Raw genomic sequence first — 144,179 nt, forward strand, 5'->3', positions numbered from 1 at the left:
TTGTGTACAAGCTGGTGCACGGTGGACACGTGTATTACTGGGCACATCAACCCTAGACCATAAGTGCAGATCTAGCGACCACTATCCGCTGCCTAGCATAGACGCAGTTGCAAACTAACTGCGTGACCGAAAATATACATTTGCCTCACAAAATAAATTGGTATCTAATTAGTACACAATTAACTCAATACTTAGCAGTATGTGCTAATTTAGCTGAGTATCATATTTTAAAGCAGACCAGGTTTTCCAACGCATGCAATTGGCATGTTGACTGCAGGAATGTCTACCAGAGCTGTTGCCAGAGAATTTAATGTTTATTTCTCTACCATAAGCTGCCCGCCAACGTCGTTTTAAAGAATTTGACAGTACATCCAGCCGGCCTCACAACCGCAGACCATGTGTTACCATGCCAGCCCAGGACCTCTACATCCGGCTTCTTCATCTGCGGGATTGTTTAAGGAGGGGGAGTGGGGTGCGGTGGAGTATTTCTGTCTGTAATAAAGGCCTTTTATGGGGAAAAACTCATTCTGATTGGCTTGGCCTGGCTTCCCAGTGGGTGGACCTGACTCCCAAATGGGTGGGCCTACAATGAATTCGTAAAGTATTCAGACCCCTTGACTTTTTCCACATTTTGTTACGTTACAGCTTGATTCCAAAATGGATTTCAACATTTTCCCCTCATTAAGCTACACACAATACCCCATAATGACATAGTGAAAACAGGTTTTTAGAAATTATTGCAAATATTAAAAGTAAAAAACAGAAATACCTCATTTACGTAAGTATTAAGACCCTTTGCAATGAGACTCGAAATTGAGCTCAGGTGCATCCTGTTTCCATTGATCATCCTTGAGATGTTTCTACAACTTGATTGGAGTCCACCTGTGGTAAATTCAATTGATTGGACATGATTTGGAAAGGCACACACCTGTCTATTTAAGGTCCCACCTTAAACATGACAGTGCATGTCAGAGCAAAAACCAAGCCATGAGGTCGAAGGAATTGTCAATAGAGCTCTGAGAGAGGATTGTGTCGAGGCACAGATCTAGGGAAGGGTACCAAAAAATGTCTGCAGCATTGAAAGTCCCCAAGAACACAGTGGCCTCTATCATTCTTCAATTGAAGAAGTTTGGAATTACCAAGACTCTTCCTAGAGCTGGCCACCCAGACAAACTGAGCAATCAGGGGAGAATCGGTCACTCTGACAGTCACTCTGACAGAGCTCCAGAGTTCCTCTGTGGAGGAGTACAACCATCTCTGCAGCACTCCAGCAATCAGGCCTTTATGGTAGAGTGGCCAGATGAAAGCAACTCCTCAGTAAAAAGCACATAATAGCCCGCTTGGACTCTCAGACCATGGGAAACAAGACTATCTGGTCTCTGGTCTGATGAAACCAAGTTTGAACTCTTTGGCCTGAATGCCAAGAGTCATGTATGGAGGAAACCTGGCACCATCCCTGTATGCACTCACAGTCCCACAGTGGTGGCAGCATCATGTTTCAACGGCAAGGTACAGAGAGATCCTTGATGAAAACCTGCTCAGGACCTCACATTTTTTCAAATTTATAAAAAAAAAAGAAATGAAAATATTACATTCAGTAAGTATTCAGACCCTTTACTCATTACTTTGTTGAAGCACCTTTGGCAGCGATTATACCCTAAAGTCTTCTTGGGTATGACACTACAAGCTTGGCACACCTGTATTTGGAGAGTTTCTCCCATTCTTCTCTGCAGATCCTCTCAAGCTCTGTCAGGTTGGATTTGGAGCCTGGCAGCAGAGCTGTCTAGATGTGCAAGGAGTTGACACCGCCTAACAGGATGGTATAAATTCTAGTGCTGGTAGACACATGTCTTTGTCTTTTGCAGCTGTTTGACCCATTGGGGGAATACACTTGGTTTGAGCTTTTCCTAGTCAACCATTTGAGTTTTTACTCTGTTTGTTTAGAACCTAACAGTATGTACACTTACCCTGCCAAAGTGCTTTGTTCTTAATTTCCACAAAGGCTTGACGGGTGCATCCTGTGGCCAACACCTTTGTGTTTTCAAAGGAGTTGAAGAGGTCCACTGTGAAGATGGTCTGGTGAGTCACGGTGGCTGGCCAGTAGCCACTCTTTACAAGTTCGTCCACCCCCGCTGTCCAATGTCTCAGACACCCAGATGCAGTTCAGGGCAGGAAGTGACAGGATGTAGCGCCCTGAGTCAGGAGTAATTATTGAATGTAATGAATTACATTCTTTAAAAACATGTGACTAGAAGTCCTTAAAAACCAAATATTTTCATGAAAATATGAATGAAAATAATATCTTGGCTGTGATAACAAATGTTAAGGTTGGCATGGCATTTGCTTGGCATTTTAGCACACTGTACCTGTATATTGTGGGATAGGTACAGGAGCATTGTTACTGCAGCAGGATGGGTACTGGTAATGGAAACTATTAAATAAAAATGGTGTTATATTTATTAATCAACTTAACTTAAAGGAATTCGTTTTTTAGGAGAAGTAATGAGAATCCACTATGACAGATACAGTGCATTTGGAAAGTATTCAGACCACTTTACTTTTTCCATATTTTGTTACGTTACAGTTTTATTATAACATCTATAAAATATTATTTTTGTCCTCATCAATCTAAACACAAATACCCTATAATGACAAAGCAAAAACAGGTTTGTAGACATTTTTTCAAATTTATAAAAAAAATGAAATGAAAATATTACATTCAGTAAGTATTCAGACCCTTTACTCATTACTTTGTTGAAGCAACTTTGGCAGCGATTATACCCTAAAGTCTTCTTGGGTATGACACTACAAGCTTGGCACACCTGTATTTGGAGAGTTTCTCCCATTCTTCTCTGCAGATCCTCTCAAGCTATTTTCAAGTCTCTCCAGAGATGTTCGATCGGGTTCAAGTCCGGGTTCTGGCTGGGCCACTCAAGGACACCAGTCTGAGCTCCTTAGCACTCTGGAGCAGATTTTCATCAAGGATCTCTCTGTACTTTGCTCCGTTCATCTTTCCCTCGATCCTGACCGAGGCAGCAGTGTAATGATGGCCCAAGGGAGATCTTGCTCTTGGGGTTCCTTTAAGGGAGGGTTTCCCAAACCTCTTCTCAGGCCTCTCCAGACGTTTCACATTTTTATTTTAACCCTTAACTGGCCCACATGGTTCAATTAGTTAGCTAATCATCAAGCCTTTGACTAATTAAATCAAGCGTGGCAGTTTAGCGTTAAAACAAAACAGCAACACTTACTGTGTCTTGAGGCCTTCTTAGACCTTTTTTTTTGTCCAAAGCTGTGTTCGAATACTCATACTAACCTCACTAACCGTAGGGTAATAAAAGTGTGGAAAAGTGTGTGTGTATGTGAAAACAAGTAAAAATGTAACAAAAAGTTTTGCTGTGTGCCTTCACTGTCTTCCTCTTCCCTGGGCCTGCTGTTTCAACATAGCACCAAGAACCTGACTGTCTCCCTGCCTGTATCCTGCTTTTCTCGCACTCTTTACCATTTGCAATGTGTGAAACTACATAATGTCCTGTGGGAACCTGCATAATGTTATTACAATACGTTATTTCGATACATTGTAAAAAAATTAAAAATCAGAATTTTCCCACTCTCTATCCCAGCAAGGTGCAAGTTGGGAGAGGGACACAACAAATAAATAGCTTTGCATGTGTGGCTTCTTACCACAATCAATCAGTTTGGCAAAAATAATCTCTGCTCAGAGGGCAATAAAATATTTTTTTTTCAGAGAGAGAAGCTAGTGTGGAAGGAGCATCTTCCACTTTGGAAGATTAAGAATATTCCCGAATATGAGGATCATGTCTCTGTCAATTCGGATTCTGACAGTGAGTTGGAAGAAGAGGGTGAGATTGACTCTAGTCCATCCCCAGCATCAGCAGCCTGGAGGAGGAGCAATATGGATGTCAAAAAGTTGTGAAATTGAATGGTCTTTATTGCCCAAGGAATGAGCCACCTCTAATTGCTGCCAATGTGATGAGAATGCAACCTGGGCTGACGCAGATGGCTGTTACTCATGTGCAGGACATCAAGTGTTCTTTTGAACTGTTCATCCCAGAAACCATTGAAAATCATTCTGGACTGAACTAATTGGAGGGAAGGCATGTTTTTGGAGAGAGATGGAACGAGATGGACCAAACACATTTACATGCATACTTTGGGGTTCTTATCCTTGCTGGTATTTTCAGATCCAATGGGGAATCCACAGAATCCTTTTGGGATGCAGAAACTGGCAGAGAACTTTTACATGCAACAATGTCTCTGGAAAACTTCCACATTTTTTCCAGGATTATCCGCTTCGATAACCGAGTCACCAGACCAGCTCGGCAGCAGAGAGACAAGCTATTTGCAATCAGGTCAGTAAAACAAGTGGATGGACCGCCTTCCCGTTTTACAAACGTGGCCCAACGTTACTGTTGATTAGCAGCTTATGCCATTTAGGGGCCACTGCCACTTCAGGCAGTACATATCGTCTAAACCTGCAAATTATGGAATCAAGATCTGGGCTGCCTGTGATGCTGCTTCGTCATATACGTGGAACTTGCAAGTGTATACAAGGAAGCCAGATGGAGGAGCCCCTGAGAAGAACCAATGGATGCGGGTTGTCCTGGACGTGACATAGGGACTCCGTGGCCACAACATCACATGCAATAACTTTTTTACTTCTCACAAGCTGGGGCAGGAGCTAGCTGATGATGGTAGGAACAGAACGAAAAAACAACCCAGAGCTCCCAACTCAGCTGTTGAATACACGGAACAGGCCTATCAATTCCTCTGAGTTTGTGTTCACAGCCGACACGTCCCTAGTATCGTACGTGACAAAGAAAGGCAAAAATGTGGGACTCATGAGTACGTATAGGAATGGGAGATTCTGTGGCCAGCAACATTAAAAAAAACTGAAATCATAATGGATTACAATGCCACAAAAGGAGGGGTGGACAATTTAGAGGGTTGGACAATAGTATGGATATAGTTACCTTCACCAAATATGAAGTATACAAGCAGAGGACACCATTTCTGTGCTTTTAGGGCCCATAATACAATTCTTCAGAAAACGGGCGTGGCTTCACGTTTTCAGATTTGAAGAAAATGGCGGAAAATGTGCCAAATGTTTAAAAAATGTTGAGCAATGTAATAAAGTAATTACTTTTCAAATAAGTTACCTAACAAGTAATGTTGGCTGACAATTTGTTAGCTACACTATCCTTACGAACCGCATAGCATTACAGCAGAATGCACCGGTATGTTAGCTAGCTACAGTGTCTTGCAAAAGTATTTCTCCCTTGGCATTTTTCCTATTTTGTTGCCTTACAACCTGGAATTAAAATAGATTTTTGAGTTTGTGTCATTTGATTTACACAACATGCCTACCACTTTGAAGATGCTAAATATTTTTTTATTGTGAAACAAACAAGAAATAAGACAAAAAAAACAGAAAACTTGAGCATGCATATTATTCACCCCCCAAAGTCAATACTTTGTAGAGCCACCTTTTGCAGCAATTGTAGCTGCAAGTCTCTTGGGATATGTCTCTATGAGCTTGGCACATCTAGCCACTGGGATTTCTGCCCATTCAAGGCAAAACGCTCAACATCAGTTGAATATGGCCAGTGTCAGTAAACATTGTCAAAAAAGCATGATTAAATTGTTGCCAGCAGCACAATTACAGTCACCAACACTCAGGATAACATGAAAACAGCCTAACCATCTCTGCTAGGGAATAGCTAGCAAGTTAGCCAGTTAGCTTGTGTGCTTGTCGGCTCAACCCTACTCCTCACCCAGAGCGTCCAGTGTGCGCTCTGAACGCTTGGAGAGGGAAACACTCTCAATTTACAATGCCCAGAGTGCACTCTGGCACTCCAGATTGAATTTAATAACACACCCGGGCTGCATTCCAAACACTTAACAGACACACCGTCTCCCCTCAGCCCTCAAATTAAGTGCCCGGAAATTCGTCACTAGTTCGTCCCGCGATGATTGTGTTTTCAGCCACCAATAGCTTATGGGTGTTTTATATGCATTACAGTCAATTATGATTACATGTCTACTTATATTAACTATATATAATTATTAGTTAATATACTCCTATTGTATAATAGCTAGCAAATGAATTAGCTAACTAACGTTAGCCTGCCTAGCTACTTCTGAAGAAGGAAATAAAATATTTCTACAATTTCCAAAAGCTAACCAAACAAAAACATCATTACTTTTATGAGACGTGTTTGTGCATTAGTAGCACAATTTCTGACTTATTTACATTCTCCATATTGACGTTGAGGTTAAGTTTTCGCAGACTTTTCTTAGCGGATGTACAATCGTCGCAAATTTAATAAACATAAATGTACACACGCAAACTCCATTAAAAACGAGGGCTGAGGGGCTTGGGATGCAAACTTCCCTTGCTTGGCTAATCATTTGGACCGATGACAAATATGGCTGCGGGGATTCCCCCAGGGCATAAGGCGAGGGTAAGTGGACAAAGGTGTGTATTTTATGAGTTTGAAACGCAGCCCCAAGTCGTAAAATGTCTAACTGTTAATTTGTTATGCTAACAAGCTAGCAAGAGGTTGCATAGCAACAGCATCAACTTCCCGTAGACAGGCCAAGCGTTAGTACGCTCAACTGAAAGGATACCATTCATTTACAGTAAATGAACTAGTATATATTCATTAAAGTATGTAGTATGTTAGTATGGGTATTCGAACACAGCTCAGGTCTTTGGTGAATTATGTTGCCTCTGCTATCCCTCTCTATCCATTGGACAGGGAAAAGTCTAGTGGCAGGAGCAGGTACCTGTCGCTTTGCAGCTCACTATTTCTGATCTTACAGTATTTATTAAAATCAAACAGAATGGGAATCTCTCTGTGATTAAAAATATACTGGGGAAATGTGAAGAAATATCACTTACAGCTACATGTTGAAATTATAATGCTGTGCGATAATGAGCTTCTCAAAGCGCCTCCTCAAATGCCACCCATACCGCATCACGCTCTTTGCTTAAGCTCATTTCTCTATTTGGTAGAACATAAACATTATTGTGTGTTAACGTAGAAAAACAAGTACCAAAATGTGATCATATACTGTGAGACACAATCAAATACTTTGCATATTCACACATGACAAAAGTAAATTGGTATACATTGTGGATGGTTGATTTTAATTATCGTGGGAATTGCTGTCACGCTCTGACCTTAGATATCTCTGTTTTCTTTATATTTTGGTTAGGTCAGGATGTGACGAGGTTGGGTATGCTCGTTTTTTAATGTCTAGGGTTTTAGTATGTCTAGGGGTTTTGTAGATCTAGGTAATTGTATGTCTATGGTGGACTGATATGGTTCCCAATCAGAGGCAGCTGTTTGTCGTTGTCTCTGATTGGGGATCATATTTAGGTAGCCATTTTCCCTTTTGTTTTGGTGGGTTCTTGTCTATTTGTAGTTGCCTGTCAGCACTATTTTGCATAGCGTCACGTGTCATTTTGGTTAGTTTGTTCAGTGTTCATTCTTAATATAATAAAGAATATACGCATACCATGCTGCGCCTTGGTCCGATTCATACGACGAACGTGACAATTGCGTACAAAAAAGTAAAGATACCTTAATAGAAAATATCTCAAATAAAAGTGAAAGTCACCCAGTAAAATATTACTTGAGTAAAGTAAAAGTATTTGATTTTAAATATACTTAAGTATCAAAAGTGCATGTAATTTCTAAAATATATTAAGTATCAAAAGTAAAAGTATAAATCATTTCATTATCCTTATATTAGGCAAACCAGATGTTTGTTTTTTTATGGAGTCAGGGGAACACTTCAACACTCAGACATAATTGATAAATTAAACATTTGTGTTTAGTGAGTCCCACAGATCAGAGGCAGTAGGGATGACCAGGGATGTTCTCTTGATAAGTGAGTGAATTGGATCATTTTCCAGTCCTGTTAAGCATTCAAAATGTACTTTTGGGTGTCAGTGATTTTCTTCAGGAATGTAAAAATGTAAAAGTAAAAGTTGTCAAAAATATAAATAGTAATGTACAGCTACCCCCCAAAAATACTTGAGTAGTACTTTCACGTATTTTTACTTCAGTACTTTATACCACTGGTTATATTGTGCAAAATCAAAAGGCAAAGCCTCTACAGTTGGCTAACACTCAAAGGTTTTTGCTATTTATCTGCTGAAATTCATTAACATCTCACGTGCAAACATTTCTGGTGTTATTATTTATGAACTAGATTTGTATATTCACATTTACACAATTGGTATACAGACAGCAAAATGACAACAGTTTACAGTTTAAAATGTGCAGACACCAGTGTTATAATATTTCTATGGGACCCATACAGGCCATACATAAACGCCATCAAACATTGAATTGAAAGGCAAAATTGTTGATTATATGCAGGGCAATTGTTCATTTTAAATTGGATGCGATATTCAGTACAACCACAGCAAGCGGGTAGGGTAAACACACGTGAGGGAGGTTCAGAACGTAGGAAGGAGAGAAGCTGGCTGGTGGAGAAGATGGCAGATGGGGACAATGGGAGTGAGCGCGGTGGTGGCGGGTTTCAGCACTACTAGCGGGATCAGGAGACCCAAGAGCTATCCTCGAAGCGGCTGGACATCCAGAACAAATGATTCTACCTGGATGTAAAGCAGAATGCGAAGGGCAGGTTCATCAAAATCGCAGAGGGAAGGCTCAAAGTCGACCGACCCTTTCCATGTCAGTCGCCGCGGAGTTCCGTGACTACCTGGGGGATTTCATAGATCATTACACCCAACTTGGGCCTAGAAGCCCCGAGCAATTCGCTCAGTCATCCGGCGGTGGATGACAGTGAGCCTTTAAGAGTCAGTTCCTGGTTCGAGAGAACAGAAAATACTACCCCGATCTGAAAGAGAACCAAAGGGGGAGGGGGGGGCGGTTCTCCGGATCAGGCAGGCCATCAACCGAGGACCCGGGTTCAGAGTAGGAGGTGGCGGAGTCCCCGGTGGCATGAAATACAGACAAACCATCACCCTCCCGGCAAGGGTTAATAGACTTCTGTAACGTGCTTGCCAAGCATATAGACAATGACGAGGAACTCACCTATGGTGAAGGAGCAGGGGACTACAGCAAGCTTCCGGAGGGCACCTCTATCATGGTGGATTCCAAACGGTTCTTCTTTGACGTGGGATTCAACATAATGAGTTTTTTGGAGGGTGAGAGAAGTCAAACCCAGCTGTAGAAACTATCACTATCCCGTTCAAAGTGTGGGGCAAGTTTGGAGGAGCGTTCTCCCATTATGCCAAAGAGATTAAAGACATACAGCAGAGACAGAGGGATAAAATATTTGAAAAGAGACCAGGAGGAGCAGGAGAAAAGTCAGAGGTAGACCATGCAGATGACGATTGATTGATCAAGCCGGCTGTGCGGTCAAGCTGTTAACGTGAAGCAAAGCTTGGATAGAAGAACTACTACTTTGTGCATGACAAATTTAACTTAAATGATAAAAAACAACGAAGTAAAGTATATTTAACTGAGACATACTGTCTATGTTTAAGAGAGATGATCAATATTTGTGTTGTAAAATGTTTAGATCCATGGGTTTGTGCTAGCTAAATGAGTAAAGACTACAGCTCATATAACGTTAGCTCTTAGTCTTGACTATGAGATTTCCAATTGATAAAATGAATAAAAATTGTCCATGTAATAACTCCACTCATGTAGCCCAGCAAATCCAGTCTCACAATGTTTCACAACATGACATTTGCCTACATGTCTCATTTACCAAGTAGAATATCTATTTTTAACACTGAAGAACACACTTAGTTCCTGTCTATGTGCTATAATAGATAAGAAAGTGAAAAATGGTGTGTGTTGCACAGCAAAGAGATGTGAAGCTCATTTCCCAATACATTGCTGTGTGTTCTATGGCTCTTATTGTTGTATAAATACCCACTGTATTGTTTTGGAAGAATCTGAATCATTGTCCCAACACCAGCCTGGGACACAGAATTGGGCAGACAGAACAGTGAGCAAAACAGCATGGTTTTAGACCGGTTTGTGCTGTCAGTGTCTTGCCAACTCCTCGGTCCAGGCTAAGCAAAATAACTACTCAGACCTGGTTCAGTGACATATACAGGTGAAGTCAGAAGTTTACATATACCTTAGCCAAATACATTTAAACTCAGTCTTTCACAATTCCTGACATTTAATCCTAGTAAGAATTCCCTGTCTTAGGTCAGTTAGGATCACCACTTTATTTTAAGAATGTGAAATGTCAGAAAAATTGTTGAGAGAATGATTTATTTCAGCTTTTATATCTTTCATCACATTCCCAGTGGGTCAGAAGTTTACATACACTCAATTAGTATTTGGTAGCATTGCCTTTAAATTGTCAAATGTTTCAGGTAGCCTTCCACAAGCTTCCCACAATAAGTTGGATGACTTTTGGCCCATTCCTCCTGATAGAGCTGGTGTAACCGAGTCAGGTTTATAGGCCTCCTTGCTTGCACATGCTTTTTCAGTTCTGCCCACAAATTTTCTATAAGATTGAGGTCAGGGCTTTGTGATGGCCTCTCCAACACATTGACTTTGTTGTCCTTAAGCCATTTTGCCACAACTTTGGAAATGTGCTTGGGGTCATTGTCCGTTTTGAAGACCCATTTGCGACCAAGCTTTAACTTCCTGACTGATGTCTTGAGATGCTGCTTCAATATATCCACATAATGACAATTCCTCTCTCATGATGCCATCTATTTTATGAAGTGCACCATTCCCTCCTGCAGCAAAGCACCGCAACAACATGATGCTGCCACCTCCGTGCTTCACGGTTGGGATGGTGTTCTTCAGCTTGCAAGCCTCCCCCTTTTTCCTACAAACATAACGATAATCATTATGGCCAAACAGTTCTATTTTTGTTTCATCAGATCAGAGGGCATTTCTCCAAAAAGTACGATCTTTGTCCCCATGTGCAGTGGTGATCCTAACTGCCTAAGACAGGGAATTTTTACTAGGATTAAATGTCAGGAATTGTGAAAAACTGAGTTTAAATGTATTTGGCTAAGGTGTATGTAAACTTTTGACTTCAACTGTACATACTTTATTAATGTAGATTGAAAATAACTGGATAGGTGTAAACAACATACAGCTATAGCTGCAGCTTGCCTTCTGGTATGCTAGGTGGAATATTCAACACTGCTTATATCAACAATTTCAGATCTACAGTTCCTAGACTAGGGGGAAGCATCTAGGGGTTGTTTCTGAACAATAGTGACCATCAGGGTGTCAGAGGCAAAGGGTGTGTGTAATATGGTTGTCAGGGTATGTGTGTGGTTGTCTAAGGTGTGGAGGAAATCGAACAGCAGGCAGCTGTACTTCTCCCTTTGTCAATGTGTGCGTCCCAAATGGCACCCTATTGCCTTTTTTTTATTTCACCTTTATTTAACCAGGTAGGCTAGTTGAGAACAAGTTCTCATTTGCAACTGCGACCTGGCCAAGATAAAGCATAGCAGTGTGAACAGACAACACAGAGTTACACATGGAGTAAACAATTAACAAGTCAATAACACAGTAGAAAAAAAAGAGAGTCTATATACATTGTGTGCAAAAGGCATGAGGAGGTAGGCGAATAATTACAATTTTGCAGATTAACACTGGAGTGATAAATGATCAGATGGCCATGTACAGGTAGAGATATTGGTGTGCAAAAGAGTAGAAAAGTAAATAAATAAAAACAGTATGGGGATGAGGTAGGTAAAATTGGGTGGGCTATTTACCGATAGACTATGTACAGCTGCAGCGATCGGTTAGCTGCTCAGATAGCAGATGTTTGAAATTGGTGAGGGTGATAAAAGTCTCCAACTTCAGCGATTTTTGCAATTCGTTCCAGTCACAGGCAGCAGAGAACTGGAACGAAAGGCGGCCAAATGAGGTGTTGGCTTTAGGGATTATCAGTGAGATACACCTGCTGGAGCGCGTGCTACGGATGGGTGTTGCCATCGTGACCAGTGAACTGAGATAAGGCGGAGCTTTACCTAGCATGGACTTGTAGATGACCTGGAGCCAGTGGGTCTTGCGACGAATATGTAGCGAGGGCCAGCCGACTAGAGCATACAGGTCGCAGTGGTGGGTGGTATAAGGTGCTTTAGTGACAAAACGGATGGCACTGTGATAAACTGCATCCAGTTTGCTGAGTAGAGTGTTGGAAGCTATTTTGTAGATGACATCGCCGAAGTCAAGGATCGGTAGAATAGTCAGTTTTACTAGGGTAAGTTTGGCGGCGTGAGTGAAGGAGGCTTTGTTGCGGAATAGAAAGACTTTAGATTTGATTTTAGATTGCAGATGTTTAATATGAGTCTGGAAGGAGAGTTTACAGTCTAGCCAGACACCTAGGTATTTGTAGTTGTCAACATATTCTAGGTCGGAACCATCCAGGGTGGTGATGCTAGTCGGGCATGCGGGTGCAGGCAGCGAACAGTTGAAAAGCATGCATTTGGTTTTACTAGCGTTTAAGGGCAGTTGGAGGCCACGGAAGGAGTGTTGTATGGCATTGAAGCTCGTTTGGAGGTTAGATAGCACAGTGTCCAAGGACGGGCCGGAAGTATACAGAATGGTGTCGTCTGCGTAGAGTTGGATCAGGGAATCACTCACAGCAAGAGCAACATCATTGATATATACAGAGAAAAGAGTCGGCCCGAGAATTGAACCCTGTGGCACCCCGATAGAGACTGCCAGAGGACCGGACAGCATGCCCTCCGATTTGACACACTGAACTCTGTCTGCAAAGTAGTTGGTGAACCAGGCAAGGCAGTCATCAGAAAAACCGAGGCTACTGAGTCTGCCTGTCACGTTCTGACCTTTATTTCCTGTGTTTTGTATTAGTTAGTATGGTCAGGGCGTGAGTTGGGTGGGCAGTCTATGTTTGTTTTTCTATGATTTGAGTATTTCTATGTTTCGGCCTAGTATGGTTCTCAATCAGAGGCAGGTGTCATTAGTTGTCTCTGATTGAGAATCATACTTAGGTAGCCTGGGTTTCACTGTGTGTTTGTGGGTGATTGTTCCTGTCTCTGTGTTTGCACCAGATAGGACTGTTTTGAGTTTTCACATTTCTTGTTTTTTGTAGTCAGTTGTTCATGTGTACCTTAACGCATTAAAAAGAACCATGGACACTTACCACGACGCATATTGGTCCTCAGATCCGTTTCGCCTCTCCTCTTCGGAAGAAGAGGAGGAAATTCATTACACTGCCGATAAGAATATGGTGATTGACAGAGTCGAAAGCCTTGGCAAGGTCGATGAAGATGGCTGCACAGTACTGTCTTTTATCGATGGCGGTTATGATATCGTTTAGTACCTTGAGCGTGGCTGAGGTGCACCCGTGACCGGCTCGGAAACCAGATTGCACAGCGGAGAAGGTACGGTGGGATTCGAGATGGTCAGTGACCTGTTTGTTGACTTGGCTTTCGAAGACCTTAGATAGGCAGGGCAGGATGGATATAGGTCTGTAACAGTTTGGGTCCAGGGTGTCTCCCCCTTTGAAGAGGGGGATGACTGTGGCAGGTGTCTCCCCCTTTGAAGAGGGGGATGACTGTGGCAGCTTTCCAATCCTTGGGGATCTCAGACGATATGAAAGAGAGGTTGAACAGGCTGGTAATAGGGGTTGCGACAATGGCGGCAGATAGTTTCAGAAATAGAGGGTCCAGATTGTCAAGCCCAGCTGATTTGTACGGGTCCAGGTTTTGCAGCTCTTTCAGAACATCTGCTATCTGGATTTGGGTAAAGGAGAACCTGGAGAGGCTTGGGCAAGTAGCTGCGGGGGGGGGGGCTGTTGGCCGAGGTTGGAGTAGCCAGGAGGAAGGCATGGCCAGCCGTTGAGAAATGCTTGTTGAAGTTTTCGATAATCATGGATTTATCGGTGGTGACCGTGTTCCCTAGCCTCAGTGCAGTGGGCAGCTGGGAGGAGGTGTTCTTGTTCTCCATGGACTTCACAGTGTCCCAGAACTTTTGGGAGTTAGAGCTACAGGATGCAAATTTCTGCCTGAAGAAGATGGCCTTTGCTTTCCTGACTGACTGCGTGTATTGGTTCCTGACTTCCCTGAACAGTTGCATATCGCGGGGACTATTCGATGCTATTGCAGTCCGCCACAGGATGTTTTTGTGCTGGTCGAGGGCAGTCAGGTCTGGAGTGAACCAATGGCTATATCTGTTCTTAGTTCTGCATTTTTTGAACAGAGCATGCTTATCTAAAATGGTGAGGAAGTTACTTTTAAAGAATGACCAGGCATCCTCAACTGACGGGATGAGGTCAATATCCTTCCAGGATACCCGGGCCAGGTCGATTAGAAAGGCCTGCTCACAGAAGTGTTTTAGGGAGCGTTTGACTGTGATGAGGGGTGGTCGTTTTGACTGCGGATCCGTAGCGGATACAGGCAATGAGGCAGTGATCGCTGAGATCCTGGTTGAAGACAGCGGAGGTGTATTTGGAGGGCCAGTTGGTCAGGATGATGTCTATGAGGGTACCCTTGTTTACAGATTTAGGGTTGTACCTGGTGGGTTCCTTGATGATTTATGTGAGATTGAGGGCATCTAGCTTAGATTGTAGGACTGCCGGGGTGTTAAGCATATCCCAGTTTAGGTCACCTAACAGAACAAACTCTGAAGCTAGATGGGGCGATCAATTCACAAATGGTGTTCAGGGCACAGCTGGGAGCTGAGGGGGGTCGGTAGCAGGCGGCAACAGTGAGAGACTTATTTCTGGAGAGAGTAATTTTTAAAATTAGTAGTTCGAACTGTTTGGGTATGGACCTGGAAAATATTACATTACTTTGCAGGCTATCTCTGCAGTAGACTGCAACTCCTCCCCCTTTGGCAGTTCTATCTTGACGGAAAATGTTATAGTTGGGTATGGAAATCTCAGAATTTTTGGTGGCCTTCCTGAGCCAGGATTCAGACACGGCAAGGACATCAGGGTTAGCAGAGTGTGCTAAAGCAGTGAGTAAAACAAACTTAGGGAGGAGGCTTCTGATGTTGACATGCATGAAACCTGCATGAAGGCTTTTTTTTTTTTTTTTTTTTTTTCGATCACAGAAGTCAACAAATGAGGGTGCCTGGGGACATGCAGGGCCTGGGTTTACCTCCACATCACCCGCGGAACAGAGGAGGAGTAGTATGAGGGTGCGGCTAAAGGCTATCGAAACTGCCTACCAGGTCACATAGGGCTCTGGTCAAAGGTAGTGCAATACGTAGGGAATAGGGTGCCATTTGGGATATTCTCAGTAGGCGTCAAGCAGACGGAAGGTGAAGTGATACTGCTGGGAGAACATAAATGAAAGCCCTTAAACTGTGTCCCAAATTATATTCCCTATAGTGTACTATTTTGACTAGAGCCCTATGGTTCTGGTCAGAAGTAGTGGACTATATAGGGAATAGGATGGCATTTGGGCCATCCCCTGTCCTGACATGATGACTGTAAAGGCCGTAAAGTTGTGGAATCAAGTTGTGGTTTAATAAAGTACAGTCATATTTGACATGTTTTATGTAATGTACTTTAACTCTCATTGATATCAGAGAGATAAGTGATGGTCAAGCAATGGATGATTAGGGTTGTGTCCCAAATGGAATCCTCACTACATAGGGAGCCATTTGAGACGCACCCTAGATGCTCATGACAGAGTGAGCGGGCCAGGTTAGGAATTTAAAGTCACTGCATGGTCAATCCGAATTCTGCATTGGCTGGGAAACGTCCTCTGCAGAAGTCAGGGCATTCATACTTATTGTACTTTGTGAAGCAGTGCAAAGCTGTTGAGTAGAGCTGTTGTCAAGGAAGTGAGTTTGTATTTATACAGGACCTCCCACCCCACCTACCGCTAACCAGTCATGTCAATACGGAGCCCTCTGCATTTGTTTTACAAAATTTGGGAGGAGCATGGTGTTGTGAAACGGAGCTCAACTTGGACTCTGCATTCCTCCGGAGGCTCCTCAATTGCGTAACACCGTCCATACGGAACCTAGAGACACTGGGGTTAACACTTCTGTATTGACAACTGCCATGGGAAGTGATTTCGGTGGGAGTTGAGTGAAGTCAATTTAGCAATTTCCCCACTAATGGTTAAAATTAGGGAATGGGAAGCTGATCGTAGAACTTTACCTAGGGGAACAGCTTGGAAATATTCCATTGTGACACAATTAGCAGATTTGTGGAATTTTAGCAGCTTCTGAGAAAAGTGCTGTTTTTAGCACTGACACTCACAGTTAGTGATTTATTTATTGATGACAGCAGTATGGGAATGAATCACAATCAAGAATAAGAAAACAAGTTCTCTTTCAACTACTTGTTTCGATGTATCCCTATGGGAAATAGTTATATTTGCCTAAGTTCAAAGAACCAATCACATACAGTACCAGTCAAAAGTTTGAACACATCTACTCATTCCATGGCTTTTCTTTATTTTTACTATTTTCTACATTGTAGAATAGTTGTGAAGACATCAAAGCTATGAAATGACACATATGGAATCATGTAGTAACCAAAAATAGTGATAAACAAATCAAAATATATGTAATATTTGATATTCTTCAAAGCAGCCACCCTTTGCCTTGACAGCTTTGCACACTATTCACATTATCTCAACCAGCTTCATGAGGTAGTCACCTGGAATGCATTTCACTTGTGCCTTGTTCATTTGTGGAATTTCTTTCCTTCTTAATGTGTTTGAGCCAATCAATTGTGTTGTGACAAGGTAGGGGTGGTATAAAGAAAAAAGCTCTATTTGGAAAAAGACGATAAACTATAGTCCATAATTTCTTTAAGACATGAAGGTCAGTCAATGTGGAACATTTCAAGAACTTTTAAAGTTCAGTGCAGTCGCAAAAACCATCAAGCGCTATGATGAAACTGGCTCTCATGAGGACCGCCACAGGAAAGGAAGACCCAGAGTTACCTCTGCTGCAGTTCATTAGAGTTACCAGCCTCAGAAATTGCAGTCCAAAGGAATGCTTCACAGAGTTCAAGTAAAAGACACATCTCAACATCAACTGGTCAGAGGAGACAGTGTGAATCAGGCCTTCATGGTCAAATTGCTGTAAAGAAACCACTACTAAAGACACCAATATGAAGAAGAGACTTGCTTGGGCCAAGAAACATGAGCAATGGACATTAGACCGGTGTAAATCTGTCCTTTGGTCTGATATGTCCAAATGTGAAAATTTTGATTCCAACCGCCGTCTTTGTGAGACGCAGAATAGGTGAACGGATGATCTCGTGGATACAAGATGGCGCCGACAGATAGGGCAGATCTGCTTCAAGCTCCTGAGCAACTTTGCAGTATTTCGTTTTTTTTAAATATATATATATGCCTTATATTATTAGCCCAGGAATAATTTTGTGTTATTATGTACAGCCGGAAATAACTTTTGGATATCAAAGCGGCATAACTCACCAGCATTACGACCAGGAATATGACTTTTCCGAATTGGATCTTTGAACTGATTCCAGAGGCTGATCCAAAACACTGCCGGCTGAGAAGAGACAGTCGGAGTGGGCTTCTTGTCCGACTCAGGAGGCACGCACACCGGAGTATATTACTCGTTAATGTTCAGTCTCTGGATAATAAAGTAAACGAGCTCAGGGTGAGAATCTCCTTCCAGAGAGACATGAGGGATTGTAACATGGCTCTCTCCGGATATACCGTCTTTGTCCATACAGCCAGCTGGGTTCTCAGTATATCGCACTGACAGGAATAATTTACTCTCCAGGAAGAAGAAAGGTGGGGGTGTATGTTTCATGGCTAACCACTCATTGGGTGATTGTGATAACATACAGAAACTCAAGTCCTTTTGTTCACCTGATCTAGAATACGTCAACATCAAATGCCGACCGTATTACCTCCCAAGAGAATTATCTTCGGTTATAGTCACAGCCGTGTATATTCCCCCTCAAGCAGATACCACAACGGCCCTCAAAGAACTTCACTGGACTTTATGGAAACTGGAAACCACATATATTGAGGCCACATTTATTGTAGCTGGGGATTTTAACAAAGCAAATTTGAGGAAAATGCTACTGAAGTTCTATCAACACATTGGCTGTAGTACCCGCGCTAATAAAACCCCCGATCACTGCTACGCCAACTTCAAGGATGCCTACAAGGCCCTTCCCCGCCCTGCCTTCAGCAAATCTGATCACGACTTCATTTTGCTCCTCCCTTTCTATAGGCAGAAACTCAAACAGCAATTAGCTGTGCTAAGGACTATTCAACGCTGGTCTGACCAATTGGAATCCACGTTTCAAGATTGTTTTGATCACATCTTGCTTCCAGACAAGCTAAACAACTTCTTCGCCCACTTTGAGGATAACACAGTGCCACTGACGCGGCCTACTACCAAGGACTGTGGGTTCTCCATCTTCATGCCCGACGTGATTAAGAAATTTAAGCATGTTAACCCTCGCAAGGCTCACGGCCCAGACGGCATCCCTAGCAGCATCCTTAGAGCATGCGCAGACCAGCTGGCTGGAGTGTTAACGGACATATTCAATCTCTCCCTATCCCAGTCTGCTGTCCCAACTTGCTTCAAGATGTCCACCATTGTTCCTGAACCCGAGAAAGTAAAGGTAACAGAAACTAAATGACTATTGCCCTGTAGCACTCACTTCTGTCGTCATGAAGTGCTTTGAGAGGCTAGTTAAGGATCATATCTATCTTACCTGACACCCTAGACCCACTTCAATTTGCTTACCACCCCAATAGATCCATAGACAATCGACATCGCACTGCACACTGCCCTATCCCATCTGGACAAGAGGAATACCTACAGTACACTGATGAATATACACAAGATATACTAAGAATTATATGTACAGCAGTGGATACACTATATAGCCAAAAGTATGCCGATACCTGCTCGTCGAACATCTCATTCCAAAATCATGGGCATTAATATAGAGTTGGTCCCCACTTTGCTGCTATAACAACCTCCACTCTTCTGGGGAAGGCTTTCCACTACATGTTGGAACATTGCTTCGGGGACTGGCTTCCATTCAGCCACAAGAGCATTAGTGAGGTCGGGCACTGATGTTGGGCGATTAGGCCTGGCTCGCAGTTAGCGTTCCCATTCATCCCAAAGGTGTTCGATGGGGTTGAGGTCAGGGCTCTGTGCAGGCCAGTCAAGTTCTTCCACACCGATCTCGACAAACAATTTTTGTATGGACCTCGCTTTGTGCACAGGGGCATTGTTATGCTGAAACAGGAAAGGGCATTCCCCAAACTGTTGCCACAAAGGTGGAAACACAGAATCATCTAGACTGTCATTGTACGCTGTAGCGTTAAGATTTCCCTTCACTGGAACTAAGGGCCCTATTCCTCCTCCACCAAGCTTTACGGTTGGCACTATGTATTCGGGCAGGTAGCATTCTCCTGGCATCAGCCAAACCCAGATTTGTGTGTAGGATTGCCAGATGGTGAAGTGTGATTCATCACTCCAGAGAACGCGTTTCCACTGCTTCAGAGTCCAATGGCGGCAAGCTTTACACCACTCGAGCCAACATTTGGCATTGGCTTTTGTGCAGTTTGCTCAGCCATGGAAACCGATTTCATGAAGCTCCCGACGAACAGTTATTTTGTTACGCGCTTCAGCACTTGGCGGTCCTGTTCTGGGATCTTGTGTGGCCTATCACTTCGCAGCTGAGCCTTTGTTGCTCCTAGACGTTTCCACTTCATAATAACAGCACTTACAGTTGACCGGGGCAGCTCTAGCAGGGCAGATACTATGGCGCTGGAAAAATACCGGTACCACGAAATAAACGGCGTAATAACAAAACCCGGCAACAATATACCAGCCATCAGATACAACCTTACAAAACAAAAAAAAACACGCACACAAACATGGGGGAAACCAGAGGGTTAACTAATGAACATGTAATGGGGGAATTGAAACCAGGTGTGTAAAAAAACATAGACAAAACAAATGGAGAATGAAAAGTGGATCGGTGATGGCTAGAAGGCCGGTGACGTCAACCGCCGAATGCTGCTCGAACAAGGAGAGGGACCGACTCCGGCGGAAGTCGTGACATTAACATACTTTTGGCCATAGTTTATAAACATTGGTCTAAATGTATAGACACATTTTGCTGGAGGGCAATGAGGATATTTGGGATCTTTCCCCAACGGCCCTTTCAACCACGCGATTCTATGGCATTCCATTGTTTTGGTTGAGTTCAATTGACTTATTTACCGCATATATGTGGACAATTACCTGGTTTGCTCCCCCACTCGGGAACAAGCAGTACGAGACACAGCTTCTCTTGTAACCCACCTCTCCGAGCTAGGGTTTGAAAACTAGATAAAGAGCTGTTTGGTGCCAGCACAGAGAATAGAATATCTAGGTGTTATACTAGACCCTCTCTCATCAGGCATCTCTTTCGGACAGGCGCATCGCATCGTCCCGACAGTGCCTCTCCCTGTTCCACATGGGCACTTGATCACATTCCGAATGTGTCTCTGTGTTCTGGAGTTGATGGCTTCCACCATTTATATTTTGTCACGAGAAGATGCTCGACTATGCATATAATTGACAGCTTTGGAAAGAAAACACTCTGACGTTTCCAAAACTGCAAAGATATCATCTGTGAGTGCCACAGAACTAATGCTACAGGCGAAACCAAGATGAAATTTCATACAGGAAGTGAGCCAGATTTTTGAGGCGCTGTGTTCCAATGTCTCCTTATATGGCTGTGAATGCGCAAGGAATGAGCCTACACTTTCTGTTTTTTCCCCAAGGTGTTTGCAGCATTGTGACGTATTTGTAGGCATATCATTGGAAAATTGACCATAAGAGACTACATTTACCAGGTGTCCGCTCGGTGTCCTCCGTCGAAACTATTGCGTAATCTCCAGGTGCGTGCATTGTTCCATTTTGAATAGAGGAGAAACCAAACTGCCACGAGTGACTTATCATTGAATAGATATGTGAAAAACACCTTGAGGATTGATTCTAAACAACGTTTGCCATGTTTCTGTCGATATTATGGAGTTAATTTGGAAAAAAGTTTGCGTTGTAATGACTGAATTTTCAGGGTTTTTTCTTAGCCAAACATGATTTTATTTTATTTTATTTATTTCACCTTTGTTTAACCAGGTAGGCTAGTTGAAAACAGGTTCTCATTTGCAACTGCGACCTGGCCAAGATAAAGCATAGCAGTGTGAACAGACAACACAGCGTTACACATGGAGTAAACAATTAACAAGTCAATAACACAGTAGAGAAAAAAAGGGGGAGTCTATATACAATGTGTGCAAAAGGCATGAGGAGGTAGGCGAATAATTACAATATTGCAGATTAACACTGGAGTGATAAGTGATCAGATGATCATGTACAGGTAGAGATATTGGTATGCAAAAGAGCATAAAAGTAAATAAATAAAAACTGTGGGGATGAGGTAGGTGAAAATGGGTGGGCTATTTACCAATAGATTATGTACAGCTGCAGCGATCGGTTAGCTGCTCAGATAGCAGATGTTTAAAGTTGGTGAGGGAGATAAAATTCTCCAACTTCAGTGATTTTTTTATTTTTTTTGCAATTCGTTCCAGTCACAGGCAGCAGAGTACTGGAACGAAAGGCGGCCGAATGAGGTGTTGGCTTTAGGGATGATCAATGAGATACACCTGCTGGAGCGCGTGCTACGGATGGGTGTTGCCATCGTGACCAGTGAGCTGAGATAAGGCGGAGCTTTGCCTAGCATGGCCTTGTAGATGACCTGGAGCCAGTGGGTCTGGCGACGAATATGTAGCGAGGGCCAGCCGACTAGAGCATACAAGTCGCAGTGGTGGGTAGTATAAGGTGCTTTAGTGACAAAACGGATGGCACTGTGATAAACTGCATCCAGTTTGCTGAGAAGAGTGTTGGAAGCAATTTAGTAGATGACATCGCCGAAGTCGAGGATCGGTAGGATAGTCAGTTTTACTAGGGTAAGTGTGAGTGAAGGAGGCTTTGTTGCGGAATAGAAAGCCGACTCTTGATTTGATTTTCGATTGGAGATGTTTGATATGGGTCTGGAAGGAGAGTTTGCAGTCTAGCCAGACCCCTAGGTACTTATAGGTGTCCACATATTCAAGGTCGGAGCCATCCAGTGTGGTGATGCTAGTCGGGCATGCGGGTGCAGGCAGCGATCGGTTGAAAAGCATGCATTTGGTTTTCCTAGCGTTTAAGAGCAGTTGGAAGCCACGGAAGGAGTGTTGTATGGCATTGAAGCTTGATTGGAGGTTAGATAGCACAGTGTCCAATGACGGGCCGAAAGTGTATAGAATGGTGTCGTCTGCGTAGAGGTGGATCAGGGAATTGCCCGCAGCAAGAGCAACATCATTGATATATACAGAGAAAAGAGTCGGCCCGAGAATTGAACCCTGTGGCACCCCCATAGAGACTGCCAGAGGACCGGACAACATGCCCTCCGATTTGACACACTGAACTCTGTCTGCAAAGTAATTGGTGAACCAGGCAAGGCAGTCATCCGAAAAACCGAGGCTACTGAGTCTGCCGATAAGAATATGGTGATTGACAGAGTCGAAAGCCTTGGCAAGGTCGATGAAGACGGCTGCACAGTACTGTCTTTTATCGATGGCGGTTATGATGTCGTTTAGTACCTTGAGTGTGGCTGAGGTGCACCCGTGACCGGCTCGGAAACCAGATTGTATAGCGGAGAAGGTACGGTGGGATTCGAGATGGTCAGTGACCTGTTTGTTGACTTGGCTTTCGAAGACCTTAGATAGGCAGGGCAGAATGGATATAGGTCTGTAACAGTTTGGGTCCAGGGTGTCTCCCCCTTCGAAGAGGGGGATGACTGCGGCAGCTTTCCAATCCTTGGGGATCTCAGATGAAATGAAAGAGAGGTTGAACAGGCTGGTAATAGGGGTTGCGACAATGGCGGCAGATAGTTTCAGAAATAGAGGGTCCAGATTGTCAAGCCCAGCTGATTTATACGGGTCCAGGTTTTGCAGCTCTTTCAGAACATCTGCTATCTGGATTTGGGTAAAGGAGAACCTGGAGAGGCTTGGGCGAGGAGCTGCGGGGGGGCCGGAGCTGTTGGCCGAGGTAGGAGTAGCCAGGCGGAAGGCATGGCCAGCCGTTGAGAAATGCTTGTTGAAGTTTTCGATAATCATGGATTTGTCAGTGGTGACCGTGTTCCCTAGCCTTAGTGCAGTGGGCAGCTGGGAGGAGGTGCTCTTGTTCTCCATGGACTTCACAGTGTCCCAGAACTTTTTGGAGTTAGAGCTACAGGATGCAAACTTCTGCCTGAAGAAGCTGGCCTTAGCTTTCCTGACTGACTGCGTGTATTGGTTCCTGACTTCCCTGAACAGTTGCATATCGCGGGGACTGTTCGATGCTATTGCAGTCCGCCACAGGATGTTTTTGTGCTGGTCGAGGGCAGTCAGGTCTGGAGTGAACCAATGGCTATATCTGTTCTTAGTTCTGCATTTTTTGAACGGAGCGTGCTTATCTAAAATGGTGAGGAAGTTACTCTTAAAGAATGACCAGGCATCCTCAACTGACGGGATGAGGTCAATGTCCTTCCAGGATACCCGGGCCAGGTCGATTAGAAGGGCCTGCTCACAGAAGTGTTTTAGGGAATGAGGCAGTGGTCGCTGAGATCCTGGTTGAAGACAGCGGAGGTGTATTTGGAGGGCCAGTTGGTCAGGATGACGTCTATGAGGGTGCCCTTGCTTACAGAGTTAGGGTTGTACCTGGTGGGTTCCTTGATGATTTGTGTGAGATTGAGGGCATCTAGCTTAGATTGTAGGACTGCCGGGGTGTTAAGCATATCCCAGTTTAGGTCACCTAACAGAACAAACTCTGAAGCTAGATGGGGGGCAATCAATTCACAAATGGTGTCCAGGGCACAGCTGGGAGCTGAGGGGGGTCGGTAGCAGGCGGCAACAGTGAGAGACTTATTTCTGGAGAGAGTAATTTTCAGAATTAGTAGTTCGAACTGTTTGGGTATGGACCTGGAAAGTATGACATTACTTTGCAGGCTATCTCTGCAGTAGACTGTGACTCCTCCCCCTTTGGCAGTTCTATCTTGACGGAAGATGTTATAGTTGGGTATGGAAATCTCTGAATTTTTGGTGGCCTTCCTGAGCCAGGATTCAGACACAGCAAGGACATCAGGGTTAGCAGAGTGTGCTAAAGCAGTGAGTAAAACAAACTTAGGGAGGAGGCTTCTGATGTTGACATGCATGAAACCAAGGCTTTTTCGATCACAGAAGTCAACAAATGAGGGTGCCTGGGGACATGCAGGGCCTGGGTCTACCTTCACATCACCCGCGGAACAGAGAAGGAGTAGTATGAGGGTGCGGCTAAGGGCTATCAAAACTGGTCGCCTAGAGCGTTGGGGACAGAGAATAAGAGGAGCAGGTTTCTGGGCATGGTAGAATATATTCAGGGCATAATGCACAGACAGGGGTATGGTGGGGTGCGGGTACGGCGGAGGTAAGCCCAGGCACTGGGTGATGATGAGAGAGGTTTTATCTCTGGACATGCTGGTTGTAATGGGTGAGGTCACCGCATATGTGGGAGGTGGGACAAAGGAGGTATCAGGGGTATGAGGAGTGGGACTAGGGGCTCCATTGTGAACTAAAACAATGATAACTAACCTGAGCAACAGTATACAAGGCATATTGACATTTGAGAGAGACATACAGCGAGGCATACAGTAATCACAGGTGTTGAATTGGGAAAGCTAGCTAAAACAGTGGGTGAGACAACAGCTAATCAGCTAGCATAACAACAGCAGGTAAAATGGCATTGACTAGGCAACGGGGCCGACAGATAAAACAAACAAGCAGAATGGAGTACCGTGATTAATGGACAGTCCAGCGTGCATCAGCTATGTAGCCAAGTGATCAGAGTCCAGGGGGCAGCGGTGGATGGGGCAGGGGGGCTGGGCTGGCGAGTGTTATCCAGGTTAAAAAACTAACAATGACTAAATAGCTTGTAGCTGGCTAGCTGGTTAGCTTCTGGAGGTTCTTGAGTGTGTTCTAAAAATAAAGATAATAGCGATTCCGTATCACATTGGGTGAGGCAGGTTTCCGGAAGGTATAAACAATTTTTTTTTTTTTAATCTGGAAGAGATAAAGTACATATGGACCACTGCGTGGGTGGAAACGCTAGCCAGGAGTAATCAACCAGGGTTGCTGTTTAGCTCGATAGCTAGTTGTGAAGATCCAGCTGAAGAATGTTCCGTTTGTGGTGGGAATCCGGGGGTAAAAAATTAAATAGGTCCGTTATGCTCTGGTTAGCGTCGCGTTGTTCGAACTGGCGAGAGCTTTCCGAGCTAAAGGTTAGTTGATGACCGGTTAGCTGAAGACCGCTAGCATTGCTGGTAGTTAGCTGGCTAGCTTCAGTTGAGGGGGTCCGGTTCCGAAGTAAATATAAATACTTTAGGAAAAGTAGCTACATTGGCGGGTTGCAGAAGAGTATTTGGAAGCTTAGGTTTAGCAAAATGTTTTTAAAGATATGCTAAGAAAAAATATCTAAAACGAAAAAGAGACGATATTTACAGAGAGACGATACGACGGGACGACTTACTGCTACGCCATCTTGGATCATAAGATGAACAAAATGGAGTGATTTCTCCTACATAAATAATCTTTTTGGAAAAACTGAACATTTGCTATCTAACTGAGAGTCTCCTCATTGAAAACATCCGAAGTTCTTCAAAGGTAAATGATTTTATTTGAATGCTTTTCTTGTTTTTGTGAAAATGTTGCCTGCTGAATGCTAGGCTTAATGCTATGCTAGCTATCAATACTCTTACACAAATGATTGTTTAGCTATGGTTGAAAAGCATATTTTGAAAATCTGAGATGACAGTGTTGTTAAGTTTTTTTAGGAGTTGATTTAAGTTAATTAAACATTGTATCATACATATACATTGATTTGATTAAAACGTATCATTACGAATTATCATTAGGTTTGGTTTATAGTTTCACGTTTGAGTTTCTGAATCGATGTAGTGTAGTGTTTTTGTGTTTTCTCCGGGAAAATGGATATTTCACTGTCTCTCTCTGGAATGTTTCCAGGGACTATACTCTTGGGGAGAGTGAGTGAAATTGAGGCCATAAACTACCACATTGGAGGGGGCCTGGAAGTTTTTTGTTTTACACACGCAAATTATTTTGATAAAGGAATGTTCGAGGAACATGGAAATACAAAAATGTTGGAACTAGTTGATTGTTTGCAAATTGTTTTATATAGTGAAAAACACTGCTTTGAAGGGTTTTGTATGACCTATGACCTTTTGATGACTTTCCGTTGTGGCTTGATCACCCGCATTGGAAAGCCATTTGGATAATACATTTATGGTCATTTGTAATACTGCTTTCAAAATAATTTCTGTAATTGGTAAATATGTTTCTTAGCCATATTTGTAATTTGGACTACTGTGAAAAGGGAGAGGTCATTGCTTTTAACTAAGGATATGCTGCTTTAAGTCTATTTTCCTATGGCCATGGGGGTTAAATCATTTTTTTTTGTATTACATTTCTTTTCAGTTTTGTTTTACATTACTCTCATACGGAGAGATGTGTGTAAAACATGAGGGAGGATTTCAGTTTTTTGAGGGTTTGAATTGAAGTTATACAACTTAAGTGATATGTGAAGGAGTGTATTGTATTGTTGAGTGTATTGTATTGTGTTTGTTTTGTTCTATTCCCGAGGTATAGGTCTAACTTCTTGATCCTTGGCTCTACGATGGAGTTGACAGTGAGATGGGGAGTATAAACCAATTTGAAAGAATAGTTTCAATAGAATGTTTTGATATTCTCTGTGAAATAGGTTTAGATATGTGTATTAAGAATAATTGGTAAAAGTAATCATTTATCATGTAGTTAATGAACTGAACTAAACTGTTGTTCTGATCTGTTCTTTCGAAGTTATCATGAAAAGTGACATCAGACAGTATCTTAATGCATGGAAGAGATAATTGGACCGAATGGTGTGTGTACCTCAAAACCCCCTCTAACTGGCTGAAGAAGGGTGACAAAGGTGTTGAAGGAGGCTTTCCAAACAACTTCTACCGAGAGAAAAGAACCAAGCCAGAAATTGGTGTACAGTATCAGATCTAAGCTATCAACTGCTTTTCTTTCATGAGTCCACTTGGAGTGATCATGGAGAAAGATCTGTTCTAACATTTTCTTATGATGCTGGTATATTGGTTGACGAATGGACAAGACATGAGTGGTAAAGATGAGACATTGAAATTGGGACATTATCATGGGCCATCCACTCTGAACTGTAAAGCTATCTGAAGAAAAACGAAAGAGACGCCAGAAGATGCAGTGCCTGAGAGGGGGGGGGTTGGTCAACTGTGCCATTAAATTCTTTATACTTTTGTGGTATCAGGTTGATTGAAGAGGTCTACACCATGTAAATTGTAGTAATTTAGATTAAGAATGCATTGAGATACTGATCTGTATTATAATCATGATTAAAAAAGTTAATAGTAGAATTATGGGATAATTATACGGAATGTAAGTAAATCTGCTAATATTGATGTGTGTTAAATTGAGGTTTTTACTTTGAGTGATAAGACAAATTTGAATCACTGAGGAATGCTATTCTAAATATTGGTTGGATAAATAGTTGGGTTGTTACTTATGATTTGGAATATGAATGATTTCACTGCCCTATTCTCTATTCCTGAGTATATTTCTGAGCATGAGGACTTAGAGGGATGTCTGTCCTATAATATGTATTGTAGTATTTTTTGGGAAGATAAGTGCAATCGTCACCTTTAAAATTAAGATGCGGGGCTCAATTCAATCCAAACCGCATTGCAGTATTTACACAGTATCTCTTTTTAGAATGGTCTCATAGATTGGTTTTGGTTACTGTATAAATCCCCTTGGGCTGAGATCCCGCTAACGGGATCGATATGACAACAGCCAGTGAAAGTGCAGGGCGCCAAATTCAAAACAACAGAAATCCCATAATTAAAATTCCAAGCATACAAGTTTTTTTACACCATGTTAAAAATGCCCTTCTTGTTAACCCCACCACAGTTTCTGATTTCAAAAAGGCTTTACGACGAAAGCAAACCAAACGATTATGTTAGGTCAGAGCCAAGTCACAGAAAAACACAGCCATTTTTTCCAACCAAAGAGAGGAGTCACAAAAAGCAGAAAGAGATAAATTAATCACTAACCTTTGATGATCTTCATCAGATGACACTCATATGACTTCATGTTACACAATATATGTATGTTTTGTTCAATAAAGTTCATATTTAAATAAAAAAATCTCAGTATACATTGGCGCGTTACGTTCAGTAGTTCCAAAACATCTGGTGATTTTGCAGAGAGCCACATCAATTTACAGAAATACGCATAATAAACATTGATAAAAGATGTACAAAACATAGAAACAGATTTCATTATAGTTACTATGAAAAATTCTATGCGGGTGGGTTGGTTGCGGTGAAAAAGCTGTCCTGATGTCAGGTATTGGGTGGGGCTTGGAATTAATGTGCCCGGCATGGGGCAGCTCCAAACTAATGGCCCGTGCCAGGTTCTCATTTATAAACGTTGTGTATGCACAAATATGCCCCAAAACACACATGTGCCAGTTTAAATGCTTAAATTAGCATTTATAAAACATTTACTTGATGTGCTCCCACAAACCTTAGGCCATGTGTACGCACAGGCAAAACAGTAGCCTTGTGCAGGAATATACAGTGCCTTGCGAAAGTATTCACCCCCTTGGCATTTTTCTTATTTTGTTGCCTTACCACCTGGAATTCAAATAGATTTGGGAGGGGGTTGTATATATCATTTGATTTATACAACATGCCTACCACTTTGAAGATGCAAAATATTTTTTCTTGTGAAACAAACAAGAAATAAGACAAAAAAACAATTACAGCTGCAAGTCTGTCTCTATAAGCTTGGCACATCTAGCCACTGGGATTTTTGCCCATTCTTCAAGGCAAAACTGCTCTCGCTCCATCAAATTGGATGGGTTCCTGCTGGTGTACAGCAATCTTTAAGTCATACCACAGATTCTCAATTGGATTGAGGTCTGGGCTTTGACTAGGCCATTCCAAGACATTTAAATGTTTCCCCTTAAACCACTCGACTGTTGCTTTAGCAGCATGATTAGGGTCATTGTCCTGCTGGAAGGTGAACCTCCATCCCAGTCTCACATCTCTAGAAGATTAAAACAGGTTTCCCTCAAGAATTTCCCTGTATTTAGGGCAATCCATCATTCCTTCAATTCTGACCAGTTTCACAGTCCCCGCTGATTAAAAACATCCCCAATGCACGATGCTGCCACCACCATGCTTCACTGTGGGGATGGTGTTCTCGGGGTGATGTGAGGTGTTGGGTTTGTGCCAGACATAGCGTTTTCCTTTATGGCCAAAAAGCTACATTTTAGTCTCATCTGACCAGAGTACCTTCTTCCATGTTTGGGGAGTCTCCCACATAGCTTTTGGCGAACACCAAACATGTTTGCCTATTTTTTTCTTTAAGCAATGGCTTTTTTCTGGCCACTCTTCCGTAAAGCCCAGGGTTATCTTTGTTGCCTCTCTGATTAATGTCCTTGTCACGCCCTGACCTTGGAGAGCCATTTTTTATTTCTCTATTTGGTTATGTCAGTGTGTGATGTGGGGTGGGCATTCTATGTTCTATTTTCTATGTTTTGTATTTCTTTGTTTTGGCCGGGTATGGTTCTCAATCAGGGACAGCTGTCTATCGTTGTCTCTGATTGGGTACCATACTTAGGCAGCCCTTTTTCCCACCTGTGATTGTGGGTAGTTAACTTTGTTTGTGGCACTTAGCCCTGTTGAGCTTCACGTTGTTTTCTTGTTTTGTTGGCGACATTTATCTTAAATAAAAATAAATGTACGCTCACCACGCTGCACCTTGGTCCTTTTCTTCAGACGCCAGTGACAGCCCTCCTTGCCTGGTCCATGAGTTTTGGTGGATGTCCCTTTCTTGGCAGGTTTGTTGTGATGCCATATTCTTTCCATTTTGTAATAATGGATTTAATGGTGCTCCGTGGAATGTTCAAAGTTTCTGATATTTTTTTTATATCCCTCCCTGATCTGTACTTCTCTACAACCTTGTCCCTGACCTGTTTGAAGAGCTCCTTGGTCTTCATGGTGCCACTTGCTTGGTGGTGCCCCTTGCTGAGTGTTGTTACAAACTCTGGGGCCTTTCAGAACAGGTGTCTATATACTGCAATCATGTGACAGAACATGTGACTGAAATAAAGTCCACCTGTGTGCAATCTAACTAATTATGTGACTTCTGAAGGTAATTGGTTGCACCGGATCTTATTTAGGGGCTTCATAGCAAAGGGGGTGAATACATGTCCACACACCACTGTTCCGTTTTATTTTTTATTTTTTTAAATATATTTTGTGTATGTCCTTTACATGAAATACAATTAAAATTCTATTTCAAATTACAGATTGTAAAGCAACAAAATAGAAATAAGGCCAAGGGGGGTGAATACTTTTGCAAGGCACTGTATGATTACACTCTTATTCATAACAAAAAGCAGTTAGCTAAATATAATAACTAGATGCAATCATTTGCTGTTAGCGAGAAGAGCAAACATTTTTTTCCCTATATTTGCATTTTAAAATAATTACAAATAGGCATTTATTTCCTATTATTTATTTAATTTCCATGATCATTGCAGAATAAATTCCTCACCGTTTCTGACTGATGGTTTCATACTAGCGAAATCGCCAACCAGTTTATTTGGACCTTTTCACAGTAGTAAATAGATTAGCTATTTCAAGAATTTTGCTCTATTGCGACCCAAAGCGCAGTTAACCTCTTGAACCTATGGGGGCGCTGTGTCATTATTGGATAAAAAGACGTGCCCGTTTTAAGCGCAATATTTTGTCACAAAAAGATGCTCTGCATGGAATTGACAGCCTTGGAAAGACAAAACTCTGACATCTCCAAAACTGCAAAGATATTATCTGTGAGTGCCCCAGAACTAATGCAACAGGCGAAACCAAGATGAACTTTCATACAGGAAATGCCCCAGATTCTGAAGGCGCTGTATTCCAATGTCTCCTTATATGGCTGTGAATGCGCCAGGAATGAGCCCGCGCTTTCTGTCTATTCCCCGAGGTGTCTGCAGCATTGTGACGTGTTTGTAGGCATATCATTGGAAGATTGACCATAAGAGACTACATTTACCTGGTGTCCCGCCCGGTGTCCTGTGTGCGTAATCTGTAAGTCCATGCGCGTTCCATTTCTTCAGAAGAGAAAGTAAAAATCCATTGTGGCAGTTATCGTCGATAGATATGTGAAAAACACCTTGAGGATTGATTCTAAACATTGGTTTGTCATGTTTCTGTCGATATTATGGAGTTAATTTGGAAAAAAGTTCGCGTTTTAATTACTTATTATTATTATTTTTTCCTTACCCAAACGTGATGAACAAAACGGAGCGATTAGTCGACACAAATAATATTTTTTGTAAAAACGGAACATTTGCTATCTAACAGAGTCTCCTCATTGAAAACATCTGAAGTTCTTCAAAGGTAAATGATTTTATTTGAATGCTTTTCTGTTTTTTTGTGTAAATGTTGCCTGCTGAATGCTAACGCTAAATGCTACGTTAGCTATCAATACTGTTACACAAATGCTTGTTTTGCAATGGTTGAGAAGCATATTTTGAAAATCTGAGATGACAGTGTTGTTAACAAAAGGCTAAGCTTGAGAGCAAATAGATTAATTTCATTTCATTTGCGATTTTCATGAATAGTTAACGTTGCGTTATGGTAATGAGCTTGAGGCTGTAGTCACGATACCGGATCCGGGATGGCTCGACGCAAGAAGTTACATTTAGAACTGCCGGGTCAAATTTCTCAAGTAGACAATACTTAATTTAACCATTGCAGAATAAGTTCCTCACCTGTTCTGGCCATGATGAGTAATCCTGAAGTAGCCATCCAACAAATTACCATGAGCATCTCAATTAATTGGGCCTATTATAATTTCAAGTTTTTGCTCTATGCATCTGAAAGAGAGTGTGGTTTATAACATTCAGTCGAATTTAACAGTTTTGCACTTAAGTGTGAGAGGTACCACTGTAAGTAGGCCTACTGCAGTTTTCATTTTTTTCAGAGTAGACAATGTTTCAGATTTCCCAGGCAGTGCAGCATATTTAGGTTCAGAAAAAAGTTAATGAAAATCATTATTGAATTCAAACAATCTGTTTACAGGTCCACAACAATTAGCAATTGTTTTTGTCTTTTAGAAACAGTCAGATACAACAACGGTTGTAAATTAGGCCCTAGGACTCTATGTTCCTCCAAATGTCTTGCTCTCGCAGTGAAGGCAGAGGCTGAATCACAAATGGCACCCTATATCAGTGGTTCTCAAACCTCGGGAATCCCAAGTTGTTCCATGCATTTGATCTATTCCAGAGCTAGCACACCTTGAACTTGTCCAATAATCATCAAGCCCTTGACTACAACAAAATTGTGAAACAGCTGGGTGTCCCCGAGGAGTGGTTGGAGAACCATTGCCCTACACAGTGCACTACTTTTTAATTTTTTTACCCCCTTTTTTTTCTCCCCAATTTTGTGGTATCCAATTGTTGTAGTAGCTACTATCTTGTCTCATCGCTGCAACTCCCGTACGGGCTCGGGAGAGACGAAGGTTGAAAGTCATGCGTCCTCCGATACACAACCCAACCAGCCGTACTGCTTCTTAACACAGCGCGCATCCAACCCGGAAGCCAGCCGCACCAATGTGTCGGAGGGTACACCGTGCACCTGGCAACCTTGGTTAGCGCTCACTGCGCCCGGCCCGCCACAGGAGTCGCTGGTGCGCAATGAGACAGTCCAGTGTGTCCTGTGCCTCCTCTCCGCACTCGCCCTGAGGTACGTGTCATCAGCCCGGTGACACCTGTACCGGTCCCACGCATCAGGCCTCCAGTGCGCCTCCACAGTCCAGTACGCTCTGTGCCTCCTCTCCGCACTCGCCCTGAGGTGCGTGTCATCAGCCAGATGGATTATTCCACTGCATCATAATTCCAGTGGGTCAGATGTTTACATACACTAAGTTGACTGTGCCTTTAAACTGATTGGAAAATTCCAGAAAATTATGTCATGGCTTTAGAAGCTTCTGATAGGTTAATTGACATTATTTGAGTAAATTGGAGGTGTACCTGTGGATGTATTTCAAGGCCGACCTTCAAACTCAGTGCCTTTTTGCCTGACATCATGGGAAAATCAAAAGAAATCAGCCAAGAATTGTAGACCTCCACAAGTCTGTTTCATCCTTGGGAACAATTTCCAAACGCCTGAAAGTACCACGTTCATCTGTACAAACAATAGTACGCAAGTATAAACACCATGGGACCGCGCAGCCGTCATACCGCTCAGGAAGAATACGTGTTCTGTTTCCTAGAGATGAACGTACTTTGGTGCGAAACGTGCAAATCAATCCCAGAACAACAGCAAAGGACCTTGTGAAGATGTTGGAGGAAACAGGTGCAAAAGTATCTATATCCACAGTAAAAACGAGTCCTATATCGACATAACCTGAAAGGCCGCTCAGCAAGGAAGAAGCCACTGCTCCAAAACCACCATAAAAAAAACAGACTATGGTTTGCAACTGTACATGGGGACAAAGACCGCACTTTTTAGAGAAATGTTCTCTAGTCTGATGAAACAAAAATAGAACTGTTTGGCCATAATGACCATCGTTATGTTTGGAGGAAAAAGGGGGAGGCTTGCAAGCCGAAGATCACCATCCCAACCATGAAGATCGGGAGTGGCAGCATCATGTTGTGGGGATGCTTTGATGCAAAAGGGACTGGTGCACTTCACAAAATAGATGGCACCATGAGGTAAGACAAATTGTGGATATATTGAATCAACATCTCAAGACATCAGTCAAGAAGTTAAAGTTTGATCGCAAGTGGATCTTCCAAATGGACAATGACCCCAAGCATACCTCCAAAGTTGTGGCAAAATGGCTTAAGGACAACCAAGTAAAGGTATTGGAGTGGCCATCACAAAGCCCTGACCTCAATCCTATAGAACATTTGCAGGCAGAACTGAAAAAGCGTGTGGGAGCAAGGAGGCCTACAAATCTGACTCAGTTACACCAGCTCTGTCAGGAGGAATGGGCCAAAATTCACCCAATTTATTGTGGGAAGCTTGTGGAAGGATACCCGAAATGTTTGACCCAAGTTAAACAACTTAAAAGTTAATGCTACCAAATACTAATTGAGTGTATATAAACTTCTGACCCACTGGGAATTTGATGAAAGAAAGAAAGAAATCATTCTCTCTACTATTATTCTGACATTTCACATTCTTAAAATAAAATAAAGTGGTGATCCTAACTGACCTAAGACAGGGAATATTTACTAGGATTAAACGTCAGGAATTGTGAAAAACTGAGTTTAAATGTATGGGCCTCTGTATGCCTATGTAGTCATTTACAACATTAAACAATGTCTACACTGTATTTCTGATCAATTTTATATGGACAAAAAATGTGATTTTCTTTGAAAAACGAGAACATTTCTAAGTGACCTCAAACTTTTGAACGGTAGTGTGACTCCTCGTGTAGCCTATTACCGGCAAATTTGGAGAGTAATGACAGAATCTTCGAAAGTCAGCAGGAGCAGGAGGAGAATAGTTAACAAATTTTCCTTCTGGTTATCTAGATCTCTGGCTCAGTCTTGAGTCACTTGTGTATTATTTCATCAAACAGTAAGCTTAAAGCATCAGACAAGCTCAATGCATATAGTTGATTTTAAAACACATAGGGTGTCTATATTATAGAAAAATACACATCTAAAAATGTCAACCAATCGATTGGTCGAAAGAACAGACGACTTTCGGTCAACCAAGATTTTCTGTCATCGGGGACAGTCCTAGTAATAATCGTGCCATTTAATCAGCTTCTTGATATACCACACTTGTTAGGTGGATGGACTATCTTGGCAAAGGAGAAATGCTCACTAACAGGGAAGTAAACAAAAAAAGTAGTATATTTTTTTCAGTTTCAGTTTAGAATAGATTCTCTACTTCTTATCTAATATACAATAAAAAACAAAAACTCACATTTCCTTTCCTCCTGAGCAGCGATCATCCTCTGTCAGGGGCATGATCCTGGCCTGGTCTCTGGGTGTCTTCAGGCCAACACCAGCCGCCCACCCCACCTCCACCTGGTCTTGGCTGGATTCTCTGGCAGAGCGAGGAACCGTCTGGGGAATCCACACACCATTCACTGTGGTCCTGTTAGGCCAACTCCTGTTGGTTCCCTGTTATCCCGGTGGAGGCTTGAGAGGCAGACTTACATGTCCGAGTGGTGGCCCCTCCGGCTCCTCTAACCTGTGCTTTGGTGGAGCCCTCTTCACAGGCTACACCACTTGGATCGAATCTCTGGCTGCATTTTTCCCTTTCTCCCCTGGCTTCATAGCTGCAGTCTTGGATCCAGGTAGACCAGTAGGGCTTTGGATGGTCGGTTTAGGCCTAGTGACAGGTTGCCTCAGCCCTGCTGGTTTACTGGTTCTCCCTGGAAGTGGTTTAGAGTCAATTCTGCTGAGAGCTTGGCTCCTCCTTTGCCCATTGTCCACATCCGAGGCACCTGTCCTCTGGTTATGTTTTACTCACGGTAGTGACTCGATTCGTTCTCCTCTGAGTAGTAACTGGCCTCTGAGCCACTGGGATTGTGCTTGGGCAAACTCTGTTTAAGACAAAGGTGGTGGTCGGGGTTGCATCAGGTGCAGGGATGGTGGCTATGGGGTGTGTGTTTCTAGGCTGTACCTGAGCAGACATGAGGCCTGTCTTGGTTTTAGCCGCTGTACTAAGACTCATTCTCACACTGCTAGATGTGCTGGGGTGTGTGCTCGCTGTATTGGGCCGTGTGTTGGTGTGTTTCCCAGTAGTGTTTGGCAGTGGTCTGGTTGTGTTGGCAGAATATGTCCTAACAGTGTTGGCCAGAAGTTTGGCAAAGTTAGGGCATGTATTGCTAGCTTTAACAGCTGGGTTGGGTTCAGTTCTGGGGTGGTTGGTGGTGCCTGGGCATGTTTTTGTAGGGAAAGTGGAGTGTGGTCTGGCTGGCACTATTTTCATGTGGGCAGGGTGACAAGTGAAAAGCATGAGCTGGGGCATACACAAAAAAGTTGGTAGAGGTGCTGAATAACGGCGAGTAAACTGTAGACTATACAAATAAATAGTTGCACACTGAGTGTACAAAACATTAGGAACACCTGTTCTTTCCATGACATAGACTGACTAAGTGCATCCAGATGAAAGATATGATCCCTTATTGATGAAACCTGTTAAATCCACTTCAATCATTGTAGACGAAGGGGAGAAGACAGGTTAAAGAAGGATTTTTAAGCCTTGAGACATTGTGCATGCGTGCCATTCAGAGGGTGAATGGGAAATACAAAATATTGAAATGCCTTATGGTAGTAGGTGCCAGTCGCACCGGTTTGAGTGTCAAGATCTGCAACACTGCTGGGTTTAACACAATTAACAGTTTCCCATGTGTATCAAGAATGGTCCACCACCCAAAGGTCATCCAGCCAACTTGACACAACTGTGGGAAGCATTGTCGTCAACATGGGCCAGCATCCCTGTGGAACGCTTTCAACACCGAGTCCATGCCCCAACAAACTGAGGCTGTTCTGAGGGCAAAAGGGGGTGCAACTCAATATTAGGAAGGTTTTGTACACTCAGTGTGTAAGCTGGCAGTAATTTATTGGGTAAACCACCAAAGTTTTGAATTTACTGTGCCTTCTTCAGCGTAATATCATGAATGCTTGAACCAGGTTACTATGACAGATTCCTCACTATTGTCATTGGTTGCACTAATTGTCTACATAACCTGGCTCATGCATTCATGATATTACCTTGAAGGTAGCACAGTGATGCCGAAACATTGGTGGTTTACCCAATAAATTACTGGGAGCTTATATATAGTTTGCGACTATTTCTATATATGTGTAATAAGAAAACAACATCCGTTAATATAGCTAGCTAGCTTAGCAACTTTTCTGCTTTGAATCAACAGTGGTTGCTGGATCGAATCCCAGAGCTGACAAGATAAAAATCTGCCGTTCTGCCCCTGAACAAGGCAGTTGACCGACTGTTCCCCGGTAGGGCGTCATTGTAAATTAGAATTTGTTCTTAACTGACTTTCCTAGTTAAATAAAGGTTAAATAAATACTAAACAGTGGGCCCAACTTCTCAACATCAGTAGATTATAATTGATAGTGCGCAAACTGCCAAGCTTGCTTTGAGAGAGTGTCAAGGAGGAGAGAACAGGGAGAATTACTTAAGTCATCCTTCACTGCAGACATGCTGCTTCTCTCTGCTTTAATGTCATCTCGGAGATAAGGTCTGAAATACGTCATGTGTGATAAGACATTATTTACACAAGTCCTTGGATAAGACATGTCAAACTGAAGTATTGCCATTAATGGCAGTTAGTTACTTCATACAGGCCATAGATACAGTAGCTGTCTAGCCAGGCAGATGTATTACTTTGGGTTGGAGGGCTTCAGTTTTCCCTTGACTGCTAAGTACTCCATCAACTTCTGCTTGCGCAATTATGTAAAAGAAAAAAGCAACATCAATTGATAAAAATACATGTTTGTTTATTTTATTTTTTAAAGCATTCAATCTTCAATAGCTCTTACACAAAGTGTGCCAAGACTATGAACATGATATATTGTGAATCAGGGGAAGATGGACACAAATCCACAGCGTTTGAAGATTTAAGGCAAAATAAATATAAAATTATTTACGCTCTTATCCAGAGCGACTTACAAATTGGTGCGTTCACCTTAAGACATCCAGTGGAACAGCCACTTTACAATAGTGCATCTAAATCTTTTAAGGGGGGTGAGAAGGATTACTTTATCCTATCCTAGGTATTCCTGAAAGAGGTGGGGTTTCAGGTGTCTCCGGAAGGTGGTGATTGACTCCGCTGTCCTGGCGTCGTGAGGGAGTTTGTTCCACCATTGGGGGCCAGAGCAGCGAACAGTTTTGACTGGGCTGCGCAGGAACTGTACTTCCTCAGTGGTAGGGAGGCGAGCAGGCCAGAGGTGGATGAACGCAGTGCCCTTGTTTGGGTGTAGGGCCTGATCAGAGCCTGGAGGTACTGAGGTGCCGTTCCCCTCACAGCTCCGTGGCAAGCACCATGGTCTTGTAGCGGATGCGAGCTTCAACTGGAAGCCAGTGGAGAGAGCGGAGGAGCGGGGTGACGTGAGAGAACTTGGGAAGGTTGAACACCAGACGGGCTGCGGCGTTCTGGATGAGTTGTAGGGGTTTAATGGCACAGGCAGGGAGCCCAGCCAACAGCGATTGCAGTAATCCAGACGGGAGATGACAAGTGCCTGGATTAGGACCTGCGCTGCTTCCTGTGTGAGGCAGGGTCGTACTCTGCGGATGTTGTAGAGCATGAACCTACAAGAACGGGCCACCGCCTTGATGTTAGTTGAGAACGACAGGGTGTTGTCCAGGATCACGCCAAGGTTCTTAGCGCTCTGGGAGGAGGACACAATGGAGTTGTCAACCGTGATGGCGAGATCATGGAATGGGCAGTCCTTCCCGGGAGGAAGAGCAGCTCCGTCTTGCCGAGGTTCAGCTTGAGGTGGTGATCCGTCATCCACACTGATATGTCTGCCAGACATGCAGAGATGCGATTCGCCACCTGGTCATCAGAAGGGGGAAAGGAGAAGATTAATTGTGTGTCGTCTGCATAGCAATGATAGGAGAGACCATGTGAGGTTATGACAGAGCCAAGTGACTTGGTGTATAGCGAGAATAGGAGAGGGCCTAGAACAGAGCCCTGGGGGACGCCAGTGGTGAGAGCGCGTGGTGAGGAGACAGATTCTCGCCACGCCACCTGGTAACTATTGACCGAATATCAAGTAAAAAAATATTTTGACCTCGGTAACGCCAATGTGCCCCGCAACATTGTTGTTGCAGGATGATGGCTATTCTCAAACTTTACGAACTAGCTAACGTTAACTAACTACGTAAAACGACATTCACGTACACTACTCTCCGTTGAGCTACGTTTGCATTTAGCTAACGGTACACCTTACCTTTTCTGTGGATTTTAGTCACCATTTCTTCCGCCTCCATTGCTGTTTGTACGAAATCTAGTCACTTGAGAAAAGTTTTATTAGTGTAAATTACTTGCTATTTCAATGGAATAAAAGTTACAGTTCGCTATTAGCCGGCTTCCGAGTTGGATGACCGTTCAAAACGATTTATCACAGTAGGAGTACGTTTTTCCGTGTTCCCAGTTGTCTTGAACGCACTGTATTCAGAGATTTCCTAGTTTCCAGTTGATTTGAACGCGGCATTAGACGCTCCTGACACCTGACAGATCTACAACGTCTGAATAGCAATATCATCTTGCGCTTAACTATGCGCCATTACAGGGACATCATCTGGAAAATGGCCAAGGGGAACAAGTTTCTGGATGAGAAGAAGCTCCGCATCAAAGAAGCTCTGATACTGCAGGATCAGGCTGCCAGAGAGAAAATGTGGCCGCTTATACAGAGGACACGACAAGAGGGAAAGAAGGCTGGGTTCAAGGGCCCACACGCGTTTATCCAAGGAAGAATGATTACTGGGTAACTCGGTTAACATTAACTAAATTGGAACTGTGAGTACTACCAAGAGTAGAGTTAACGTACTACCACAAATAAATGCACTACAACTGATGAACACTTGCCAACTAAAAAAAGGAAGTAAATAGATTTGTTATTCTGCTACCTCAGCCGAGTGTAATTTTCCGTCGGAGTAATCCTCTCAAGGTTCACTGTTTTATTGTTCACATTACTACTTGTGTTATCTAATTTGTGTTCTTAATTTTTTAATGGGGGAGTTCGTTTTCAATTCACTCAATATCGTTAGTCTGAATGCTAGGGGTTAGAGAATTTTTTTTTTTTTTTTGTAGCTTTATTTTTATATTGTAAACGCAGTAACGCAGATTTTGTCCTTCAGGAAACTCATCCGGGTGAAAGTGATTTGAAATTTTGGAAAGCACAACCAGATGCAAAGGGTTATACCTGGACCAACAAAACTAAGTCACGTAATTAGAATAGATTTATTCCTAATTTCCCCTTATTTGTTACAATTTGTTATAGAAGTAGATCATCAGTTGGCTTCCTTTTCTGATCATCACTTGATTTCCCTGAATTTACAAGCTACCAAAAGATCAAAAGGTACTCGAGGATACTGGAAATTAAACAACACACTTCTTAAAGATACTAATCTCATTGAAAACATCAAATCATTAGCTAAAGATATTTTTGCAAGAAAAGACTTGGGTCATGGAAGTAGATGGGAATTCTTCAAATATAAAGTCAGAGTGGTAGCCATTAAACGCGCCAAAGAGCTGATGCAATTAAAGAACCTTGACAGTTTTCTAAAGAAAGATAATCTGTTATGCAGGTGAGTGAGGACCCAAAAGCGGTTTAACAGAAACAGAGTCTTAATTAATGTCCAAACACAGGGAAGACATAAATCCTCTTCAGATGTATCGGTTGACAAAATAGACAACCCGCAGAGAGGGCGACAAATAAATCATAAAGTCCTCTGATCTTTACAGGAGAGTCCCCTTCTAGCAGCAGAGGAGAATAGCAGGGTTAGCGGCAACAGACTGCTGGTTTCTCCGGGTAGGCGCGGGTTGTAGAGGACAGAGGTACCTGATCACACGTAGCATCTGATGAAGAGGCAGATTACGACAGGACGGGACAAGGGTGAAGCAAACGAGAATCTGACAAAGACAGAAGCAGAAACAGAGAGAGAAATAGAGACCTAATCAGAGGGAAAAAAGGGAACAGGTGGGAGAGAGTAAACAAGGTAGTTAGAGGAGATGAGGAACAGCTGGGGAAGGAAAGGGAGAGAAGGTAACCTAATACGACCAGCAGGGGGAAACGAAGTGAAGAGAAAGAACAGGAACAAGACATAACATGACAATACATGACACTATCTGAAGAAGAGGAGTCTGTATTCAAATATTTACAACTAGAATTAGAACAGACTTACACGGATCTGGCAAAGGGTGCCTTTGTAAGGTCAAGTGGAAAATGGATTGAAGAGGGTGAAAGAAACACTAGTTACTTTTTTGCACTTGAAAAGAGAAACTACAAAAGAAAAGCAATAACTGTACTCAACATCAACAATGTTTTAAGCAAAGATCCCATTACAATATCATCATTTGTCAATTCCTTTTCTGAAAAGCTTTTACAGCTCTCAATTTCAGGAAGAGGGTTGTGAAATCTACATTTGCCACATTCAGAATGATTTCCCTGTGATTGAGGATGATTTCCACTCAGTTTGTGAATTCAAAACTGATTTCCACTCAGTTTGAGGCTCTGAATTCAATGAAAAAAAGGAAAACACCTGGCCCTGATGGCCTGTCAGTTGAATTCGATAGACAGTTTTGGGAGTTACTAGAAGAACCAATTTTTTATGTTTCAAGATTGCATTAAGTGGGCAATGGTCTCCACTATGAAACAGGGCCATATTTAATTGATTCTGAAACCCGATAAAGACCCTTCTCTCATTGACAATTGGAGACCAATTACTTTATTAAATATTGATTACAAATTGATTGCTCTGGTTTATGCCAAAAGATTAAAGAAAGGAATAGATACCATTATAAATGAGATGAGACTCAAACGGGATTTATGAAGGGCCGTCGCATAAGCTCTAACATTCGTTTAGTCTTGAACCTTATAGATTATTCAGATGCAATTGACTCTGATGTGGTTGCCTTATTTTTGGACTTCTGAAAAGCCTTTGACACAACTGAACATGAATTTCTCTTTAGGTCTCTTAAACTTTTTGGATTTGGTGAAAATTTGATCAAAGTAATTCACATGTTTTACAAAGATATAAATAGTTTTGTGTTACTAAACCTTAATACTTCCAAAAGATTCAGTATCAACAGAATTGTACGAGAGGGATGCCCAATTTCGCCATTTTTATTCATTTTGGTCTCAATATTTCTGAATAATTCAAATTTGTATAGCTTAAACATTTTTAACATAGAAATCCATTTCCCAACTGGCTGATGACACTACTATTTTCTTAAGAGACAAAGACCAGGTCGCCCATGCCCTTAATGCTATAACTGTATTTTCTATTGCATCAGGATTAAAACTGAATGTTTCTAAATGTGAAATCTTATGTTTATTTGACTCTGATGATAAAGAAATAGAAAATATTCCTGTAAAGGACTCTGTTAAATATTTAGGAATACATCTGTCAAAAAACACAACATTTGAATTTCTCTCCTAAAATTAAGAAAACCAAAAATATATTCAATAATTGGCTACAAAGAGAACTTTCTATACTTGGGAGAGTACTTCTGTCCAAGGCAGAGGGACTGTCTCATTTTGTGTACCCCTCATTATCGTTATGTGTAAATCCTGCTACTTGTAAAGAGATCAATAAGACCTTTCTTGACTTCATCTGGAAAAATAAGTCTCACAAACTAAAAAAGTCAGTCCTTTCTAACAATAGAGCTGAAGGCGGTGTAGAAGTGTTGGATTTTTTTGGACATAAATAACACGTATTTAAACTGGTTGAAAAGATGTTTGATCAATACTGATTCAATATGGTATGTCATTCCAAATAATGTGTTTAATAAGTTGGGAGGTCTTCAATTTTTACTGAAATGTAATTATATTCCTGAAAGATGTTTTTGACAACAAGGGAAATATATATATATATATATTATCCAATTGTTAGTAGCTACTATCTTGTCTCATCGCTACAACTCCCGTACGGGCTCGGGAGAGACGAAGGTTGAAAGTCATGCGTCCTCCGATACACAACCCAACCAAGCCGCACTGCTTCTTAACACAGCGCGCATCCAACCCGGAAGCCAGCCGCACCAATGTGTTGGAGGAAACACCGTGCACCTGGCAACCTTGGTTAGCGTGCACTGTGCCCGGCCCGCCACAGGAGTCGCTGGTGCGAGTTTTGTGACGACCCTCCCACTCTGTCTGCCGAATTCTTAAGACACACCCTCGTCCACTTACCCTCGCCTTATGCCCCTGGGGGAATCCTCGTCTCCATCTTAGGGGTCGGTCCAAATGTTTAGCCAAGAAAGGGAATTTTGCAACATAAACCCCTCAACCCTCATTTTAGTCGGCTTTGCGAGTGTACAATTATGTTCACCCCGGGCCTAAAACACCCAATAATTACATTTGCTACGATTGTACATCTGCTAAGAAAAGTCTGCGAAAACTTAAAAACAACATCCATGGATAATGGAACACTGTCACGTTTTGACCTTAGTTCCTTTGTTTTGTCTTTGTTTGTATGGTCAGGGCGTGAGTTGGGGTGGGCAGTCTGTTTGTTTTTCTATGTTTGGTTTCTGTGTTCGGCCTAGTATGGTTCTCAATCAGAGGCAGGTGTCGTTAGTTGTCTCTGATTGAGAATCATACTTAGGTAGCCTTTTTCCACCTGTGTTTTGTGGATGTTTATTTTCTGTCTTTGTGTTACGTGTGTATGTCACCAGACAGGACTGTTTCGTTCGTTCATTTTGTATTGATTCAGTGTTTTCTTTAATTAAAAACACTTACCACTCTGCGATCCTTACTCCTCCTCAGACGAAGAGGAGGAAATCCGTTACAAACACACAAGTGTAAGTAAAAATGAATGCAAATATGTTAGAAATTGTGCAACTAATGCACATGACGGCACAAACACGTCTCATAAAAAGTAGATATGATTTTTCCTTCTTCAGCAGTTCCAGCTAGGTAGCCTCTCGTTAGTTAGCTAATTAATTTGCTAGCTGTCATACAGTAGGAGCATTGTTAATAATGATATATTTAATATAAGTAGACATTCACTCTTAATTGACTAGCACATATATTTTATTTATTTATTTATTTCACCTTTATTTAACCAGGTAAGCAAGTTGAGAACAAGTTCTCATTTACAATTGCGACCTGGCCAAGATAAAGCAAAGCAGTTCGACACATACAACGACACAGAGTTACACATGGAGTAAAACAAACATACAGTCAATAATACAGTAAAAAACAAAACAAAACAAAAAAAAAACAAGTCTATATACAATGTGAGCAAATTAGGTGAGAAGGGAGGTAAAGGCAAAAAAGGCCATGGTGGCAAAGTAAATACAATATAGCAAGTAAAACACTGGAATGGTAGTATTGCAATGGAAGAATGTGCAAAGTAGAAATAAAAATAATGGGGTGCAAAGGAGCAAAATAAATAAATAAATTAAATACAGTTAGGAAAGAGGTAGTTGTTTGGGCTAAATTATAGGTGGGCTATGTACAGGTGCAGTAATCTGTAAGATGCTCTAACAGTTGGTGTTTAAAGCTAGTGAGGGAGATAAGTGTTTCCAATTTAAGAAATTTTTGTAGTTCGTTCCAGTCATTGGCAGCAGAGAACTGGAAGGAGAGGCGGCCAAAGAAAGAATTGGTTTTGGGGGTGACTAGAGAGATATACCTGCTGGAGCGTGTGCTACAGGTGGGAGATGCTATGGTGACCAGCGAGCTGAGATAAGGGGGGACTTTACCTAGCAGGGTCTTGTAGATGACATGGAGCCAGTGGGTTTGGCGACGAGTATGAAGCGAGGGCCAGCCAACGAGAGCGTACAGGTCGCAATGGTGGGTAGTATATGGGGCTTTGGTGACAAAACGGATAGCACTGTGATAGACTGCATCCAATTTGTTGAGTAGGGTATTGGAGGCTATTTTGTAAATGACATCGCCAAAGTCGAGGATTGGTAGGATGGTCAATTTTACAAGGGTATGTTTGGCAGCATGAGTGAAGGATGCTTTGTTGCGAAATAGGAAGCCAATTCTAGATTTAACTTTGGATTGGAGATGTTTGATATGGGTCTGGAAGGAGAGTTTACAGTCTAACCAGACACCTAAGTATTTGTAGTTGTCCACGTATTCTAAGTCAGAGCCGTCCAGAGTAGTGATGTTGGACAGGCGGGTAGGTGCAGGTAGCGATCGGTTGAAGAGCATGCATTTAGTTTTACTTGTATTTAAGAGCAATTGGAGGCCACGGAAGGAGAGTTGTATGGCATTGAAGCTTGCCTGGAGGGTTGTTAACACAGTGTCCAAAGAAGGGCCGGAAGTATACAGAATGGTGTCGTCTGCGTAGAGGTGGATCAGAGACTCACCAGCAGCAAGAGCAACATCATTGATGTATACAGAGAAGAGAGTCGGTCCAAGAATTGAACCCTGTGGCACCCCCATAGAGACTGCCAGAGGTCCGGACAGCAGACCCTCCGATTTGACACACTGAACTCTATCAGAGAAGTAGTTGGTGAACCAGGCGAGGCAATCATTTGAGAAACCAAGGCTGTCGAGTCTGCCGATAAGGATGTGGTGGTTGACAGAGTCGAAAGCCTTGGCCAGATCAATGAATACGGCTGCACAGTAATGTTTCTTATCGATGGCGGTTAAGATATCGTTTAGGACCTTGAGCGTGGCTGAGGTGCACCCATGACCAGCTCTGAAACCAGATTGCATAGCAGAGAAGGTATGGTGAGATTCGAAATGGTCGGTAATCTGTTTGTTGACTTGGCTTTCGAAGACCTTAGAAAGGCATGGTAGGATAGATATAGGTCTGTAGCAGTTTGGGTCAAGAGTGTCCCCCTTTGAAGAGGGGGATGACCGCAGCTGCTTTCCAATCTTTGGGAATCTCAGATGACACGAAAGAGAGGTTGAACAGGCTAGTAATAGGGGTGGCAACAATTTCGGCAGATAATTTTAGAAAGAAAGGGTCCAGATTGTCTAGCCCGGCTGATTTGTAGGGGTCCAGATTTTTCAGCTCTTTCAGAACTTCAGCTGAATGGATTTGGGAGAAGGAGAAATGGGGAAGGCTTGGGCGAGTTGCTGTTGGGGGTGCAGTGCTGTTGACCGGGGTAGGAGTTGCCAGGTGGAAAGCATGGCCAGCCGTAGAAAAATGCTTATTGAAATTCTCAATTATGGTGGATTTATCAGTGGTGACAGTGTTTCCTATCTTCAGTGCAGTGGGCAGCTGGGAGGAGGTGTTCTTATTCTCCATGGACTTTACAGTGTCCCAGAACTTTTTAGAGTTAGTGTTGCAGGAAGCAAATTTCTGCTTGAAAAAGCTAGCCTTGGCTTTTCTAACTGCCTGTGTATAACGGTTTCTAGCTTCCCTGAACAGCTGCATATCACGGGGGCTGTTCGATGCTAATGCAGAACGCCATAGGATGTTTTTGTGTTGGTTAAGGGCAGTCAGGTCTGGGGAGAACCAAGGGCTATATCTGTTCCTGGTTCTAATTTTCTTGAATGGGGCATGTTTATTTAACATTGTTAGGAAGGCATTTTTAAAAAATATCCAGGCATCCTCTACTGACGGGATGAGATCAATATCCTTCCAGGACACCCCGGCCAGGTCGATTAGACAGGCCTGCTCGCTGAAGTGTTTCAGGGAGCGTTTTACAGTGATGAGTGGAGGTCGTTTGACCGCTGACCCATTACGGATGCAGGCAATGAGGCAGTGATCGCTAAGATCTTGGTTGAAGACAGCAGAGGTGTATTTAGAGGGGAAGTTGGTTAGGATGATATCTATGAGGGTGCCCGTGTTTAAGGCTTTGGGGGGGTACCTGGTAGGTTCATTGATAATTTGTGTGAGATTGAGGGCATCAAGTTTAGATTGTAGGATGGCTGGGGTGTTAAGCATGTTCCAGTTTAGGTCGCCTAGCAGCACGAGCTCTGAAGATAGATGGGGGGCAATCAGTTCACATATGGTGTCCAGAGCACAGCTGGGAGCAGAGGGTGGTCTATAGCAGGCGGCAACGGTGAGAGACTTGTTTTTAGAGAGGTGGATTTTTAAAAGTAGAAGTTCAAATTGTTTGGGTACAGACCTGGATAGTAGGACAGAACTCTGCAGGCTATCTTTGCAGTAGATTGCAACACTTTAGCAGTTCTATCTTGTCTGAAAATGTTGTAGTTTGGAATTAAAATTTCTGAATTTTTGGTGGTCTTCCTAAGCCAGGATTCAGACACAGCTAGAACATCCGGGTTGGCAGAGTGTGCTAAAGCAGTGAAAAGAACAAACTTAGGGAGGAGGCTTCTAATGTTAACATGCATGAAACCAAGGCTATTACGGTTACAGAAGTCATCAAAAGAGAGCGCCTGGGGAATAGGAGTGGAGCTAGGCACTGCAGGGCCTGGATTCACCTCTACATCGCCAGAGGAACATAGGAGGAGAAGAATAAGGGTACGGCTAAAAGCAATAAGAATTGGTCGTCTAGAACGTCTGGAACAGAGAGTAAAAAGGAGGTTTCTGGGGGCGATAAAATAGCATCAAGGTATAATGTACAGACAAAGGTATGGTAGGATGTGAGTACAGTGGAGGTAAACCTAGGTATTGAGTGATGAAGAGAGAGATATTGTCTCTAGAAACATCATTGAAACCAGGAGATGTCATTGCATGTGTGGGTGGTGGAACTAATAAGTTGGATAAGGTATAGTGAGCAGGACTAGAGGCTCTACAGTGAAATAAGCCAATAAACACTAACCAGAACAGCAATGGACAAGACATATTGACATTAAGGAGAGGCATCCTTAGTCGAGTGATCAAAAGGGTCCAGGGAGTGGAGAGGTTGGTTTGGGGGTCACGGCGATTTAGACAGCTAGCCAGGACATCGGTAGCAGGCTAGCATAGGATGGAGGTCTGTTGTTAGCCACCTCTTGCGTTCCGTCAGTAGATTAGTGGAGTTCCGTGTTGTAGAGGGGAATTAGTCCAAATCACACAACAACAAAAAAATAAAAACAATAGATATAGTTATAGAGGCCCAAGAAGAAACATGTTAATAATAAAAATAAATAAATTGCCCGATTGTCTATTCTGAGAGCATCCGGTAAGACAGCTAACGGTTAGCAGGCCGCAGATGGGCATTCAGGTAACGTCGCGACGGAGGAGCCAGCCGGATCTCCTTCGGGTAGATAACGTCGGCAGTCCAGTTGTGAGGGCCCGGAGGGGCTCCGTGTAGGCAGTAAAACGGGTCCGGATAGGTGACTGCAGCCCAGGAGTGATTGACGGAGCTCAGGAGTGGTTGACGGAGCTCGCTAGCTCCGGAGTAATTGATGTTTGCTCCGGAATCGACGAAAGCAGATAGACACACGGATAGCAGCCAGCTAGCTGTGAGATCCGGGAGTGAATGTCCAGAGAGCAGTTGAAATCCAGGGACATGGAGAGAAAAAATCGGTCCGGTATGTTCCGTTCCGAGCCGCGCTGCGCCGTACAAAACTGGCGATAGATTTTCGAGTTAAAGGATAGCTAATGACCACAAACCGTGGTTAGCTGAATACGAACGAGTTGCCAGTAAAGAAGCTAACTAGCTTCTGATTAGCTTCTGGCTAGCTTCTTGGAGGATTGCAGATTTGATTGCAGATTTGAGGTAAATAATACGTATTTATACATATCAATTGGTGAGGCAGGTTGCAGGAGAGTGTATTGAAGATGAGTTGATGGAAAATAAAAATAAAATGTATGTGAAAAAAGTTGTAAATATATATATATACACGACACGACAAGACGAGGACAAAAGACGTCTGAACTGCTATGCCATCTTAGAAGAAAGAAAAGCAACCACCATCTACCGGTGGCTGAAAACACAATCATCGTTGAATGAACGAGTGACGAATTTAAAAAAATAATTTCTTCCGCCCTTAACCTGAAAGTGTATACTAGTCAGACTTCATAATACGTCATCAGAAGTGTCCACTTAATTTGAGGGCTGAGGGGATAGGGTGTGTCTTAAGTGTTTGGACCGTATTCTTTGCTCTTGTTTTCCGTAATTAGATGTCGTGGGCGAAGCCGGAAGTGTCGTCAGCGAAATGGATATATCTGGGCTCCAGTGTGTCCCGGGGATAAATACACCTTTCCCCCATACATTGAAGAGACTCTTTACACAGACACATTGTTGTTTTTGCTTGTGGCATTTTGAAGCTTCTTTGTGTTTTTGTTTTGGCACCCCTCATTATCACCATCTATGCATGCATCCACTCACTGGCACTACTGACTACACACACCACTGTTACTTATATATAGTTTACGTTGTTTAATTAATGTTTGTTATGTCTTTATCTCTGTGTTAGCCCATAACAGTGAGGGAGACATGAGCCAGTGCAGTAACAGTGTCAGCTAACCACATCCAGAGCCATGTATTTAGAGCAGTGGCGACCTGTCATTTTGAGCCCCACATTTGAGCAAAAAATACAAATAAGTAGAAATGTACTTTTTAATCATTGAGTTACTAAAGTCGCATACAAACGTGATCTCTTTTTTTTCTTTCTTGAGTAAGGCAGCTCCAACATGCAGGTGTTTCAGCTTGCTCAGTGCTTTCTGTGGTGGTGGGGCAGCCAGTGGAAAATACTGAGCGTAGGGGTTGGTAATGTTCTCTAGTTGCGCAGTGATTGGCTCAGTGTTTTGTCACTCATGGAGACACTACATCGCTGCCAAATCTACATCATACTTTCAAAATCTTAGCTAGCAGTCATCATGAAATAAGTCAACAATCTACTGGCAAATCCATTTTAATTCTTGTCATGTGAATATAAATAATTAAGAGAAATAATAGATAAAATATATTGGTGCTAATCATCCATTGGACATAAACATTCCACAACAAGTTGTAAATTGCAAATTCAACAATGAGTGGTTTCGAAGGAATCAGTCGCTAACTGCAAGCATTGCAAAGCAATCACTAGCTTGCTATTCAGTGGAGTGGGTGTGGAGTTTCAAGTCTGGGTCTCTTTTCCAAGCTTAAAATGATAAACATTCAACATTGGCCATGCTGTCAATCCAGCATGATTTCTGCCACACTCAAAACAACTTAACTCAGACTGGGAAATCTGACATCAGTGAGTTCAAGACAACTGGGAACTCAGGAAAAAACGAGCTCCAACTAGGAAAATAAGGTTTGAATGGTTATCCAACAACGGAATTGTAAGTCGGGAACTTGGGATTCTTTCTAGAGCTACGACCTGAAGATCATCATCATGATATGACCTTGTTTTTTTTTCAGAGTTTCCAGTTGTCTTGAAAGCACCATAAATCCAGAAAATGCCAGACTTTGATGGCAAAATTTGCCCACGAAGGACTGCAGTGCCACCTTCCTGTTTAAGTGAGCACAGCACAACAAGGTGAGTCCAAAATGTTTGGTATGCTGCTGAATAAATGATGTAATATGCCAAGGAGATATGTATATGGTAGCTAAGAAAGTAATACTAAGTGTCTGTTGTGTAGTAAGCTGTTAGTAGCCCATGTGCCTCATCCTTATAATTTGGTATATTTTCCCCTCTTAATTTCGCCCAGTGTTCTGACTTGGTGGTGCACAATGTAGCCTATAACCTGTTGTAGAGAAATGTAATCGAATATTGTACGAGCTTTCATTGTCTGCTTATATGCCCCTTTTATTTATCCTTGACACGTCCTGACCATAGAGAGTCCTTATTTTCTATGGTGGAGTAGGTCAGGGTGTGACTGGGGGGTTAGTCTAGTTTATTTTTTCTATGTGGCATTCTAGTTTTGTTTTTCTATGTTGGTGATTTTGTATGATTCCCAATTAGAGGCAGCTGGTAATCGTTGTCTCTAACTGGGGATCATATTTAGGTAGCCTTTTTTCCACCTGTGGGTTGTGGAATATTGTATTTTGAGTAAGTGTATGAAGCACCGGTCTGTTTTTTTATGGTTTATTGTTTTTGTTAAGTTTCACTATTAATAAATTATGTGGAACTCAACATTCGCTGCGCCTTGGTCCGTTTCTACAAATGATCGTGACAATCCTACCATTCTGACTTGGTGTACAGGGAGAATACTGTAAGAATGGCCCATGTTCTGAATTCTGTCGCTGTACATTTCAAAAGTGCTGAACAAATAGTTATATTGACCACGTAGTGTCCTAGCTCTATATATATTTTTTAAAGTCAGTAAATGAGGCTGAATGAACTGTTTCGCTGCCAGACAAGGCTTCGCTGATAGCCAGGTCTAGCAATAGTAAGGTGTTGGGACAGCTTTAGGCTCTAACAGTTTGTGGGCACCATTTGTCACAGTTATAGTGCAATTAATGTATTGTTCAGTGTTTGTATTGTTTAGTGGCTTTGCTGGCATGCATCCCCAAAAAATGTTTTTTGTTTGCTCCACCAAGAATTTGTCATCGCACCAGAGGGCGGCCGAGACCGTCCTAGAGAACTTTTATTGGACTCAGGTGTCTTATTATTTCATGATTGTCTCCCTGTTACAAGAGGTGTGATTTCTGTGGTCATCTGCAGACGCTTGAATTGTTTACCGTGTGCGATTGGTTCCTGAGTGAGTAGTCAAGACTTAGTGGTGGTTTTTCCAAGTGTACTGTGATCCTGCGTCTACCGTATCACAGTAAAGTATTATGTTTATCCTTTAACCACTGATTCCTTGTCTGGTCTCTTCGCTGCACCTGGGTCCAACCTTACCACGTCACAGATTTACATGCTAAAATCACCACTGATTTATAGAGTTAGAGGCTAATGCAGTTTCTACATTATGATGCATTTACATGACACTTCAACGTTCTATGGCAGTCATGGTAGCTCCCCATTAACATTACATGGAGAATATAAACATTTTAAAAAACGATACAACTGAATGTATAGACTGAGCATTATGATGCATTTACACAGAGGAAGAGGCGGTGCGAGATGTTTCACTCGCGCCAAAATATGTCTAAAACAAGCACAATGCATTTCTATGGGCTTATTTTGTACCTACGATTGGGTGTATTGTAGAGCCCACTGGTCACACAGTTACAGTCAACAATGCTCTGGATATCATGAAACCAGATCTGCTAGGGCAAGTAAAATGGTCAGAGTGAGGTGTTTTCTCATTTGTGTCTGGAAGTAGCTAGCCAATGTTAGCTAGTTAGCTTGGGTGTTTGACTGCCTTTGTGAGGTCAGAACGCATCCAGTGTGCGCTCGAAACACTCTGAATTTTTTGAAAGGACAACCTAACAACACCTAGAGCGCACTCTGGCACTCCGGAGTGAATTTACGAACACACCCCTTGTCTTTTGCCTTCCCTCCTTTGGGACAATGACTATCATTGTTAGGGTGGAGACATGAGCATCTCCTCTTTTTATACAGATTTCTGATTTACATGACGCTATAACATTCCATGTTAGCCATGTTAACTACCCATGAACATTTAATGGGGAATATTGAAACAATGCCCTCTAACTGAATGTCTAGAATTAGAACAATATTAAACATTCTAAAAGTTGGCCAAGTGCAGCATTCAAAACAACTGGGAACTTGGAAATATCAGACTTCAGTGTGTTCAAGACAACTGGGAATTTGGGAAAACAACTTGATCTGGCTGTGAGAAATGGTTTTGAACGGTCATCCAACTCAGAATTCCAACTCGGGAACTCTTTAGGCTCTTTCTAGAACTCCGACTTTCTGTCCTGAAGATCACTGATGTCATGATTTGACCTTGTGTTTAATAATAATTCTACATATATGACTCTGACCACATATGTTATGGTGCTTTCAAGATAACTGGGAAATCTGGAGAGAAAACAAGGTCAAATCATGACATCCATGCTCTTCAGGTCGGAATGTTGGCACTCTAGAAAGATGAGTTTCCAACTTGGAATTCCGAGTTTTTTCCAGTTGGGGCTATTTTTTTTCAGGGTTCCGAATTGTCTGGAATCCACTGAAGTCAGAAGTCGTAAATTTCCCAGTTGCGACTTGTTTTGATTGGATATTATAGCAATCTGTCAGTCGATGATGTAGCACTCAACCATACATTGGTTATTGTGTCACATCGCCTTTGCTGTGGAATGTAGCCATAAGTATAGTTCTATACCTATGGGTACGCCCAGAGCCATATAACATTTTCTTAATATATGGCTCTGGGTACTCCTACTAAAGTTGTGAATTTTATAGAAAATTCATTAACATAGTGGTGAACTATGATTTATATACATTTGTCATATTTTTTTATTGGTGTGTTGTGGTTCTGGTATTTGGTCTCCCAATGACCATGTTATTACAGTACCATGAGAGAGAAATATATATATTCAATTTAAATATGTTTATTAAAAAGAGCACATAAGAATTTTAAGTGTTTGCATGTATCAATTAATATGTGCAACATCAACAGAGCCAAATAAATACATTGATAAATAAGTATAAATTACTGAATTATAGATATATTAATAAATAGTAGAACAATAATGACTTAGTTTTCGTTTTAAGCATATTTTGATTATATCAGGGGCGCTTACCACAATATTGACTACGTCAATACACCCCAATGGTAACATGCTGTACTCAGTACATACTCTAAACCTCAGGAAATTCTTGTCTTACAAGCAATACACTTAAATCTGTTGATGTGCGTGCACCCACAGTGGCAACCCAGTCCTGATCACAGAGGCCCAATAGAATCACATGAATTGTAGAGGATCTCTATTGGAGGCCTTGGCCTGACTGGTGTTGTGTCAGTGTTTGCGGCCATCTTAGTTGTGGCGCTGGATGGTGAAGGTGGTAAAGCGGTTGGGGGCTGCCTTCTGACACATGTCCACCGGTTTGGTGTAGTCCTGCTGCATGTCCGTGCTGATGAACCAGTTCCTGAACCTGGCAGACTCCAGGGTACTGATGTCAACCCCGGTGTTCCGTCTGTAGAAAAGGAAACGCACCATGTCGCTCTGCTGGCTGATGGACTTCAGCTGCTCCTTGTCCGCAACCTCCTGAGGAGAGAGAGAGCGGATCAGGGGTTAAACTCAATATTAAAGGCCAGAGGTCACCACCAGGAGTGAATATAAATGTTTCTCTGGCTATTGGTTTAAGGATGTGGCTGTTGGAACAAAACCTGTCCACACTGTGGCTCCCCAGTACCAGGGTTGGCCACCCCTGGCCTAGCTATCGAGTCTTATTTAACTACACTGCAACTATCTCCTACATTCTACATGTAGTAGTAGTAGTAGTATGGGGTGCCATTTGTAAGGCTGAAGGCATTAAGGCATTTAATAGTAGTATTAATTTAGTAGTTGTGCTATTTACCTCTAGGTGCAGGGTGGGCTTGCCTCCCGATTTGGAGCAGGACAGGTAGAGGTTGGATCCCTTTATGCCTAGGGCTACAGGTCTGGCTTCAGTCTCAATGGGGACGGGCGTGACGTACGAAGACAGGTTCAAATGCACTGGGACAGAGGAGAGGAGAAGAGTCAGTCAGCATCATTCATCAGAACTCAACTGTGAATTAAAATCATCTTATTTAATTAGTTCATATATTTAGCATGTGATAAGGCCACACAGAGGGCCAAAAATTATTAGACAGCTGTGATAATCTGAAGTACCCAAATGGGCCACTAGATGTCTTGTGATATATTACACAAAATCCTTGAAATTTGGGACTGAGCCTCAGTTGTTAACATACCTTTGTGGTAGCTGCTACCTCCCTGGAGCATCATGGCGTGCAGCTCCATAGCCTCCTTCATCAGTACCCAGCACTTGTTCTCAGAGTCAGTGACGCTACACTCATACTGTGATGTACTGCTGAACCCTGCTGCCCTCCTCCTCGCTGAGGGCGCCGACTCCAACTCCAACACTATATGTTCTGGTGAGAAGAGAGAAAAGGATGTAGGAGATGAGTGAATGGTTGTATGAATACACTTGATTGAGCTCCCGAGTTGCACAGCAGTCTAGGGTACTGCATCTCAGTGCTAGAGGCATCACTAGACACCCTGGTTCGATTCCAGGCTGTATCTTAACCGGCTGTGATTGGGAGTCCCATAGGGCGGCGCACAATTGGCCCAGCGTCGTCCAGGTTTGGCCGGTGTAGGCCGTCATTGTAAATAACAATTTGTTCTTAACTGACTTGCCTAGTTAAATAAAGGTTAAATGTCAAAAATTATAATTTAATTCCATCCCTACTGGTCTATGGGCTCTGTTAAGATATCCACACTACAGTAGCATACCACTTTTAATGAAGCAATGTGTTGGGCATGCATTTTAAATGGTATTCTATAGTGTGATGTTTGGAATGTCTGGGATCAGGCTAGCCCCTTAGGGTGCTCCTCCAGTCCATTGTCTTTGACCTTGCTCCCTACCTTCCACAGCACTCTCCAGCAAGAAGTTGAGCAGGTCCTTGTCCTTGAACTCGGTTCCCATGGTAACCCCCTCGCCACCCTTTAACCTCTCCATGGCGATGATGAGGTTGGCAATGTGGCGCATGGTGATGGGGTGATGGGATACCTCCAGATCCAGACCCTGAGGCAGCTTGGAGCTCCATGCTGCGCTTTCAGAGGTGTTCTGCACAGGACACACACAGGGGAAGAGGAAATATTACATTATATGTTGTATCAGTGTATAATTGTTTTGGGGGGTTTAACATTTCCTGTATAATTAAATTTGAATGTTTTATGTCCAACTGTATGTCTTGTCCTTGTAGGAGCTGGGGACTCACCTTTATTAAACTGTAGTTTGACTCAAAATCCATGTCTGTGTAGTTAGATCTGGAAAATAAAAGCATCAGTTTGTAAAGCTTTGTCCTGTCCATAATATATTGGCATCATGCTTAGTTAGTTGCTTAAAGATGCTGAAGAGTTAAAAGCTCATTCAGATCTGATGTTAACAGTAAATACATATACAGTTCAGTCTAAATAAACATTTTAAATGTGAGTTATTACTAACACTATATAGCAATAAATAATGCTACCACAATTAGCTGTATAATACGTGGACATCAATACAGTAGAAGTATTATTGCAAACATGAGTAAAGACAGAATATAAAGTTAATTTACCTTAATGAGTTGTTTTGAAGTTTGTAGGTAGGTAGCAGTGTCTTGTATTCAGTCCTTAGTTCTTGTGAATCCTAAATTGTTCTCTGAACCAATGTTTTCTGACTACATGTTGTGAGCTGTATGTCCTATATACACCCTGGGCACACACTGGGAATTTCCCTCTACACACAGGAGGAAGTGGGATGGTTTTACCAGACCAGCTAGCACATTGTATTGTTTAAAGGGACAATCCGCAGTTCAAACGATAAACAAAGCGTCCTCCAGCCAGTTTCATTAAAAAGCTGAGGGATGGGGCTGGAGAAATGTAACCGCTCTCAAATTCAGAGACAGAGCTATGAATGCAATTACTGACCATCCACGATATTTAAAAAAAAATACAGTTTTAACCATGTTTTGAAGCTATATAGTGTTTGTTTATATGTTCTGTTTACAAACATTGTAGTGAAACCAGCTATGTTTTGGGTTCTGATGGGGTACTATAGATATGCTGAAATATGCTCGTGAGACATTTATAAATTCAAGAATCAATGTGTATGCCTAAATGTCATTAATTTATTCCAAAAAGGAATGTGACATCTGCAGATGGCCCCTTTAATGATGTTGGTGATGAAATACTGGACTCGCAACAGTTTGACGTACAGTATTACACTCATATGTTAAATTCTGGCTTGTGTACATGCTCGTTACTGACGTGCCACTTATTGTATTGATTTATCTTCTTCTGGTTGATGTGCCTGTTTGTCTGATACTGATGTGTTGAGGCTGCTGTCGTGCTCCAGGTCTCTCAAAGAAATATGTTTTTTAACTCAATGGGACTGGTTAAATAAAGGTTAAATAGAAATGTTTTAAAAACAGGATACTAATGCATTTGCCTTTTTTCCCTGTTAAAGATATTCATGTGTTTTCATGACTTCAAATCTCAATATAACTAAATGAATAGAAGATAAACCATTGTTCATGTCAACACTAAGTAAGATGAGTCCGATTAAGCAACTTAACACCTGACTTTATAATAAAACGTATTATAATACTACCTTGTAATTTTATTTGTAAATTACTTTCCATACATTACGGTTAAAGTGCAAAGAATGGTCTATAGTTGAAATGACTGTGGTATATGTTGTTGTTTTTCCCGACTTAATTTAGTTACAAGCACTGACTGACTGTAAAATACATGTAGCTCTGGATAAAAGCCTCTGCGAAATGACAAAAAATGTAATGTATATCTAAATACGAATACAATATTTACTGTATGTTTAAATCCATCTTCCTAAAGGAGTAGGAAACTAAACTTCATTTCTAAAGTTGTCTGAGGTCATAACAATAAATGGAGAGTAGGCTTAATCCTGTTGTTCCCTCAGGTGAAATACTAGAAGTTTTTGTTCTATTCTATCATTTCCTAATCTTGTTGTGAGTAAATTCCTTAATCCCGGCTCATCATATTGTGAAGTAACAAGGGACTTCCTCTACTATTTCCCCACTTCCTGAAGTACTGTAGTTGTCACGAGAGGTTAGAAAAATAGACCACAATCTGCCAGGACAACAGACAGACAGAATCTTGGACTGTGTCCAGCTACCTACTACCATATTAGCATATCTTTGCCAGTCATTGTTAGAACCCATTGAGTGAATCTCCCAAATTCACTAAAATATCAGGAATATTTGTATAATATCTGAATTGGAAACATGCTCAATCTGGTCAATATGTTCAATAATATGCCACAAAATGAGTATTCTTCTAATGTATTGTGTTTGGCTCACTAACGTTTCACCTGTATAGAATAACCATTGGACATAACAAAGAAAGTTGTGTAACAGTATATCAATCCTTATCACCCCTGTAGGCTGTATGATACCTACCAAGGTATAACTATCTGGCGTGTGTCTGAAATTGTTACCTATTCCCTACATAGTAGACTACTTTTGACCAGATAAGTAAAATATGGACCCTGGTCTAAAGTAGTGCACTATATAGAGAAATGGGATACTTTCCAGACACAGACGGTGTCTTTTTGGTTATGGATCTCACAAAACCGGTTTACCAACGGATTTCCCAGTGATTCAACATGTTTAGAAAGCTGTCGAGGATTTCTCAAGATGATATTTGACACCCCCCACTTCCGCTCTTAAAATCTTTGAATTTCACTTCCAGATTCACACTCATGATATAGGTTTAGGCCTACGCCATTTCTGACCACAAAAACTAAAATGTCACCATTTATTGTCACACAATGCCACCTCATTCATGTTTGAAATAAAATAGAATAAGTATGTTTTATTTGACTGGCTTAAATACAGTTGAAGTGAGAAGTTTACATACACCTTAGCCAAATACATTTAAACTAAGTTTTTCACAATTCCTGACATCTAATCCTTGTAAAGAATTCCCTGTCTTAGGCCAGTTAGGATCACCACTTTATTTTAAGAATGTGAAATGTCAGAATAATAGTAGAGAGAATGATTTATTTCAGCTTTAATTTCTTTCATCACATGCCCAGTGGGTCAGAAGTTTACTACATACACTCAATTATTATTTGGTAGCATTAACTTTTAAATTGTTTAAACACGTTTTGGGTAGCCTTCCACAAGCTTCCCACAATAAGTTGGGTGAATTTTGGCCCATTCCGCCTGACAGAGCTGGTGTAACTGAGTCAGGTTTGTAGGCCTCCTTATTCGCACACTTTTCAGTTCTGCCCACACATTTTCTATAGGATTGAGGTCAGGGCTTTGTGATGGCCACTCCAATACCTCGACTTTGTTGTCCTTAAGCCATTTTGCCACAACTGTGGAAGTATGCTTGGGGTCATTGTCCATTTGGAAGACCCATTTGCGACCATGCTTTACCTTCCTGACTGAAGTCTTGAGATGTTGCTTCAATATATCCACATAATTTTGCTTCCTCATGATGCCATCTATTTTGTGAAGTGCACCAGTCCCTCTTGCAGCAAAGCACCCCCACATTATGATGCTGCCACCCCCGTGCTTCCCGGTTGGGATGGTGTTCTTCAGCTTGCAAACGTCCCCCTTTTTCCTCCAAACTTAACGATGGTCATTATGGCCCAACAGTTCTATTTTTGTTTCATCAGACCAGAGGACATTTCTCTAAAAAGTACAATTTTTGTCCCCATGTGCAGTGGCAAACAGTAGTCTGGCTTTTTTATGGCAGTTTTGGAGCAGTGGCTTCTTCCTTGCTGAGCGGCCTTTCAGGTTATGTCGATATAGGACTCCTTTTACTGTGGATATAGATACTTTTGTACCTGTTTCCTCCAGCATCTTCACAAGGTCCTTTGCTGTTGTTTTGGGATTGAGTTGCACTTATCGCCCAAAAGTACATTCATCTCTAGGAGACAGAACGCGTCTCCTTCCTGAGTGGTATGATGGCTTCGTGGTCCCATGGTGTTTATACTTGCGTACTATTGTCTGTACAGATGAACGTGGTACTTTCAGGCGTTTGGAAATTGTTCCCAAAGATGAAACAGACCTGTGGAGGTCTACAAGTCTTGGCTGATTTCTTTTGATTTTCCCATGATGTCAAGCAAAGAGGCACTGAGTTTGAAGGTCGGCCTTGAAATACATCCACAAGTACACATCCAGTTGACTCAAACGATGTCAATTAGCCTATCAGAAGCTTCTAAAGCCATGACATCATGTTCTGGAATCAGACAGACATTGCCATCGTAATCCAAGGGTGCTCTCTTGGGGTTCCACACCATCCTGGGTAAACAACAGCTCACTGCTCTCCGACCAGTACTCTCATCCACAGAAGGGAGGCTTTGTAGACAGTTGTCTACATAGAAACAGCATTCTATACAGAAGCGCACATCTTCTTCTTGGTCGCTGTGGTCGAACACATACTTCTGAAGGGAAAACGAGGCGCAGCAGGAGCTACATGTTGTCCCAAAGTGAAGAACCTGCCACTCATAGCCATCAGGGAAATCATCACTGATTAGGTCTTGCCACAGAAACCGGAGAAGAGGCTGATCTCGGGTAGCAAGCAGACTTGATGGAACATCCCCTTTATGTCACTGAAGAAGGACTCCAAGCAGAGTAGCTCTCAAGGTAGATCCGGGAAAGAGTTGTTCGTTCAAGCTCTTGCCACCAATATCTGAAACACTCTTGCATCTACCGGTAGCACATTGTCGAGGGCCACCTTCAGTCTTGTCGAGGGCCACTCTTTTGGGTCTTCATTGATGAAGTTGGGGATGTTAGGAGTTGGTCCACGGTAGGAGTGCTCCCGGCTGGGTGCAGTAGGGGACAGGTGAGTACCAATGACGATCAGGTGAGTAGGCCCAGCGGCGATAGTCAGGCGAATAGTCGCAGCGGCAACGGTCAGGTGAGGGCTGACGACAATGGTCACGTGAGTAATCGTAGCAGCAACAGTCAGGCGTGGGCTGACATTGGCAATCAGTTGAGGGTTTACAACGGTAATCAGGCGCAGGCTGACCGTACTCCTCAGGTGAGTAGTCCCAGCGGTGTCGGTCAGGTCAATAGTCACGGCGGCTACAGTCAGGTGTGAGCTGATGGTGGCGATGAGGTGTAGGCTGACCGTAGCGGCCCAGTGAGTAGTCACGGTGGCGACGGTCAGGTGTGGGCTGACGATGACGATCAGGTGTAGGCTGACCACAATGGTTAGGTTTTGACTGACATTGTCAATCATGTGAATTCAGCCCTCTAAGTGGCTGGTGATGCTCCATCTTCACTGTTGCGAGTCAACCTGGGTAATGACTTGAACGGTTGGGGACCCATTGAAGTGGATGAATTTAGCTCTTCCGATAGCTCCAGAATCTCCAGTGTCAACTTCTCAGTTTCCTCTTCTATCAGCTTCAAGCATGTTAAGGCTGTTCTGGAAGAACTGGTTTCTCTCTCATCTTGTACAGGAGGGTAGCTGCTTGCTGTTCTTGTTGTCCCCCGTTGTAGTGGTGTCTGCCTTGTCTCGTAGCTTACCTCATAGTCGACCAGACGATGTGGGGGTGGGGGAGTCTGACGGTGGACCACAGCTTGTTACTGCATCCGGCTCAAATGGGTTGTTTAGGAATTCGAAGGACCAATAAGAAGGGATAAAAACTTAGGTGCTGGATTTTAGGCTGGTAGCAACCACAACAGGGTGTCCGTTCAGAACATGAGGGAGTAGTAGTTTCAGTTCAAGGGTTTAATGAAGATCCACACACACACATACACCACCACTCTCTCTTATAATAATTGTGGTTCTGTAAAGAAAATAGGAGAACTTAGGGTATGGGTAATATATAACTATTTGCATGTCAACAAACTAAACAGGCTATGTGGACCCAAACACATGTTAGATGCACAAAGAAACAATAGAGCAATGTAGAAATAGATACACATTATAAATTACCATGACTACGTGATCTACAACCACATTCAAATGCTAACAAATGCTAATTAGCATACCAAAAGGTAATGCATTCCGGATGACAATGCTAATGTTCATGCTAACTCTAGCGGGAGAACAAGTGCTAGCTAGCTAGCTAGAAAGTTTAACACAAATTGTACATACAGTGCATTTCTCAAAGTATTCAGACCCCTTCCCCTTTTCCACATTTTGTTACATTACAGCCTTATTCTAAAATTGCTAATTTTTGCTTAAAAATCATACAATGTGATTTTCTGGATTTTTGTTTTAGATTCCGTCTCTCACAGTTGGAGTGTACCTATGAAAAAATTACAGACCTCTACATGCTTTGTAAGTAAGAAAACCTGCAAAATCGGCAGTGTATCAAATACTTGTTCTCCCCACTGTACATATGAGATGAGTAATGTAGGGTATGTAACATTATATAAAGTGGCATTGTTTAAAGTGACTAGTGATACATTTATTACATCCAATTTTTTATTATTAAAGTGACTAAAGATTTTAGTCAGTATGTCGGCAGCAGCCATTCAATGTTAGTGATGGCTGTTTAACAGTCTGATGGCCTTGAGATAGAAGCTGTTTTTCAGTCTCTCGGTCCCAGCTTTGATGCACCTGTACTGACCTCGCCTTCTGGAGGATAGTGGGGTGAACAGGCAGTGGCTCGGGTGGTTGTTGTCCTTGATGATCTTTTTGGCCTTCTTGTGACATCGGGTGGTGTAGGTTTCCTGGAGGGCAAGTAGTTTGTCCCCGGTGATGCATTGTGCAGACCTCACTACCCTCTGGAGAGCCTTGCGGTTGTGGGTGGAGCAGTTGCCGTAGCAGGCGGTGATACAGCCCGACAGGATGCTCTCGATTGTGCATCTGTAAAAGTTTGAGTGTTTTTGGTAACAAGCCAAATTTCTTCAGCCTTCTGAGGTTGAAGAGGCGCTGTTGTGCTTTATTCACCACGCTGTCTGTGTGGGTGGGTGGACCATTTCACTCTGTCTGTGATGCTGAGGAACTTAACTTTCCACCGTCTCCACTACTGTCTTGTCGATGTGGATAGGGGGGTGCTCCCTCCTGCTGTTTCCTGAAGTCCACGATCATCTCCTTTGTTTTGTTAACGTTTGAGAGTTAGGTTATTTTCCTGACACCACACTCTGAGGGCCCTCATCTCCTCCCTGTAGGCCGTCTCGTCGTTGTTGGTAATCAAGCCTACCACTGTAGTGTCATCTGCAAACTTGATGATTCAGTTGGAGGCGTGCATGGCCACACAGTCATGGGTGAACAGGGAGTACAGGAGAGGGCTGAGAACTCACCCTTGTGAGGCCCCAGTGTTGAGGATCAGCAGGGTGGAGATGTGATTTCCTACCCTAACCACCTGGGGGGCGGCCCGTCAGAAAGTCCAGGACCCTGTTGCACAGGGGGTGGTCGAGACACAGGGTCTCGAGGTTAATGATGGGTTTAAAGGGTACTATGGTGTTAAATACTGAGCTGTAATCAATGAACAGAATACTTACATAGGTATTCTTGTCCAGATGGGTTAGGGCAGTGTGATTGCGATTACGTCGTCTGTGGACCTATTGGGGTGGTAAGCAAATTGAAGTGGGTCTATGGTGTCAGGTAGGGTGGAGGTGATGTGATCCTTGACTATTCTCTCAAAGCACTTCATGATGACGGAAGTGGGTGCTACGGAAGTGAGTGCGATACTGGTTTAGCTCAGTCACCTTTCTTGGGAACAGGAACAATGGTGGCCCTCTTGAAGCATGTGGGAACAGCAGACTGGGATAGGTATTGATTGAATATGTCTGTAAACATACCAGCCACTTGCGAGGGTTAACGCGTTTAAATAATTTACTCATGTTGGCTGCGGTGAAGGACAGCCCGCAGGTTTGGGGAGCTGGCTGTGTCAGTGGCACTGTATTGTCCCCAAAGTGAGCAAAGAAGTTGTTTAGTTTGTCTGGGAGCAAGACGTCGGTGTCCATGACGGGGCTGGCTTTCTTTTTGTAATCTGTGATTGACTGTAGACCCTGCCACATACGTCTTGTGTCTGAGCCATTGAATTGCGACTCTAATGTGTCTCTATACTGATGCTTAGCTTGTTTGCTTGCCTTGCGGAGGGAATTGCTACACTGTTTGTATTCGGTCATGTTTCCGGTCACCTTGCCATGATTAAAAGCAGTGGTTCACACTTTCAGTTTTGCATGAATGCTGCCATCAATCCATGGTTTCTGGTTGGGGAAGGTTTTAATTGTCACCGTGGGTACAACATCACCGATGCACTTGCTAATAAACTCGCTCACCGAATTAGCGTATGTTGTGGTCTGAGGCAATCCGGAACATATCCCAGTCAACGTGATCAAAGCAATCTTGAAAAGTGGAATCAGATTGGTCGGACCAGCGTTGAACATACTTGAGCATGGGCGTTTCCTTTTTATAGGCTGGAAGCTACCTAATGGAGTTGTTGTCAGATTTGCCGAAAGGAGGGCGAGGGAGGGCTTTGTAAGCGTCACGCAAGTTAGAGTAGCAATGATCCAGAATTTTGCAAGCCCAGGTTGCGCATTTGATATGCTGATAAAATTTAGGGAGCCTTGTTTTCAGATTAGCCTTGTTAAAATCCCCAGCTACAATAAATGCAGTCTCAGGATATGTGGTTTCCAGTTTACATAAGAGTACAATGAAGTTATTTTAGGGCCGTCGAGGTGTCTGCTTGGGGGGGATATACACGGCTGTGATTGTAAAGGAAGAGAATTCTCTTGATAGATAATGCGGTCGGCATTTGATTGTAAGGAATTCTAGGTCAGGTGAACAAAATTACTTGAGTTCCTGTATGTTGTTATGATCACACCACGACTCATTAATCATAAGGCATACACCCCCACCCTTCTTCTTACCAGAGAGATGTTTGTTTCTGTGGCACGATGGGTGAAGAAACCGGATGGCTGTACCGACTCTGATAACATATCCCGTCATGTGCCTGTTTACTAATGACTGGCTTCCGTCTGGCCCCTCTAACATAAAGGCCTGATTGGTGTAGTGCTGCAGAGATGGTTGTCCTTCTAGAAGGTTCTCCCATAACCACAGAGGAACTCTAGAGCTCTGTCAGAGTGGCCATGCGGTTCTTGGTCACCTCCCAGACCAAGGCCCTTCTCCCCAGATTGCTCAGTTTGGCCGGGAGGCCAGCTCTAGGAAAAGTCTTGGTGGTCCCAAACTTCTTCCATTTAAGAATGATGGAGGCCACTGTGTTCATGTTTTGGTACCCTTCCCCAGATCTGTGCCTTGACACAATCCTGTCTCTACGGATAATTCCTTTGACCTCATGGCTTGGCTCTTGCTCTGACAACTGTGGGACCTTATATAGACAGGTGTGTGCCTTTCCAAATCATGTCCAATCAATTAAATTTACCACTGGTGGACTTCAACCAAGTTGTATAAACATCCGAAGGATGATCAATGGAAACAGGATACACCTGTTGAGACTCATAGTGAATGGTCTGAATACTTATGTAAACAAGATATCTGTTTTTTTATATTTAATCAATTAGCAAACATTTCTAAAATGTTTTCAAAACCTGTCATTATGGGGTATTGTGTTTAGATTGCTGAGGATTTGTTATTTATTTAATCAATTTTAGAATGAGGCTAAAACATAACAAAATTTGGAAACAGTCAAGGGGTCTGAATACTTTCCGAAGGCACTGTATTTACAACAGACAGCTCCAAACAACAAGCCATCAGGATGTTGGCACTTACATTTAGCTGCGCATACCATAAACATCAGAAAGAAAAGCCATTTCTTCTAGAATAAATGAAACAGGTTGGTCGTCAGAATGGAAACTACAGACTGCCTGAGGCCCTGCCTAGTCGGCTGGTCATGCCGACCAGGCATAAGTCCCGGGGGGAAAAGGCTGCGAAGTGGGTAATACAATTATGATGATTGGCGTGACCTTATTCCAACAGTAAGGCCAAAAGAAAGTTGGGGTCTTGGAAAGGAGATGAGTTGGCTGTTTTTACAGGTGTAATTATCTACTTCTCTGTGGACGTGGATGAACGTAAGCACCTGCCTCTGATTTGATGTGTAAGCAACATGGATGAACATCTAATTATGACGTGAGACTGTGAGAAATGGTAGCCCATACCACCTAGACCTGTTCTCCTTCTCCCTGGGCACGCCCTCCGTGAGTGTTGCAGCACATTATCATTGTCTGTTTGAGTATGTGAATGAAACGTATAAACCTATTGATATTTGTTTGTGAGATCTGATATTGTCTGATTCCCATGCTCCACTCCTTGATGTAAAATAACCTGTTATGTTTAGCTTAGTCTTGAGGACCTCCCATCGTGTATAAAAAAGGGGGCGTAGTACAACGTTTTGGGATAGTTTATTCATAAGGAACCACCTGATAATTAGAAAACAACTTGAGTGAGATTAAACATTGCATACAAGGACATTTACTAGGGCTTTTGCAGTGCATCGCCGGACGAACCATGTCTCGGGCCCTGAGAAGGAACATTTTAAAGGCCCGCCACTTGGCAATGGAGAGAATTTTGCAGTATGAGTTCATTTCCTGCAATTCTACACATTTTGTCATGTGGCAGAGAACTTTGTTACAGTGCATTTATGTTCCCCAAAAATATTTGGGGGATTACGAAAAGGAGTACTTTGGATACCAATATCCCTGTGAGGCTCCAAGGCCCATGTTTAAGAACATATTGTAGATTAAAAATATTACATTGTATTGTATTACACCCTCAAAAATTATTCCATGGATCCCTTGGCCAAAATTAGACTCATATTTTGGGGAGAAATTGCCATGCTGGAGAAGACGGTTGGGGGCTAGCTGATGATGTCCCTCATTACCAGCCACAGGGTTGACATTTGAAATGGGTTAAAGTCAGAATGGCATTATGTCAGCACTGTAAAAAAAAAAAAAAAAAAAAAGTAGTTTCAACAAATTATTATAAAGTAACTGGTTCCACAGCCTTTTTTAACTTAAAAAAAATGATTGGCCCAAACTCAGGCAATAATTCAGTCAACATAAAATTGTGTTTGCTCAATTTGTCTCATATGTTCATTCAACTATTATTTGGGCATCTTAACAAAAAAAGCTTTCAGCTGGTTACACACACAGTGCTTTTAAAACTTCTTTGGGATCGGTGTCCCGTCTACGGGACAGTTGAGCTAACGTAGGCTAATGTGATTAGCATGAGGTTGTAAGTAACAAGAACATTTCACAGGAAATAGACATATCTGATATTGGCAGAAAGCTTATATTCTTGTTAATCTAACTGTCCAATTTACAGTAGCTATTACAGTGAAATAATGCCATGCTATAGTTTGAGTAGAGTGCACCATTTTTAACATGAAAAGTTATTAATAAACAAATTAGGCACATTTATTCAGTCTTGATACAAAAATGTGAACATTGATCCAATGAACCATTGCATTTGTCTAAAACGTTGCACATACACTGTTGCCATCTAGTGGCCAGAATCTAATTTGCACCTGGGCTGGAATGATACACTAGGGCCATTCTCTTGCATTTCAAAAATGTTATAAATAGTTTTTTCTTTGTATTATCTTTTACCAGGTCCATTCTCCTACATTCAATTAACATTTTAACAAACTTTAAAGTGTTTCCTTTCAAATGGTACCAAGAATATGCATATCCTTGCTTCAGGGCCTGAGCTGAAGCAAGGATATGTCATTTGGGTATGTCATTTTAGGCAAAAATTGGAAAAAAGGGGCGGATCCTCATACAACGTTTTTAACATAGATTATTTGACACAGGTTGACATGCGCTGAGTGTACAAAACATTAACAATGTACCAAATCTATAGTAGTGGTCCAAATGCACAACATTTTTTAACCAAATAATCACTTTATATTTCCTCTCAATTTATCAATGTTTTGTAAATCAAACACAGTACAACTAACTGCAGATTCCAAAAAGAACAGTCACCAAATGGATATATTCTCTGTAATATCTTTGCGCTGGAATGGTAGGCCAACACTCACACCTCCTTTAAAATAACAAGTGTTAACATTGATCCTGGAACCAAAACTGGACTCTACACTGAGTGTACAAAACATTAGGAACACCTGCTCTTTCCATGACAGACTGACCAGGTGAAAGCTATGATCCCTTATCGATGTCACCTGTTAAATCCACATCAATCATGAAGGGTGTATATGAAGGGGAAGAGAAAGGTTAAGGGAAGAGTTTTAAGCCTTGAGACATGGATTGTGTATGCATGCCATTCAGAGGGTGAATGGGTAAGACAAAAGCTTGAATTGCCTTTCAACATGGGCTAGCATCCTTGTGGAACAGTTTAAAAAAAATGGTATGGTTGAGAGGAATGAGGCAAAAGGTATGGCAAATAAGTCTGGCAGCCCAACTGATTGGCAAACGTACTGCAAATTAAGAAATCACGTGATTAAGCTAAATAAAAATATACTACTATGAAACAAATTATATAAATAATGATAGTAAAAAGCTTTGGAGCACCTTAAATTACATTTTGGGCGGACAAGCCAACTCGGCGCCATCATTCATTGAATCAGATAGCTAATTTATCACAAAACACACTGATATTGCCAACTACTTTGACTTTTTCATTGGCAAGATAAACACATTTAGGTATGATATGCCAGCAACAAACGCTGATACTACACATCCAAGTATATCTGACCAAATTATGAAAGACAAGAATTGTACTTTTGAATTCCGTAAAGTCAGTGTGGAAGAGGTGAAAAAATGGTTGTCTATCAACAATGACAAGCCACTGGCGTTACATTGGATAAAAGTAGAGACTCAGAGCCACAAAATGGTATATCATACACTGCATTTGAGGAACAATGGGACAGTAATTCTGCTTTTGAGAAAATCGCCTTTGAATGTTTTGGTATCTAGTGGAGAGCTCTTTGTCGACACCCATTCAGCATCGTTCACACTTAAGCTTTAGCCTCACCCATCTCGTTTCGCTCTTCATGATCTGGCCGATGATTTGTTTTACCTCTGGATAACATGAAAAACAGACTAACCAGCGCTGCTGGCAACAATTTCATTACGCTTTTTTGCAGACGTTTACTGATACCGGCCATATTCAACGGGGGATGTACACACGTCACGTAATGTTAGCTTGTTAAAACAACAATGAACAAAGTGCCAACACTGCCTAACATTAGGCTCTAACTAGAAAAGCAAACCTCTCTGGGGAATGAATAATAACGTCCGCTAGGGAGCCAGCCACCTAACAGTATACTTTAGCTTAATTAAGACATAGCTAGCTATCTAGGTAAACAATGAACCTAGCTAGGTAAACAACGTTTACGATCACACATGTCACAAAGTTAGCTAAAGAGCCAGCCAGCTAACGTTAGCTAGCTAAACAACAATAACCAAAGTGGCAACAATGCCTCAGTAGGCTGGACACATGACATTCTGTTGTCATCAGAGGCCACGAAATACCTTTCGCCCTTGGAATTCTGAGCTCCCCCCATTGTTTTCCTATGGAGATGCACGCTGGTATATTTCACAATGTGTATATTCTGATTTTTTTCAAGTCGGACACGTATTCCGTTGCCATCAAACGCTAGAACAGAAATAGTCAGAAGTTGCCATTTTTTTCCTACTTCCTAATTATGCAGACATAAGCACACTTGGCACCATCGAGGTTCGGATGTTTACTTTCTACACAAGTTATTTTTCAGTTTCGTCCTAAGAACAGATTGTAGTGGTCAAATAAAAAGGGATACATTTTTTGGTGCCATTTAGGGGCGAAATGTAATTCGAAGCGTCACTCCAGTCAAAACAGACTGAATGTTCGATTCCATTAACTTTCTATGGGCTTGCACTAGTGTTCCAGCTTAACCAACGTTCTTTTGCCATTTTTCAGCCTTGGGTGAATTTGGACTCTTCTGTTTGTCCAGCCTAGCCACAGTGCTGGGAACTAACCAACCAGGTCCAATGTTAGCACACAGCTCGGACACACATGCATACCCCACAAGACATGCCACCAGAGGTCTCTTCACAGTCCCCAAGTCCAGAACAGACTATAGGAGGCGCACAAGTACTACATGGAACTCTATTCCACATCAGGTAACTGATGCAAGCAGTAGAATCAGATTTAAAAAGCAGGTAAATATACACCTTATGGAACAGCGGGGACTATGAAGTAACACAAACATAAGCACAGATACATGCATACAAACACATAACATACGCACTATAAAAAGACGTACACATGGATTTTGCATTGTAGATATGACAGTGGAGTGTGGGCCTGAGGGCACACACTTAGTATGTTGTGAATTCTGTAATGAATGTATTTTTATACAAAATTATATAACTGCCTTAATTTTGCCTTGGATTTTGCTAATGTGGATCATAATAAATACAAATACCTTGTAGAGTCCATGCACTGACAAATTGAGGCTTTTCTGAGGTCAAAAGGGGGTGCAACTCAATATTAGGAAGGTGTTGCTAATGTTTGTACACTCAGTGTACATTATTACTTTGTGCATGGTCATTTATACAGTGATTATGCACCATATCTTTTGGTTCACAGCATGCCGATCGTCCTGCTATGCCACCATGTCTGTATCAATTCTCATTTAATCCAACTATACTTTTGACAGATCTGATATTTACTTTGAAGTGCAAAGTGTAGCAATACAGCTGAAATCAGTCATTGACACAGACATGGTGGTGCAGCAGGAAGCTCAGTATGCCTTGAACCAAGCGGTTGTGAGTTCAAATCCCAGGTACATACATGTTGAATAATAATTGCTGTATAAATGATCATGTACTTTGTGTTAAACATGTACGTTGAAATTATTGAATGTCAAAAGCACTGTCTGTGTGTAACTAGTTCCACAACATTTTAAGTTGACTGAAAGTTCTCAAGTTGAAGCCAAGATTGGTTCAACTAAAAATTGTAAGTTCAGGTAACACTGATCAAATAGTTGAGTAAACAAAAAAAAAGTGTGGAACTAGTTTCTTTATTATAATTAGTTGAAACAACTATACTTTTTTCCAGTTAGGATGTGTGTATGTCTGTGTGTTTTTGCACATGTACATAAACGTAACTGCCAAAATAAAGGAAATCCCAACAAAGTGGCTTAATAGGGTATTTGGCCACCACGAGCCAGAACCGCTTAGATTCTACAAGTGTCTGGAACTCTGTTGGTGGGATGTGAGACCATTCTTCTACAAGAAATCCCATCATTTAGCATTGATGGTGGTGGAAAACGCAGTCTCAGGGATCGCTCCAGAATTTCCCAAAAGTGTTCAATTGGGTTGAGACCTGGTGACTGAGAAGGCCATGGCATATGGTTTACATTGTTTTCATGCTAAGCAAATAATTCAGTGACAACTTGTGCCCTGTGGATGGGGGATTGTCTCCCTATGGTGGCATAGCCATGGTAGCCAAAATAATGGCCTGCCCAGCATTTTTATACATGACCCTAAGCTTGATGGGATTTTAATTGCTTATTTAACTCAGGATCTACACCTGTATCGCTCATGCTGTTCAACATCAGCTTGTGTGTGTGTATGGATGTTCGCGCCCACACACAGTCTCCTCAGTCCTTGGTTGTGTGTATACGCACATATATAGGTATGTGTACTATTGTCTGTGTGTGTGTGTTATATGCTGGTCTCTGACAGGTTGTGGGGCAGACAGTCCTGCTCATTGAGGAGGGAGGTGGTCTCGTCGGCCAGAAGGGAGGCGGTCTCCGGGGTGGGAGTTGGGTTGGGAGTGTCGGAAGATAGTTTGCCGGGAGTGGTGGTCAAAACGGGGGACGTGGTACCCTCCAGTCGAGGCTGGCCGAAGTCAGGTGACTGGGGGATGGAGTCCTGACGAGACGACATCACACCGTTTTGGTACTGGGCCTGCGAGATCTGAGAGAAAGGAAGGGAGAGATGGAGGGAGAAGGATGGAGAGAGGGAGAGAGCGAAAGAGAGAAAAGAGTAAGAGGAACAATGATCATTGTAGGTTATGGTTGGGAATCCTTTCAAATGTATTGTATTTCTAAAGCTTGGCATTTGCTTTGATATAATTATGCAGAGTGTTCAGTCTCTTAACTTTCTGCACCTTAGCTAATTTGTTGTGTAAGATTTCTCCAATGGATGGATGGTCCTCCTTACCTTGACAAACTGCAGGTCTGTGAGAGCTCGTACGTAAAAGTCGGGGGTGTATGTTGGTGAGGGGATAGTGAACGGAGTAATGAGCTGGCTATTGCTGCCGCTGACAGACAGAGACGCTGTACTATCTTCAGCGCTCAGAGATGCTGTCCTGTTCAAACCACTGATGTGTGACGGACAGCGGAACCCTGAAACACACATAAAATGTAGTGTTAGTCAGCAACAAAAAAAACACACATGTGCAGACGCATGCACACAAGGATATGGTGATGGCACACAAAAAATGCATACACACTAACACAGGTAAAACTGTAATGAACTGGTAGGCTAAATGTGAATAATGTGAATGCCACTGTCAAACCAGGCAAAGGTGCATTCTAGAGACATTAATACAGTTAATGCAAGAGACATTACTTCTCAAAGCAAACACACATACAAACACACACATATCCACTTTATGTTAAAATGGCCTGTGAGAGAAAGTCAGAAGTGAAACACACACAAGACATCTGTTAATTTCACACCGATACCACCAGATGTTGCACTTCGCAATGTTAGGCTACCATTGAATAACATACGATGCCAGTGCCTCAGTGAAGCAGAGCCACATGGATTTATTAAACACCTTAGCTGTCTGAACAGCAAAAAAGCACATGGAATCTGATATTTCAAGACACTCTAACTTGCTGTTTGGACAGTCAGAATTACGAAACTGATTTGAAAAACAAATGACCCCATTTTGAAATCATCAGACCCAACATGGAAATTAGCATTAAAACTACACAATTTTCTCTGCATCCCATGGTTTATAGAATTGCAGGAAATTAGTCTTAAACTTACAAAATGTTGTCTCTGCCAACAAGAGGCGTGTGAACCGTTTGTGTCATGAACAGTGCTTGTGCCTATAGATATAGAGGTGGTGTGTGCGCACAGGGATGTTTCCCAATGCTGGAAGGGGGGCCTGATCGAAAAAGTTTGGGAACCCCTGGAGTACAGTAGAGTATGGTACAGTACAGTAGTTTAATTCAATGGAGTAGAGTATGGTACAGTAGAGTTTAATTCCGTAGAGTACAGTAGAGTGCATTAGAGTTGAATTCAATAGAGTAGAGTACAGTTGAATTCAGTAGAGTACAAAACAGTACACTATACTTTACTTTTCTTTGCTTTACCTGTACTCTAATGTGCGCTACTGTATTGTACTTTACTATAATTTTCTTTACTGTACTGTACTCTGCTGTGCTTTACTGTACTATACTGTGCTGTTCTTTCCAAACTTGTGAAAGATAGATTTGCATTTGCCAAGGCAGTAGCTTCTCTGCCTGGGGTCCAAACACATCAAGGCACTTACATTGCATATAAAACAAAAGATAAAATATAGACGTCTATGATTGGTTCCGTGGATGTGGAAATCATGGCCTGTCCAGATTGCACCAAAAAAGACTGTCGGTCCGGATAGGACCAAAAAAAGATGTCCTTAAGACTTTGCCTGACCATAAATTCTTAGTGGGATGCCTCTGTTGACTGGAAACGTTATTTTGCTGAAACCGAATTGTTTAGATTTGGTTTATCAAGGGCGCCAGGCTACGTAAACGTCGGCAATGTGCCATCTGTCCGTAAACAACGGCTCGTGCGGGACGAAGTCAAATATAATTTGCTGAAGGAGCAATCACAACCAATAACCAATCAATTGAAAAACTGTATGTGAGCCCTCCATGACAGTGCCATAATAATAACAAGTCCTAAACCAGGGGTTCACAAACTTTTGGCCTGTGACCCCATTTTGAGATCAAATTCTTTTCACGATCCGGCCAATGTTTACTTTTGTAATTGACACTGTGACAAAAATTAGTCAAAAATACTGTCAGACTGATTTGTAAGTATGGTTTGAAGTGAATTAAATGCATCAGAAAGGTATTGGGAAGTTTAGGAAAACATCAAGGAAGCTCATTCAGCAATAATTGTGTGAATGTGCTTATTTATATAATGAATATGAGTTTGCGGGGATAAAATAATTCAATATTAAAGAATTAAACCTCTCACTAAAAGCATCAGTCATACGAAGGTTATACTTAAACTTGAACTGGAGAACCAGATGCTTTTAGTGAGAGGTTTAATTCTTTAATATTGAATTATTTTATCCCCCCAAACTCATCACTTGTTCAAAAATTGAATTTTTCCATTTATCCATATTACAACCTCTCACTTTCAGTTAATCGAAAATTGATCCTTTTTCAAAATATCTCCCTTTCAAAAACAAGCCATACACAAAGCTGGTTGTAATTTCAGTTCCATCCTCCAGAAAAGACAGAATAAATAGTACGACAAAATATATAAATGGATTAAAAAATATATATTGTAAAAAAAGGAATTATCTTTGTTAATGATATTATGAATAGGAAAGGTGGAGTTATGGATCTATATATGGAAATGTTTTCTCTATCCAAAATGACATGCAACTGATTGCAGCATTACCACACAAAAAATGGAGGAGGCAAGTGGAAGGGGTAGATGGTAGGAAATATGTTTGTTTGCCCTTTATTTGCCTTTACAACAAAAAATGTAATAAATACACATCAGTTTTACTATAGGACCAATTTGATCTTGTCCCATGTTTTCCTCAGATTACACAGACCCACAAAGAATTTGAAAACAAATCCAATTTTGATAAACTCTCATATCTATTGGTTGAAATACCAGTGTGCAATCACAGCAGCAAGATTTGTGACCTGTTGCCACAAGGAAAGGACAACAAGTGAAGAACAAACACCATTGTAAATACAACCCACATTTATGTTGATTTATTTCCCTTTTGTACTTATCTATTTGCACATCGTTACAACACTATATATAGCCATAACATGCCATTTGAAATGTCTCTAGTCCTTTGTAACCTTTGTGAGTGTAATGTTTACTGTTTATTTTTGATTGTTTATTATCTAGTTCACTTGCTTTGGCAATGTAAACATATGTTTCCCATGACAATAAAGCCCCTTGAATTTAATTTAATTGAGAGGAGAGAGAAAGATCGAGAGAGAGAGAGAGAGAGAAACAGACAGAGCATATAATGGAAGAGAGAGAGGACTTACCTAACGTGGGAGCACTGAGGGCCATGACACCGTAGAAGGAGAATGGTCCTGTCTCAAACTTCATGTTTTCGTTCCCGGCCTCCACTTCCACTCGCCCCTGAGAGACACAGAGAAACACAGACAATGGATCAGGGACAAGCAACAACACAGGGTGTCACTGTAATATTAAAATCTTGGGCGTTCCTGAGATGACAGAAAACAAAGACATGATACAGTCCCTACAGAGGAAATCCCGAATAAGCTGGAATGCCAGTTTGAGAGGCCACTTGAGATACAGTCCCCCACAGGCCCACCCAGAAGAGAGCAGAAAGAGGGAGGCCTGCCGCGGCCCATCAAATCAAATCTTATTGGTCACATACACATATTTAGCAGATGTTATTGCGGGTAGTATCTAACAATTCACAACAATACAAACATCTAAAAGTAAAATAATGGAATTAAGAAATGTATAAATATTAGGACGGGCAATGTCGTAGTGGCATTGACAAAAATACAGTAGAATAGCATACAGTATATACATATGAGATGAGTAAAGCAGTATGTAAACATTATTAAAGTGGCCAGTGATTCCATGTCTATAGGGCATCAGCCTCTAGGGTGTAGGGTTGAGTAGCCGGGTGGTAGCCGGCTAGTGAGGGCTATTTAACAGTCTGATGGCCTTTTTCAGTCTTTCAGTCCCAGCTTTGATGCACCTGTACTGACCTCGCCTTCTGGATGATAGTGGGGTGAACAGGCTGTGGCTCGGGTGGTTGATGTCCTTGGTGATCCTTTTGCCTTCCTGTGAAATCGGGTGCTGTAGGTGTCCTGGGGGGCAGGCAGTGACCCCCGGTGATGTGCTCGGCAGACCGTACCACCTTATGGAGAGCCCTGCGGTTGTGGGCAGTGCAGTTGCCGTACCAGGCAGTAATACAGACCGACAGGATGCTCTCAATTGTGCATCTGTAAATGTTTCTGAGGGTCTTAGGGGCCAAGCCACATTTCTTTGTTATTTCTACATTATCAGGTGAAGGAGGATATTCTCAGAGCAGCAAGAGAGAAGAGACAGGTGACATGGCAGGGATCTACAATTATGTTCTTCCCAGACTATTCCAAATGAGTTAACGACCGGAGGATGGCACTCAGTAAAAACTGAGATAAAACTCAATGAAGCCAGGCACAAGTTTGACTCACCAGACGAAGCCTCAGCTTCATCCAGAGAAGATCCACCAGAGAGAACCATTGAACCCAGAATTCTATTGGATGCAGGACTATCAAGGTCTGTCTGATAAATGCCTTAGAAATGTCATTAATAATAATTCCTATTAATAATAATAGACTCAGCCCTAGGGCTGTATTTGCCTGGACTGTTTATTACCAGTAGGCTATTTTTATTTAATGTTTTTCTCAACAACAAAGAAATCTATATATTTTTAAGGGCCTTCAGATTAGCTCTATTTAAAGATTAAGTGTGAATTCAATGCAAAGCTATGCTTTTCCAGTAGGTGGTGACAAAGAACTATAGCCATAAATATAACAATGAGACAGATATTCCACAGGATGTAGAAATGTGAAGCAATCGCTTCACGTTTCCAGTCACTACCAAATACAGTGCATTCGGAATGTATTCAGACCCCATGACCTTAATAAAAACCTGCTCCAGAGCACTCAGGACCTCAGACTGGGGTGAATGTTCACCTTCCAACAGGACAACGACCCTAAGTACACCGCCAAGACAACGCAGGAGTGGCTTTGGCGACGCTCCCCATCCACCCTGACAGAGCTTGAGAGAATCTGCAGAGAAGAATTGGAGAAATGTGCCTAATACAGGTGTGCCAAGCTTGTAGTGTCATACCCAAGAAGACTCAAGGCTGTAATCACTGCCAAAGGTGCTTTTAGAAAGTACTGAGTAAAGGGTCTGAATACTTATGTAAATGTACATATTTCAATTTTTTAAAAACCTGTTTTTGCTTTGTCATTATGGGGTATTGTGTGTAGGTTTATGAGGAAAATAATAAGCCTGTAACATAACTAAATGTGGAAGAACTGTACATACTGTCACGTTCGTCGTATAGAGGAAACCAAGGCGCAGCGTGGTCCCTTGACTGGTGACCGTCGCTGGAGACCCTGGCCTGGAGACCCCAGGCTGGGGACCGTCGCTGGAGGCTCCGGACTGTGGCCCGTCGCTGGAGGCTCCGGACTGTGGCCCGTCGTTGGAGGCTCCGGACTGTGGCCCGTCGTTTCGGGGCTCCGGACTGTGGCCCGTCGTTTCGGGGCTCCGGACTGTGGCCCGTCGTTTCGGGGCTCCGGACTGTGGCCCGTCGTTTCGGGGCTCCGGAGTGTGGCTCGTCGTTTCGGGGCTCCGGAGTGTGGCTCGTCGTTTCGGGGCTCCGGAGTGTGGCTCGTCATTTCGGGGCTCCGGAGTGTGGCTCGTCGTTTCGGGGCTACGGAAGGTGGCTCGTCGTTTCGGGGCTCCGGAGTGTGGCTCGTCGTTTCGGGGCTCCGGACTGTGGCCCGTCGTTTCGAGGCTCCGGACTGTGGCCCGTCGTTTCGAGGCTCCGGACTGTGGCCCGTCGTTTCGAGGCTCCGGACTGTGGCCCGTAATTGGAGGCTCCGGACTGTGGCAGACCTGGGTTCAAATACTGTTTGAAATAATTTCGCAATACTTTATATGTATGTGCTTGATTGACCTTGGTTTAATTGGACTGATAGAATAGTCCCAAAACGGCAAAATCTGCCAATCTGGTACTTCAAGTATTTAAAGATTTCAAATAGTTTTTGAACCCAGGTCTGGTTTGCAGTGCAACACAAAACAGCATAGTCCATTCCATTGCATCAAATGCAAGAGACATATATAGTAGGTCAGGGTATCCAAAGTTCAGACTGAATCATCAAAAGATGTCTCTTGCATTTGATGCTTCCTGTTTTCAAGCAATGTGGACAGAAACCATGAGATTGAGATCATGATTCCTTTATTATTTGTGAGATAGTGCTCAGCTTTTTCATATTGTCGGCTCAGGGATTCGAATTAGCAACCTTTCGGTTACTGGCCCAACGCTGTAACCTGCTAGGCTGACTGTCACCCCTGATTGGAGAGGGTTTCCAAGGTGTGTGTGTGCTATGCCCTTGTAGGGGTCAGAGCTCTCCGTCAGCCAGTTATGACCCCTTCACTGGGGGGTCAGGAGCTTGCGTGTGCGTGTGTGTTTTGCTCTCCCCTCTCCAATCAGTTTTCAATTGCCACACAGGCATCTCAGACCTAGAAAAAATACATTTCCTGGGAAACATTATGTAGTCATACATTTCCTGGGAAACATTATGTAGTCATACATTTCCTGGGAAACATTAAGTAGCCATTTTGAGTCAACATCAATGTCGGATTCACCTCTGGGGGGTCCTGAGTGTGTGTGTGTGTGTGACCGCAGCCTGCGGCACGGTCTGACACACACACACACACTGCTGAGAAACCATGCAGAGAAATCATCAATAACAACACACACACACGCAGGCAGGGAGGCACAGACGAAAGCACACACGCGCTTATTACTTCATTTCGATCCAAAATGTACCTTTGTGAGTAAGCTTGAGTAAGCTTCAGTAAGCTTGTGTGAGACTATCAAACATAGGCTACACACACACAAACAACCCATCCCACCCATAATCATTCTCCAATCCCAACAATAATCATTCTCCCCTCTCTCCCTCATCCCCCTCTCCCCTCCCTCAGTCACACCAAGGAATACATTTTTGTGTGATGATGACAATATTCAGGAAACTGAAAGACAGAAAAACAAACAAACAGAAATGTTTATAGACATACGTAATGGTTAGTACCAGGATAGATGCACGGACACACACACACACACACACACACACACACACAGTAGCTATAATGGCGGTTGAATGAAGATTGGGGTTCCCATGCCTATGCTCTTTCATAAACAAATGCAGCCCACACACACATACACACACTGTACATTTCCGAGAACAACCAATTCATTAATTCGTGACCACACAGGTCATAGTACCACAAACACAGTTACTATAGGAACCTCATGATGTGTACAAACATATGATTACACAAAACTAACCAAATATCTCCCGCTCTTTCTTTTACAGGCAGTCCAATCCCCCTGTAGGAGTATAACATTATTTTCAAGAGCGACAATAAACAATGAGGGAAAATTCCCATTCCATCTCCTAACATTCTATTGTTGGCAACATGGCTTTGCATGTTGACAGTGTTGCTCTCCCACCCCTAAACATAGCTCTATGGATTATTCCACCTGGGGGGTCTCCTATGTCCCCCACTGGGTGTATACCATTATCATGAGTGAGGGGTGGGGAGGCGAACAAGTTGCTCAACGATAACTGGATTACTGGCCCTGGATAATGACTATTTGGGGACCCTAATGCCATAAATTACTTATGTGAAAAACTATAGGGTGGGGGGGGGGGGTCGGGTGTTTGTGTGTTTCTAGTGTGTGTACACAAAGTGGGGCAGAGGCTGGCTGGGGGGTTAGGGTTGGTATTTTTAGCCTTAGCACAGCTCTACCAGACCCCGGTCCATTACAGCACAGCTCAACCAGACCCGACCTATCACAGCACAGTGCTACCAGACCAAGCCCACCTCAACTCAGCCCAGCTCTACACAGCACCGACCACTATCCTAGGGTCTATTAAAACACTGTCGAGGGTAGGGCACCACATGATGCAGTCCACACCATGTATCATTCACATCATCAGGCCTCATATGCTGAGAGTTTGGAGCGTCGGCAGCCACACTGCCCTCCACACCATACTCCTCCTCATTCCCCCACAACCGCCCTCCCAGGCTAGTTTTGGTTAACTTAGGGGCCCCCCATGGGTGCGTGCTTAGTCCCCTCCTGTGCTCCCTGTTCACCCACAACTATGTAGCCAAGCACGACTCCAACACCATCATTAAGCTTGCCAATGACAAGACGGTGGTAGGCCCGATCACCGAGGACGATGGGACAGCATGTAGGGAGGTGGTCAGAGACCTGGCAGTGTGGTGCCAGGACAACAACCTCTCCCTCAACGTGAGCAAGACAAAGGAGCTGATCGTAGACTACAGAAAAAAGAGGACAGAGCAGGCCCCCTTCCACAACGATGGGGCTATAGGGAAGCACTTCAAATTGGTGTCCACATCACTAAGGACCAATCATGGTCCATACACACCAAGGCAGTCATGAAGAGGGCACAACAACGCCTTTTCAGGAGGCTGAAAAGATTTGGCATGGAACCTCAGGGCCTCAAAAAGTTCTAAAGCTGCATTATCGAGAGCATGGTTGCATCACAGTTTGGTATGGCAACTGCTCGGCATCCATCCTCAATGTGTTTACAGAGGGTAGTGCGTATGGCCCAGTACATCACTGGGGCCAAGCTTCCTGCCATCCAGGACAGAAGAAGGCCCTAAAAATTGTCAAAGACTCCAGCCACCCAAGTCCAAGACAGTTCTTTCTGTTACCGCATGGCAAACGGTACTGGAGCCCCAAGTCTGGGAAAAAAACTCCTCAACAGCTTAACAGCTTCTTCAAATTCCTTGGTGTCCACATCACTAAGGACCTAGCATGGGCCATAAGACTGCTGAACCCTTAAAACTTCCTTCCACGGGACGGTTGAGCTAATGGAGGTTATGCGATTAACATGAGGAGTACTTTGGATACCAATATCCCTGTGAGGCTCCAAGGCCCATGTTGACCAGGGTTAAGAACATACATTGTAGATTAATAATATTACATTGTATTGTATTACACCCTCGAAAATTATTCCATGGATCCCAAAATTAGATTAATCTGTTAGTAATATTCATATTTTTGGGGGAAATTTCCATGCTGGAGAAGGTGGTTAGGGGTTGGGGGCTAGCTGACGATGTCCCTCACTACCAGCCACAGGGTTGACATTTGAAATGGGTAAAAGTTACAATGGCATTATGTCAGAACTGTAAAAAGTCGTTTCAACAAATTATTATAATGTAACTGGTTCCAGAGCCTTTTTTAACTTAAAAAAAAATGGTTAGCCCAAACTTAGTCCGTCAACTCAGGCAATAACTCAGTCAACATAAAATTATGGGTTTGCATCTTAAACCAAAAAAAGTTGCAGCTGGTTACACACACAGTGCTTTTAAAACTTCCTCGGGATCGGTGTCCCGTCTACGGGACAGTTGAGCTAATGTAGGCTAATGTGATTAGCATGAGGTTGTAAGTAACACGAAAATTTCCCAGGACATAGACATATCTGATATTGGCAGAAAGCTTATACTCTTGTTAATCTAACTGCACTGTCCAATTTACAGTAGCTATTACAGTGAAAGAATACCATGCTATTGTTTGAGGAGAGTGCACAATTTTGAACATGAAAAGCTATTAATAAACAAATTAGGCACATTTGGGCAGTCTTTTGAACATAAATCCAATGATTCATTGGATCAGTCTAAAACTTTGCACATACACTGCTGTCATCTAGTGGGCAAAATCTAAATTGCACTTGGGCTGGAATAATACATTATGGCCTTTCTCTTGTATATCAAAGATGATGGTTGAAGAAAATACAATTGAATAGTTTTTTTTCTCTTCAAATTGTTCCCAAGAATATGCATATCCTTGCTTCAGGGCCTGAGCTACAGGAAGTTAGATTTGGGAATGTCATTTTAGGTGAAAACTGAAAAAAAGGGGTGGATCCTACTCAAATGGCTACCTGGACTATTTGCATTGACCCCCTTATTTATTTTTTTTATTTTTTGCACTGGCTCTCTTGCACAGGCTCGATGTACACTCACTGGACCAAACCACACATACTACACTGACATTCCAACACACACAAAACACACAACTGTATATTGACGCGCCACACACACACACACACACACACACACACACACACACACACACGCACACACACACACACAGAGGAAGAGAGCACTGGGGGAGTGGAGGCAGGTTAGGGAAACACAGGATGAGAAGTAGAGGGTGTGGCAGGAGCAGATGCAACACTCAGACCATGAGAAACAAGATTGTCTGGTCTGATGAAACCAAGATTGAACTCTTTGGCCTGAATGCGTCACCTCTGGAGAAAACCTGGCACCATCCCTACGGTGAAGCATGGTGGTGACAGCATCATGCTGTGGGGATGTTTTCAGCGGCAGGGACTGGGAGACTAGTCGGGATTGAGGGAAAGATGAACGGCGCAAAGTACAGAGAGATCCTTGATGAAATCCTGCTCCACAGCGCGTCCTCAGACTGGGACAATGACAAGCACATAGCCAATATAACACAGGAGTGGCTTCGGGACAAGTCTTAGCTAGAGGCCGGACCTTAACCCAATCGAACATCTCTGGAGAGACCTGATATTAGCTGTGCAGCGACGCTCCCCATCCAACCTGACAGAGTTTGAGAGGATCTGCAGAGAAGAATGGGAGAAACTCCCCAAATACAGGTGCGCCAAGCTTTTAGCGTCATACCCAAGAAGAATTGAGGCTGTAATCACTTGCCAAAGGTGCTTCAATATGTAAAAGTGATATTTCAGATGTTTTATTTTATTATACATTAGTTAATAATTCTAAACCCTGTATTTGCTTTGTCATTATGGGGTGTTCTGAGTAGATTGATGAGGGAAAAAACTATTTAATCAATTTTAGAATAAGGCTGTAACGTAACCAAATGTGGAAAAAGTCAAGGGGTCCTAATACTTTCCAAATGCACTGTACTTTCATAAAACTCATAAAACTCTGTATCATTGGCTAAGGGCTTGTAAGTAAGCATTTCATGATAAGGTCTACAGCTGTTGTATTCAGTGCATGTGACAACTACAATTTGATTTGATTTGGCACTTATGCCCCCAATTGCAGTCCCAACCCGGCAACGGGAGCCACACCAAGGCCTCTTGTGTACACCAGAATGGAGCATTGGCAGTCCCCTGCAGCAGTTCCACTCCTTTGGCGGAAGCTTCATCCGGGTGGACTGAGCCAACACTGCTCTCCCAGTTCCCGCCCCAGTCCCTGCATCCAGCAACTTGAGGGAGGTCTGTCAAATACTCAGTCTGCTCTGCTCTCATGTGGTTGGCCAGTGACCTTGGCAAAGTCTCAGCTCACTCAGCAAAAAGTTGCAGCTGACCCTATGCCTGTTAGCGCTTATGGGAATGAGCTGAATACCCCATCTGACTTTAAATCTCGTAGGAGGTTTGGACTAATGCACCTAAATGTGCGACGTATGATTTAAAACATGTACACAATTGACATTTGGGTCCAGGACTTGTGTCCTGACATTCTGGTTCTCTTGGAAACATGGTTAAGTGACCAAGTGAAGTATTTGCATATGGTCTCAGTGATGTTTGTCCCATAGTATGTATTAGAGATACAAAAATACCAATCTTCATTTATTTAAGAAGATACATTTTTTAAAGTTTTATCGTCAAGGGTTATTACATGACATGTTCTACTCTGATTTATCCACTGTCTCCTGTATTCCTGACCCCGAGTTGGCACTAGAAAATGTATCCTCCATTAAAAATAGATCTAACCCTTGGTTTTCATCAAAGCTATCTGAGCTCATTCAGAAGAGAAAGCAGGACTTTCTTAACTGTATCTCTAACTGCTGGTGACCTTTCTAAATTTGAGAATGTACGAAAGCATACACATTCCTTTTCTTCCCTGCCTAAGCAGGTTCTGTCTGACTCTGGCATCATAAGTGAGGAGAATGGGAAAAGTGATGCTTTTCATCATAATTTTATCTCGGCAGGCTTTTTATTCGAGAGAAACAGTGGTTTCATTGACCCTAGTCAGTCAATCGACTACGCTTCCCTCTGCCAGCCTGTAGCTGACTCGATGTTTAACCCGTCAACTTCTAGTGAATCTTTGTTTTCATTTCAACAATTTACTATCTGTGATGTCCTAGATGCCTTGCTTAAGATTTATGTTTTAAAAAATCTACTGGAGCTGACATGCTTGATCCATTTTTGCTGTTGATACATTGCTATGTTTTCATTTATTTACAAAAATACCCACTGTACCTAACATCATAACTAAACTTTATACATACGAGTTAACACACTCAGTCTCATGGATGGCTAACTCTGAAAATTCCTTAGGTCACTAGTGAGATAGGTGAATCCGATTGAAATTTTCTTGCACCTCATTTGTGGAACAATCTTGAAAATGTTCTTAAATGTGATGTTTCAGAAAGCTAATTGAGGACCTTTTTTTACTGATGACCGTGTTTTTCTTTTTGCTTCCATTTTGTGTTTATATACAGTGCAGTCTGAAAGTATTCAGACCCCTTACTTTCTCCACATTTTGTTACGTTACAACCTTATTCTAAAATGGATTAAATTACCTTTTTTCCTCATCAATCTACACACAATCCCCCATAATGACAAAGTGAAAACAGGTTTTTATACATTTTTGTAAATGTATTAAAAAGAATAGCTATCTTCTGTATACCACCCCTACTGTGACGTTGGTATGAAGAGATTCGGGAGACAGGCGCAGGAATGCGTAACAGGGTTCTTTATTAAGCCAAAATTACCGTGTGCCGCGTGAAGGCACGGGGACGAAGACCAAACAAGCACGCAACAAAACACAGGGTAGAAACCCAAAACAAAAGAGTGAAGAGTACCTCGAATAAATAACACACACACACAATGATTAACACACAGGAAGAGAACCGTAAATCATCTGCGGAATCACAATGGCACGAAAGCCAAAACACACAGCACAGGCACTCACACGCACCAACGGACATTGCAACAATAATTGACAGCACCATGGTGAACAAAGGGCACATATATACAAATACAATCAGTGGGAATGGGGGCCAGGTGTGCGCAAGGAATGTTCTAGAGGGATCCATGACACATACCTTGTTACAAGACAACTGATTGGCTCAAGCGCATTAAGGAGGAAAGAAATTCCACAAATGAACTTTTAACAAGACACACCTGTAAATTGAAATGCATTCCAGGTGAATGCAGGTGACGCAAGACAGTCGCTTTGAGGAGCGTGTGACCCTTCAGACGCCATGCTTTGCGGTTACACGTACTGTGTCTCCTATACGCATGCACTCTGTGCCAGCTCCCCGCATTTGCCGTGCTCAGCGCTCCTGGTCTCCAGTGCGTCTCTTCGGCCCCGGATATCCTGCCGGCTCTGCGCACTGTGTCTCCAATGCGCCTTCACAGCCCAGTACGTCCGGTGCCAGGGCCCCGCAGTTGCCGGGCTAGGATGAGCATCCAGCCAGGACGGCTCCACGCACAGGATCTCCTGTGCATCTGCCCAGCCTGGTAAGCCCTGTGCCAGCTCTAAGCATGAGGCCTCCAGTGCGTCTCCCCAGCCCGGTGCGTCCTGTGCCAGCTCTATGCACCCGGCCTCCAGTGATGATCCATGGCCCGAAGCCTCCAGTGGTGTTCCATGGCCCGAAGCCTCCAGTGGTGATCCATGGCCCGAAGCCTCCAGTGGTGATCCATGGCCCGAAGCCTCCAGTGGTGATCCATGGTACGGAGCCTCCAGTGGTGATCCATGGTACGGAGCCTCCAGTGATGATCCATGGCACGGAGCCTCCAGTGATGATCCATGACACGGAGCCTCCAGTGATGATCCATGGCACGGAGCCTGCAGTGATGATCCATGGCACAGTCCAGAGTCTCCAGCGACGGTCCCCAGTCCGGAGCCTCCAACGACGGTCCCCAGTCCGGAGCCTCCAACGACGGTCCCCAGTCCGGAGCCTCCCGCAACGGTCCCCAGTCCGGAGCCTCCAGCGAGGGCTCCCAGTCCGGAGCCTCCAGCGAGGGTTCCCAGGCCGGAGCCTCCAGCGAGGGTTCCCAGGCCGGAGCCTCCTGCAACGATCGGTGGTTTGGTATCTCCAGCAGTGATCTACGGTCCGTAGTCCCCGGCGACGATCCCCGCACCAGAGGCGCCACCGAAGTGGGGGGAGCCTCAAGAGGATGCCTCTGCGTCCCACACCGGAGCCTCCACCGAGATGAGATGCCCACCCGGACCCTCCCCTATAGGTTCAGGTTTGCGGCTGGAGTCCACACCCTTGGGGGGGGGGGGGTACTGTCACGCCCTGATCTTAGAGAGCCTTTATCCTTTATTTATTTATTCACTACTTGGTTAGGTCAGGGTGTGACTTGGGTGGGCAAATCTATGTGTTCTATTTCTTTCTTGGCCGGGTATGGTTCCCAATCAGAGGCAGCTGTCTATCATTGTCTCTGATTGGGGATCATACTTAGGCAGCCTATTTTCCACCTGAGTTTGTGGGATCTTGACTTTGTTAGTTGCTGTACAGCCTGCAGAACTTTTTTTTTTTTGGTGTTCATCTAAATAAAGAAAGATGGACGTTTACGACGCTGCACCTTCGTCTCATTCCAACAACGGGTGTAACAGCTGTCATCAAAACAAAGGGTGTCTACTTTGAAAAATCTCAAATCTAAAATATGTTTTGATTTGTTTAACACTTTTTTGGTTACTACATGATTCCATTTGTGTTATTTCATGGTGTTGATGTCTTCGCTATTATTCTACAATGTAGAAAATAGTCTAAATAAATAAAATCCCTTGAATGAGTAGGTGTCCAAACTTTTGACTGTTAGTGTTTTTATTTAGTTTTTATATTTTACATGTATATTTCCTGTAATATATGTAATTCAGGGCTCATCTGTAAAAGAGACCTTGGTCTCAGTATGATTCCCTGATTAAATCAAGGTTAAAACATGAATAAAACACATTTTTTTGTGTTTTGATACACAGATAACTGACAGCATGGTACGCATGGTGTCTTCTCCTCCCTCCCTTTTCCACCTCTCTTTCCCCCTTACATAAGAGGGATCAATTACTGAAGGCCAGGCCCCTCTGGACCCAAATATATCTCTCCCTTTCCCCCCCCCCATCCCTTCCTTCCTCTGCACTTACACTCTCTCGCTCCACCCTCCCCTCTCTCACCCACTGTTCACCACACACCATGCTCTCTCCAGGAGCCCCCAGTACCTTCCGCTCCATCCCTTGCAGCCTCTAACCTCCTGCTGCAGTAACAGCTGCAGTAACGCTACCCCCTGACTATACCCCCTGCCCTGCCCAGCATCTTAATAGTCTAGTGGCCTCCTCGTCTCTTCTCCTCTGCTTTATCTGCACGGATATGAATATACAGGTTTGGGAGCGCTACAGTATATGTCGAAGAGAGTGTAGGTGTGAGTCCAAAGCCATCATTCTTAACAGTCCTTAAAATAGGGTGGTTAATCTGGCTGTGTGGTTGATTGATTATTTTTATCCAACCGTCATTTAACTAGGCAAATTCTTATTTACAATGACAGCCTATGAACAATAGGTTAACTGCAATGTTCAGGGGGCAGAACTACAGATTTTTACCTTGTCAGCTCAGGGATCTGCTCTAGCAACCGTTCGGTTACTGGCCCAACGCTCTAACCACTAGGCTACCTGCCGCCCCAAAATGTATAGGCTCCCTCTGGGTTAGTGTTGTTACACAAAAAGCTTCCCTCCATCAACCCAGTTCATTGTTGAATAAGGGTTGGGATTAAAAATGCTTTGTGGACCCTTTTGTGACCCCACTCAAGACAGGACAGGGAGCTGCCATTTGTGACATGTAGCAGGGATGTTAGAGCGTGTTGCTCAGGCCTATATAGCGCAGTATGAATAGAGTAAGCAATGATTAGTGAACTAACAAAGGAGGAACCTTTCATGTGGGAATTTGATGTAGCATGTGATTTGGTGGGTGCACAGAAACCAATTTTGGACCAGAATTAACCTGTTAGTTGTTTGTTATACTTGTTTGTAGAGGTTATAAAAGAGTTGAGGGAGAAAAAGAGAGACAGAAAGAACAATCGACCATTGAGAGGCCTTACCTGCAATATGAGTATGAAGTAGTCAACTGCCTTCCTTCTCTGGTAGACATAGTGTTGAGGACAGCGTTTGTCACTGTCATTAAACTTGATCTCCTGGATGACGTCTGGGTGTCTTAAAATCCTCAACAGAACCTTGTCTGAGATCTGGGACGGGCTGAACAACGTCACCTCTGGATGAGGCAGGAAGATAAATATATTGTACATACAATATGTAAGGTACGTATATGCATATATGAGATCTGGTATGGGCTGATTAACCTCTGGATGGGAGAGAGACATACAGTATATTAGACGAATATTATAGACACAGACATTTATGAGGCTCTGGTTTATCACAGCTATATATTGAATTGAAATGATCCAATGATAAAGTAGTCCAACAATATGCTGCTTGTCTTTAGTGGTGATGGCATGATGTCAGCAACATCACAGAGACATAAAGACAGAGAGAGAGAAGCGACAGAAAGAGAGGAGACAGGAGAATGACAGCATCAGAGAGTGGTGAGATAGACTGATATAGACACTGAAACAATCCCAGTAGTGACAAAAGGGAAAGACAACGAGACTTGTAGAGGCAGACACAGACAGGCATGCTGTAACACTGCTCTGTCTGTTATTTTAGAGAAAGAGGTAACTGCAACGGCATTCTCGCTCTAGCTGACAGCATGCTACAACAGACCACATGACTAGTGGTGCTAGCAACACTTTGTGTTACATAGATTACTACAAGTGAATCATTTATGTAATTACATTCAAACAGGTTTGAGAATGTTTCATTTTTACAATGAATGTTTAATACCTGCAGGAATTGAAACCATGACCTTGAGTTGTAACCGTATCTTACCAATTGAGAATCACATATTGTGCTATATGGTGATTCTATAGTGCATGTGAGTGTTCTGCTTTGTATGGTGTGGTTGGGAGGTTGATTGCCCCAACATGTCATTATTTTGGATGGTGGGCAGGGACACATGTTCTAACCTGTAGTCAGGAAGCGGTGAGCGGCCAATAGCAGTTGAGGGGAGATCTTGACTTTGGATTCGCTCTCGCTCTGTTTGAAGGCAGAGAAGTTCCTCTTGTTCTTATTGGGTGCCACCTTTTTCCTGTTTCTGCTGTTGTCAGCTGGGTGGGAGAGAGACAACATAAAGGACAGGTCAGAATCAGAGATACATCCTTATGTCTTATAAAACCAATAACAGTGTTTTCCAATACCCTTTTCACACTATCCATCCTGAACCATACTGTGGTGACAATTCACATTGTCCATTCCAGCATGGTGGATGCATAAACAGGTGAGCAAAGTACAGCTCAGCTTTGTTTGGCTCAGTAGTGTGAAAAGGGTATAGCTTGTATCTATTATTTCAGTGCAAGTAATTCATGTGTTACAGGCTCATATGACATAAGAGAAGATGTAATAAATGTGTTATGAGCGTGTTACATTTTATAGACTCACTGTAGAGGTCAGACTCATCCAAGATCTCTGATTTGATGATCTCCTCGATGACGTCTTCCAGGGTGACCAATCCCAGCACCTCGTAGAATGGATCCCCCTCCCCCTCATCATTCACCTTCTGAACAATGGCCAGGTGGGACTTACCTGGAGAGAGGGGGGGTTAGGAGTTGATCAATATATTACAGTGCAAAGTTAATGTCCATGGAATGTTAGAGCCATACATGACTTTGTCACTGCCTCCAGGACAGACTTCTAGTCACCAATATCCTCATTAAAATATCATTGTTAGCCTACGTTAATACTAAGTTAATGCTAAAGGGCCAGTATGACTGCATTAAAACAACTACCTGCCCAGTCCCAATCTTACCATACAGTCCTCTGCTTGCTCCTGCGTTGATCGCTGATAAGATGTTGATGTGTAGCCGTACGTCATTAAGACTGTCTGTAGCCATGGTCACTGTTACAGTACAGCAAACACATCCTAACACAGTGGTATTCAAAGTCGGGGTCCCGACAGCTAGTGGGGTCGCAGGGGAACTGCACTAGGGTCACCAAAATGTTTTAGGAACAAAAAATGTACAGTACAGATTATTGTATGGGTCAACATACAGACATTTTTGAGAAAGATCATTTGAAAGATACAATTTCATTGAGTAAATGTATTCATTGGTTTCTTTTCATTTTGATACATACATTTCCATTAAAATGGGCAAAAATGGCTTGGGAATGGTCTGAGTTAGGAGGGGAAAACTGAAACTGAGTTGTTATTGGCAGAGAGGTTTGTCACTCTCTTTGATATTGGTCTATTAGAAAATTTACCACATGGTGATTTCACCATGGAAAACAGAAAAACTCCCGCCTATGCAAACCTGTAATTAGAAGGTCCTGTGTAGATTGTATTTTCAACCAGCAACTACACTACATGACCAAAAGTATGTGGACACTTGCTCATCGAACATCTCATTCCAAAATCAATGGCATTAATATGGAGTTGGTCCACCTTTTGTTGCTATAATAGCTTTCTGGGAAGGCTTTCCATGAGATGTTGGAACATTGCTGCAGAGACTTCCTTCCATTCAGCCACAAGAGCATTAGTGAGGTCGGGCACTGATGTTGGGCGATTAGGCCTGACTCGCAGTCGGAGTTTCAATTCATCCCAAAGGTGTTCGATGGGGTTGAGGTCAAGGCTCTATGCAGGCCAGTCAAGTTCTTCCACACTGATCTCGAAAAAACAATTTCTGTATGAACCTCGCTTTGCGCACAGGGACATTTGTCATGCTATAACAGGAAAGACCTTCCCCAAACTATTGCCACAAAGTTGGAAGCACAGAGTCATCTAGAATGTCATTGTATGCTGTAGCGTTAAGATTTCCCTTCACCGGAACTAAGGGGCCTGAACCATGAAAAACAGCCTCAGACCATTATTCCTCCTCCATCAAACGTTACAGTTGGCACTATGCAATGGGGCAGGTAGCATTCGCCTGGCTTCCGCCAAACCCAGATTTATCCGTCGGACTGCCAGATGGTGAAGCGTGGTTCATCACACCAGGGAACGCGTTTCCACTGCTCCAGAGTCCAATGACGACGAGCTTTACACTACTCCAGCCAACACTTGGCATTGTGCATGGTGATCTTAGGCTTGTTTGCGCGTGCTCGGCTATGGAAACCCATTTAATGAAGCGATATTGATTTCGAATGATTTCGTTTTGTTTAACACTTTTTTGGATACTACATGATTCCATGTGTTATTCCATAGCTTTGATGTCTTCACTACTATTCTACAATGTAGAAATAGTAAAAATACAGAAAAAAACTGGAATGAGTGTCACACCCTGATCTGTTTCACCTGTCTTTGTGCTTGTATCCACCCCCCTCCAGGTGTCACCCATCTTCTCCATTATCCCCTGTGTATTTATACCGGTGTTCTCTGTTTATCTGTTGCCAGTTCGTCTTGTCTTACCAGCATTCTGACTCTGACCTGATCACAAACCTCTTCCTGCCCTGACCCTGAGCCTGTCTGCAGTCCTGTACCTACCTGACTCTGACCTGATCACGAACCTCTGCCTGCCCTGACCCCGAGACTGCCTGTCGTCCTGTACCTGCCTGACTCTGACCTGATCATGAACCTCTGCCTGCCCTTTGCCTGCCCCGTGTTTTGAATAAATCATCTGAGAACTGTACTCTCATCCTCCCGTGTCTGCATCTGGGTTATATCTTGAGTCATGATAGAGTAGGTGTGTCCAAACTTTTAGACTGGTACAGCCTTATTCTGAAATGGATTAAATAAAAAGAATCCTCAGCAATCTACACACAATACCCCATAATGATAAACTGAAGACAGGTTTCTAGAAATTTTTACAAATGTAAAAAAAAGAAAAATATACCTTCTTATTTACACAAGTATTCAAACCCTTTGCTATGAGACTCAAAATTGAGCTCAGGTACATCCTGTTTCCATTGATCATCCTTGAAATGATTCTACAACTTGATTAGAGTCCACCTGTGATAAATTCAATTGATTGGACATGATTTGGAAAGGCACACACCTGTCTATACGGTCCCACAGTTGACAGTGCATGTCGGAGCAAAAGCAAGCCATGAGGTCGAAGGAATTGTCCGTAGAGCTCCGAGACATGATTGTGTCACGGCACAGATCTAGGGAACGGTACCAAAACGTTTTTGCAGCATTGAAGGTCCCCATGAACACATTGTCCTCCATCATTCTTAAATGGAAGAAGTTTGGATCAACCAAGAGTCTTCCTAGAGCTGACCGCCCGGCCAAACAGCAATCGAGGGAGAAGGGCTTTGGTCAAGGAGGTGACCAAGAACACCATAGTCACTCTGATAGAGCTCTAGAGTTCCTCTGTGGAGATGGGAGAACCTTCCAGAAGGACAACCATCTCTGCAGCACTCCACCAATCAGCCCTTTATGGTAGAGTGGCCAGACGGAAGCCACTCCTCAGTAAAAGACACATGACAGCCCACTAGGAGTTTGCCAAAAGGCACCTAAAGACTCAGACCATGAGAAACAAGATTCCAAGATTGAACTCTTTGTCCTGAATGCCAAGCGTCATGTCTGGATTGAACCTAGCACCATCCCTACAGCTAATCATGGGGGTGGCAGCATCATGCTGTTGGGATGTTTTCAGCAGCAGGGACTGAGAGACTAGTCAGGATCGAGGCAAAGAGAACAGAGCAAAGTACAGAGAGATCCTTGATGAAAACCTGCTCCAGAGCACTCGGAACCTCAGACTGGGACAAAGGTTCACCTTCCAACAGGACAATGACCCTAAGCACACAGCCAAGACAATGCATGAGTGGCTTCGGGAAAGTCTCTGAATGTCCTTGAGTGGCCCAGCCAGAGCCTGGACTTGAACCAGATCGACCATCTCTGGAGAGACCTGAAAATAGCTGTATAGCAACGTTCCCCTCTAACCTGACAGAGCTTGAGAGGATCTGCAGAGAAGAATGGGAGAAACCCTCCAAATACAGGTGTGCCAAGCTTGTGGCGACATACCCAAGAAGAATTGAGGATGAAATCGCTGCCAAAGGTGCTTCATTATGTAAAAGTCATGTAGTGCTGTAAACACTGCCAAATTTGCATACATTTCTAAACACCTGTTTTCGTTTTGTCATTAGGAGGTATTGTGTGTAGAATGCTGAGGATTTTTTTTAATCCACTTTAGAATAAAGCTGTGATAAATTGTGGAAACAGTCAAGGGGTCTGCATATTTTCCAAAGGCACTGTATATATTGAAACACACTCACACATATATACTCTGGACTCTGACGTTGCTCGCCCTAATATTTCTATATTTCTTAATTCCATTCTCGTACTTTTAGATTTGTGTGTATTGCTGTGTATTGTTAGATATTACTGCGCTGTGGGAGCTAGGAACATAAGCCTTTCGCTACACCCGCAATAACTTCTACAAAATATGTGTATGCGACCAATAAAAATGTATTTGATTTGAAAACAGTAGAGGAGAGGCCCTGTGTTAATTCTCATAAAGTGGCTGTTGATATGTGCAGTTACAAGAGACTCTTTTTTTCTTAATTTCTCCATTGAATTCTAAGTACTGTATACAACTTTTCTACTTGTCTAGCCACTTTAACCTGTTAGTGTCTTTTTTATGACTCTTTCTGCAATGAAAATATATACAGTGTACTATTAGTATGATCAAGAATTAGGACAGAATGACAGGCTTCTCTCCTGTTAATTTGTAGCAGCCTATTTAATTCCCAGAAATAAAAATGTATACAATATGTACAGGGCATTCAGTTAGTTTTCACACCCCTTGACTTTTTACACATTTGTTATGTTACAAAGTGGGATTAAAATTAATTTAATTGTCCTTTTGTGTAACCGATCCACACAGAATTATACATTTAAATGGAAAATAGAACACTAATATATCTTTACTTCATTCACCTGAGGCAATACATATTAGAATCACCTTTGGCATCAATTACAGCTGTGAGTGATTTTGGGGTTAATCTCTAAGAGCTGTGCATACCTGGATTGTACAATATTTGCCCATTATTCTTTAATAAATTATTGTTTTCAAGACGTTTTAAGTCAAAACTATAACTAGGCCATTCAGGAACATTCATTGTCATCTTGGTAAGCCTTGGCCTTGTGTTTCAGGTTATTGTCCTGCTGAAAGGTAAATTCATCTCCCAGTGTCTGTTGGAAAGCAGACTGAACCAGGTTTTCCTCTAGTATTTAACCTGTGCTTAGCTCTATTTAGTTTATTTTTATCCTAAACAAAACTCCCTAGTCTTTGCAGATGACAAGCATATCCAAAACATGATGCAGCCACCACCATGCTTGAAAATATGAAGAGTGGTACTCAGTGATGTCTTGTTGGATTTGCCCCAAACATAACACTTTGTATTCAGGACAAAACATTAATTTCTTTGCCACATCTTTTGCAATATTACTTTATGTTTTGGAAAATGTGTATTCTGTACAGGCTTCTTTCTTATCACTCTGTTAATTAGGTCAGTATTGTGGCGTTACTGCAACGTTGTTAATCCATCCTCAGTTTTCTCCTATCACAGCCATTAATCTCTGTAATGGTTTTAGATCACCATTTGCCTCATGGTAAAATCCCTGAGTAGTTTCCTTCCTCTCCGGCAACTGAGTTAGGAAGGAAACCTGCATCTTTGTATATGGGTTATTGATATACCATCCAAAGCGTAATTGATCACTTTACCATGCTCAAAGGGATATTCCGTGTCTGCTGTTTTTATTTTCACCCATCAACCAAAAGGTGCCCTTCTTTATGAGGCATTGGAAAATATTCCTGATCTTTGTGGTTGAATCTGTGCTTCAAATCAACTTCAATTTAATCCATTTTAAATTCAGGATGTAACAACAAAAAGTGGAAAAAGTCAAGGGGTGTGAATATTTTCTGAATAGCTTTTTAGTGGATTTCCATGAATAAAAAAACCCTGCACAGCCAATTATTGCAGGATATCCAATGATATGCAGTAACAACCACCAGTATTTCGGTTCTCAAACCATAGTAAGTAAAGAGGAACGACAGTCCTGCAGGCATGGTCAGTGAGTCAGTGCTGTGTGTGTGTGTGTGTGGTTGGTTGGTTGTGGTTGTAACAGACAACCTTACACAATTCACCCCTTCTCACCCAATATGAGCAAACAGTGTGGTTGAGGAAGTGGTCTGGGTTTAGGGTCAAGACATTAGTCAGATTCCTTTGCAGAATGTTCGGTCTGTTGCAAAACGTTTCGCAATGGTTACCGTTTACCTTTTATGATAGACACCAAACTGAAGCAAAAGGGGAGGGACCTACCTGAATTTGTCCAATAGAAACTCTTGTTTTCGTTGAAAAACTTTTTCCGCTTTGAGTAAATGGATGCCTAATGCCTATGTTGACATTGTCACCCGGTGTGGTATTTCAAGACAAAGACTTTGCAGTTGTACCCAAAACAATAGATGTTCTGAGGCTGAGAGAGAGAATGAGGGATATTAAGATGGCCTCTAAATCCTCATTTGTCACTTTCATGATGACACTTTGTTGCCCTGTTTATGCTTTTAGCAAAATCAGATCTTGAGGTAAAATTGATTAAACTGACAGTTCAATAGGCCTGGATAGATTGTGTGAAAGCTGCAATGAATTTGTACTTCAGGAAGGCTATGTTCACATCACATTTCTCAGGTTGTGTTTCTCCATCTCTGACCTAATTAAATCATATGACCACAGAGCCTCAATGTATTGGTTAAGTGTTGGTAAATTCTTAGGCTTGACCTGTTCTGTGTGTGTGTATGTGTGTGTGCACGTGACATTCAAAGACTCACACATGCTTCACACCGACCAATGAAAACCTCAGCAGCAGCCAGTAGTTACAGTGAGGATTGAGGAGAGGAAGCAACACCTAGGCCTAAGTCCTCTTTCCAGCTGTTTGATAGAGGGAAAGAGTGAGAGCGATAGAGAGAGAAACAGAAAGGGAAACACCCTGGCCTTGCGTTGTCTAACACACAAAGGAGGAGTAGACAGAGAATCACTCATGTCTGACTGTCTCGTGACAGGTCTTGTCAGCACGAGGATTAGGCAACATCTTGACAGTAGTCATAAAGGTGTGTGTGTGTGTTTATGTGTGTGTACGTATGTGTGGTGTGTGTGCATCACTTGTTCACCTGAAGTTGTATGAAGTTGCTTAGATACTGATCTAAGGTCATACTCCTGTTCCTAGATATATGCACCAAAGGTCAATTTACAGTTAACCACCCCAGAGCGGTGTGTCCCGAGCTCAGCCCTATGTGTCTGAGGGAGTGCCTTGTACAGGTGGAAAATGTTGCTGGGTACAAGGTTCAGAGGGCGATGATTGACTATGAAGACATCTGAAATAATGTGCCAACTGTTTAAGATAAGAGAGAGGGAAGGGAAGAGAATGAGAGAGAGAGAGAGAGAGAGAGAGAGAGAAAGGGGGAAGGAGAGAGAGAGTGAGGGGTAAGATAAGAGAGAATGTAAGGAAGAGAAAGAGTGAAAAGGAAGGAAATAAAGAGAGGCTCTGAGAAAGCAGATGAGTCACACCCACGCAACAACTTCCTTAAACCATAGGCTTAACAGTCAACAGATCTTCACAACAACCTTCACAGCTTTCCAACGATGTGACATCACCAGGCAGTAAATTAGTTAATAGACCAATAAGAAAGAGCATAAATGATAAACATGCTGTTTTCCATGCCATTACAACAGAGCAGGACAGGAAGTTAGCCTATAACCTGGATATTGACCACTGACCAGACTTTTTCAGTGATTCATGTAGGCTTACACTCTTCAGAAAAAATGGTTCTGGATAGCACCTTTTTTTCTAACAAATAGTTTTTCAGTTTTCCTCTCCCCACTCACACCAATCCTAGACAGTCCTAGCAAAATGATTGCTTAAGAAAAGCTATTTGCTAAGAAGTTATTTTAGTTTATTTTTGACTATTTTAATTGGAAACAATCACAGTAAGGTACTTACTTGTTACCCTGAAATTATTTGATATTGAGATTTTAAAAAACAGCTGCATTGGACCTTTAAACAGAAGGATTTTAATGGCATTTTGTATTATGCTAATTTGATGTTTGCACAGGCATGGACATCGACTCAAGGACCAGACATAATGTCTAAAGGGTAAGGCAAAATTTCTAATTTCATAGACAATGAACAACATTGGGCTGGGTTATCATGAAGCAATGTCACGCATGCACGCATATACACGCTTCCTAACAACTGCCCAAGCACAGTGTAGGGTGGCCATATATCTGCCAGCACAGATAGACAAGGCTCAGGATCACAATGACAATCTATAGACAGTTGACAACTGGCGTGGAGACACAGCAGCTGTAGGAAGAGACTAGGGATATATTTAATGATGTAATAAATCTACAGGTAGCCTAGTGGTTAAGAATGTTGGGCCAGTAACTGAAAGGTCACTGGTTTTAATCCCTGAACTGACTAGGTGAAAGATCTGTTGATGTGCCTTTGAGCAAGGCACTTAACCTTAATTATTCTTGAAAATTGCTGGATTAGAGGGTCTGCTAAATGACTCAAATGTACATTAATCAGTGACTGATACATTGAGGAATAATAGAGACTTTAGCCATATATTTATGATTATTTTTTACTTTATTTAACTAGGCAAGTCAGTTAAGAAAAAAATATGATTTACAATGACAGTCTACGCCGGCTAAACCCGGACGACACTGCGCCCCGCCCTATGGGACTCCCAGTCACAATCATGTGATGCAGCCTGGATAAAGAAAAGGTTTGTGATATTATCCCTCTATGACGAGGAAATGATGATACATACACACCATGGAGTATCCTTTAGGATGAGGAATACACACACTTCATGAGAAATCGATGAGTAATGTACTACATCAGAGCACAAATGATAAACATGCTGTTTTTCCATGCCATTACAACAGGAAGCTAGTCTATAACCTGGACATTGACCACTGACCAGACTTTTTCAGTGATTCATGTAGGCCTACACTCTTAGAAAAAAATAGTTCTAGATAGAACCTTTTTTTTCTAAGTAAGTATTTTACCCAGGACCATCTACACCACCATCTACATCATGGGTTCCCAAACCTTTTTTGCTCCGCGACCCCATTTTGAAATCAAACATGTTTTGCAACGCCACCATGTAAAAAACGGATGTAATCAACGGCCAATGTAGACTTTCTTAATTGGGGCTATGACAATCTTTTACAAATCAGTCTGACTACTTAAATCTGAAGGAAGTATGGTTTGAAGTGACTGAAATGCATCAGGAAGGTTGGGAAGTTCAGAAGATCATCAGGCAATCATTTTGTAAGAACTTCATCACTAAACAGGTTACCATCCAACCCTTTTATGCGAGTAAAGTTGAGGTCGGATAAAAAATGTCATGACAGGCCTGATGGAAACAGAAAATGTTTCAGGTAAAGTTTCCAAATGTCTACAAAAACAAAATACACTAGACCAGGTGGGATTATTTTGTGTCAGTAAAATGAAATATGCGAGAAATGTCAGTGGAAACGCTTATATACGCACACGTGTATATAATAACCATCATATCGAAGTAAACTTGGAGTCACGCGATGACATGTTGTGTGGTCCTCCCACTAAAACTGATTTAAGTTATGATGAACTTCACAGGGTGTTGAAATTGCAAGGTAAATATCTAGTCTTATTTTTGTGATATGATCATCGATGTTTGGCTGCTGTTTGACAAATAAAAATCATTTAGTATTTTTGTCCATAATAATCTCTTCATTGTCTGCTGTACTTGAGCTCTAGCACATTGCCAATACCAGAGTGGGCACACGCAACATAATGCAACATTTTGGGTGAGAAACCCATCAGTATAATGCAATGGAAACCCATTTACCTTAAAATGTTTATTTGGTACATGGGAATTTAACTGCAAAAGGTATTTTATATAGAGTATGTCATCATGCACAGCCTTTTATCTCCATCAATTTGATGGAAACATCTATGGTGGGAAAATGCTCATATTGTTTTTATGCAGATTTTAGAATATTCGCATGAAAGTCTGTAGGCAATTGGATGGAAACCTAGCTATTGATGATGTCAATTTTCACCCAGTCTGATTTAGTGCCTGGTCCACACCGTTCTAATGAGACTTGTGGGCATTGTAAATGGAAAGGGTCGTGTCCTTCAAGTGATGGGGTCATAATATTTTATAGCTTAAACCTTTCAAAAGATAGAGCAACATTTGGAGGAAGAAAACAGAAACAGCTGTGTTTATTACAACTGCATCTAGTGGCTACCGGAAGTTACTGACACTACCTGTCACACCTTGACCTGTTCCACCTGTCTTTGTGCTTGTCTCCACCCCCCTCCAGGTGTCTCGGTGTCGGCGAACCATATCGCATTTTGCAGCGTACAATAGGTTATACCTCTAGTTTACAAGTCCATTCGCACATTGTTCATGCCTATGACATGTGGTAATGATCAATAATGGTGCAATAGCCTACAGTTTTCTTGATATTTTGTTTGAATTATTGTACCATCCCGGATTATGTTGTGTATTGTTGATTAAATCAATATTTTTAAACCAAAGAGTATTGTCTACCAGGGTGAGTGTGTCTAAAGTCGAGGGATCATGCAGTGAAAGAATGGCATCGTCACTGGCTTCATCAATAAGTGCATCGATGAAGTCGTCCCCACAGTGACCGTACGTATATACCCCAACCAGAAGCCATGGATTACAGGCAACATCCGTACTGAGCTAAAGGGTAGAGCTGCCGCTTTCAAGGAGTGGGACTCTAACCCGGAAGCTTATAAGAAATCCTGCTATGCCCTCGGAGGAACCATCAAACAGGCAAAGCATCAATACAGGGCTAAGATTGAATCATACTACACCGGCTCCGATTCTTGTCGGATGTAGCAGGGCTTGCAAACTACAAAGGGAAGCAAAGCCGAAAGCTGCCCAGTGACACGAGTCTACCAGATGAGCTAAATTACTTCTGTGCTTGCTTCGAGGCAAGTAACACTGAAGCATGCTTGAGAGCATCAGCTGTGTGATCACTCTCTCCATAGCCGATGTGAGTAAGACCTTTAAACAGGTCAACATTCACAAGGCCGCAGGGCCAGACGGATTACCAGGACGTGTACTCCGAGAATGCGCTGACCAACTGGCAAGAGTCTTCACTGACATTTTCAACCTGTGACTGAGTCTGTAATACCAACATGTTTCAAGCAGACCACCATTGTCCCTGTGCCTTAGAACACGAAGGTAACCTGCCTAAATGACTACCGACATGTAGAACTCACGTCTGTAGCCATGAGGTGCTTTGAAAGGATGATAATGGCTCACATCAACACCATTATCCCAGAAACCCTAGACCCACTCCAAGCTGCATTACCGCCCCAAAAGATCCGATGATGATGCAATATCTATTGTACTCAACACTGCCCTTTCCCACCTGGACAAAAGGAACACCTATGTGAGAATGATATTCATTGACTACAGCTCAGCGTTTAACACCATAGCGTCCTCAAAGCTCATCACTAAGCTAAGGACCCTGGGACTAAACACCTCCCTCTGCAACTGGATCCTGGACTTCCTGACCGGCCGCCCCCAGGTGGTAAGAGTAGGTAACAACACATCCGCTACGCTGATCCTCAACACGGGGGCCTCTCAGGGGTACGTGCTCAGTCCCCTCCTGTACTCCATGTTCACTTATGACTGCATGGCCATGCACGACTCCAACATCATCATTAAGTTTGCAGATGACACAACAGTCGTTGTTGAGACAACCATCAATGATGAGACAGCCTCTAGGGAGGAGGTCAGAGTCCTGGCCGTGTGGTGCCAGGACAACAACCTCTCCCTCAACGTGATCAAGACAAAGGAGATGATTGTGAACTACAGGAAAAAGAGGACCGAGCACACCCCCATTCTCATTGACGGGGCTGCAGTGGAGCAGGTTGAGAGCTTCAAGTTCCTTGGTGTCCACATCACCAACGAACTATCAATGTCCAAATACACTAAGATAGTCATGAAGAGTGCACGGCAAAGCCTATTCCCCCTCAGGAGACTGAAAAGATTTGGCATGGGTCCTCAGATCCTCAAAAGGTTCTACAGCTGCACCATCGAGAGCATCCTGGCTGGTTGCATCACTGCCTGGTATGGCAACTGCTCGGTCTCCAACTGTAAGGCACTACAGAGGGTAGTGTATATAGCCCAGTACATCACTGGGGCCAAGCTTCCTGCCATCCAGGACCTCCTTACCAGGCGGTGTCAGAGGAAGGCCCTAAAAATTGCCAAAGTCTCCAGCCACCCTAGACATGGACTGTTCTCTCTGCTACTGCATGGCAAGCACCACCGGTGCGCCAAGTCTATGTCCAAGAGGCTTCTTAGCAGCTTCTACAAATAGCCATAAGACTCCTGAACAGCTTATCAAAAGGCTACCCAGACCCCTCTTTTAAGCTGCTGCTACTCTCTGTTTATTATCTATGCATAGTCATTTTAACTCTACCTACATGTACATATTACATCAGTTACCTTGACTAACTGGTGCCCCCACACATTGACTCTGTACCGGTACCCCCTGTATATAGCCTCGTTATTGTTATTTTACTGCTGCTATTTAATTATTTGTAACTTTTATTTTCTATTTTTTACTTATCTATTTTTTTCTGAATGTTTTTTTCCTAAAAACTTCTTAAAGCATTGTTGTTTAAGGGCTTGTAAGTAAGCATTTCACTGTAACATTTGATTTGAATCTGCCAACCCTTGTAGGACTATGTTGTTTAAGGTTGAGTGAGATGGTGAGAGTAGAATGAGAATTACAAGGCTGCTGGGGTTCTAATTCTAAATGAATGGAAACATAAACATAGATAAGGTATATGATACGTTTCGACAGTGTGAGAGATCGGATGGGGTAAACCAGGAACAGAGCAGGAAGCATACTCCAGGCAAGAGATACTGAAAACATAAAACAAGCCCACAGAAAAAATCAATAACTACAGCTGCTCTCCAACAACCACTTAAACGTGGCTGAAACTGAGTGAGAGAAAAACATGTTTGTATTTGTGCACAAGTGTCTCTGTCATTTGTCAAGTGATCATTTGTCAGGTGAGGGTGAGGTGTGCCACAGTGACCTCTATCTCTCTCACACACACACACACACACACACACACACACACACACACACACACACAGAGAGGAGTTGAATCCTATCACCTCACCTTACATACACACTTCCATTGTAAGAGCCCCCATCAGCTTGTTGTAAATAACTTGTTTACTGACAAGGTAAACAAACAAATCAATGTGAAACAAAACCACCTTCATTACATCACCCTCACTACTTTCCCTCCCTGTGACTCCTGACTGTGTCCCAAATGAGCCCTATGGGCCCTGGTCGAAAGTAGTGCATAGGGAATAGGGTGTCTTTTGGGATTCAGCCCCCGTGTATCCAAACAAACCTTTCTTGAACTCCTCCAACATGGAATCCAGCTTGGTATCATGGAACACGAAGTGGACTGTGTGGTTGTAGAACTTGGTGATAGTCTTCAGCGTCGTACAGTCATCCGGGTCAACGAAAGCCAGGTCCTTGACAAACATGATATCCACAATGTTCGACCACTCGTGCTCGAACACCGGTATGCGTGTGTACCCGCTCTCCATGATCTCTGACATGGTGTTGAAGTCTAGCACAGCGTCGCTGTGGATCATGAAGGAGTTACTGATCGGTGTCATGACATCTTGAACGGTTTTGGTCCTGAGCTCGAGCGCACCTTGGATCATGTTTAGCTCCTCTTTGACCAGGTCATTGTATGGTTCTGTCACCCTCAACATCTCCACTAGCTTCTCCCGGTTGTACACAGTACCAATCTCCTGGCCCAGGACACAGTCCAGGAGTTTACTGATAGGCCATGACAGGGGGAAGGTGACCAACATGAAGAACTTGGTCACCATGATAGTGTTGGCTCCTACAGCCAACCCGTGGCGAGAGCACAGAGCCTGGGGCACAATCTCCCCAAATATGACAATACTTATAGTGGAGGCGACCACAGCACCCAGGCCTGACCCTATCAAGTCATCCAGAAGGATAGTGAGAGTTGTGTTGACAAGCACATTACCTAGGAGCAACGAGCATAGCAGATAGTTCCCTTTCCTCCGAATGGGATCAATCTTGCTGGCGTACCTCTTCTCCTTCTCGGTACCGCAGCTCTGGACTATCCGGAGCTCCATAGGATCCAGGGCCATGAGTCCCAGGTTGAGCCCGCTGAACATACCTGACAGTACCAGCAGGCAGCAGATGAGGATGCACTGGAACCACATAGGAAGCATGGACTTCTTCTCCTCCACCACCCGCAGCCTTCCGTCATCCTCACCCAACAGGTACCACTTGCCATCCTGGCTTTCCTGGACACACAGCCCATACTCTTTCTGGAGCTCGCTCTTCCGGAGAGGCTTGATTTTCAAACTCAGAACCCCCCAGGTTCGGAGGTGGCTCACGTTCATGCCACCCCTGATAACGATATCTTTGCTATAGTCTGCACAAGTCCTGTTAAAAGGAGTATTGTTGCTGGTAACATCACCTTCCTCATGTTCATGGTCGGTGAATCTGATCTGTGATGAGGTGTCAGGAAGAATCTGTAGCCCGTAGAACCTCAGGAAGATGTTGCTCTCTTCTGTTACCTGAATCACCCCGTCATTGGTGGTCGTGGCCGGCTTGTCACTCCTCTCCAGCCGCATGCCGAAGATCCGGGTGGGACTACCAGTCTCCGGGACCCCCGTCTCGGCTCCTGTGCCTGCCATCCACCATATGAAAGCTATTAAAGTTAGTGTATATCCCTGCCAGACACTCCAGTCTGTTGCCATGTTTATTTCCCTTTGTGCTAACTGGGAGCTGAGATCACCTACTCATTCTGCACAGCCTGCCCGTCATTAACATAATGCTACTGTGCCTCCAATCCGCATCAGAGACATCACATAATGAATATGAGCGAGCCCCTCTGCTCTTGTTTTTTGTTTTTTTCGACAATCAGCAGTTGAAACAATAACAAAGACTTTTCCCCGCCCCTGTTTCAGTAAAAAGCTGAGGGATGGGGCTGTAGAAGTATACCCACTTTCCAATCCATAGACAGAGATATGGATGCAAGGATTGACCATCGATGATATCAAAACTATAGCTTAAACCATGTTTTGAGGCTATTTAGCTTGTTAGTTTACATTTACTTTGTTTGCAAACATTTGAGTAAAACAAGCTTATATTTGGGGTTCTGATGGGGTACGACAGTTGAAGTAAGCTCATGAGGCATTAATAAGTTATATTCTTCAAGAGTCATTGGGTACATATCATTAACTTATACGTCTAAAAATAAATGCAGCACTGGACACGCACTGGTTGAATCATGTTTCCACATAATTTCAATGAAATTGAAACCTTCCGGAGACACCTGAAACCCCACCTCTTTAAGGAATACCTAGGATAGGATAAAGTAATCCCTCTCCCCCCCCTTAAAAGATTTAGATGCACTACTGTTCCACTGGATGTCATAAGGTGAATGCACCAATTTGTAAGTCGCTCTGGATAAGAGCGTCTGCTAAATGACTTAAATGTAAATGTAAATGTAAATGAAATTACCATATTTAACCAAAGTGGAATAGACGTCTGTGCCCAGAGAGGCAGATAGCCCCTTCATGGTGGGATGCTAGAATTTATTTTTATTTTTTAAATGGACTACAGGGTATCAAAAACATTTTTGGCATGGTTTGTTTGTTGTTGTTTTTTTATCACACACTGTATACTTTTAGTCTGCACATGCTCCTATGCAGCCCATGGCACTCCACCTGGTTGGTAAACAGTACAGTACACCGTTACAAAATGATCCCCCTCTGATTGGAAGGCGATGAGAGAATTTCAGTACTGGGGTATAAAATGTATTTCAAACTGAGTGCGCCCTAACCTGCAATATATTTTGAAACACTTGAAAATAGGCTTGTTTTTACCGACATGTGGGGGCTCATATTGATAGGACAGCTAGTACCTGTACTACATTGTCAGTGTAGATACCCATCTTGTTATGAGGGACTGGAAGCAGGGCATTGTATGGCCTAGTATGTGCCTGGTGCTTCTGGCATCTGCCACTGTTACCTAGATCATGACCTGCTTTGGTGGCCAACACTGTACAAAAATGGGATTTCTTGGAAATGAGCTTTCATGGAGTCTTCAGCCAGCTGCCACAATGCAGGAGTCAGGACAAAATAGATGCTAGAAGAGATCCTGGCCCCTGTATGCGTTAGAGGAAAATAATTAGATTGGGTTCTACTCAATTTGATCCTTTTACAAGTCCCCTATTTCCATCCTGTGTGTGAAGTATTGTGGCTCATGTCTCAGTGTTAGTTCGCCCCCTTGTGTACAAACCACAGAAAGACACCACAGGTTCTCTTGGGCAGAGTTGGGGTCCATTCCTGTATTGTCAGTTGAATGTAATTTCTCCATAGGAGTGCTATTTAATTCTGAATGGACTAGTTTATTTGACTTTGAACATTCACCCCATTACCAAATGATAAAATGCAGACAGTGTAACTCTAGAGTTGTTACAGTAGATACATACCTGGAGGTGGTGACCATACTATGTGTATGTATGTTCACTGTATTGGAAAACAAACTTCTTTTTTTTTTTGTACTTTCCGTGACCAAACATTTGCTCACTTAATTTATAGTCTGTAAATATTAGGATGTCTTACCACCTGTAAGGGATGAATTCTGTCTTGACAAATCCCCCACCGGTCATAGACTTTCAGTTAAACGCCTAGTTTTGATTTACATTTCGTAGAGTTGTGAACTAATGTGAATTCAACGTGAAATCAACAACAAAAGTCACCATGTCATTGGATTTAGAATTAAAATTATGAAATGCCCTTACTTTGATGTCTTTGAAAATGTTGATGTTGTTTCAACGTCATCACATCGATTTTTCTGGTTGAAATCAACTCAAATTTTATTTGTGTCACGAGACCGACCGAGGGTGGCTTCCCTTCCCGTTCGGGTGGCGCTCGGCGGTCGTCGTCACCCGCCTATTAGCTGCCACTGATAGTCTTTCCTCCCCCCTCTTGTATGATTATTGTTAGCACCTGTTCTTTGTGCGGGATTAATTATTGTGACCTTCGGTTATGTAGTAGAGGAACGTGTTTGTTCCTGGTCGTGTATTCTGCTGTACTATTTTCGTTCCCCGTGTTTGGGGCATTTTGGTTTTGAGCACCCCGTGTTGCGTTAGTGCAAGCACAGCATTGCACTCTCTGTTTCCTGCGTCTGACTCCACACCCACGACACCCGGAGCGTTACAATTTGTCACATGTGCCCAATACAACAGGTGTAGACTTTGCCCTGAAATACTTACTAACGAGCCCTTTGCCAACAATGCAGAGTTAAAAAGTAAGGTCCTAAAGCACACCGCTGCCTTGTTTTGTATCACATTTCAATGATAAAACTGGGGGGGGACAAACATGCTATTTCAGAATGTGGGAGGGACATCCACAGTTCTTATGTGAGTAAAGTCATACCGTATATTTAAAAAATCACGACAGCTGTGATGGAAACCGGAAGTTTCGGTACAATTTTACAAGTGCCAAATGTTGATATAATAACCATCTTATGGACGTAAACTTGGAGTCACGTGATGACTTGCTGTGTGGTCCTCCCAGTATGACTTGGGAAACCATGCAGTTTAGGCTATTAGGCTAAATATTAAATAAATGATGATGGATGTCACAGGGTGGTGAAAGAGCACGGTATGAGCTTGATGATCCTTTCCAATAAATGTTGAGGGTCTTATTCTGGTGACATGATGATCGATGCTTGACTGATGTTTGACAGATAAAAATATTCTTGCTGTTATCCATAATAATCTCATCATGTAGACTAACCTGCCCGACGAACTGCAATGCCGCTGGGTTTTTCACGCTCAACAGTTTCCCGTGTGTATCAAGAATGGTCCACCACCCAAAGGACATCCAGCCAACTTGACACAACTGTGGGAATTAGAGTCAACATGGGCCAGCATCCCTGTGGAATGCTTTCGACACCTTGTAGAATCCATACCCCAACGAATTGAAGCTGTTCTGAGGCCAAAAGGGGGAGCAACTGAATATTAGGAAGGTGTTCCTAAGTTTTGTACACTCAGTGTATAGTACTGTACAAATATGGTGTAGATGTGCCAGACTGTTTTTAGTTTATAGATCCCTTTTATCTCTATCCGATCAGGATTCTCCATGCCTGTCTGAGAGTCTACTCAAGTGCATAGGGTGCTTCTTAACTGGTATGTTTTCTTCTAAACTGTCTGATTTCAATTGTGTTTCTGTGTTGACAGTGTGGACCATCTACGCCCTAGCTGCTCTCCTGACTCTGACAGTCATAGCCATGGTGGCTAAACTACTACTGCATATTACAGTAAAGTAGGTATTACATTTTACAGTTTGATGTGAACTATGGACAATAACATTGTATTGTACTAATGCCTCAAAAGTGTAACAAAGTGTAGTTTATTGCATGTAATGTATTTTTAACACTGAGAGCCCCACTGCCCTACCAAGCAATTAATTTGGTCATTTTTGACCAAATTAGCAGTTGCTGCTTGGTAGTGCAGCCATAGCTAGCACAGGTGGTTACCTCTCTTCTCCCTTCTGTTTCCGTAAAGAAGTGATGTAACATGGAGATATGGCCGTGTGGGAACACAAACCCTAACCAGCCTGGTCACCTGTGAGATGCAAGTCAATATTCAACGTCCATCCATTTCTGACGTCAGGAGATGACGTAAAAACCGGCCACTAGGGGTAAATGAGCGTTGTTACCTTCAAGAAGGTTTTAGTTTTGCTCGAGCGTTCTGAACAGGGATGGCGGATGGCGTAAAGCGACTGCCTCTGATTCCAAAGATTGTAAATTCAAATCCAGCGATAGAAAGTTGTTTTTGAGAAGACAAAAATTAGGCCTATCCCAAACCTTAAGCATCTGCCTCTGATTCCAAAAGTAATTTAGAATCCAGTGATGGAAAGTCGTCTTTGATTTTTTTAAATTAAGTCTATCCCTAAACTTAACTCTTACCTTAACCATTCGGAGTTAATGCCTAAACTTAACCTTAAACACTTGAAGTTTGCAACAACATCGAAATTTGACGTTTGAGAAACATGAATGAATATCTAAGTCTAATGTGAGACTGTGAGCTAGTTGCCCTATCAAGGTGTGTATCAATTTAACCTTTTTTAAAAATTATTATTATTTCTAACTGATATGAAAGATACGGTCTTGATGCTTCCAAAACCATACCGCAAACGATGCATGTTAATGTTCAGACCGAGCGTCGGGGATCTAACAAAACTCCACCATAACAGAAGACGTCTTCGTCCAATGACTCTTATGTGTAATGTAATGGAACTGAGAGTCATTATCAAAGGCTAGATGCTGTCATGGTGGAATAAGTCCCCTAGTTCCAGTGCCTTCAGGAAGTATTCGCACCCTTTGACTTTTTCCACAGCCTGTTACAGACTGAATTTAAAATCGATTACACTTTGATTTTTGGTCACTAGCCTACCCCCATAATGTCAAAGTGGAATTATGTTTTTCAAAATGTTTACAAATTAATAAAAAATGAAAAGCTGAAATGTTTTGAGTCCATAAGTATTCAACCCCTTTGTTACGACAAGCCTACATTAGTTCAGGAGTAAAAATGTGCTAAACAAGTCACATAATAAGTTGCTAATAATAGTGTTTTTTTAATGACTACTTAATCTCTGTACTCCAAACATACAATTATCTGTACGGTCACTCAGTCGAGCAGTGAACTTCAAACACAGATTCAACTACAAAGACCAGGGAGGATTTCCTGATGCCTCGCAAAGAAGGGCACTTACTGGTAGATGGGTTAAAAAAAAAGCAGACATTGAATATCCCTTTGAGCATGGTGAAGTTATAGATTACACTTTTGAAGGTGTATCAACACAACCAAACACTGCAAAGATACAGGCGTCCTTCCTAACTCCAGAGAGTTAGGAAAATCTATGGAAAGACCTGAAAATGGTTGTCTAGCGTTGATCAGCAACCATTGCAAATGTTGCACAATCCAGGTGTGGAAAGCTCTTAGAAACATTTCCAAAATGACTCACAGCTGTAATCACTGTCAATGATGATTCTAACATGTATTGACTCAGGGGGTTGAATACTTATCTAATCAAGATATATTAGTGTTTTAATTTTCATTAATATTTTACAGATGACATTAGAGTATTTTGTGTACATCATTGACAACAAAAAAATGACAATTAAATAAATTGTAATCTCACATTGCAATACAACAAAATGTGGAAAATGTCAAGGGGGTGTGAATCTTTTCTGAAGGAACTAAGCTAGACAAAAAAAATGATTTTTAGCCACAATAGTGGAATTTGCTGTTCGCCTTAGCAATTGTTAGTGAGATGAGACGTGGGGCCATAATATAAATAACAGTTTAGCTAGCTATAAATGTATATGGATACCATGTCATTTGTCATAGACATACTTTTAATCAGCTCTATTGTTGTCATTTACAGACATGAATTCGATGTAGAAAAACTGATACATGAATCCTAAATGCAGGTACCATTTTACTAACTTCTGCGGTAACTTAAACATCAAGACAACACTTAGTAAATGCACATTTCATGTCCAGGGTGAATACATTTTTAATCATATACATCACGCATCATACTGGTGTGTCAACTAAAATATACATTGAGTGTATCAAACATTAGGAACACCATCTACTGGTCTATTCACTGTGTTGGCAGGATGTTTTAATCTTTAGCAGTAATTTATGCTGTATCTGGAAAAGGACTGTGTCAATTTCTGAAAGTGAAAACAATGGCAAATTGTTGTGGACCAGTTAGCAGAATGATTGAATTCATCAATGCTTTGCATCAACTTTTCCCCCCAACCTAAATATGCCCACAAATTCTGAAACGTTGTCTAAAACAGGCTACAAAAAAAATGAAATTAGAGTATTTACAGTAGCTTACTAAGGCCAACTTCAATGCAAAATATAAATTGTTCACCTGTTAAATTCAACTGTATACCGTATTTTAATCCGCGCTACCTATGATATTGCAAAACCTGAAATACATAGCCCATCTATTTACTAGGCTATACAGTAGTCCAAATAAGGAGAGATGCGCATGATCATTTGTTGTATGGCTCCTGAGGAAATGTGAATCCATCATGGCCAGAAAAGTTGAGGAATGTATTCTGCAATGGTTATGAAAATAAAATAAATAGGAAAAAGATTGTTATTGTTATTTTAGATTCTAAAAATCAAACATATTTTCGCTCTTCTCACTAATGGCAAGAGGCTGCATTCTTGTTAATAGGTTTTCCTGTTTTTTGTGAATAAGCTTTTCATCATATTTGCACAAAATACTTACTTGCCAGCTGGCAATATAACATGTAAATCACGAACAGATGTGCGTAGGCATAGTCTAACGTTTGCGGGGAGGTGAGCATATTCTCACGTCAAATAAAACGTTTATTAATACCAACTTCTGCGTGAAAACTGCTGCACCCACATTTTGGGGTATATTTTATTATATAAATGAGGCCCAGGTGTGTTGAATTTAGGCAATCACTGAACTGATCAATTAGCTCAGTCAGGGCTGCACTCGATATATAAAACGTAATTGCTTCAAGCCACACCCCACACACCCACCAAACGGAGCAAAGGTATCTCAAAGTCCGTTCAAGAACGTTTTGTACAAACCGTTCCGCAACAAAGAAAATGTTCAAGCCAAACGAATGCACCCCTGGTGTGGTGCCTAATTGGAACAAAATCCTGCCGTACTCCAGGAACAGGGATGCGTGGTGAAACGAATGCTGTGCAAGGTATTGGGAAACAGCTTTCGTACAGGGCCCACATTCACAAAGTGTCTCAGAATAGGGATAGTGATCTAGGATAACCTCCCCCTTGTCAACATAATTGTATTCCGTGTGAATGCAAAACTGATCCAAAAATCTGTACTACTACTCTGAGATTCTATGTGAATATGGGCCCTGACCTGTCAGCATGCTGTCCTGTCAGAAATGCCACTCCACCTGAAATGCAACAACAAAACATACAAAATAATTGGCTTATTCAGTAACTTAGCTAACTCGTTAATGAAACACTAAGGTAATTGTGCACAAGCCTAATCAGCCAAATTATATGAAAACACAGTGGAATTAGGAGGGGCATTTTCCTTGACAAATTTAAGTCACCAATAGATCAATAAACAGGCAGGTGAAGAAAATAGTTTGACAAAAAGTGTTCAATAGTCAGTAACTAGCTAGCCTTTAAAATATAGCAACTTGTTATTTTCTAGAAAACTAGCCACAGTCCACTAAAGTGAACTCTGATGGTGGGAGTAAACTAACGTTAACTAGCTTTCCCCCAGTTTCAAGACAGCTGGTTAGTTAATGGCATTTTCATCAACTTCACATCTTCATGAAAAAGCTGGTAAAATGGAGAAGCGTTGTTTTCAGCAGTGGCCAGGTTTGCCAGGTCAAGCAAAAACGTATATGCCAATGACCACTCAATAGCCGCCCAAAAGACCTGAAAACTAGCCCAATAATTGTTTTTTTTCACAGCAAGAGAGGAGTTGCCATATCTATGCAATAAACCATTTTTCCATAACATTACCGAGCCTATTAAGAATGAATATCATAGTGTTTCAAACCGACTCGTAGCCCGTAACAAAAAGGGAGACAACGCGGAGATAAAGAAATAACAGAAATATATTTATTAAATAAAGTAACCTATATACAAGTAACAATGGTATGTGAAGTCAGTAGTGTACGTAAGTGGATGCGTGCATATGGAGCCCCCCTCTGTCATACGGTACGTACAATAAGGACAAGCAAACTCTGGGACATCTGTTATTCCAGATAAATATTGTGAACATATTTTTAAGCCTTGTAAAAGACGGATGGTGGCGGCAAGGGAATGTTCTGAAATAGATACAACAGTTTTGGGAGGACATTCATTTTCAGAATGTTAATCCGGCCAATTAAGGATATAGGTAAAGATGACCATCCATCTATCGATTGAGTTATTGAATCTACGACAGGGTCATAGTTAGTTGAGACCATGCAGTCCATCTCCACCCCCTATCCACATCGATGGAACAGTAGTGGAGAGGGTAGCAAGTTTTAAGTTCCTCGGCATACACATCACAGACAAACTGAATTGGTCCACTCACACAGACAGCATCGTGAAGAAGGCGCAGCAGCGCCTCATCAACCTCAGGAGGCTGAAGAAATTCGGCTTGTCACCAAAAGCACTCACAAACTTCTACAGATGCACAATCGAGAGCATCCTGGCGGGCTGTATCACCGCCTGGTACGGCAACTGCTCCGCCCTCAACCATAAGGCTCTCCAGAGGGTAGTGAGGTCTGCACAACGCATCACCGGGGGCAAACTACCTGCCCTCCAGGACACCTACACCACCCGATGTTACAGGAAGGCCATAAAGACCATCAAGGACATCAACCACCAGAGCCACTGCCTGTTCACCCCGCTATCATCCAGAAGGCGAGGTCAGTACAGGTGCATCAAAGCTGGGACCGAGAGACTGAAAAACAGCTTCTATCTCAAGGCCATCAGACTGTTAATTAAACAGCCACCACTAACATTGAGTGGCTGCTGCCAACACACTGACACTGACTCAACTCCAGCCACTTTAATAATGGGAATTGATGGGAAATTATGTAAATATATCACTAGCCACTTTAAACAATGCTACCTTATATAATGTTACTTACCCTACATTATTCATCTCATATGCATACGTATATACTGTACTCTATATCATCGACTGCATCCTTATGTAATACATGTATCACTAGCCACTTTAACTATGCCACTTTGTTTACATACTCATCTCATATGTATATACTGTACTCGATACCATCTACTGTATCTTGCCTATGCTGCTCTGTACCATCACTCATTCATATATCCTTATGTACATATTCTTTATCCCCTTACACTGTGTATAAGACAGAAGTTTTGGAATTGTTAGTTAGATTACTTGTTGGTTATTACTGCATTGTCGGAACTAGAAGCACAAGCATTTCGCTGCACTCGCATTAACATCTGCTAACCATGTGTATGTGACAAATAAAATTTGATTTGATTTGAGATATGTAAAGCATTCTGTTGCATTAAAAAAATAGGTGTAGGTCTATGTCTTTCCTCCTCCTTTTGTATCATAATTGAGGATTTGCATGATTTATTTTGTATCCCGAGTATACCCCAAACTCTTTGATTAGGTCCAGAAGTGCGGGTATGGAATTGCACAAGTCTGTAAGAAACAAAATTACATTATCTGCATAAAGGGCAATTCGATGTTCCATGTGCTTTCCATGTGCTTTCCACAGCTATGGCTAGAGGCTCAATGGCTAGAATAAACAGGAGAGGAGAAAGAGGGCAGCCCTGCTTAAAACCCCTGCAGATGTTAAAAGGTTTAGATACCCTATTAGCAGTAAGGATCTCTGCAGTGAGATTTGTATATAGTATCTTTATCCATTTACAAAAGCTCTCACCACAACCAAAACGAGTTAACACTTCAAAGAGGTAGAGCCACTCAACCCTGTCGAAGGCCTTCTCTGTGTCCAACGACAGGATCGCAGAGTCTGACGACCCAATTCTTGCATGTAAAACATTTAGCACTCTCCTAACATTATGAAATCCTTGACAACTTTGAATAAAGCCATTTTTGTCTCTACCCACCACATCCGGGACAGAACCCTCCAACCTCCTCGCAAGTGCTTTACAAAGAACCTTAGTGTCAGAATTCAAAAGTTAAATTGCACGATAGGAATCACATTTGGTATGCAGCTTTCCAGGTTTTAGGAGCAGAGTGATTAGAGCTCCTCTCAAAGGAGGCAGGAGACTATTTTCGTAAGATTCCAAATACATCTCCAGGAAGGGTGTGCACAGTTTGTTCTTCTTCAGGCTAGGGTCCGTATGAAATATTATAGTTTAATGACATTTTAGGGTACCTGAGGATTAAATAGAATTGTACTGTATTTTGACTTGTTTTATTAAAATTTACTGGTAGCTTTTTGGATTCCTTTCTCTGCATGTTGAACGGGTGAGTGGATCACTCAAATCGATGGCGCCAACTTTTGAGATATAAAGAACGATTTTATCTAACATGCATGGTCGTTTTTATCTAACAAAACGACCATGCATGTTGTAGCTGGGACCATTTGGATTGCAAATCAGAGGAAGATTTTCAAAAAGTAATTGAATATTTAATCGCTATGTGATTTTATGAAAAATATTTTGATGTGGGTCACCGTCCTCTAACAATCGCATGGCATGCATTCGCTGTAAAGCCTATTGTAAATCGGACAATGCAGTTAGATTAACAAGAATTTAAGTTTTTAACCGATATAAGACAGTTGTATGTACATAGATATTTAATATTCATAATTGTATGATTATTTATTTGAATTGCGCGCCCTTCAATTTCACCGGAAGTTGTCAACAGGTGTCCCACTGGCGGGACGCCTAGCCCTAAGAAGTTTAAAAAAAAATCTCTTGTTAATGTCAGTGGGCAGCCCATCTGGGCCAGATGACCTCCCCGCCCTCATACTATCAATTGCATTGGACATTTCCTCCACAGTCAGCTCAGCGTGAAGAATATCCTGAGATTTATCTGAAATATTGGGAAACTCCAATCTACCTAAAAAGCTAGCCTGGGTATCAGTTTCAGGAGGATACTCTGATGCATATGATTTTTCATAAAAGGATTTAAAGGTATTGTTTATATCCCGAGGGTCTACCATCACAGCTCCCCCTGCATCCTTAATTTAATTGATTGCTCTCTCTGCTTGCTGCAGTTTCATTCGCCAGGCCAACAGCTTTCCAGCTTTTTCACCCTGGTCATAATATGATTGGTTTAGTCTCAATAAGCTTGCTGCAGCTCTACCCGCAGAAATTCTGTTATATTGAGCCCTGAGCAAGAGCAACTCCTTGTGTGCACCTGTGGAATTAACGAGGAAAATTTCTCTCTCCAGAGTTTTAATTTTGGGTTCAAGTATTTTTTTACTTGGAGCTGGTGAAATGTATCATTTGACCCCTTATGAAAGCTTTAAAGGCTTCCCATCTAGTACAAGCAGAAGTCTGTGTTGTATTAATTGAAAAGTATAGGTCAATTTGCTGTCCAATATATTCTGTAAAACTTGTATCTTGCAGCCATTTAGGTTGGAAGCGCCATTTAGGTGGGTCACTTGCTAAATTCGTATTGGAATATATAAGAGATGCTGGAGCATGGTCAGAGATGACAATACTGTCATAAAAGCAATCTTCAATTTTAGAGCGTAATGCTGCTGAGATAAAAAAAAATGTCTATTGGAGAATAGGTCTGGTGAGTGCTAGAGTAACAGGAGTATTCCACATCATCTGGTTTCATTTCTCTGCAAATCTCTATTAAGTTTAAATCCTTCATAAAATGCTGTATGGTTTTCCTAGATTGGGTGTGGGAGTAGTTCGAACCCGAGGTGTGATCTTTAACAGGATCTAAAGTGCAATTAAAGTATCCTGCAACAATATAATTACCTGGAAGTGTGGAAAGGTTTAAAAACAAATCGTTAAACAAGTTAGTCATCTTCGTTGGGACCATACACATGAATTAAATTTAACTGCTCGGACAGCAAGGTATCCTGTATAATAATATATCTGCTGGCGGGATCACAAATTGTTTGCAATATCTGATATGGAATGGATTTATGGATAAGAATAATAACTTTCCTTGCATGGGAACTAAATGAGGCTGCAATGACCTGCCCAGGCCACTTCTAGCATATCTTAGGAATGTCGCCAGATAGTAGATTTGATTCTTGCAAAAATATGATCTTCGCCTGAAGTTGTTTTAATCTACTTACTACCTGTTTTATTTTGCCGATTTTTTAAAATCCCCTACAGTTCCAGGATGTAAATTTAACCTTAAGACTATGAGTCATCGAATTTACCAGGGACACTTGAACTAAAATATTGCCCCATCAGAGGATCAGCCTAATATACCAATAGACCTCTGTTACCATCATAAACAAAAACACATGCCTAACAATCAACCACGAACGTGTGATTAACCCCAAAGTCTCGAACAGACCTCCCCCTCTCAGTGACGCGATAGTTGTTGGATTGCAATTGATAGAGGAGGTGCAACGAAGAAGAGTAGTAATATGTTCGGACTCTGCATCAGTTCTGTGTAGTTTAAGATCTGGAAAGTCAGAATGTGAGGATTAATGGTTAGAAATAATGATGCTGTCCAATTCTGTTGGATTCCGGCTCGTACAGGTGTTTATGGAAATGATATAGTAGATATAATGGCAAAACGAACCCTGAAATACAATATTGTGGAAAAATGGGTTAGATTGCTGTCAAGAGACAATGGGATGAAAGTAGTAAGGGCATGCATTTGTATAGTACAAGGAAATCTTTACAGGAGATATTGTCATATAATGGGAAAATAAATTATGAGGATATGTTGTGTAGGATGAGATTAGCGTGTACGGGATTGTATTAATCTTTGTAATTGATAGGGAAACATGGTACTGGAATGTGTAATGGTTGTATGGTAGATGATATAGTTAAACATGTATTATTATTTTGTGAAATGTATGATGTAGAAAGGTTGAGGTTGTTTGACAGGGTCAGAGGGGTTGGATGGGAATGGGGAGTGGGTGGTATTTTGGGTAGGGGTGATGGGAGTAGTGAGGTTTGTAGGGAATTATTTTATTAGAATTTCATGGTTAGTTAATTAAGAGAACATGGTGGTATACATAGGTCGTGACCGGCCTCGCACTCCAGTAAAGTAGGTGGAATATGCACCTGTCAGTTGGTTGCGATCCACCAATAAAACTTGAAGAAGAAATGTATACTATAGTCCAGTTGAGGGGTGGTAATGCAACATTTTGGATGCCAATCGCCGTTAAACCCCACCGAAGAAGAAACTCAGCAGCAAATACATATGTTTAACAAACTAACGTTACCTGCGGCCACAATGAAAGGCAAACATGCTAAGGTTGTCAAGTAAAAAACGATGTATTGGTTCGTCCGTATTCATTGTGACCAGAGTTTTAGAATACAGCAGAGGATGACGTGTGCCTGGAACCAGATATCTGTCTCATCAGGTAACGTTAATGTCAGGCTCTCCACATTAGTTCTGAGAACATCATCGTTGTGTAACTTAAGGTAGCTAACGTTAAATATTCTTCGTGATCGGTGTCCCTTCCACGAGACGGTTGAGCTAACGTAGGCTAATGCGATTAGCATGAGGTTGTAAGTAACAAGAAAATTTCCCGGTGTAACGACGTTCGTTTGTTGAAGAGAGTCGGACCGAAATGCAGCGTGTTGGTTACTCATGTTACTTTAATGAAAGAAAACGTGGTACATGAAATAACTCATACTATGAAAACAACAAACAGAACGTGAAACCTAAATACAGCCTATCTGGTGAACTACACAGAGACAGGAACAAACACCCACGAAATACCAAGCGAAACTCAGGCTGCCTAAATACAGTTCCCAATCAGAGACAACGAAAGCACCTGACTCTAATTGAGAATCGCCTCAGGCAGCCAAGCCTATACCACACCCCTAATCAGCCGCAATCCCAAATAATACAAACCCCAATACGAAACATAACATATAAACCCATGTCACACCCTGGCCTACCCAAACATATGAAAAAAACACAAAATACAATGACCAAGGCGTGACACCCGGGATATAGAGATATCTGATATTGGCTGAAAGCTTAAATTCTTGTTAATCTAACTACACTATCCAATTTACAGTATCCATTACAGTAAATAATACCATGCTATTGTTCTAGTAGAGTGCACAATTTTGAACATGAAAAGTTATAAATAAGCAAATTAAGCACATTTGGGCAGTCTTGACACAAAATTATGAACAGGAATGCAGTGGTTCATTGGATCAGTCTAAAACGTTGCACATACACTGATGTCATCTAGTGGTCAAAATCTAAATTGCACCTGGGCTGGAATAATACATTATGGCCTTTCTCTTGCATTTCAAAAACAATACAAAAGAACGGTTGGGTTTCTCTTTGTATTATCTTTTACCAGATCTATTGTGTTATATTCTCCTACATTCTTTTCACATTTCCATAAACTTCAAAGTGTTTCCTTTCAAATGGTACCAAGAATATGCATATCCTTGCATCAGACAGTTAGATTTGGGTATGTCATTTTAGGCAACAAAAAATATATATACAATTTTTAACTAACTAACAACGTTACTTGCCACTCGTAGCTGCCAAATAGATGGCCGAAAACAAAATGGTTCGTCCGTATGCCTTTGGAAATGTGAAATTTGACACAACATATCTATAGAAAAGTAACAATCTTTCAAAATGCGTGTCAGGAGATGCAGGTTCAGTCTGGAACATGCGTACATGATTTAATAACATATTGTTTTCATTCTCATTTTCAGCACCTGGGTAACTCTCGCTGTCTCAGAACCCAGTCCGCACCAAATGACACATCTAAGACTGTGGTTGTCCCGTTGACTGCCCTATGTTCATCAGAGGTAGCTGCACCAGCATATTGGCTTACAGGAGACATTGCATATGGATATTCTCATTTTTGTTGTGTTGGAGGGGGAGCAGCAAGGTGTAGAACCTTGGGCCATGTTAATCAACAGGTCCTGGAAAGCCACAGGGCCTGGTATGTAGGCTTTTGTTCCTACCCAGCACTAATGGATGATTCAAATGACTAATTACCAACACCTTGACTAGTTGAAGGTACTGGGTGGGAATAAAATCCTGCAACTCACACTGAACAATCCAGTACCAGGGTTGGTAACCGCCAGCTGACAGCTGATCTAGGATGCTCATACAGATTTTTTTTAATGATATGTCACACAATGACATTGACATCACTGTATGTGTGTTTCTCTGGCCTAGTGGCTTGATACCAGACATGGAAGAGAATAGAGGAGTCCTACATCTCACATCACCCATACATGCAGAGGGAAACGCTGTTCAGATAAGGTACTGTGGTAGCAAAGTGTAGTAGCACCATTGATGATACATGCTCATCTTATTTTATCTCTTGCGAAGCTCCTCATGGCAACATTAATGATTTGTAACTGCAGTATTACACTTGGCTGCAGTAAATACAGTACAGTATGTTTAATCTCCACTTTGTGGATGGGCTTAGCCTTACTTGTTTTGTCAGATGGATCAAGCGCAGCTCATATCAAATTGACCTCTCTGCTTTTTACACTCATTCTGGCCATAAACCTATGTGTTTATCTTCTCTCCAGTGAGATCAGTGGAGGCAGCCATTGATAAGCTGGCAGATGAGGCTCTGGATGCGTTGACTGACTACTTTGAGGATCTGATGGATGGACCACTAGCAGGGCCTGAGTTTGATGTTCTCTTCTCTGTAAGTGCACACGTGTTAGGTTCTTATTTTTCAGACTAAATAACTCACGGACACTAGAGAAGCTTAACCAAGTTTAATTCTTCCCAAAGGGTCGTTACAGCTGTAATTCAGACAACGACATGTTCCCATCATCACAAGTATATAAACTCCACGTTAGACACCCCTCCTTCTCTCCAATACTTACATCCTATGATTCGACAGGAAGAGGGTAACAGGATAATAAACCATTATTTCTCCATTCAGGGGATCTGACCTGACCTCCTGACCTCAACCCCTCCTTCGCATAATCCACAGATGTCCTCTCGTATCACCTATCGCACTCCCGTGGCTCCCTCTCGTCCACCCAGCACATTCCACAGCCACTCTGTCTTACTACAGAGAACCATTAACTTCTCACTCCTTTATATACAATGCGTCTGATTTATCATGTCTTTAATATCTCAATGTTCACAAAGTTTAGCCCGAATCCAACACATGAAACATTGTCTTCTCTGTAAGTAGGCTACTGATTGTATTCTGATTGTAAGTCAATCTGGATAAGTGTCTATTAAATTATGGAAATGGCCAGAGTATGAAAGTACAGGGACTTCTCTATAAGTACAGGGAGATACTGTACATACCAATTGCGCTCCTTTTGGGAAATTCTTATCTTTATCTATCCTTATTTTGTCCACTAGGGGTAGCTGTTTAATTACATATCATTCCGTTGGAAGTTTGTCATTCCTTATTTGCATCAAAACACTTTCTTTATGTTAGTTTCCCAGAGCACAAATGTAAAAAATATTCTTGCCATTTTATTATATTGGTGAGAAGTAACGATGTTGCAAATATAGTACTCTTTTCTGTTATTATTTCATCCTTTCTTGTCACCCTTCATCAGAGCAGTTCTTCATTAGAGCAGACTACTTGTAAATGTTGATTGGTAGCTTATGTGCCTATTAGGGATCCGTGAGTCATTATAGCTGTAGGATTGTGCTGTTGCTGTAATGTGCAGGGCCAATTACTTCCCGAGTGCAAAGGTCACAGGAGGAAATAATGATTGTAGTGTCTTCTAATCACTGACGCACAGGGCACTAAACACCACGTCAATACACTGATGGCACTGTGTGTGTGTGTGTCCATGAGATTAAATTGGTCTAACATGACGCTAAAAAGTGTTTCATTGTAATAATGACCTGACCTCTTGACCTGGGTCAGTGCTGTATTGAACAGTCAGAGGATCTATTGATGCCCAGAGAACTGACTGACTAACCCACCCACTACTGCTTGTGCTGATGATGGTGTGTGTGTGTGTGTGTGTGTGGGAATGCACCCCTGTGAGATATTTGTTTGTGGAACAACTGTCAGAAGGTCACTTCTGGTGACTTTTTAAAAGGACATTCTACTCCAAAATTAATTACAAAATAATTATGTTGACACCATCTGAAATATAATTTTCCCTTTAAAAGTATTAGAACCTGTAGTCCAACTGATGCAGCATAGCGGCTTTAATAGACCCTGCCTATTTCATGTTTATCTTCTTAAAAAATACATAGTTATTTCAGAATATTCTGGTAAATTAGGTGGCTGGTAAGTCATTGATCTTGCTTTGTAGTATACCCCTCTGTTTTTTTCTGGATCAAATGGGGCTTGGTGGTGGGCGTCGTCTCCGACAGAATATTGCTGTTTGTTTAAAGCCACTTTTTCTAGTAGGTCTGACCCCATTTAGTCAATTGAGATTGTTTTAATCGAGCCGTGACAAATACACTATATAAAAAATTGTTATGGCACATGTCTGTCTGGACTAAGCCATTGCGGAGGCCACAGGGATGGTACACCAGTGTTACATTTATCCTACCATTTTTATTTAACCAGGTAAGTTGACTGAGAACACCTTCTCATTTACAGAAACAACCTGGGGAATAGTTACAGGAGAGAGGGGATGAATGAGCCAATTGTAAGCTGGGGATGATTAGGTGTCCATGATGGTATGAAGGCCAGAATGGGAATTTAGCCAGGACACAAGGATTAACACCCTTACTCTTACAATAAGTGCCATGGGATCTTTAGTGACCACAGAGAGTCAGGACACCGTTTAACATCCAATTCAAAAGACAGCACCCTACACAGGGCAATGTCCCCAATCACTTCCCCAGGGCATTAGGATATTTATATTAGACCAGAGGAAAGGGTGCCACCTACTGGCCCTCCAGCACCACTTCCAGCAGCATCTGCTCTCCGATCCAGGGACTGACCAGGAACAACCCTGCTTAGCTTCAAGCCAGTAGTGGGATGCAGGGTGATATGCTGCTGGCAATTATTTACTTCTCATAATTTGTCATCTACAATGTTTGTTTGGTTATGGTCATTCTGTTAATGCATTCAATATTATTATTATTACAGTCTTACCGTTGTCATTGTAGGAGTGGACACGTTTTTTGCTGAGCGCACAACCTAGGCTACCCTAGTTTTGGTTTATTTAATTAAATTTACAAGTTGTCAATTTATAAATTGTCTTTTGTTTGGAGCCTCCTGTCAGTCTTGAGTAAAGACACAAACCTGATTACGCATAGAAGTAGGCCTATGCTATCTGGCCTGCATGCAAATGTAGGCCCATAAATGTATCTATTTGGGTTTCTGATTTAACTCACCATCACTGTGGAGCTTCTCACCAAAGTAATTTTTTCTTTGCCTCAAACAGCAACTAAATTAAGTTTGTTTTTACATCCAATAGTTCCCTAATTATAGCCTATTTGAAAAATCTTTCTAGCTTTCTCCCTTTCGATAACCACAGCATGAAAGATGAAAAAAAATGTCATGCTCTGATCCGGTAGGGAAACGTCATGAAATAGGCACACCTGATTACTTCTTATCCCTTGCAGAAATAGTCTACAGCTGTGTCTGTCTGTCTGGAGCTCACAGGTGCAATGCCGGAAACTCTGAGGGCCCAGAATATTGTATGCAATGTTGCAAGTTTGCTAGCATGCGTTTTGGGCTGGACCAAGTTAACAGTTGATACAATGTTTCAAGTTCCTTGTAGACAGGCCAATGTGATTTATAGGATATTTATTTTCATCAGGATATTTTCTACCTGTGGGCTGCAATGTTTTTATTTGTTGGCTACTAAAAGTAGTAGCATACAAAAAAGAAAAATTCCAGGTAAACAAAGTGCCCAGATAAAAATATGTTATAAATATTAGATGACGCTTACCCAGACACACTTGTCTAAACTGATGGGTCATGTGAAAGAAATGCTTTCACCCTCAACTTGCTAAGTGGATGGTCTCTACAGTAAGTGTAAATGGTAGGGCCAAATGGTTACTTACATAGTAGCAATATCAGAAATAGATTGTGTCAATATAAATAAAATAATATACAGTATCTACAAGAACAATATCAATCAAAATGTCAGTGATAGATGAGGTAGTTATATGCATACAATCAGGGGTAAAGTGACTGATCAGCAGTAGTAGCAGCAACGTATGGCGTGTGTGTTAGGAGAGAGTCATTTGAATTGAGGCACTGCAGAAAGTGCTGATGACTGATCCGTCCGAACCACGCACGATCAAGGGAATCTATATTCGGAGAACCTGTTTCTGTCCTGCCCTTGACTTTGGTGCAGGGCATGTGATGTCCATACCCTCATCTCAAAGCTCCTTGATATTCTAAAAAAGATATGTTTGTCTAGCTGTGTCCAGTCCAGGTGGTGCTTGTACAGGCAGACCATCAATGGGAGGAAGGATGTCAACGTTGCGCAGCAGCTGATACCTGATCCCACCAGCACCGTACCATCCTCCAGTCCAACCAGCTGTATGTTGCCCCCTGTCACTGTGCTGTCCTTCACAACACCAGCAATCTCAGACAAAGTGTTCACTCTGGTATTTCTGACGCGCTGCTTGATGAGGCCTAAGCACCAGTCAGGGGCAAACTTGGTTTGGCCTGTAATCAGGAAGTGAAGGTCCAGACTGCGGTGGAGCTTGTGCATGGTCCGCCAAGCACAATACTAGAGCACAAAATTGTTCTTGTTTTGGCCACTGCAGTTATCACAATTCAGGTCCACACGTGTTTTCCCAACTCCGTAGTTGGAGAAGAAATGGTGCATGTAGTTGATGACTGCGCTGCTGCCTTTGCTGGATGACATGCCTTCATCAATCAAGTAGTTGACTTGTGGTATTCCTTCACAGCAGACACCAAACAAGCCATTTACATTTACATTTAAGTCATTTAGCAGACGCTCTTATCCAGAGCGACTTACAAATTGGTGCATTCACCTTATGACATCCAGTGGAACAGCCACTTTACAATAGTGCATCTAAATCTTTTAAGGGGGGAGAAGGATTACTTTATCCTATCCTAGGTATTCCTTAAAGAGGTGGGGTTTCAGGTGTCTCCGGAAGGTGGTGATTGACTCCGCTGTCCTGGCGTCGTGAGGGAGTTTGTTCCACCATTGGGGGGCCAGAGCAGCGAACAGTTTTGACTGGGCTGAGCGGGAACTGAACTTCCTCAGTGGTAGGGAGGCGAGCAGGCCAGAGGTGGATGAACGCAGTGCCCTTGTTTGGGTGTAGGGCCTGATCAGAGCCTGGAGGTACTGAGGTGCCGTTCCCCTCACAGCTCCGTAGGCAAGCACCATGGTCTTGTAGCGGATGCGAGCTTCAACTGGAAGCCAGTGGAGAGAGCGGAGGAGCGGGGTGACGTGAGAGAACTTGGGAAGGTTGAACACCAGACGGGCTGCGGCGTTCTGGATGAGTTGTAGGGGTTTAATGGCACAGGCAGGGAGCCCAGCCAACAGCGAGTTGCAGTAATCCAGACGGGAGATGACAAGTGCCTGGATTAGGACCTGCGCCGCTTCCTGTGTGAGGCAGGGTCGTACTCTGCGGATGTTGTAGAGCATGAACCTACAGGAACGGGCCACCGCCTTGATGTTAGTTGAGAACGACAGGGTGTTGTCCAGGATCACGCCAAGGTTCTTAGCGCTCTGGGAGGAGGACACAATGGAGTTGTCAACCGTGATGGCGAGATCATGGAACGGGCAGTCCTTCCCCGGGAGGAAGAGCAGCTCCGTCTTGCCGAGGTTCAGCTTGAGGTGGTGATCTGTCATCCACACTGATATGTCTGCCAGACATGCAGAGATGCGATTCGCCACCTGGTCATCAGAAGGGGAAAGGAGAAGATTAATTGTGTGTCGTCTGCATAGCAATGATAGGAGAGACCATGTGAGGTTATGACAGAGCCAAGTGACTTGGTGTATAGCGAGAATAGGAGAGGGCCTAGAACAGAGCCCTGGGGGACACCAGTGGTGAGAGCACGTGGTGAGGAGACAGATTCTCGCCACGCCACCTGGTAGGAGCGACCTGTCAGGTAGGACGCAATCCAAGCGTGGGCCGCGCCGGAGATGCCCAACTCGGAGAGGGTGGAGAGGAGGATCTGATGGTTCACAGTATCGAAGGCAGCCGATAGGTCTAGAAGGATGAGAGCAGAGGAGAGAGAGTTAGCTTTATCAGTGCGGAGCGCCTCCGTGATACAGAGAAGAGCAGTCTCAGTTGAATGACTAGTCTTGAAACCTGACTGATTTGGATCAAGAAGGTCATTCTGAGAGAGATAGCGGGAGAGCTGGCCAAGGACGGCACGTTCAAGAGTTTTGGAGAGAAAAGAAAGCCACACTTGCAAGGAGTTAAAAAGTAAGTGGGACCTGGCTGCATAGGGTGAGAAGGATAGTGCACCTGCAAACAACAAAAGAACATTAAGATAAGTTCATGAAAAGAAAATGTAACGTAATATAATTTTTTTATGCATCATTATCAGGTAAGTTTCACTTACAAATGTGCAGTGCAGCAGCACTGCATACAGAAGCATCATCTTGGAAACTGGATAATTAAAATGCTAACACAGCCCGACTACACTCTGGAAAATACAGAAATAATGTGAGATCAATAAAAGTAGTGCCAATCATGTTGGAGGTCAATTAAATAATTAAAATGTGTTGTAGAGAAGCCACACTCCTGCTTTTGTCACATGGGATGGCAGCAGCTTTCCTCCAAAGTGTTTGTGTCCTGGGTGGTGTCCTGGTAATCCTATTGCATTATCCTCTGCCTAGTTGTTGATGTTCACAACTCGCTGCAAGTCCTCATGCTTCAGGAGTAACCTGTGCTTGCTTGGACCAGCTCTCTTTTTGATGGGAGGCATAGACCATTCTCCTTGTATGACTGGTGGAGGAGGAGAGTCAGGCTTGTTCTACTGATGCTGAAAGACAAATTCCAGATTCAAATATTTTGGCATTATTATACAATAGATAGCCGTAATCACCATCAGACACACCTGGCTAACTTGATGGGTAATGTAATCATCTGGCGAAGTGGAGTCTTTTGTTTAGACATGCTAGCTAAAAAATGAACCATAATCCTAATCCATAGAGTACTAGCAATACAAACTGATTGTCATAGCTAGCTAAAGTTAACCAAATAGGTTCAATGTTAGCTAGTTAGCTAGCTAACATTTGGCTATAACTAGCAATGAAAAATGGCATTCTGAGAACATGACTACACACAGATCATAAACGTAATGTTAGCTAGCGAGGCAGCCATCTACCATCAGCCAGCTAGCTAACAGTAAAATTTAACTTGCAATGAAAACACATTTCTGACATTATTAGAAATGTATAATATCTGAAACTGTAGCTAGACTCTTACCCGTATACATGGATGAATGCTTCATGGCAGACTGCAACCCCTTTCATTAAATAAGACGTCCTGTGTCGTTTCAACTTTGTTTGTACAGCATGCCTAGCATCAAGTCACTCTGGTTCACACTGACCATGTGCAATGCCATAATAATCATCTTGAGCTTGAAACCCCACCCAAACTCTGACCATTTTACTCCCCTAGCAGAGCTGGTTATTCTGTTTTCATGTTATCCAAAGCATTAGTGACTGTAACTGTGGTCCACAACAATTGAATTACGCTTTAATTTACTGACACAGCCATATTCAACCGGTGTTGAGTGTTGGTAAATTCATCAGTTATTCTGCGTTCTTGCACACTCGGACGAGAGTGCTCTGAAACAGTTGTTGCAGTGATGTTCTATTCCATTCTGCAAGCAAACGTGCAATCTTTGGAGAATGAAATCGATGACCTACATGCAAGATTAAACTACCAACTGGACATTCAAAACTGTAATATCTTATGCTTCATGGAGTCGTGGCTGAACGATGACACTATCAACATACAGCTGGCTGGTTATACGCTGTACCATCAGGATAGAACAGCGGCGTCTGGTAAGACAAGGGGCAGCGGACTATGTATTTTTGTAAATAACAGCTGGTGCACGATATCTAAGGAAGTCTCAAGTTATTGCTCGCCTGAGGTAGAGTATCTCATGATAAGCTGTAGACCACACTTTCTACCTAGAGAGTTTACATCTGTATTTTTCTTAGCTGTTTACATACTACCACAGTCAGAGGCTGGCACTAAGACAGCATTGAAGGAGCTGTTTTCCGCCATAAGCAAACAAGAAAACGCTAACCTAAAGGCGGCACTCCTAGTGGCCGGGGACTTTAATGCAGGGAAACTTTAAATCCGTTTTACCAAATTTCTATCAGCATGTTGAATGTGCAACGGGAGGAAAAAAACTCTGGACAACCTTTACTCCACACACAGAGACTCATACAAAGCTCTCCCTCGCCCTCCATTTGGCAAATCTGACCATACATTTACATTTACATTTAAGTCATTTAGCAGACGCTCTTATCCAGAGCGACTTACAAATTGGTGCATTCACCTTATGACATCCAGTGGAACAGCCACTTTACAATAGTGCATCTAAATCTTTTAAGGGGGGTGAGAAGGATTACTTTATCCTATCCTCCTTCTTTTGTATTTTGTTTGTTTGTCTCCTATGTTGAACATAATAAATGGCTCTCTATCCACCGGATGTGTACCAAACTCACTCAAAGTGGCAGTAATAAAGCCTCTCTTGAAAAAACCAAACCTTGACCCAGAAAACATGAAAAACCTTCGGCCTATATCGAATCTCTTTGAAAAAGCTGTTACGCAGCAACTCACTGCCTTCCTGAAGACAAACAATGTAAAGTCGTGGCCAAAAGTTTTGAGAATGACACAAATATTAATTTTCACAAAGTCTGCTGCCTCAGTTTGTATGATGGCAATTTGCATATACTCCAGAACGTTATGAGGAGTGATCAGATGAATTGCAATTAATTGCAAAGTCCCTCTTTGCCATGCAAAAACTGAATCCCCAAAAAACATTTCCACTGTATTTCAGCCCTGCCACAAAAGAAGCAGCTGACATCATGTCAGTGATTCTCTCATTAACACAGGTGTGAGTGTTGATGAGGACAAGGCTGGAGATCACTCTGTCATGCTGATTGAGTTCGAATAACAGACTGGAAGCTTCAAAGGAGGGTGGTGCTTGGAATCATTGTATTTCCTCTGTCAACCATGGTGACCTGCAAGGAAACTCGTGCTGTCATCATTGCTTTACAGGCAAGGATATTGCTGCCAGTAAGATTGCACCTAAATCAACCATTTATCGGATCATCAAGAACTTCAAGGAGAGCGGTTCAATTATTGTGAAGAAGGCTTCAGCGCGCCCAAGAAAGTCCAGCAAGCGCCAGGACCGCCTCCTAAAGTTGATTCAGCTGCGGGATCGGGGCACCACCAGTACAGAGCTTGATCAGGTATGGCAGCGGGCAGGTGTGAGTGCATCTGCACGCACAGTGAGGTGAAGACTTTTGGAGGATGGCCTGGTGTCAAGAAGGGCAGAAAATAAGCCACTTCTCTCCAGGAAAAACATCAGGGACAGACTGATATTCTGCAAAAGGTTCAGGGATTGGACTGCTGAGGACTGGGGTAAAGTCATTTTCTCTGATGAATCCCCTTTCCGATTGTTTGGGGAATCCGTTGTTTGTCCAGAAAAGACAAGATGAGCGCTACCATCAGTCCTGTGTCATGCCAACAGCAAAGCATCCTGAGACCATTCATGTGTGGGGTTGCTTCTCAGCCAAGGGAGTGGGCTCACTCACAATTTTGCCTAAGTACACAGCCATGAATAAAGAATGGTACCAACACATCCTCTGAGAGCAACTTCCAGGAACAGTTTGGTGACGAACAATGTCTTTTCCAGCATGTTGGAGCACCTTGCCATAAGGCAAAAGTGAAAAAGAAAACATCAATATTTATATCGGGGAACAAAACATCGATATTTTGGGTCCATGGCCAGGAAACTCCCCAGACCTTAATCCCATTGAGAACTTGTGGTCAATCCTCAAGAGGCGGATGGTAAACCAATTCTGACAAACTCCAAGCATTGATTATGCAAGAATGGGCTGCCATCAGTCAGGAGGAGGCCCAGAAGTTAATTGACAGCATCCCAGGGCAGATTGCAGAGGTCGTGAAAAAGAAGGGTCAACACTGCAAATATTGCGTCTTTTGCATCAACTTCATGTAATTGTTCTCATTCTCAACTTTTGGCCACGACTGTATTCGAAACGTTTAAGTCTGGTTTTAGACCCCATCATAGCACTGAGACTGCACTTGTGAAGGTGGTAAATTACCTTTTAATGGCATCAGACCGAGGCTCTGCATCTGTCCTCATGCTCCTAGAACTTAGAGCTACTTTTGACATCATCCATCACCACATTCTTTTGGAGAGATTGGAAACCCAAATTGGCGATAAAGGGTTGCTATACAGTATTTGGTCACATTGGTTGCTCTACAATACAACTGATGTCACCTAACCTTAGACATGTACCTACAGACATGTTACTCACTGAGATGGCCCAGAAGCATAAAACCAGGGCCTGGAGTTTTTCCTTGTCAAGTCACATAGTCATCAAGGGCCTGACTAATGCCATAGAAGACAGACCATACCACCCATTGACCAGTAGAGGGGGTCAGTTCACAAACCCCCTTTGTGATGCTTCGAAGGGCTGTCCCTTATACCCCATAATTATGTCCCTACCTCCAAACTCTGTTGAGGATTTACAGGATGCACATCTGTACTTGATTTACGGATGCACAGTTTGGTATGCAACAAAATAACATGGTCCAAGCACACCAAGACAGTTGTGAAGAGGGCACGACAAAACCTATTCCGCCTCAGGAGACTGAAAAGATTTGTCATGGGTCCTCAGAACGTTCTACAGCTGCGCCATCGAGAGCATCCTGGTTGCATCCCTGCTTGGTATGGCAACTGCTCGGACACCGAACGCAAGGCACTACAGAGGGTATTGCGAACTGGTCCGGTACATCAAGCTTCCTGCCATCCAAGACCTCTATACCAGAAGGTGTCAGAGGAAGGACGTAAAAATTGTCAAAGACTCCAGCCACCCTAGTCATAGACTTTTCTCTCTGCTACCGCACAGCAAGCGGTACCGGAGCGCCAAGTCTAGGTCCAAGAGGCTTCCAAACAGCTTCTACACCTAAGCCATACGACTCCTGAACACTGATTACCTAATCAAATGGCTACCCAGACGATTTGCAATGCCCTCCCCTCACTCTACCTTCATGTACTAACCTTCTGAACTAACCGGTGCCCCTGCACATTGACCCTGTACCGGTAGCCCCCTGTATGTATCTTATCTGTAAAAAAAAATACTGCATTGTTGGTTAGGGGCTCGTAAGCAAGCATTTCACTGTTCACTGTTCTATTCAGCACATGTGACTAATACAATTTGATTTGATACTTGCATAGTCAAGTCTTTGGTTAAGTTTTAATACATGACACATTTAAAAAAAAAGCTGTGTTAGACAGGATTACCTGCACAACCTGACCAGCTAAAATAGACAGAAGCGTGCTATATGGCAGACCAATCCAAACTCATCTCTCGGCATGTCCAGCCCACTCATTATCTCAGCCAATCATGGGTAGCGTGAAGGTTGCTGTCATTCTGTGGCTTAACCAACTAGGCTCGTAATTTAACAATTGTATTCGTATTTACAGATGGCATACAAGTTTGTTATTAATGCACATGAAAGCTCACATGTTCGAGAAGGCATCTCTGCCAAAAACAAAAAAAAATGTGATAAAAAAATGTGAAGTAGTGACCCGCGGCATATGCCTAGTTTCCTGACACAGGTCACATTTGTATCTTTAATCGCAGTGCTTAAAAGTGCTTAAAAGCATCAGACAAGCTCAGTAGCCTACATATAATTCATTTTATTAAAACATAGGGTTTGTCTATATGGAAAAATATATATTTTTAAATTTGATTGAAAAAGCAGACGACTTTCAGTTCCAAGATTTTTTTGGGTTTGGGACAACCTTAAATTCAAGACATTTTGCCATGGACCTGAGAGAAAATATATAGTTTAAAGGCAATTTTTCAGCAATTCTACAGATTTTGCTGAGGTTTATGCCATGTTTGTGACTCAAACAAAATCAATGGAGGCCCCATGCCATGACATTTTTAGAATGTTAGATTCTCCCCTGCTGTCTAGATTTGAGTTCTCAAAGATAATCTTATTTCAACATATATAGGTCCATTATCTAATCTACATACTTATCCCTTGTTTTAGTCGTTAAATAAAATAAATACTTAAATAAAATAAATATATATATATATAGATATATATAAAAAGACTAAAACCAGATATAAAGTATTTAGAATAGATCATGGGCCCATTATCTATACATACAGTACCAGTCAAAGGTTTGGACACACCTACTCATTCAAGGGTTTTTCTTTATTTTTACTATTTTCTACATTGTAGAACAATACTGAAGACAAACTATGAAATAACACATGGAATCATGTAGTAACAAAATGTATTTTAGATTCTTCAAAGTAGCCACCCTATGTAGCCACCCTATGTATCCACCCTATGCCTTGATGATAGTTTGCACACTCTTGACAATGTGATTAAGAAAACATCAACAGTTGTTTCCCCGCCAAGATGCAACAAACCGGGAAGACTAAGAAAAGAATATCTGTTTTAGTGTGTGTGCGTATGTTTTTGTGTGTGATGGTGGTGTTGTCCTTTCAGCCCCATTGCAGTATTGATTTCTGGCCTAGTTCAGCAGATGCAATTAGGAATTTACTGTGGGTCGTGTAGAGGAGCTACCAGACCATCTAAAATGTGTGTTTGTGTGTGTGTGTGTGTGTGTGTGTGTGGAGGAGCTGCCTGCCTGCCAGACCAACTGAAACCTACACATTATATTATATTGTGGACCCCAGGGAGTTGCTGTGTTAGCAGCAGTTAATGGGGATCCTAAAATACTATACTGAACAAAAATGTGCAATAATTTCAAAGATTTTACTGAGTTACAGTTCGTATAAGGCAATCAGTCAATTGAAATAAATAAATTAGGCCCTAATCTATGGATTTCACATTACTGGGAATACATATATGCATCTGTTTGTCACACATACCTTAAAAAACAGGTTGTGGAGTGGATCAGAACCAGTCAGTATCTAGTGTGACCACCATTTTCCTCATGCAATGCGACACATCTCCTTTGCATAGAGTTTATCAGGTTGTTGATTGGCCTGTGGAATGTTGTCCCACTCTTCTTTAATGGCTGGATTTTGGCGGGAACTGGAACACGCTGTCGTAAATGTCGATCCAGAGCATCCAGAACAGCTAATCAAATGGCTACCCGGACCATTTGCATTGCCCCCTTCCCCACTTTTACACTGCTGCTACTCTCTGTTTATTATCTATGCATAGTCACTTTAACTCTACCTACATGTACATATTACCTCAATTACCTTGACTAACTGGTGCCCCGGCACACTGACTCTGTACTGGTACCCCCTGTATATAGCCTCGCTACTGTTATTTTAATGCTGCTCTTTAATGATTTTTTTATTCAAATGTTTTATTTAACACTTTTCTTAAAACTGTATTGTTGATTAAGGTCTTGTAAGTAAGCATTTCACTGTAAGGTCTACTCCACCTGTTCTATTTGGCGCATGTGACAAATAACATTTGATTTGATGGCGGCGGATGAATGGCACGACTATGGGCCTCAGGATCTCGTCACGGTATCTCTGTGCATTCAATTTGCCATCAATAAAATGCAATTGTGTTTGTTGTCCGTAGTTTATGTCTGCCAATACCATAACCCCATCGCCACCATGGGGCACTCTATTCACAATGTTGACATCAGCAAACCGCTCGCCGCACAACGCCATACACGTGATCTGTGGTTTTGAGGCCGGTTGGACGTACTGCCAAATTCTTTAAAATGAAATTGGAGGCGGATAATGGTGTAGAAATGAACATTAAATTATCTGGCAACAGCTCTGGTGGACATGCCTGCAGTCAGCATGCCAGTTGTGACATTGTGTTGTGTGACAAAACTGCACATCCTAGTGGCTTTTTATTAACCTCAGCACAAGATGCACCTGTGTAATGTTGTTTAATCAGCTTCTTGATATGCCACACCTGTCAGTTGGATGGATTAACTTGGCACAGGAGAAATGCTCACTAATAGGGATGTAAACAAATTTGTGCACAACATTTGTGAGAAATAAGCTTTTTGTGCATATGGAACATTTCTAGGATCTTATATTTCCACTCATGAAACATGGGACCCACACTTTACATGTTGCATTTTATATTTTTGTTAAATGTAAACACACTCTGGACCCTCATGCTTTTTTTTTTTTTACCCATACCTGGCGGCATTTATTATTCAAGAGAGGTGACAAAGATGAGAAATGTTGTGAGAGCTTCAAATGGGCTACTGACTGACCACCTCAGGGAGAAGGCTATGGCCATTAGGATTCTGCTTTGTTTTTTGTTGTTGTTTTATTTGGGAAGCAGAGGCTTTGCTGGTGGCAATGACTGTGTATATGAATGGACAAAGCAATCACTATGGCCCTGTGAAATCCGCAATTTTTTTCCCCAAATTCCTTTTTTTCCTTTTTCTGAACTCTGGGATTTACGCTAATTTTATCATCAGAGTGTCTAATAATCTGAATGAATAAAAAGTCAACAATTTAATAAGATAACAGTACATTTGTAATGATGCAACACAACATTGCACAATTTTTTATCAAGGCAAGGGCTCAATACAGAGTTCTACTAAGTGTTTCAATATTAGTGAAAAAAAGTAATGCAAGAATCTAGGCAACAATGCAGCAACCTTCTCTGTTTCCAGCTGGCTGAGGATGTTTGAGACTACCTCGGATGATGACTTTTCTGCCAACAAAAACTCTCTGTACAGAAGAACATGCACTGCATGGTACTTCACTGCCTCAAACCAGCTATTCCAACTGGAACTCACTGCTTCAGGAGGAGCCTTGGCCTGCACAAACTCCTTCACAATGAGGAAGCTCACCCATCTTATCTCATCTCATCCATGTCACAAGGGATGCAACATCAGAGCAATAGTTGTAGTGCTGCCAGGTCTCACCCACCAGATTGATGACATGGCAGAGACAGGTTACATGGACACTGTTGGGCATCACTCCTTTCAGAACCTCCTTGTATGCCTTCAGGCAGTAGGATGAATTATCTGTGACCACTGCCAAGGCATCAGTCAGGTTCAGATGGTTGCTGTGGAGGGAGGCTAGTATAGCTTGGGGAAACGTTGAGTCGTTGCATCTGTCCATGAAAATGACATCCACCAGAAAGTACTGGTTTTCAACACCTGCAATGAAAGATAAGGAAAAACTTGAATTATGTTTTAACCTAAAATAATATTGTGACAAAATAAAAGTGTTATTTAAATGTCAAGTGTAAACACAATATAGATACAGCGATAGTTAGCTAGATGGAGAGGCAGACGGCTGCTGACATTATGCATCGCTATATTTCACCATGATAGCTCGTCATTTGGAATATCCCAATTTGCATACCTACAATTCACATTGCAGAATGTAAATGGCTATTGCAACGGTATATTAATAGGCTGTTAACTCACCAATGACGATGTTTACAACGCTGCAATCCCTTGCATCTGTTGTCTTGTCAACAACCACCGCAAACTTCTTCCCATGGATCTTCTGTAGAACGGCAGTCATATGTTGGTCGAACACACGGGGCAGGTGCGTTTGACGGAGGCTGCTCTCATTTTCAGGCAACGCTCCTCCCTGTTTGCAATGCTTCACTACAAAGGGGCATAGCTTTCTTAGCTTTTCTAAGGGGATGTCAGACTCGGCGTACACAGCCACAAAGTCCTGAATAAATTATCGTCTTGAATCTGCTGATGGGCACGGTGCTTTTCCTTGTTCATCACATGGGCTTCAGACTTTAAGTGGTCATCACACATATTTTTCCGGGTTAATCAATAGTATGTTGACATAATTTGCAAAACAGCTTATCGCCTGACTAGTAATAGTCCTTTGGGTATTGCTCTGCTCTGAAAATAGGGGTCAGGGTCGAATATATGTTTTTTGATGACTTGGCCTTCTCAGACAACCACTTCAACATGATTCTCAAAGTGACAGCCAAGTTGTGAGGTGGCGTAAGGGTCCCACGCACACAAGACCGAGCCCCCCCCCCCCCCCTCAAAACACCCCAATCGAAAACTGAAATATTTTTCTCTAGGCCTACTCGTCTATAATTTTAAAATTATGAAATAATTTAGGTTACTGCAATAATTAGGACTACTTTAGATATTTTTTAAATAAATTTCAGCCAAATTATGGGAAATTCTGCAATATTCCACATTTTACAGTTGATTCAATTTTTATTACCAACATCCGCGATTCCGTTTGCGTTTTCCGCATCGAGGAGATCATTAGGGCTCAACGTCACTCACGTGACACCATTCAATCTTATGTTTAGACTCAATAGCGCATTGAAGCCAAATTAAGTCTCATGGAGACAACATTCACAGTTTGAGCTTCTTCAGGAAGTGACGTTGCAGGCTAGCACTTCCGGCGCCGACAGAGATGGCCGCCTCGCTTCGCGTTCCTAGGAAACTATGCAGTTTTTTGTTTTTTTACGTGTTATTTCTTACATTAGTACCCCAGGTCATCTTAGGTTTCATTACATACAGTCGAGAAGAACTACTGAATATAAGATAAGCGTCAACTCACCATCAGTACGACCAAGAATATGTTTTTCACGACGCAGATCCTGTGTTCTGCCTTACAAACAGGACAACGGAATGGATCGCATGCAGCGACCAAAAAAAACAACTCCGAAAAAGAGGGAAACGAGGCGTCTTCTGGTCAGACTCCGGAGACGGGCACACTGTGCACCACTCCCTAGCATTCTTCTTGCCAATGTCCAGTCTCTTGACAACAAGGTTGATGAAATCCGAGCAAGGGTAGCATTCCAGAGGGACATCAGAGACTGTAACATTCTATGCTTCACGGAAACATGGCTCACTGGAGAGACGCTATCCGAGGCGGTGCAGCCAACGGGTTTGTCCACGCATCGCGCCGACAGAAACAAACACCTTTCTGGTAAGAAGAGGGGCGGGGGCGTATGCCTTATAGCTAACGAGACATGGTGTGATGAAAGAAACATACAGGAACTCAAATCCTTCTGTTCACCTGATTTAGAATTCCTCACAATCAAATGTAGACCGCATTATCTACCAAGAGAATTCTCTTCGATTATAATCACAGCCGTATATATCCTCCCCCCAAGCAGACACACCGATGGCTCTGAACGAACTTTATTTAACTCTTTGCAAACTGGAAACCATTTATCCGGAGGCTGCATTCATTGTAGCTGGGGATTTTAACAAGGCTAATCTGAAAACAAGACTCCCTAAATTTTATCAGCATATCGATTGCGCAACCAGGGGTGGAAAAACCTTGGATCATTGTTACTCTAACTTCCGCGACACATATAAGGCCCTGCCCCGCCCCCCTTTCGGAAAAGCTGACCACGACTCCATTTTGTTGATCCCTGCCTACAGACAGAAACTAAAACAAGAGGCTCCCACACTGAGGTCTGTCCAACGCTGGTCCGACCAAGCTGACTCCACACTCCAAGACTGCTTCCATCACGTGGACTGGGATATGTTTCGTATTGCGTCAGATAACAACATTGACGAATACGCTGATTCGGTGTGCGAGTTCATTAGTACGTGCGTTGAAGATGTCATTCCCATAGCAACGATTAAAACATTCCCTAACCAGAAACCGTGGATTGATGGCAGCATTCGCGTGAAACTGAAAGCGCGAACCACTGCTTTTAATCAGGGCAAGATGTCTGGTAACATGACCGAATACAAACAGTGCAGCTATTCCCTCCGCAAGGCTATCAAACAAGCTAAGCGTCAGTACAGAGACTAAGTATAATCTTAATTCAACGGCTCAGACACAAGAGGCATGTGGCAGGGTCTACAGTCAATCACGGACTACAGGAAGAAATCCAGCCCAGTCACGGACCAGGATGTCTTGCTCCCAGGCAGACTAAATAACTTTTTTGCCCGCTTTGAGGACAATACAGTGCCACTGACACGGCCTGCAACGAAAACATGCGGTCTCTCCTTCACTGCAGCCGAGGTGAGTAAGACATTTAAACGTGTTATCCCTCGCAAGGCTGCAGGCCCAGACGGCATCCCCAGCCGCGCCCTCAGAGCATGCGCAGACCAGCTGGCCGGTGTGTTTACGGACATATTCAATCAATCCCTATACCAGTCTGCTGTTCCCACATGCTTCAAGAGGGCCACCATTGTTCCTGTTCCCAAGAAAGCTAAGGTAACTGAGCTAAACGACTACCGCCCCGTAGCACTCACTTCCGTCATCATGAAGTGCTTTGAGAGACTAGTCAAGGACCATATCACCTCCACCCTACCTGACACCCTAGACCCACTCCAATTTGCTTACCGCCCAAATAGGTCCACAGACGATGCAATCTCAACCACACTGCACACTGCCCTAACCCATCTGGACAAGAGGAATACCTATGTGAGAATGCTGTTCATCGACTACAGCTCGGCATTCAACACCATAGTACCCTCCAAACTCGTCATCAAGCTCGAGACCCTGGGTCTCGAGCCCGCCCTGTGCAACTGGGTACTGGACTTCCTGACGGGCCGCCCCCAGGTGGTGAGGGTAGGCAACAACATCTCCTCCCCGCTGATCCTCAACACTGGGGCCCCACAAGGGTGCGTTCTGAGCCCTCTCCTGTACTCCCTGTTCACCCACGACTGCGTGGCCACGCACGCCTCCAACTCAATCATCAAGTTTGCGGACGACACAACAGTGGTAGGCTTGATTACCAACAACGACGAGACGGCCGACAGGGAGGAGGTGAGGGCCCTCGGAGTGTGGTGTCAGGAAAATAACCTCACACTCAACGTCAACAAAACTAAGGAGATGATTGTGGACTTCAGGAAACAGCAGAGGGAACACCCCCTATCCACATCGATGGAACAGTAGTGGAGAGGGTAGCAAGTTTTAAGTTCCTCGGCATACACATCACAGACAAACTGAATTGGTCCACTCACACAGACAGCATCGTGAAGAAGGCGCAGCAGCGCCTCTTCAACCTCAGGAGGCTGAAGAAATTCGGCTTGTCACCAAAAGCACTCACAAACTTCTACAGATGCACAATCGAGAGCATCCTGGCGGGCTGTATCACCGCCTGGTACGGCAACTGCTCCGCCCTCAACCGTAAGGCTCTCCAGAGGGTAGTGAGGTCTGCACAACGCATCACCGGGGGCAAACTACCTGCCCTCCAGGACACCTACACCACCCAATGTTACAGGAAGGCCATAAAGATCATCAAGGACATCAACCACCCGAGCCACTGCCTGTTCACCCCGCTATCATCCAGAAGGCGAGGTCAGTACAGGTGCATCAAAGCTGGGACCGAGAGACTGAAAAACAGCTTCTATCTCAAGGCCATCAGACTGTTAAACAGCCACCACTAACATTGAGTGGCTGCTGCCAACACACTGACACTGACTCAACTCCAGCCACTTTAATAATGGAAATTGATGGGAAATGATGTAAATATATCACTAGCCACTTTAAACAATGCTACCTTATATAATGTTACTTAGCCTACATTATTCATCTCATATGCATACGTATATACTGTACTCTATATCATCGACTGCATCCTTATGTAATACATGTATCACTAGCCACTTTAACTATGCCACTTTGTTTACATACTCATCTCATATGTATATACTGTACTCGATACCATCTACTGTATCTTGCCTATGCTGCTCTGTACCATCACTCATTCATATATCCTTATGTACATATTCTTTATCCCCTTACACTGTGTATGAGACAGTAGTTTAGGAATTGTTAGTTAGATTACTTGTTGGTTATTACTGCATTGTCGGAACTAGAAGCACAAGCATTTCGCTACACTCGCATTAACATCTGCTAACCATGTGTATGTGACAAATAAAATTTGATTTGATTTGATTTTTAGCTCAGTGCTGCTCGTTGAGTAACTCAAGCACTACTTCCGTGTGCGATTTTAAAGTATTCGGTTCAAGGACATACAGTTGATGTCGGAAGTTTACATACACCTTAGCCAAATACATTTAAACTCAGTTTTTCACAATTCCTGACATTTAATCCAAGTAAAAATTCCCTGTTTTAGGTCAGTTAGGATCACTACTTTATTTTAAGAATGTGAAATGTTAGAATAATTGTAGAGAATGATTTATTTCAGCTTTTATTTCTTTCATCACATTCTCAGTGGGTCAGAAGTTTACATACACTCAATTAGTATTTGGTAGCATTGCCTTTAAATTGTTTAACATGGGTCAAATGTTTTGGGTAGCATTCTCTACAAGCTTCCCACAATAAGTTGGGTGAATTTTGGCCCATTCCTCCTGACAGAGCTGGTGTAACTGAATCAGGTCTGTAGGCCTCCTTGCTCGCACACGCTTTTTCAGTTCTTCTCACATATTTTCTATAGGATTGAGATAAGGGCTCTGTGGTGGCCACTCCAATACCTTGAATTTGTTGTCCTTAAGCCATTTTGCCACAATTCTGGAAGTATGCTTGTGGTCATTGTCCATTTGGAAGACCCATTTGTGATCAAGCTTTAACTTCCTGACTGATGTCTTGAGATGTTGCTTAAATATATCCACATAATTTTCCTCCCTCATGATGCCATCTATTTTGTGAAGTGCACCAGTCCCTCCTGCAGCAAAGCCAACCCCACAACATGATCCCCCGTGCTTCACAGTTGGGATGGTGTTCTTCAGCTTGCAATCGTCCCCCTTTTTCCTCCAAACATAACGATGGTCATTATGGCCAAACAGTTCTATTTTTGTTTCATCAGACCAGAGGACATTTCTCCAAAAAGTATGGTCTTTGTCCCCATGTGCAGTTGCAAACCGTAGTCTGTTTTTTTATGGCGGTTTTGGAGCAGTGGCTTCTTCCTTGCTGAGTGGCCTTTCAGGTTATGTCAACATAGGACCCGTTTTACTGTGGATATAGATACTTTAGTACCTGTTCCCTCCAGCATCTTCACAAGGTCCTTTGCTGTTGTTCTGGGATTGATTTGCACTTTTCGCACCAAAGTACGTTCATCTCTAGGAGACAGAACGCGTCTCCTTCCTGAGCGGTAAGACGGCTGCTTGGTCCCATGGTGTTTATACTTGCGTACTATTGTTTGTACAGATGAACATGGTACCGTCAGGCATTTGGGAATTACTCCCACCAGACTTGTGGAGGTCTACAAAAAAAAATTCTGAGGTCTTCTTTAGATTTCCCCACGATGTCAAGCAAAGAGGCACTGAGTTTGAAGGTAGGCCTTGAAATACATCCACAGGTACATCTCCAATTGACTCAAATGATGTCAATTAGCCTATCAGAAGCTTCTAAAGCCATGACATCATTTTCTGGAATTTTCCAAGCTGTTTAAAGGCACAGTCAACGTAGTGTATGTAAACTTCTGACACACTGGAATTGTGATACAGTGAATTATAAGTTAAATTATCTGTCTGTAAACAATTGTAGGAAAAATGACGTGTCATGCACAAAGTAGATGTCCTAACCGACTTGCCAGAACTATAGTTTGTTAACAAAAAACTGTGGAATGGTTTAAAAATGAGTTTTAATGACTCCAACCTAACTGCATGTAAACTTCTGACTTCAACTGTATATCCATTGCCAAATTTCAAGTTTTGATGATAATACTCAAGAACTATAGCAGGTTTATGCTAATGTGAATAGAGTCCATAGGCGATTGACTTATATATAGTGGGATCATGATGCTTGTCTTGGGTCATGTTCATTAGGCACTTAACGGAAGAAATGTGACTTAAACAAGGAGTCACTACCTGGATTTGTCCAACAAGATATGCTCATTTTTGTATTTACCGATGGTTCTATGGGGATAGAAATGGTTATTTCTACCATGCTGACCAATGGGGGTATGCTCAGTATCGACATGTTGAATTGTTTTGTAGTGATGGAAAATGTACTCGGATTTAGATGGCTGAGAATTTCTTAAACAATATTTTAATGTTTATATCATTCCCAATGAAGGATATTTTATGTTAAGGTAGAAACTCAGTGAACCAACGGATTATCATTTATAATGGTAATATACTAGTCAAGGACGTTTGTTATGCAGTTAAAAGTTGTTTGATTCCTCATTTTATTTTCTCATCTGTGTAAACCATGTCATTTAACTTTTAAGTTGAGAGAATTCTCAAAATAGAAAAATGACATATTTACCTGATTTGTTTGATATTAATATTTAGTAATTAATACTTAACAAATAGTAGGACATTTCTGTTCTGTTTAATCCTGTGTTTCTGTAAGGAGATGGTTTCCACTCTAGCTTCCTGCAGTTGGTCTGCTAGAGATGGCTTGAGCTGACAATGACTTGGTGACAAAAACCTAAAAGCTGGCATTCCACAGACAAGATGTGGTGTGTGTTTATTTTATTTTTACCTTTATTTAACCAGGCAAGTCAGTTAAGAACATATTCTTATTTTCAATGACGGCCTGGGAACAGTGGGTTAACTGCCTGTTCAGGGGCAGAACGACAGATTTGTACCTTGTCAGCTCGGGGGTTTGAACTCGCAACCTTCCGGTTACTAGTCCAACGCTCTAACCACTAGGCTATGCTGCCGCTAGCCTGGAAGAGTTTAGAACAATGCCTCATTGTCTCATCATCCTGGCATCTGGGAAACTAAGCTGGGATGGAAGTAAAATAATATCCCGTGCAGATAACCAGGAGATGGACCAAGGTGGCTTATGGGAAGGTTTGAACCAGGCTGACTAAGCATTTTTAGGTCCCAAATTGTCACGTTCTGTCCATCGTTCGTATGTGTTTTCCTTGTTTTTAGTGTTGGTCAGGACGTGAGCTGGGTGGGCATTCTATGTTGTGTGTCTGGTTTGTCTATTTCTATGTTTGGCCTGATATGGTTCTCAATCAGAGGCAGGTGTTAGTCATTGTCTCTGATTGGGAACCATATTTAGGTAGCCTGTTTTGTGTTGGGTTTTGTTACATTTACATTTACATTTAAGTCATTTAGCAGACGCTCTTATCCAGAGCGACTTACAAATTGGTGCATTCACCTTATGACCTCCAGTGGAACAGTAGTGCATCTAAATCTTTTCAGGGGGAGGGGGGGTGAGAGGGATTACTTTATCCTATCCTAGGTATTCCTTAAAGAGGTGGGGTTTCAGGTGTCTCCGGAAGGTGGTGATTGACTCCGCTGTCCTGGCGTCGTGAGGGAGTTTGTTCCACCATTGGGGGGCCAGAGCAGCGAACAGTTTTGACTGGGCTGAGCGGGAACTGTACTTCCTCAGTGGTAGGGAGGCGAGCAGGCCAGAGGTGGATGAACGCAGTGCCCTTGTTTGGGTGTAGGGCCTGATCAGAGCCTGGAGGTACTGAGGTGCCGTTCCCCTCACAGCTCCGTAGGCAAGCACCATGGTCTTGTAGCGGATGCGAGCTTCAACTGGAAGCCAGTGGAGGGAGCGGAGGAGCGGGGTGACGTGAGAGAACTTGGGAAGGTTGAACACCAGACGGGCTGCGGCGTTCTGGATGAGTTGTAGGGGTTTAATGGCACAGGCAGGGAGCCCAGCCAACAGCGAGTTGCAGTAATCCAGACGGGAGATGACAAGTGCCTGGATTAGGACCTGCGCCGCTTCCTGTGTGAGGCAGGGTCGTACTCTGCGGATGTTGTAGAGCATGAACCTACAGGAACGGGCCACCGCCTTGATGTTAGTTGAGAACGACAGGGTGATTGTTCCTGTCTCTGTGTTTGCACCAGATAGGACTGTTTAGGTTTTCACTTTTCTTGTTTTGTATAGTCTGTTCATGTATAGTCGTCTTTATTAAAAACATGAATAACCACCACGCTGCATTTTGGTCCGCCTCTCTTTCACCAGAAGAAAACCCTTACACAAATAACATCTGTTTTTTTCATTATCAGTTAAGCACTCGGCAACACACTTCAATGTGTGGAATCGACGGTTTCATTATCGCAATAATTAATCGATATTAAGTAAAGATAATCGTTTGAACAAAACAAGTCTCTCTCAGTACTGAATTTCCACAACACAGCTTCATGATGTAGTCACCTGGAATGCATTTTAATTAACAGGAATTTCTTTCCTTCTTAATACGTTTTAACCAATCAGTTGTGTTGTGACAAGGTAGGGGTGGTATACATGAGATAGCCCTATTTAGTAAAAGACCAAGTCCATATTATGGCAAGAACAGCTCAAATAACCAATTAGAAACAACAGTCCAGCATTACTTTAAGACATGAAGGTCAGTCAATACGGAAAATTCCAAGAACATTTTAAAGTTTCTTCAAGTGCAGTTGCAAAAACCATCAAGCACTATGATGAAACTGGCTCTCATGAGGAATGGAAGACGCAGAGTCACCTCTGCTGCAGAGAATAAGTTCATTAGAGTTCTAGCCTTAGAAATTTAGATGTACCATACTGTTTAGGTAAGTCTATAGTTTATCCAGACCCCTTGACTTTTTCCACATTCTGTTATGTTACAGCCTTATTCTAAAATGGATTAAATCGTTTTTTTCCCTCATCAATCTACACACAATAAATCCAATCAATCATGATTTTAAATCCCATGGCACTTATTGAAAGAGTAGGGGTGTTCACCCTGGTGTCATGGCTAAATTATAAATTCCCAACCTGGCCACATTCCATCATGGCCACCTAATCATCTCCCTCATTCCTAATTGGCAAATATCACTACTCACCTCTCCACCTGATATGTGCTGAGCATTGTAACATAAAAATGGTCGCCATGCATCACTGAGGTGGATGTGGTGTTTCCCCCTACTATGTAGAGCGCTTTGAATACCTCAGTTGGTAGAAAAATCCAATCAAGTATTATTTATTATTATTTCTATACGATCACACACTATACAGTACCAGTCAAAAGTTTGGACACACCTACTCATTCAAGGGTTTATCTTTATTTTGAGTATTTTCTACATTGTAGAATAATAGTGAAGACATCAAAACTATGAAATAACACATATGCAATCATGTAGTAACCAAAAAAAGTGTTCAACAAATTAAAAAATATTTTAAATTCTTCAAAATAGCAACCATTTGCCTTGATGACAGCTTTGCACACTCTTGGCATTCTCTCAACCAGCTTCATGAGGTAGTCACCTAGAATGCATTTCAATTAACAGGTGTGCCTTGTTAAAGGTTAATGTGTGGAATTTCTTCCCTTCTTAATGCATTTGAGCCAGTTGTGTTGTGACAAGGTAAGGGTGGTATACAGAAGATAGCCCTATTTGGTAAAAGACCAAGTCCATATTATGGCAAGAGCAGCTCAAATAAGCAAAGAGAGTGGAGTGATGAATCACACTTCACCATCTGGCAGTCTGATAGACAAATCTAGGTTTAGCGGATGCCAGGAGAACGCTACCTGTGTGGAATATCTTGACTGTTCTGCACAGAGCCCTGACCTCAACCCCATCAAACACCTTTGGGATGAATTGGAACGCTGACTGCGAGCCAGGTCTAATCGCCCAACATCAGTGCCCAACCACACTAATGCTCTTGTGGCTGAATGGAAGTTAGTCCCCGCAGAAATGTTTCAACATCTAGTGGAAACCGTTCCCAGTAGAGTGCAGGCTGTTATAGCAGCAAAGGGGGGACCAACTCCATATTAATGCCCATGATTTTGCAATGACATGTTCAACGAGCAGGTTTCCACACACTTTTGGTCAAGTAGTGTATTATGCATGTGAATGTTTGGGAAGAGATTTACAAAATGTAAATACATTTTATCTGATTTCCTGGTGTTCACAGTCTTACGTCCAATAAGTATTATTTTGTTGCTCAGAAAACTTTGGGGCTGCCAAATAAAACCACATTTGTCCGAGGGCTGCCAGTTGGGGAACCATGCTGTAGGCCTATGAGATGCATAATGTTGAACAAGCCAATATCTTTTTACATTGATATGTCGTAATGGGGAGTGTGTTATGTTAGACAGCCGTAACAAGGGGGAGGGGGTAACTCCAGATGTGACACCTTGTCTTTATTGACACACCCGGGTTTCCTGCCTCCCACTGTGAGGGGTCACAGCAACAGATAGGTCAAGGCTGAGCTGCTCCAATAGTCTGGCTGGGAGCATTACAAGACGTCATGACTGACTGACATATACCATCCTTGGAGACTAATGAGA

General features: G+C 42.5%; 2 protein-coding genes, 1 long non-coding RNA gene and 2 pseudogenes across 3 annotated transcripts; 2 read left to right on the forward strand and 3 right to left on the reverse strand.

Annotated features, from left to right (window-relative positions):
- Positions 1-8,503: 8,503 nt before the first annotated feature.
- Positions 8,504-9,398, forward strand: LOC115111078 (transcriptional regulator protein Pur-beta-like; annotated as a pseudogene).
- Positions 9,399-35,084: 25,686 nt separating this feature from the next.
- Positions 35,085-36,102, reverse strand: LOC135565116 (anti-sigma-I factor RsgI2-like; annotated as a pseudogene).
- Positions 36,103-43,460: 7,358 nt separating this feature from the next.
- Positions 43,461-55,386, forward strand: LOC135565328 (uncharacterized). The gene is made up of 3 exons (XR_010461536.1): positions 43,461-43,657; positions 50,060-50,177; positions 55,127-55,386. It is a non-coding gene; the product is annotated as an uncharacterized LOC135565328 (long non-coding RNA).
- LOC115111931 (interleukin-1 beta) lies at positions 53,082-55,972 on the reverse strand. The gene is made up of 6 exons (XM_029638479.2): positions 55,813-55,972; positions 55,474-55,522; positions 55,118-55,319; positions 54,445-54,624; positions 54,072-54,208; positions 53,082-53,758 (listed from the first exon to the last, which is right to left on the reverse strand). Exons 2-6 carry the CDS (start codon positions 55,504-55,506, stop codon positions 53,528-53,530), a joined length of 783 nt encoding a protein of 260 aa, XP_029494339.1. The 5' UTR covers positions 55,507-55,522; positions 55,813-55,972; the 3' UTR covers positions 53,082-53,527.
- Positions 55,973-65,531: 9,559 nt separating this feature from the next.
- LOC115111932 (metal transporter CNNM4-like) lies at positions 65,532-103,230 on the reverse strand. Its single transcript, XM_029638481.2, has 7 exons — positions 101,651-103,230; positions 88,693-88,836; positions 88,221-88,361; positions 87,240-87,409; positions 74,400-74,496; positions 71,317-71,501; positions 65,532-71,070 (listed from the first exon to the last, which is right to left on the reverse strand). The coding sequence occupies exons 1-7, from the start codon at positions 103,050-103,052 to the stop codon at positions 70,816-70,818; spliced, it is 2,394 nt and encodes a 797-aa protein (XP_029494341.2). The 5' UTR covers positions 103,053-103,230; the 3' UTR covers positions 65,532-70,815.
- Positions 103,231-144,179: the final 40,949 nt, after the last annotated feature.

Source organism: Oncorhynchus nerka, linkage group LG27, assembly GCF_034236695.1.
Source record: "Oncorhynchus nerka isolate Pitt River linkage group LG27, Oner_Uvic_2.0, whole genome shotgun sequence".
NCBI lineage: Eukaryota > Metazoa > Chordata > Actinopteri > Salmoniformes > Salmonidae > Oncorhynchus > Oncorhynchus nerka.

What these genes read in the sequence shown, in the direction of transcription:
- LOC115111932 (XM_029638481.2), bottom strand. Translation starts at nt 103,052, where the DNA reads ATGGCAACAGACTGGAGTGTCTGGCAGGGATATACACTAACTTTAATA. An exon ending in GGATGAGTCTGACCTCTACA is followed by an intron (nt 88,362 to 88,692) that starts GTGAGTCTATAA and finishes TCTCCCACCCAG; the next exon opens with CTGACAACAGCAGAAACAGG. An exon ending in TCACCGCTTCCTGACTACAG is followed by an intron (nt 87,410 to 88,220) that starts GTTAGAACATGT and finishes TGCCTCATCCAG; the next exon opens with AGGTGACGTTGTTCAGCCCG.
- LOC115111931 (XM_029638479.2), bottom strand. Translation starts at nt 55,506, where the DNA reads ATGGATTTTGAGTCAAACTACAGTTTAATAAAG. An exon ending in CAAACTACAGTTTAATAAAG is followed by an intron (nt 55,320 to 55,473) that starts GTGAGTCCCCAG and finishes TGTCCTGTGCAG; the next exon opens with AACACCTCTGAAAGCGCAGC. An exon ending in AGGTAGCAGCTACCACAAAG is followed by an intron (nt 54,209 to 54,444) that starts GTATGTTAACAA and finishes CCTCTGTCCCAG; the next exon opens with TGCATTTGAACCTGTCTTCG.